At 36.8% G+C, this 130,080-nt stretch overlaps 2 protein-coding genes and 1 non-coding gene across 7 annotated transcripts; 1 reads left to right on the forward strand and 2 right to left on the reverse strand.

Annotated features, from left to right (window-relative positions):
- Nucleotides 1-23,438: 23,438 nt before the first annotated feature.
- On the reverse strand, nt 23,439-75,266 carry EXOC5 (exocyst complex component 5). Its single transcript, NM_001192711.2, has 18 exons — nt 75,002-75,266; nt 59,875-59,969; nt 59,098-59,245; nt 57,860-58,054; nt 54,122-54,186; nt 51,319-51,347; nt 50,192-50,301; nt 49,412-49,456; nt 49,168-49,308; nt 48,078-48,160; nt 46,872-47,081; nt 45,469-45,616; nt 35,824-35,932; nt 30,817-30,937; nt 28,402-28,488; nt 26,446-26,554; nt 26,032-26,247; nt 23,439-25,414 (listed from the first exon to the last, which is right to left on the reverse strand). The coding sequence occupies exons 1-18, from the start codon at nt 75,026-75,028 to the stop codon at nt 25,226-25,228; spliced, it is 2,127 nt and encodes a 708-aa protein (NP_001179640.1). The 5' UTR covers nt 75,029-75,266; the 3' UTR covers nt 23,439-25,225.
- A 139-nt stretch (nt 75,267-75,405) lies between these two features.
- Nucleotides 75,406-100,548, forward strand: AP5M1 (adaptor related protein complex 5 subunit mu 1). 5 transcript variants are annotated; one of them, XM_010809366.4, is made up of 9 exons: nt 75,406-75,747; nt 82,343-82,988; nt 86,337-86,564; nt 87,132-87,271; nt 87,993-88,078; nt 88,169-88,287; nt 91,593-91,689; nt 94,724-94,802; nt 95,113-100,548. In XM_010809366.4, exons 1-9 carry the CDS (start codon nt 75,674-75,676, stop codon nt 95,138-95,140), a joined length of 1,497 nt encoding a protein of 498 aa, XP_010807668.1. In that variant the 5' UTR covers nt 75,406-75,673; the 3' UTR covers nt 95,141-100,548.
- Nucleotides 100,549-100,994: 446 nt separating this feature from the next.
- On the reverse strand, nt 100,995-101,126 carry LOC112448604 (small nucleolar RNA SNORA72). The gene has a single exon (XR_003036987.1). It is a non-coding gene; the product is annotated as a small nucleolar RNA SNORA72 (small nucleolar RNA).
- Nucleotides 101,127-130,080: the final 28,954 nt, after the last annotated feature.

The raw sequence follows: 130,080 nt of genomic DNA on the forward strand, positions 1-130,080 counted from the left end.
CAGTTCAGTCGCTCAGTCGTGTCCGACTCTTTGTGACCCCATGAATCACAGCACGCCAGGCCTCCCTGTCCATCACCAACTCCCGGAGTTCACTCAGACTCACGTCCATCGAGTCAGTGATGCCATCCAGCCATCTCATCCTATGTCGTCCCCTTCTCCTCCTGCCCCCAATCCCTCCCAGCATCAGAGTCTTTTCCAATGAGTCAACTCGTCGCATGAGGTGGCCAAAGTACTGGAGTTTCAGCTTTAGCATCATTCCTTCCAAAGAAATCCCAGGGCTGATCTCCTTCAGAATGGACTGGTTGGATCTCCTTGCAGTCCAAGGGACTCTCAAGAGTCTTCTGCAACACCACAGTTCAAAAGCATCAATTCTTCGGTACTCAGCTTTCTTCACAGTCCAACTCTCACATCCATACATGACCACTGGAAAAACCACAGCCTTGACTAGACGGACCTTTGTTGGCAAAGTAATGTCTCTGCTTTTGAATATGCTATCTAGGTTGGTCATAACTTTTCTTCCAAGGAGTAAGCGTCTTTTAAAACCAATATGTTAGAAGTGCTAAAAATACCACAAAGTGTGTTGCCTCCTAAGATAAAGGGCAAAATGGAACATAGTCCCATTTCTATTAAAGTACATACGCTTTTGGAGAAAGAAATGGCAACCCACTCCAGTGTTCTCACCTGGAGAATCCCAGGGACGGGGGAGCCTGGTGGGCTGCAGTCTATGGGGTCGCACAGAGTTGGACACGGCTGAAGCAACTTAGGAGCAGCAGCAGCAGCAGCACATACACTTTTAGAAGAAACTTAAAGGGAGGAAAAAAAGCATTCTTGCCTTCCCACTAAACAAATGTTGAACAAGTATATTCGACATACACGGTGTTCACACATATCAGTCTAGCCCTAATTTCAAGTCAGGCTTTCACTGATGCTATTTGTGTTGTTCACTTCATAGAACAGATGATTAAATAAAGCCAGTGGCCATTTCTTACGCCTTACTATATGACTGATGATGCTAAGTCTTACTTCAGCTTCTTACTTGCTTGTTACCAAAAGTTCTCACATATAAGGAGAGTACACATTCACTTATTCATTGATTTATTCAACAAGTATTGACTGCCTTCTGCAGGAAAAGGTAGTGTTTGATATTTGTAAGTACACAGGCTTTGGAAAGAGACAGCATGATTTTGAGTCCCTTCCCTGTGAGCTATTTGTTGTATGACTTTTGATAAGCGATTTATTCCTGCTAAGACTCAAGGGTTTCCTTCTGTGTATGTGTGTTAGTCGCTCAGTTGTATCTGACTCTTTGTGACTCCATGGACTGTAGCCCGCCAGACTCTCTGTCCATGGAATTCTCTAGGCAAGAATACTGGAGTGGGTTGCCATTCCCTTCTCTAGGGGATCTTCTCAACCCAGGGATCGAACGCAGGTCTCCTGTATTACAACGCGGATTCTTTACCATCTGTACCACCAGGGAAGCCCTTCAGTCTCTGTAGGATAGGGTTAATAATATTACCATAAAAGAGTAATGCATTAAAGCACTGGACACAGTATCTAGTAACTATTCAGTAAGAGTCACAGCATCCAAAACCATTATCACCACGATGCATGCTAACTAACTGTGCTGCTAGGCTGGGTGCTAGACACCTTTATCATAAGAGTAAATTCACTCATCTGTTTGTTTATTCATCTATTTAGTAAGTCAATCAGTCAACAAATCATTTTTTAATGCTGTGCTAGGCTGTGGAAGCTAACAAGTAAGGAAGAGACAGATAGTAAATAAATGGTGGAAACCGGAGTTGGTGAGAGCCGCAGAGGAGGTGTGTGTGTGTGTGTGTGTGTGTGTGTGTGTGTGTGCGTGAAGAACCCTGGCATTGTGGAGGGAGGTGTCAGAAACCTTGCCAGGGGCAAGAGGCAAAGGTTTCATGGCACAGGAGACAAATGAGCAGCATCTCCAAGGAAGAGTACAGCCAGTGACATGAGGGTGTGAGGGAGAGGCAAAGAGCACTCCAGGGAGAGGGAAAACCATGTGACAGGAATAGGTTTCTGGGATGATGGCCATCGCTGCCTGGAGAGGAAGGTCCTTGACTTTTCCCCGGATTTGGCATTCTGAGGGCCTGGGATTTAATTTTGGAGCCTGTAGACTTAGGTCTACCTTCTCATAAAATTCTCATAAAGATTTGGTGAGTTAACTTATGCAATTCTTACGAATAAATTGAGCAAAGCTGTAGGCAAGTAGTGTTTTCATTTTTGCAATCACTCAATTACTTACTGGCAAGAAACTGAAGGTCCAAAGGCAAAAAGGAAATTTGGGTTTAATAACTGTTTGCAATGGATATTCTAATATGATTTTCATACTATTTTTCTATCACTTGGATTTCTTTTATTAGCCTTTAAATATCAAATACATGATTCTGCTGCAAAAATGTGCTTTTGAAATGTTAACACAAAGTATTATCAACATTCACTTATTAGGTTAGAATATATTCTAAACACAAAGGTTCCCATCAGTGGGGCTTCTATGGGAAGAAAGCTCTGCTTACTGCAGTACAAAACACACCCAAACCTATAGCACTTCGTGTCACTTACCCTGGCTCCTGGTTTCCCGGGACCCTTTCTGAACACTTCTGCACACTCCCAGCAGCCAGAATGTCTCCTGGGAGGTATATTTTAGCCCTTAAATCTGGATTAAAGCAAGATAAGGGGGAAAAAATTGGGATTGAGGGTAACATTTATTTTCTGTTTACACTTTTCTGTATTTTCCAAATTTTTCTATAATGAATGTGTTTTACTTCTTACAAATTTTCCCCAAATTACATAATTAAAAACATAATAATGGGAACACAAGTTAAACACTAAATCATTTGGGTTTCACGTAATAGCTTTCTTTCCCTTCTCATAAGCCCATCTTGCTTTGTTTAATGCATTGTGACAGACATTAACAGTAGTGATTAAACCTCAATGAAAACCACATTTGTTGTTACTATTGTCAAATTCATCTGTTAAATTTCATGTCTGTGAATTTCCTTTCCTTAGCTATATCACGTTTTAGAATTTATAACTTAATTCTATTTTAATACTGTGTTTTTAAATCAATTTATTGTCACAAATGATAAAACAATAGGAATACAATGGCTGAACATTGATCTTTTTCTTACAAAAACTTCCCTAGAAACCTTGTAATAGGAGCAGGAGAATTGGAGGTAATTCTCTAAATTTTTCCCAAGGACTTAATAACAAACCACACGAAGCCAGTAATGAAAACATTTTAATCATCTGGAAATACCAATGGCTAATATTATATTTTAAGAATCAAATCAGGATTATAATATAACCTTATAGACTGCTTCTTTTCTCAAGAAATTAAATCATAGGGGAAAAACGTCATCTCCTGGTCATAGTCTAACACAGCAAGACACATTTTAATTGTAAATGTGTCTTTTAGAGCCTTTAAATTTCAAAAAGATGATGAGGAGGATGGATCCTGTGTACTTACTAATCCGTAAATAGAGTACCAGGCCAGGAATCAATTCTGAAATGCGGCATCAATTGCACAGGCTTCCACTTAGTTTTAGTTGAATAAAAGCCCTACTAGATACGCAAATAACATCAAACTTGCCAGATTAAAGAGAGGCCCCTCATACTCTAAATCATGATTGTCAATCATCACCCAGGATTAAGGGATATATTTTAAAAACCTAAAAGCAAGCGCTTCCTTTTAACTTCTGCCTACTGCGCATTTTGGATTATCGCCCAGAAATAGTATTACTTGAAACAAGACTGCCTCCCTCCTACCATCTATGAGAAGTGCATTGTTACCATCTGCTGTTGTCTATTTGGAATAAAACTCAGCAAGGCATGCAGCTTCAGAGCCCTTCAGCAGACTCTGCTTGTGTTTAGAACGCAGCTTCACATTTAAATGGAGCTGATTTTTGGTTTAGTCAGTGTTTTCTCAACATTGCTATCCTCCCCACCAGAAAGAAGCAAATTAGTCTAAGGACTAAGACGACCACAACATATTCATGTTGTAAAGTGGAAACTTCCTTTAAACCCTGCAGTGGCCAGTGAAGCCTTACTTGTAAACTCTCCAGGTTTTTTCAAGTGAATAATTTTTCCCATTTTGTATTTTCTCATTAGCATTACCCTCTCCAGACATCCATATTACTTTCACTATTACAAAATATTTTCTTGTAAAAAGGCATGAGTTCTTAATAAATAATACCCCAAAGATGTGATTATCAAAGGGCCTTGAATATAAATAGGGAACTTATAAAAAGAGTTATAATCTATCTAACAGAGAACAGATTTTGTGAATTTGTATGAAAGAGATGTGCAAATAATATCTCTAAAGTATATACAGGAAACTAATGACAGATTTCTTTAGGGGTGGAGGGATACAGAATCTAAAGTGGGAAAGATTTACTTGTCTATATTATTTTATGCTTTTTATTTTTAACATGTAAATATATTAAGTATTTTTATAAATAACCAATAATTTTAAATTGTGAAAAATAAATACATACTGATTCTTTACATTTAAAACAAAGTCATATTTTAGAAACTTATCAAGAAACAGCCTTTTAATAAGGTTATTAAAACAGTGTTAATTTATGAAAAGTTCAGCATTCTATTAAATTGCTAACAAAACACTGAATTACAACCCAACAGGTTGCTTCATTGAATTCATTCATCCACTCCTGGCAAAGACATTCCAAATTTAAAGTTAATTAATATTCCTTCTTCTGGTTTCCATAGTTTCTTTTTAAACATGAGTACCAGTAGAAACTGGCAGTAACTTCACCCATATTCTCAATAATAACCCCCTCTGGCTGTCAATATGTATGAAAAGGACATTTTTTTCCATACTCAGAAGAGCTGGCATTTTCATGTCTATTGTTTAAAAATATGCTGGTAACATTTCTTTCTCCCTCTTTTTTCACTTTGTGTATGTAGTCTGACATACTTAACTCTTTCCCTGCCTGTGGTTCTCACAATGCTCAGTTGAAAAGGGAATGCTCCAGAGTAGTGTTGCCATTCTGGATCGAAATAATCAGTCTTCCATTCTACTTTCCCAGAACCTCAAAACAGCAGTGGTTGATGAACTGGGGTCTGACAAGTGTTCTGATAGAAACCAGTATCATGGCTTAAAATTGACATGGGTGTAAGATTCTTTTGTTTCTCTTCTAACACCTGAATGAAGATCTCTCTTGTCTACTGTAAATTACAAGTTGGCTCCTTACCAATTCCTTTTTTTTTTTTTGGCAGCAACTCAAAGCAGGCAGAACTTTCCCAACCTGGGATGGGACCTGCGCAACCACTGAACCACCAGGGAAGTCCCTGTCCCTGTTTCCTTATTGGTAAGAAAATACATCCATATGAGTAAATGACACGGGGGTCCACTAAAATGCTTCATTTGGGTACAACTAATTTGTTACATTCCACACATTTATCCTTAGGCTAGGCATTTTCACATGGCCCACAGCAGAAAGAAGCTGTCTCAGAGTGGTGGTACCTCTTCTCTCTGCCTCATTTCCTCTCGGATCTGTGTTTGTCTTGCAGGGCTGATGCCCTCTGGGAGTCAGTGTCTCCAGCAGTATGCTCCTGGGTTGTAGCTGCCTACCAAAACATCTCTGTGTCCACTCAATTTTAGTCTAGAATGTTCACCTGTTTCTGCCATAACACTGTTGCTACTTTTCAGATTTTGCTTTTCTTTTTCAACCGTTTCCATCTCTGTGCATTTGCACATCCAACACTGCTAGTGAAAATATTTCTGCTGACTAAATGTGTCCATTGACATTTATAACATTTACAGACTTCTTGATCTGGAATGAGCTTCATTTTCCTAGGTTTGCACAAATCAGGCCTGGGCCACACATCCCATCAGCCCCTGTGGTCTCTGCTTGTGCTGCTCTTCACATTCGGTCCTCAGTGGCCACTGGTGTCAAAGGTACATATGTGGACCCCACCCAAAGGTGTGCGGTCAGTCACCTCTCCGGCTACTTCCCTTTGACCTTGCTGACAGCCACGGTTATCCCAACAAGTAACCACACAGAGCAGTTTGCTCTCACGGCTTTGTCTTATCCATGTCTCTGAGATTCACTGATCCCTGTGTTTTTCCCCTGAAAGGGATTATTTATCCAATTCCAATGGGTCTGATGGAGAAGACAATGGCACCCCACTCCAGTACTCTTGCCTGGAGGATCCCATGGACAGAGGAGCCTGGTGGGCTGCAGTCCATGGGGTTGCTAAGAGTCGGACACGACTGAGCGACTTCCCTTTCACTTTTCACTTTCATGCATTGGAGAAGGCAATGGCACCCCACTCCAGTACTCTTGCCTGGAGGATCCCATGGACGGAGGAGCCTGGTGGGCTGCTGTCTCTGGGGTCGCACAGAGTCGGACACGACTGAAGCGACTTAGCAGCAGCAGCAGCAATGGGTCTAAATGAGAATAATAAACTTGTAAACAAAGGATGGCCAGAAATACAACATGCCAGGGAACAAAAGACTATTTTGTTCCTAGTTGTGTGTTTTTCCAGAACTTTCTCCCTTCTCCCATGATTTTAAGTCAAAAGACAAAATGCTATTTTTTAATATGAAAAAGATGTCCCTTGCATTGAAACTGCTGTTTCCCCAGAAAAGTCCTAGGAATAAATTAAAATAGAATTTAAATTTAAATAAATTAGAAATGTGCTGACCCTATATAGAAAACATCTATATAATATCACCAGAGCACATTAAAACAGATAGAAAAGCACACCATTTGCTTTAATTGGAAGAACTTAATAATCTAAAAACGCCAATTTCCCCCAAATTAATATACCAATGTAATGCAGTCTCAATTGGAATCTCAACAGACATGGCAGGCATACACATTGTACATACAGTATCTCCTCTGCTTATACACATATTCCATTGTCCCATCAAACTTCACTTAAAAAAAGTTAAGAGCAAAGATAAAATTATTAAGAATTTCAAGATGATGTGAATAGAACCTCAAACCTTCTGAGCCTGGGCCTTGCATAACTGCACAGATGGCACACATATAAGCCTGACCCTGCCATATTTAAAAGAGAAACTCTTCCCTACCAACTCTTCTTTCTCTTTGTACTCTATTTTTCCCCCAAAGCACTTATTACCTTCTAATGTACAGTAGAATTTACTTATTAATTGTATTGATTGGTTTCTGTTGCTAGAAGCTCAACAACATCTGGGACTTTGTTCACTGATAAATCCCATGTACCTAGACCAATGCCTAGCACATAGGTGTTCAGTAAATATTGAATTGAGTGAATGAAAAATAAACCGTTGAGTGAAGATAGAGTCTTTATCCTAGGCTAAAGTAGAAGTAGAGCTGTGTGGTGATTCATTACTGGAAATATGTCACGTTGACTTCTGAACATTGGGTATCCTTCCATGAAGACCAAAGGAGACACTAAGGCCTCTCCATTCACATCTCATATTGCTGCTCTTTTGCAGGTTTGTCAATTGGGTTAGAACCTTAAAATTAGTTCAAGTCATCTTTATTGACCATCTTTAAACCTGCAGCAGGCTTTGGGTCTGGCCTAGCCAAACACTGGACATGAACTTGGGCAAACTCTGGCAGATAGGGAGGGATAGGGAGGCCTTGCATGCTGCAGTCCATGGGATCACAAACAGTCAGACATGACTTAGTGACTGAACAACAATTACCAACTGGCCTATGAATTCTTACTCACTGGCTCTAAATAACAAAGGAAAGGCTCACTCCTTAAACTCTTCAGGGTGGTTCAGGTATTTTCATCCTCTGCCCATGCTCTGTTCAGGGTCACATCAATGCTTAACTTGCATATTTAAGGTGAAAAGTATAGATTTCTTTAAGAAAGAACAATAAGCTCTTGAACTACCTCCTCAGATACTACCTATCTAGTATGAGAAGCTACCCCAGTCAAAACTCATGACATGACTACTAACAGAGTTGAGTGCTGAGCAGGATTCTTAGAATTTTTCACTTTTTCAATGTACTAGTTTTGTGACATGATATGGGCTTTGGGGGTTGCTGGATAGTTTGGGTTTCTGATAGTAGATAAATCCATTATATTCTGAGATGTACTCTATGTTTGGGGGAAATTATCCAGGGTAGTCTGTTACAAGAAAGTAACAATTTTTCAGGTGATCTTGGAGAAACACATGAAGCCATCAGAAGTCCAAATCCAGATGATATTATCTGAGCAGCTTATTTTCCAAGAAACGAAACACAGTGGTTAGGAATACATATACCAATGGCTGATTACCCATGTTCAATCCTGGTTCTACCTTCCCCTACCTGAGTGAATTTGCTTTGGGTTTCTCCACATCTCTTTTATCCATAAGATAATAATGACAATATTAGTATCTACCTCATGGAGCTTTTATGTAGACTTAATTTAAATTCACTAAAACAACATCTGGCATAAAGTAAATGTTCCATGAGCACTAGCTATTATGAGGAGTTCTGTCTGGCAACCAGATACAGTGTTGCTGGTGCTGAGCACTTGAAGCACTGGAGAGATGCTTTCCTATATGTATATTTAGATAAGACTCTCAGTGTTCCTCTGTAGTGTTATTAAAATGAACCTACTTGGGCTTTGAGAAATCCACTCTACTGTGACTGACCATCTAGTCCCTCTGTCAATCATTTTAAAGCAGAAAAATGAACGGGCCTCGGACCAGGAGTGTGGGGGTGGGGCAGAGAGAGATTCTTTGAATCTGGATTTGGAGCCTGAAAGCTCTTGGGTTTTGTTGATGGGCGTTAAATTAGCCTCAACATCTGGGAGCCAGAGAGAAACTCCACAGGGTCCCTGATACTGAATTACGGGCACATGAACCTGAGAAAAATCACTGCCAATGGCAGAGTAAAATCACTTTTGGGGCTGTTCTTTGGTTACCCCCCAAGCATGCAGTGAAGCTTTATTAACCACTACAACCTTAGGTTTGAGGGAATTCAAGGTGTTGGATTTACATCTTCAAATTTTAGCACTTTTAAAAAATTGACCTTTTGCAATCCAAGTCAATAAAGCAAGGGTACACTGCCTGTATATTTCTGGTTATATTACACTGTGTATTTCTGTAATGTCTGCGGTATTTGTAATGTGTATATATTACTTTATTAAAGAGGAAAGAGAAAAAATATCGTATATATATGCATGTGTTTTAATCCACTTACACAGGTGGATTGAATCCATCTACTGGTATTAGTAGATTAATCTACTACTAGATGTAGCAGATTAATCCATCTACTACTCTAGTAAGTCTTATCCTCTGAGATCATATAAATTATTCAACAAACAGCACAAGCAAGGAGCTGTATAATATCCAGGAAGTTCTAGAAAATGTGCCTCTAGATTTTATATTATTTTTAATAGCACCATTAATGGCTATTAATATAAAACCAGAGTAGTTCTGTTTCAATTATTTAAGCAACCTCTTAAATAGAATGTAACTTAAATTCAGAAAAGTGTACGCTCTGTAAATGTACTTCTCTGTGAATTATTTAAAAAGTGAACACACTCATGTAACTGTGCCCTGGATCAAGAAATAAAACACTCTAGAACCTAAGCTCTTGAACTACCTCCTCAGATACTACCTATCCTTCCCCTCAAAGGAAACAGTGGAGTTGCTGGGTATGTACATTCAGTAGAACATAGCAAATAGCCACCCAAAGAGCAATACATCTGTTCCTACCAGAAACAAATACTAATCCCTCTTGCTTCGCATTTGCCAATACTTGGAATTCTCAAGTCCTCTTAATTCGTACCATTCTGGGGAATGCATTAATAGTACTTCAATGTGGTTTTAATTTACAATTTTCTGATAACCAATGAGGCTGAGTATCTTTTTATCTATCTGTTGGGCACTGAATATCCGACTTTGTAGACTGTGGTTCAAAATCTTTTGCCAATTTTTCTACTGAAATATCCTTAATGATTTATAGAAGTTTATTCCTGTTTTGGATACTAGTCTTTCTTCAATTATGTATACTTCAGATATTTTCCTTACTCTTAAGAGTTCCTAATTTAAATGTAATTTAAAGATAACATAGAGCTAATTCTTTTTGTTACCTGCAAAGATTTTTTTTCCTATACCATCACACAGATACTTGCCTGGTATCTTCTAGAAGATTTATTGTTTTATCTTTCATACTTGGGTACATAAATCACCAAGAATTCCTTTTTGTGTATGGTATTAAGCAGGGAAGAGGGATCAAAATTCATAAATATACTACTCCTCAGCACCAACTTCATCGTAAATGGAAGTATCCATGTATGTATCAGTCCAATCTATTTCTGTGCCCTTTATTCTGCTCTGCTGCTCTATTTTTCATCAATATCACACTGTCTTAACTACTGTAACTTTTAGTGCTGAAAGTTCTCCAAGTTTTTCTTCTCTAAGAAATTTTGGCTATTGTTGGACCTTTGTACTTTCATATGAATTTTGTTGTTCAGTCACTAGGTTGTGTCCAACTCTTTGTGAGTCCATGAACTGCAGCACACCAGGCTTCCCTGTCCTTCACTATCTCCCAGAATTTGCTCAAACCTAAGTCAATTGAATGGGTGATGTCATCCAACCATTTTATCCTCTGTCGCCCCTTCTCCTCACGCCATCAATCTTTCCCAGCATCAGGGTCTTTTCCAATGAGTTAGCAGCTTGCATCAGATGGCCAAAATATTGGAGCTTCAGCTTCAGTTCTTCCAATGAATGTTCAGGGTTGATTTCCTTTAGGATTGATTGGTTTGATCTTCATGCTGTCCAAGGAACTCTCAAGAGTCTTTTCCAGCACCACAATTCGAAAGCATCAGTTCTTCAGTGCTTAGCCTTCTTTTTGTCTAACTCTCACATCCAAACATGACTACTGCAAAAATCATAGTTTTGACTATATTGACCTTTAGCAGCAAAGGTCTCTGCTTTTCTTTAAGGTGGTCCCATCTCTTCAAGAATGTTCCATAGTTTGCTGTGATTAGAGTCAGTCAATTTTTACAACAGATGAGCTGAAATTTTGATTAAGTCTACAGATCACTTTGTGGAGGACTGATTTATAATGCTGAGTCTCCTGAGCTATAAATATGGCTTTCCACCTCCTTTAAATTCTGTTTTATAATGCTATGCATAGAGGTCTTACATGTCTTTCACTAGTTTCATTCTAAGATATTTGATGTTTTTGTAATTTATTTTAAAATTGTTTTAAAATTTTTATCTTACAATTGTTTATTGGTATAAAGAATAATTTCTGATCTGTAGTATACAGAGTTTGTAACCTTGCTAATTTCACTTATAACTTATTTGTAGACCTTCTATGTACATAATCACAATATTTGCAAATAATAAGTTTTATTTCTTCCTGCTTTTTTTTTTTTTTGCATTATTGTGTTGGCTAGGATCTCCATTACAATATTAAATGTAAGCAGTGGTAGCAAGAATTTACTGATCTCAGGAAGACAGTTTCCATTCCTACCATTACTAACCAAGGAAGTCATCCGAGCCTGTTTTCCTTCACAGCAAAGTCTTTAACGAAGTAACTATTTTTAATAGATATAGAATTAGTATTTGCTAATTTATATCAGCATAAAGTTTTTAAAAAGTTTTTGAAGCATAACCTTTATCTATTTTTTAAAGTTTATTGGCAAAGAGTTGGTAATATTAATCTTTGGTTTACTTTATATTATCTGCAGAATATGTACAGAACTAGAACTTCATTCTTCTTTCCTCAGATAAATTTGTGCTTTTTCACTTGTTCAATCTTGCAGAGGTTTATCAGTTTCATTAATCTTTACAAAACACCAGATTTTGTTTTTACTGATCCTCTCTTCTATATGTTTTAATATTTTGTTATTTTCTTTCCTTCTTTCCTATGTGTTTAATCTGATGCTTTATTCTAACTTTTTGAAATAGATTTAAATGTTCTCTTCTTCTCTAATATATTCACATTAAAGGCTTCAAATGTTTCTCTATGCACTGCTTTAGCTGCATCCCCCAAGTTTTGGTAAGTTGCATTTTTACCACTCAGTTCAAATATTTTTTAATTTCCAGTGTAATTTTTCTGACTCCTGAGTTATTTAGAAATTTTATTTTTTTCCAAATCAATTCATTTCTAACTTTATCCCACCAAAGTCACAGAACATACTCTGAATGTAACATTTTTGAAATTGTTAGGACATTATAGCCCTCAGTTCAGTTCAGTCACTCAGTTGTGTCCGACTCTTTGCGACCCCATGAACTGCAGCACACCAGGCCTCCCTGTCCATCACCAACTCCCGGAGTTCACTCAAACTCACGTCCATCGAGTCGGTGATGCCATCTCATCATGTCGTCCTCTTCTCCTCCTGCCCCCAATCCCTCCCAGCATCAGAGTCTTTTCCAATGAGTCAACTCTTCGCATGAGGTGGCCAAAGTATTGGAGTTTCAGCTTTAGCATCATTCCTTCCAAAGAAATCCCAGAACTGATCTCCTTTAGAATGGACTGGCTGGATCTCCTTGCAGTCCAAGGGACTCTCAAGAGTCTTCTCCAACACCACAGTTCAAAAGCATCAATTCTTTGGTGCTCAGCTTTCTTTACAGTCCAACTCTCACATCCATACATGACCACTGGAAAAACAATAGCCTTGACTAGATGGACCCCTGTTGGCAAACTAATGTTTTTACTTTTGAATATGCTACCTAGGTTGGTCATAACTTTCCTTCTAAGGAGTGTCTTTTAATTTCATGGCTGCAATCACCATCTGCAGTGATTTTGGAGCCCCCAAAAATAAAGTCTGACACTGTTTCCCATCTATTTCCCATGAAGTGATGGGACCAGATGCCATGATCTTAAGTTTTCTGAATATTGAGCTTTAAGCCAACATTTTCACTCTCCTCTTTCACTTTCATCAAGAGGCTTTTTAGTTCCTCTTCACTTTCTGCCTTAAGGGTGGTGTCATCTGCTTATCTGAGGTTATTGATATTTCTCCCAGCAATCTTGATTCCAGCTTGTGCTTCTTCCAGCCCAGCGTTTCTCATGATTTACTCTGCATATAAGATAAATAAGCAGGGTGACAATATGCAGCCTTGATGTACTCCTTTTCCTATTTGGAACCAGTCTGTTGTTCCATGTCCAGTTCTGTTACTTCCTGACCTGCATATAGATAGGTTTCTCAAGAGGCAGGTCAGGTGGTCTGGTATTCCCATCTCTTTCAAAACTTTCCACAGTTTATTGTGATCCACAAGGCTTTGGCATAGTCAATAAAGCAGAAATAGATATTTTTCTGGAACTCTCTTGATTTTTCCATGATCCAGCTGATGTTGGCAATTTGATCTCTGGTTCCTCTGCCTTTTCTAAAACCAGCTTGAACATCTGGAAGTTCACGGTTCATGTACTGCTGAAGCTTGGCTTGGAGAATTTTGAGCATTACTTTACTAGCGTGTGAAGTGAGTGCAATTGTGCGGTAGTTTGAGCATTCTTTGGCATTGCCTTTCTTTGGGATTGGAATGAAAACTGACCTTTTCCAGTCCTGTGGCCACTGCTGAGTTTTCCAAATTTGCTGGCATACTGAGTGCAGCACTTTCACAGCATCATCTTTCAGGATTTGGAATAGCTCAACTGGAATTCCATCACCTCCACTAGCACTGTTCGTAGTGATGCTTTCTAAGGCCCACTTGACTTTACATTCCAGGATGTTTGGCTCTAGGTGAGTGATCACCCTAGCACAGTCAATTCTGTAAATTTCCATGTGCACTTAAAATGAATATGTATTCTGTAGTTATATGTGATTATCATTTACTTTATAATCAATCTCCTTTACAGAAAAATCAAAATATTAAAATCTACTTTAAAAACGCCTTTCTCTTTACTAATGAAAGTTAAATATGTATATTAAAATATTTACAAAATTACAAAATTTTAAAGTGTATCCATAATTTTCTTAGGTAGTAAAAGTAATCAATATTCTGTATATCTCTTCTGATCAAATCCATTAGTAATCACAATGAAAATAATTTTATTTCATTGTGTTAATAAAATTGCTAAAGCAGACATAAAGGCATCTGAAGGGACTTTCTAAGCAGTCCAGTGGTTAAGACTTCACCTTGCAATGCTGAGGGGTGTGGGTTTGGTCCCTGGACAGGGAGTTAAGATCTTACATGTCTCATGGCCAAAAAACCAAAACATTAAACAGAAACAATATTGTAAAAAATTTAGTCAGGACTTTAAAAATGATCATCAAAAAAATAAATAAATAAATAAACTTTAAAAAAGAAAGGCATCTGTAGTATAAGAATGACAATGTGTGTTTTTTTTAATCAAATTCAGAAATAAATTACTTCTAGATTTTGCTAATCCTTTGGTTAACTAGTAGCCTGCTTCAGACAACTCAGTTATGTAAAATTTCCAAAAGATTCAAAATTATACCTTCAAAATGTGTCTAAAATCCATCAAATACAATTAATTTGTAATATATCCATAATTTGTATTCATGCTTTGCACACTGTTTCTAAGGAGTATTGTTAACCTTATTGAGATAAACATGCATCTTTGGGATTACAGTTAAATATGATGGCTGAGAACTGTTACAGATCTGCAGTGTCTTCCCAGAAGACACTTGATATCCCCCAGGTTAAAGATTAAAATTCTGGTTCAGAATTAGGAAGTCGGTCCTGAATATTCATTGGAAGGACTGATGCTATTTTGGCCACCTGATGCAAAGAACTGACTCATTGGAAAAGAACCTGATGCTGGGAAAGATTGAAGGCAGGAGGAGAAGGGGACGACAGAGGATGAGATGGTTGGACGGCATCACCGACTCGACAGACGTGAGTTTGAGTAGGCTCCAGGGGTTGGTGATGGACATGGAAGCCTGGCATGCTGCAGTCCATGGGGTCACAAAGAGTCGGACATGACTGAGCAACTGAACCGAACTTACAGTTCAACTATAGGAAGTCATACTTCCCAACTTAAATTTTCTAGGACTGGTGTCATTTGAGTCTACCCATTATATCCATATACTGAAATGCTATAAAGCTTTTTTTAAAAAAACAAAAATACAACAACTATACATTTATCAAATAAAATATTATTCAAATTTCAAAATCATTCATGTTTCAAAGCCATAAAAAAATAGATGTTTTTCTTTTGCCACAATAATTCCTAGTATTTTTGAAAAAATGATTTAAAAAGTGTACTTTTGCTAATGTATATAATGTAAGTCAGTAATGTTAATCTTCAACAAGTTATTTAAGAATCTTGGAATCATTTTGATTCCTTCTTCCTTGCCCTCCATATTCAATAATCAATAATATATGTCCCCCTGGTTTAATCTTCCGTTTCCTGAATCCACCACTTCCTCTGCATTCCTGTTCTACTCCCCTAGTTCAGGCCTTCACCATCCAGATTAAGGCAGTAGCCTAGCTTCAGCTCTCTTTTGCCCCTTCAATCATGTTACCTATTCCTATCAGCCATCTTTTCAGAGTGTTCATGTTCTTCACCTACTTAATCATTAATGGTTGGTTCTTTATTATTTTTATGTAAAGCCTACACAATTTGCATAGCACTTAAGATTCTTAAGAAACTAACCTTGATCCAAATATTCCAGCTTTACTTGCTTTTTTGATAGACCACGTACCCTAAGATCTGCTCACAGTGAATACACCAGGGACTCATGCACCACACTTTTGCAAGTATGAGTCACCTCTACATGGAATGCCCTCTACCTGTTCCATTTTCTGAAATACTGTCTTTTAAAAGCCTAGCTGAAATCTAACCTTCTTTTGTGAAATCTTTTTGGAGGTACAGGTAATAGAACAAAGTGGTTAAAGCACTGGCTCTGGCAACCCATGGTTATAGTTTGAATTTTGACTCTGTTACTTTTAAGAAATGTAACTTCAGTCAAGTTAGCTATCTTCACTATGCCTCATTTACTTCATTTGTAAAATGGGGGTAACAACAGTACTTAGCCACCATTGTATTTAAGTGCAGTAACAAATGTATTATTAGTAAGGTGTCTCACATATAATAGTGACTCATTCAGTTGAGTCTGACTCTTTGTGACCCCAAGGACTGTAGACCGCCAGATCCTCTGTCCATGGAATTCTCCAGACCAGAATATTGGAATGGGTAGCCATTTCCTTCTGCAGGGGATCTTTCCAACTCAGGTCTCCTGGATTACAGGCAGATTCTCTACCGTCTGAGCCACCAGGGAAGTCAGCCTGACACATAATAGGTGTTTAATAAAAGGCATTCTGTTAAGCACTTATAGTGATGTCAGAAATAAATTAGCTTAAGACGTCATGTCTTAACCCAAATAAGGATATCTGAGAGTATCTTACAGTACTACCAGCTTGCAGTGACCATATACCACTTTGATTAAGAGCTAAGGCTTTTAAATCAGCCCAACGACAGATGTGCATCGTGACTTTGTCACTATGTGACCTTGTGCAAGTGTTACAAAGTGCAGAGAAAAGACACTTGTGATTGTTTTTCATCATCTCTTCTGTCAGCTTTTTAAAGGTATTTCTAGTCCTATGTGGGATCATCTCATTCACTTCTTTTTCATCTAACAAACATTTATTGAAATGCTGTCTTTTGTTCAGTACAGTATTAGAAGTTAGGGATATTAAGTAAAAAGATACTGCCCTCAAAAGTCTAGCCTACTGAGAAAGTTAAAGTATGCAGCTAATAATAAGCCAGTAATAAGTGTTATAATGGGAGCATGAAACTAAGTGCTGTAGAAGCCCACAGCAAGCTGTTATTACATTTGTTAGCTGGTGGGGATGGTACGTAATTAAAACTATTAAAGTTGCCTTTTATTAAACACCTGTAATAGGTTACAAGTGTCTTTTCTCCACACTTTATAACACTTGCACAAGGTCACACAATTAGTGACAAGGTCACAATGCACATCTGCCATTGGGCTGATTTAAAAGCCTTAGCTCTTAATCAAAGTGGTATATGGTCACTGCAAGTGGTAGTATTGTAGGAGGATCTAGTTCTCAGATATCATCTGGGTTCAGACATGACTTCTTAAGCTAATCTATTTCTGATATCACTATAGGTTCTTAACAGTATGCCTACATTTGGAATTACAGAATTTTAGCTTGCTATAGCAGTGATCACAGAGCACTAACAAGGAAACTGAGGGCTGAACAATTTGCCCCGATATAGACTATTTCAAATGAAATTTAACATGTATTAAATCCAGTCTAGATACAGACTTTCTCATATAAAATTGATCTTACTTAAATGTATTTTTATCAGCCTACACAATAATTTTATGATTATTTTCTTTTGAATTTTATTAGTAAAAATATCCTATTGGTATTTAGTCCTTAATGGTCAGATTTCCATTCTCAGAATTGGTTTCACTGATGTACTTTATCATTAATTAACAACTACTCACAATAGCAAGGACATGTATTATAGAAAAACATATGACATGATTTCAGTTCAATTCCTTCGAAATAAATACAAGTCTCATGTTTTTGGCATAAACACTTTACCCTTCTCAATTCAGTGTTACTAATTTGATCACTACAATAAAAGACAACACACCAAAAATTTGTTGTTTCTGAATAAAGCAATTATGAGTAATTTTTATTTAGAATTTTTAAATCTTTACATGTTTTCTGTAATAACTGTTTTCATCCCCCCTACCTGGTTCTACAGCTAAAGCCTCAGAGGCTGAGTGAAGTGAGGAAGCCCCCCTCTTGCATGGGGGAGGAAACACAACATGGGTACTGGAGCTCAAATGAGGTAAAAAGGGTATTACATAGGAGAGTGTATGTGTATGTAAATTTAAAACATACATGTATATACACACACAAAGCCCCACAGCACCATCCACTGAAGAGTGGTGGCACAGACATCTCAATTATAAGCATATCTCATGTACAAACTGTAGTTTCTAAATACCAATTTCCACTAAAAAGATGAAGAAACAGCTGATTCAAACTATAGGGCAGGCAAATACAAGATGAGTTTGGAGAAAGCTGTGTGCCCAATGTAAGAAAGCACTTAAAAAATGATGACAACATGTCTAAAGGACATAGGAGCCAACTTGAAGGGGATCCCATTAACCAAATGTGAGACAATTTGAGGTTCAAAATAAGCAACAGGTTATAATCCTTTGACCAGAAAACCATTAATTCAAACTGAAATTTTGATTAGGAGCAGGCTATATACATAGTTTCAAACTACCTTCTCACAAAATTATTACAAAGGGAAAAAGTAACTTTATAGTAGAGAACCCTGATAGGTAGCACGTAAGCAAGTGATTAAAATGAGTATTATCAGAAATGGTGCACTGAGATTGTGCACTACCTTATAGGCTGCAATGAGAACACAGACTTGCTTTTGTAATATCCCTGCCAAAAAAGCACAACTGGAATCGATTCACAAGGAAATAAATTCAAATTTAGGAACATTTTACATAACTGGCTTATAATCTACAAAAGTGTCAAGGGTAGCAAAAGTCAAGGAAAGACTAAGAAACCATTCCAGAGTGGAAGAAAGTAGAGATACTACAACCTAAAACAACACATGATTTTAAAGTGGATCCTTAGAAATCATTATTGGGACATTCAGTGAAACTCGAAAGGGGTCTCAGGATTAGATGGGAGTAATATATCAGTGTTAATTTCCTGATTTTGATAATTGTATTATGACTATATAGGAGAATTTCTTCTTGTTGGAAATACAAAAGTATTACAGGGTAATGGGGCATCATGACAGTAACTTACTCTCAAAGTGGAAAATTTTTATTTGTACAATATTTAAAACCTTTCTGTAAGTCAGAGATTGTTTCAAAAATTTTTTTTACTTAAAAACCAAAAAACTAATCAATAGATTCCTATTAAAGAGTTGATAAAGGAATTCTATGAGATATGTAGCCCTATAAAACAATTTTAATTATGATGAACTCTTCTGTCCAGCTCCTGGGTCCACTGTGAACATACATGTTCTTCAAAACTGTTTTAGTTTTATGTCATTAATTCACTCAGATAATTCTTTTCACACGGGATTTTCAGAATCTTAAAGACACACACATACTCACACCCTCTTCCTGTTAGGATAGTGACATGTTCATAGGTGCTGTGAGAGAGAGAAGCTAGGTGAGCTCTATTTTTTAATGGAACAAAATGTTTGTATTACTATAAAAATAACTCCTCCCCCTTGTGGCAAAAACTGAAAATACATTCTACTGAAGAATCCTAATATAGAGGCACTTAGTATTATTCCTTATAAAGTATTTTCACATATTTTTATGTGAATCCTCTAAATAGTACACAGCATTTGCAAACAATATACTTAAGAGGTAGTGTCACAGTTTTCTTTAGTTCAGCACTGCCCAGATTCTACCTGGATAATTATAGCAAAAAGCTGAAGGTTTGATAGATTGCCACACAAAATGCCAGAGTTCAAACAAACCAAATTTTTATCCACAGTATAAAGATTAAAATAACACGTAGGTAAAAAGGGGTGGCCCCATTCCAAGGCACCTGTCTATTTAAGATTACAAGGGAATCAAGAAGGCTTCCTACCTCTCAAAATTTAAAAAATCTGAAAGTCCACCACTGAAGATTAATTCCTTGGAGTTGGTTCCATCCAATCTTCAGAGTTAGTTTATTAACGTGAGGATGCTCTGGGAAAAAGACATTTTCCTTCATTTAATATTGCCAATGGTGAAAACAAAAGGAGGTAACTCATCTGAGCTATAAATGAAATTTAACTTATTCCAGATTCTTATCCCTATTCTTAACTTTCTATACTTCTTCCTATTAAGTGACCAGTCACTGATAATTCTATGTTTTATTGACCTTCCAGTGACTATAAAGTAATTTAAGTGGTTTTTGAAAGTAAACTTAATTACAGTTTTAGACTTTTAAATTAAAAGTAGCTCAGTTGGATACTGTCTCTTCAACACAGTAATATAAATATTAGTATCTCAGCTAAAATGAATTATTGACAATTTTAATACATGTTGCACAGTACATATTAATATAGAAAAATACATGTTATCAGCAGCATAATGTTGACCATGTTCTAATCCATTCCACCTGCTCAAATATTAGTGAAAATAATTATATATTTGTAATGCATCACTGCTGTCTAGCACAAATCTATGCCTTCTGAATAAGTGACTTTCCTCTGAGCTTGTTTGCTGTTTGGAGTATGACTGTGATATATTCATATTTCAATTGGCTTCGTATGTACGGTGAGGCAGATAGCAACCTTCTAAACCACTTAGGAAATGAGCAAGTATGGTTAATTACTTGTCTCTCCCCCACAAAAGTGTTATTAATTATAAGAAGTGAAGTTTAGCATTACCTCCCAGATAACAATGTTCAAGTATACAGAGAAAAAAGTGTTCGTTGCTTAGTCATGTCTGACTCTTTGAGACCCTATCGACTGCTACCTGTCAGAGCCCTCTGTCCTTGCGATTCTCTAGGCAAGAATACTGGAGTAAGTTGCCATTTCCTTCTCCAGGGGATCTTTCTAAACCAGGGATCAAACCCAGGTCTTCTACATTACAGGCAGTTTCTTCACTGTCTGAGCTACCAGGGTAAGCCCAAAAATATAGAGTGAAAGTGCCAATCACTCAATCAAGTCTGACTCTTTGCAACCCCATGGACTACACAGTCCATGTAATTCTCCAGGCCAGAATACTGGAGTGGGTAACCTTTCCCTTCTCCAGGGGATATTCTCAACCCAGGGATCGAACCCAGGTCTCCTGCATTGCAGGCAGATTCTTTACCAGATGAGCCACAAGGGAAGCCCCGAAAGTATACAGGGCCTCGTTTAAAAATATCAGTCTTTTTAAGCCCAGGGTTACCAACCTAGCTGCTTCAAATCACCAATTAAAATTCTTATTTTCTAATGTGTCAGATTTCTCTTCTACATACACTTGAGGGTTGTTTCTCCCATTAAATTAGGAAAGAGAAAGACGGATCAGTAGTGAGAATAAAAGTTAAGAGTTAAGGCAATTTTAAAAAGATTAAATATGCAATATTTGATTACATGAAAATGATAGCCTATTGCTAATACACTGCTAGTACATTTTTCTCTTATGTTTTCACTCTAGCATTAGCTATTTTAAGACTACCAGTGCACTAAATGATCAACAGAACTGGCAAACTTACGACATTAAAATAGTTTGTTTCTGAAGGCAGAAATACTGATTTCTTCATATCTTTAAAGGTGGAATTGTCGTTCACCCCTGTTACAAAATATGGCACAAAATATCTGAATTCTATTGCAAAAATTATAACTCAAGTAGCACTATGATTACACAAAATAATACTAAAGAACTTTTTGAAGAAAAGATTTCTAGTAGGCACAAACTTAATATTCAATTAAATTGCATGACCACTTATAAAATTTTAAAACCAAATTTTAAAAGTATGACCACACAATGGACACATTAAAAAAAAGTCTAACAGTAAATTAGTTATTAGCTCTGTATCTCAATTTCATAATCTAAACACTATAATGAGAACCAAATATTGGATGAAAGGAAAGATTAAGCAAAACTAATGAGCCCATCAAACTAAAGGACCCAGGGTCGCATAGAGTCGGACACGACTGAAGTGACTCAGCAGCAGCAAGGAGAAAAGTGTACAGAACACAAAGAGCGAGAATGATTCGGGTTTCAATCTGAGCCTTTTACTTAGCTACAGATCTTGAGCAGATCTGCTTAAAACTTTCTGGGGAATGGGTAACTTCAAATGGAGATAACAGTACTCTGCTCTTAGGGCTGCTTTGAAACCAAATGAAATAACGTATGCAAAGGGCTTAGCACAATGCACAGGACTTGAGTCAATAAATATAGCTATAATTACCTTTATTATGCATCAAAATTTTTTAAAGGCTGTTTTTAGTTTATGTAGAATTACTTAAAGTAACAATATGGACTGGTTCTTTTCCTCCAAAGTACACAATGTATTTCAGGACAGACTTTCTCAAGCAAAGAGAAGTACCAGAGAACTGAATACAGCTAAACTAATTGGATGAAAACACACAATGCTTTGTATGTCAAATTCTCCACTAGAAATTATGCTTCTAGAAAACATCTCACACTTCTGAGTCAAAGGGCAAATAAGAGTAATACACAGAATATCTCTGCATTAAAACAAAAAAAAGCGTTTCAAACTCCAAGATGTGAGTTTTTGAAGTCACTAACAAATCACACACCCAGGAAACCTGACTCTCACATGCAGTTCAAGCATGCCTTAGGAAATATATAAACATGACCACCTTAACAGGTTTTCTGGCATTTCAGGAACAAAAATCTCTTTATCTTGCTAGATGTAAATACTCATCATCATAGATGAGCAAAAGGCATTTTAAGGAAGCAGCAAATTCTCCACTTTGAATCTATCTACTGGGTGATAATTAAATTATTTTATGATGTGAAATATTTCAAGTGAAAGAGAAAAGAGATAGTCTAAACTATACCATAAATTAACTTACTTAGAAGCTCTCTTTAAAAGAAGAAAGGTGCTAGGGATTTGCAACAATGGTGGTACTCAAAATGAGGCTACTAATAATTGACTTAGAATAGCCAGATAGCCAACTGCCTAAGGATGCATCCAGCCATTATGTAATAATTCCTCATAAGAAGTATTCATCTACTTTGGTTAGCTGTCATTTTCAATATCACCTGCATTCTGTATTTCACTTTCTGTATCGTTTTATGAAAACATAATACACGCAAGCTTTTTCTTGAGTGTTTCTGCATATTCTAAAAATGCAGTGTTTAAGAGCATATTTTTAACTTCAAAATATTATATAAACATTGCATGTTAGGTCATGTGAAACTGGAAAATTATGAAGATTCTCCTTATTCAAATGCTGGCTAAAGTTACTAATGTACAAAGCTCCTTTATCACTACCTAAAATTTTACCATATGCATATGAAGACATTTTACTTATCTATCATCTCTTTTGAGTCATATATATTTGGGGCAAAATTTCATACTGTCCACTAATATGAAAACTACTTTAAAAATCAAATATAACAAATCCAAAGAATGCACACTGTTTTATACAATCAATTTTTTTCTTAGAGAAATTTTTTGTTCCTAATTTTGATTATATAGTCAAGTATTTTTCTGCTTAAAAAGGAAATGAGAAAACCAATGCCATGAAAAATAAGGAACATCTTAAAAATTCAATAAAAAATAATTTATAAAATTCAGTATGATGTCTTCAAAATGTAAAAATGGAGTGAAATAAAAAAACAACTACAGGGAATTTGTTTATTGAGCAATAATGTTAACACTTCTAAATTAAGTATTCACTTATGAGTTTTCTTTGTTAGTGTCCTGTCAATGGTCATAATGCAAAATATTGCACAGAACTCAAATATAAAAATAAAAATTAACAAAAGAGCTAAGCAACAAATATATGCTTTACATTTAAAAAATTAATCCAAACAAAATAATTTGAAACACTTCTCTGATGTGGAAGTCTTATAATGTTCTCTCATGTTTTATTTGATATTTTTTCCCTTTTTTTTAAAAACAAATTGACACTGTACAAAGAGTTCAAATGGCCAGTAAAACTACTGCTTTAAAACTGTTGGCTTTAAGTAACAGAGGTATAATCTGAATTCACATCAGAGCTTTCTAAAATGGCAACAGTACAGCACATGACTTTCTCTAACATCCAAACCTGTTCTGGCTTTCCTTTGGCTAAGGAATAGAAAACTAGACAGCCTTCCAAAGCTGCCACAATTTCCTAAAATGCTTTGATAAATGTTGGCATACTTTATTTCTCTTGCTTACCTTGATAACACTGGGCTAAACAGAAAATGAGGAAAATTCAGTTACAAGTAACTTAAACAGTAGCTAGCTCACTCTGGACCTGGAAGTTTCAGTAAAGTTGAACATTCAGAAACATATTCTTAAATGTAGTTTTCCAAAATTAGGCCAAAAAGCCTATATTAGAGGAAAAAGAAAAGCCAAAAATGAGTCAAACATTGAAGTTTATCTGTTCCTGGAAGACTATGAATAATACAATGGAAGCTGAAACACTACATACAGCTAAGAACGCATTCTTGCAGAGAAAGTTTATAGTTAAAAATTTTTTAAAATTTCCACTTGATATTTAAAATTTTATAAGTGATGTATTATGTCACCATATTAAGCCAATTCAATTAACTACACTCAATAGGAATCACTTCAGAAATGCCTTGAAAAAGATAATGACAGACACTATATATTTAAAAACTACTAGTCCTTACAAAGTTCATCTCTGGACTAGAATATAATGCTGACTATCAATTTCCAATTCCTCTTAGAATAGAAGACTACCTGCATGTTTAGCCATTCCATCTTATTTCAGTTTAGCATAAGGATAAAAATCTTAAAGGATTGCATTGCTGCTAAACACTGCCAATAATTCTCATATGCACCATTTAGTCTATACCTCACTTTTTTACTTCCCTTATAATATTAAAATAATGAATAAATATGGTCCTTTAGTTAACTCCCTCTACTTTATCTTAAGTGAAATATAAAATAAGGTAGCTTTATTAATTTCTTGCTAGCATTGGCTTAAATTCTGTTTACCAAATAAGAAACTGTAAACTTTTATTTTTCCTTTTACCCAGAAAGCAGATGTATTTTGATCCACCACTAATACCTACATAAAATGTATTTCATTTTAGTTTTATTTATAACATTTTTTTTGGAATAGTATTACTGTTGTACCTCAGAAAAAATTCAATGAACCAACTACAGAAATTATGCCCAATTTTCAACCTTTGAAATAGGTAAAAAGTTCTCCAGGAAAACTTAAAAATAATCTGATTAACAATTACCAGTGCTGAAAAGGTCATTGAAAATTGATAAATAATAAATGAGTCTTGCTGTATTTTACCCAACATTAGTGCAAAACAGGAAGCTGAAATTTCCCAATGGACTATGTTAAAGAACATGAACTGGAATACTGGTAACAATCTCATTTACCTTCTGACATCAACATTTTCCAGGATGAAAACAATGACATATAGCTTTACAGAGTTTGAAATTTATATAAGTTCAGAAATGGAATTAAAACTTAAGGAAAAAGCAAAATATTCTTAGTATTGTCCAAATTTCAAATAAAACCTCAAGGGTAAGTATGGCTGCTGTTTTTCCAAACAGTCATTTTTCAATAAAATGTTGGCTGTGTCATAAGAAACCTTCTGTGCTTTCTATCAACCAAGGCTTGCTGGAGTACAATACATTTCCCTTGTAAATTCAACCTCAGCTGAAATGTCGAGCAAGGCGGGCAGATCTATAGTCAGCACGAAGTTGTACGAAGGAGTGAAGAATGTTCTTGTCCAGATTAGCAAGTTGTTCTCCTGAGCAGACTTGCTTTAAATTATCTGGGTTTACTACCAGAAGATTGCAAAGTGCATGCAGAGTATCAAAAAGCTGTAATACCAGAGGAATCTGAATTGAGGTAAGAGAAGGAAAAAAATATTTCTAGTTTTATAATCAGTTTGTAAATTCTTCTCACTTATGTACTATCAGGACTTAACTAATGTTAAAGAGTTCAATGTTAGAATTTTTAAAAGCTACCAAAGTGTTAAAAAACTCAAATATTTCAGACATTATATAAACTCAACATAATTTTTTTGAAAAGATTCATACTGTGCCAATTTACTCAAACAGTAATAATCATTTATACTTTTGTAAAGCAGAACTAATTATCATTAATTTACAGCTTTTTTAAATAATTTAAACATTGGGTGGAAACTAATTTCAGAGAGATATACATGAAGAAAGAACATATTTTCTTGATATATGATATACAGCATTAGTTATGGGCATTAATAAGGTCATCTGGACTATGGAACTAAAATACAGCATTTTCTAAAAGCTCAAAGCAAAAATGTGTTAATACTGACTGGAATAATACTTTTTCATTTAGGAAATATCAGATCTGTCTCGTTACAGTATCGACAAAAGTTATAAACTTTCCGCTAATGATTATGTCAGTATACATTTTTATGATCTGACTTATGTTCTTGAACTTATTTACAAGTTTGATATTTGTGAATACATACCTTGAAGTCTTTGGCACACTTCCTATACTCAGCTACATCACAAATTGCTAACATGCCACCCATACAGCTATAGGAATATTGTTGAAGATGCTCATAAATAAGTCGATGAAAACGTACTCCAAGTTCCATCAAAACTGTATCCACATTCTTCCCATCCATGGAATTTTTAATCTTCTCCACTTGTTTTCTTACGTAAGCACAGACTTTAACACAGGCCTGTAAAATTTTTTCTACACTTATTACACAGAAATATGTATCAGCTTAGCTAAGGAGAAAATACATATAATTTCTCATTAATCTCTAAGAATTAAAAAAAAAAAACACTTGGAGCATAATAAGATACATCAATGAAATGTTACTAAGAGTACAAATAAGGCAGATATTCTTACTAGCATATTAAATCATTTTACTCACATTAGTATACTGAATCAAAACATTGTTTTCATCTTCTGGCTTAAAATCTGTTTTCTTTTGTTCTGCAGCCAAGATATGCTTCATTTGTCCAATCATACAATTTAATGTCCTAGAGAATTGAGAATACCATGTATTTGATCCATTTAATTTACTTTAATTTATATTATTTATTCTAAATTAAATTTAAATTATTTAATTTCATGTCACCATAAAACTATTTTACTATTGGTATACTTCAGATTTTAAAACAAGTAAATTCTAGATCTTGATAGCAAAGAAATCTTAGTTTTTATTAGCTTCCTGCTCAAAACACAGGGCAAAGATTCATTTGTCCATTACTTTATTTAAAGAAATCTTAAAGATCTTAGAAGACTGTCACTAATTCATTTCCTTCACAAGTATATTTGGAGAATGCTTAGGAAGGGAGTAAGATAGAACAACTTATAAGGAATGGCCAAAGTTTGGAAGAACAGGTGAGAAGAACCCAAGTTTCACAGTCTAAGGATAAGCAGGAGGCTGAATAAGTGGTACTGAAGGCCCAGTTGAGAAATGAAGTATGAGTTTGTAATGCAACGAACAATGTCTGAGTTTTGTGACATTCTCCAACAGCAATAAGCCATCCAGTTATCAGAATAACAGAATCTGCATTAATCCAGAGTTTAGGATCTGTAAGATAGTTATGATCAAAGGAAATAAATTTTAGGGTAATTATGAGGGAGTAATTAAAGATACGGAACAAGCAATCTAAGCGTTAACAGTGAATAAAACAAAGCTGGGAAAGGACAGATTGGCAAGAATAAACAAAGCTGTAAAGGACAGATTGGCAAAAGGCAAAGATATTTAGAGCTAGAGTTCCTGTAAGTAACTTATATTCGTTTATGTCTTCTTGAATGGAAGAGAAAAGACAATTACAGGAAGTAAAAATATGCCCAAACCTGGTAGCATGGGCTTTAGAATTTGAGTTCCAGTTCTACCAGCATTAACTGTATGATCTCTAGCAAACTACTTCATTTCTTTAAGCCTTCACTTCCTCATCTGTAAAATGGAAATGGTATTTCTTACTTAAATGAAATTATACAAGTAAAGATCCTTGTACTGTGCCAGTGAAAGAAAGTGAAAGTAATAATTACCCAGTCGTGTCCAACTCTTTGCAAACCATGGACTGCAGCTCTCCAGGCTCCTAGTCCATAGGATTTCTCAGGCAAGTATACTGGAGTGGTTTGCCATTTCCTGCTCCAGGGGATCTTCCTAAACCAGGGACCAAACCTGGGTTTCCTGCATTGCAGGCTAATGAAATTATACAGATAAAGATCCTTGTATTGTGCCAAGCATATAGCAAATGCCTGATAAATGCTTGATAAATAGATGACTATCATCAGCAACATATGTCCACTATCATCTCAAAAGACAGAATCCACCACTCCATATTATGAACAGGTAATTAACTAAAATAAACATCAAAAAAATTTTCAAATGTAGAGTTTTCACTCAATGGAAGTTACTTTTAAAAACTGGTATATTAATTCAATGCATTTCAGATATAAGCCTGAAATCTTCTGGGTTACATACTATTTTTAAGGAGTCTGGAGAGAGGAAGAGGAAGAGGGAAAGGGAAGGGAGGGAGGCAGGGAGAGACGGGGAGAGAGAGGGAGGATGGGGACAGAGAGAGACAGAGTGTCTACAGCAGCATTTACAAAAAAAAAAAAAAAAAGATTTTCAAATTGAATTGGTCTAAAGTTAATCTAAACCTGCTGACTTCCATAAATAATAAATCTGGAATCCAATAAAATGACATTATTAGGATGAAATAAATATGTAAAAATAAAATCAAACATTATAGCAGGATAGTGGAATTCAAATAGACTTTTTTCTTGTCTGAAAATATTTTTCATGTTGTTATAATGGTGTTTTTACAAATAAAAAAAAGCAAGAGAAATAGTAAAACTAAAAACTTGCCTATCAATGCCAGTATCCAATTTCATCTCCATCTGTTCAATTATTTCTTTTTTTTTCTGAAGGCATTCAGATAATTTAGGAGAAGAGCTATTGAATGTTTAAAGGGGGAATAAAAATCATATTAGTAACCTTAGAATTCTGAAAGTTTTCACAATTCCTGCTTATTGTTACATACCTAGACACACATACACACACTTAATTTTAATTTGCTTCCAAATCCAAGAAGCATATGAACAGTAATTATTTAGTATTCACTACACTCAATTCATTACAATAGTCATGATAGGAAAAATTTATCATCTAAAACAGGAGGATTTAGATTTATTATTTTCATCTCTGAGGAGCTATCCCTTTAGAATATAAACATGATTTTGGAATTATTTGGTTTCCTTTTTAATTACATTTCTGGTGTACTAGTAAGAAAAATAACAGGCTCTTGAAACTATAGTAAATTACATTAATTAAAATTTGTAGACTAACACTCAATCCAGTTGTATTTAGCTTTCCTATATTAAAAACCAACCGCATGAATCGCAGCACACCAGGCCTCCCTGTCCATCACCAACTCCCGGAGTTCACTCAAACTCACGTCCATTGCGTCAGTGATGCCATCCAGCCATTTCATCCTCTGTCATCCCCTTCTCCTCTTGCCCCCAATCCCTCCCAGCATCAGAGTCTTTTCCAATGAGTCAACTCTTCGCATGAGGTAGCAAAGTATTGGAGTTTCAGCTTTAGCATCATTCCTTCCAAAGAACACCCAGGACTGATGTCCTTTAGAATGGACTGGTTGGGTCTCCTTGCAGTCCAAGGGACTCTCAAGAGTCTTCTTCAACACCACAGTTCAAAAGCATCAATTCTTTAGCGCTCAGCTTTCTTCACAGTCCAACTCTCACATCCAAACATGACCACTGGAAAAACCATAGCCTAGTGACTAGATGGACCTCTGTTGGCAAAGTAATGTCTCTGCTTTTGAATATGCTATCTAGGTTGGTCATAACTTTCCTTCCAAGGAGTAAGCGTCTTTTAATTTCATGGTTGCAATCACCATCTGCAGTGATTTTGGAGCCCAAAAAAATAATGTCTGACACTGCTTCCACTGTTTCCCCATCTATTTCCCATGAAGTGATGGGACCGGATGCCATAATCTTCGTTTTCTGAATGTTGAGCTTTAAGCCAACTTTTTCACTCCCCACTTACACTTTCATCAAGAGGCTCTTTAGCTCCTCCTCACTTTCTGCCATAAGGGTGGTGTCATCTGCTTATCTGAGGTTATTGATATTTCTACTGGCAATCTTGATTCCAGCTTGTGCTTCATCCAGTCCAGCATTTCTCATGATGTACTCTGCATATAAGTTAAATAAGCAGGGTGACAATATACAGCCTTGATGTACTCCTTTTCCTATTTGGAACCAGTCTGTTGTTCCATGTCCAGTTCTAACTGTTGCTTCCTGACCTGCATACAGATTTCTCAAGAGGCAGGTCAGGTGGTCTGGTATTCCCATCTCTTTCAGAATTTTCCAGTTTATTGTGATCCACACAGTCAAAGGCTTTGGCATAGTCAATAAAGCAGAAATAGAGTTTTTCTGGAACTCTCTTGCTTTTTTGATGATCCAGCAGATGTTGGCATTAGACCTCGTTAAAAAGTAAACTTCCTTTCAAAATGTGATTCAGAGATCACAAGTAATCTTTATCTTTGAGATCAATTCTAGACTAATAATTACTTGGTATATCAATGTTTATAAAAAATGTCTAGAATTTTATCTTTTATATGAATATTTTTCCTCTTATGACAGTACTACACATACAATTTTATAAAGCATGCTCACATACACACTACTTCACATAATTCTCATATGCTTCAAAAGTTCACATAAATTGACAGGAAGATATAAACCAAATCTTATTTAATATCTCATCAAAACTTGTCCTACTGATGGCATAAAATTGTTACTGCAGGTCTTTTCATTATAACAAGTGGGAACAAGCTAGAAGTCACCTTTCATACAGATTTAGGTTTATGACACAGTGTTTTCAAATAAAACAAAATTAATACCACAGAAGGAAGAGAATACAGAAGGCAAGGAAGAGTTTATGTTACTTTTTAAAATTTTTCTTTAAACTTCACATCTTTGAGATAGATATTATTATTTCCATACAAATTACCACACTACATTATTTGCAAATGGTAAATGTTAAATACTTGATGTCAAATTTCTGCTGTCAAGAGATGAAGGGGAGGAAAGAAGCAGGTTACAAATGCTTACATACACCCTGAGAGCAACTAGGTTGCTTATTTCACACCCTCCTGCCCTGTTTGATGTTTCAGTGAACAGATATTACCTTTAAAATTTAACATAAAGTAGAATATTATAGTATTCTTTGAAATACCAATGAAAATCAGACAATTTGACTAACCTTATTAGTGGCATAAGGTGATCATTAAACTGCTTGTCAAAAAGATGAAAAATAGTATTGGCCTGGTGCACAACATCCAAAAAATAGAGATTTGCATTCTTAGAATCTGAAGAAGGAATTCCTAAAGTTGGAAGGCATGTATATGTTAGAATCATATTAAAGAAATTCATCTAGGCAACAGAAAAAAGAATGTGGATAACATGCATAAAAAAGAACTGCTGTTTCAATAAGTCAGCAATAATTTTTGTGGACAAAAAATAAAATTAAGCTCGTTAATACCAAAGTTTTAATGCCAAATTTTCACCATATACTCAAGTCTTCATTGTTTGCTGAGATAAATCAAAGACTAAACTTGTAAGTGAATCATCTTGGACTATACCTTCTCCTTCCCCACCTTCTTGTGCCTAAAGATTCACATGAACCATGAACACACTTCTATTAATACCATTTTTCTTATAACCAAGCCTCATTGTTGGAGAAGGAAATGGCAACCCACTCCAGTATTCTTGCCTGGAGAATCCCAGGGATGGGGGAGCCTGGTGGGCTACCGTCTATCGGGTCGCACAGAGTCGGACACGACTGAAGTGACTTAGCAGCAGGCCTCATTACCTCTGATAACAGGTAAAATAATTTTCTTATTAGTTCAAATTTCCTAATCTTTCATGCTGTATCTTGTGGCCAGAGTAAGGTACTTAACATATTTCACTATGTTCTCTATCATTTCCTCAAAAATATTCAAAGACTCCTCACTGTCAACAAAATAAATTCCTGATTTTCACCATTGTATTCAAGCCACTTCACATTCTGACTGCAAAACAAACAGCTGACCTCTTCAGATTTCAGTTTCCTCTTTTGCAAAAGAGTAATAGTTAAATTCCAAGGTGCCTACTAACCATAGACATTTATGTTCCTAGCTAAAATTAAAAGGCATAAAGGACCAGGAGAAATATTCAGAGAAAAGGAGAATTAAAAGTTTAATACCTAGAGTTCTTTACAGAAGGATGATTTTTTTCCCCAAAGTTTTAAAACAATGTTTTTATTTTCCCACAAATGACAAAATCACAACTGGCAAGAAAACTAAAGTCTCCAACACAAACTTACAAGAGAAAAAAGTAGTCAATACACCCGTATGTATTAAATACTAATCCCAGCTATTAATGAAAGACATGATAAGGCAATAGTTATGTATGTCTTTAAATTACTAAATTATTAAAGTTCTTATAGAAAATTCAGTGAGGGTAGAAAAATGGGTATAAGCATATACACCAGTAACAGTATAGATTAGTGGGGAAAAAAATCCTTAGGAAAACAGTTTGTTTATATGCACCGAAATTTTTAAAATTTGCAACACACTTTGATCCGGTAATTTTAGTTCCAGAATTTTATCCAGAGAAAATAATTCAAAAGAAAGAAAACACGGTAAGTTCTACAGAGTTCACTACAGCCGCGTAGAAAATGCATAGGAACAGAAGGCATATTCTCATCCTACCAGAAAATTTCCTAATCCCTTCCAAATGATGAATACTGCTACTAAACTGAAGATGCTAGGCTTCCATACTAAAGAACAAATCCTTCATACCATATGGGATCAAATTTGTTACTTTTTTATTATCTTCATTAATCTTCATATCTTTGAGGGAGATATTATCTCAATATAAATGACCACATTAGGTTATTTGCAAATTGCAAATGTTAAATACTTGATGTCAAGTTTCTGCTATAAGGGGGAAGGGGAGGCAAGCAGGCTACAAACGTTTATGCACATCCTGAGCAACTAGGTTAAAATAATAATAATAATAAAGCGGGGGAGGGGGGATATAAACCACAAGGTTATTGGATTATAGGTAATTTTGCTTCAACCTTAGAAACTTTAAAGAAAGATGTTACACACAAACATTTTTGAGCATGTGCTATGTGCTTTCTAGTAGCTTCAGTTCAATTTAATTCAGTTGCCCAGTCATGTCCAACTCTTTGTGACCCCATGGACTGCAGCACACCAGGATTCCCTGTCTATCACCAACTCCCGGAGCTTGCTCAAACTCATGTCCATCAAGTCAGTGTTGCCATCCAACCATCTCATCCTGTCATCCCCTTCTCCTCCTGGCTTCAATCCTTCCCACCATCAAGGACATTTTCGATGAGTCAGTTCTTTGCATCTGGTGGTCAAGTATTGGAGCTTCAGCTACAGCATCGTCCTTCCAATGAATACTCAGAACCGATTTTCTTTAGGATTGACTGGTTGGATCTCCTTGCAGTCCAAGGGACCCTCAAGAGTCTTCTCCAACACCACGGTTCAAAAGCATCAATTCTTCGGCGCTCAGCTTTCTTTATAGTCTAACTCTCACCTTCATACATGACTACTGAAAAAACCATAGTTTTGACTAGATGGCTCTTTGTCGGTAAAGCAATGTCTCTGCTTTTAAATATGCTGTCTAGGTTGGTCATAGCTTTTCTTCCAAGGAACAAGTGTCCTTTAATTTCATAGTTGCAGTCACCATCTGCAGTGATTTTGGAGCCCAAGAAAATAAAGTCTGTCACTGTTTTCATTGTTTCCCTATCTATGACCCATGAAGTGATGGGACCGGATGCCATGATCTTGGTTTTTTGAATGTTGAGTTTTAAGCCAGCTTTTTCACTCTTTCACTTTCATCATGAGGCTCTTTAGTTTCTCTTCGTTTTCTGCCATAAGGGTGGTGTCATCTGTATATCTGAGGTTACTGATATTTCTCTTTGCAATCTTGATTTCAGCTTCTGTTTCATCCAGCCCATCATTTCGCATAATGTACTCTGTATGTAAGTTAAATAAGCAAGGTGACAACATACAGCCTTGACACACTCCTTTCCCAATTTTGAACCAGTCCACTGTTCCATGTTCAGTTCTAACTGTTGCTTTTTGACCTGCATACAGATTCCTCAGGAGGCAGGTAAGGTGGTCCTGCATTCCGATTTAAGAATTTTCCCGTTTGTTGTGGAACAAACACAGTCAAAGGCTTTAATGTAGTCAATGAAGCAGAAGTAGATGTTTTTCTGGAATTCTCTTGCTTTTTCTATGATCCAACAGATGTTGGCAATTTGATCTCTGGTTCCTCTGCCTTTTCTAAATCCAGCTTGTACATCTGGAATTTCTTGGTTCACGTACTGCTAATGCCTCCCTTGGAGAATTTTTTAGCATTACTTTGCTAGCGTGTGAGATGAGTGCAATTGTGTAGTAGTTTACATTCTTTGGCATTGCCTTTCTTTGGGATTGGGATGAAAACTGACCTGAATTTTCAAAAATTGCTGAATTTTCCAAATTTGCTGCCATATTGAGTACAGCACTTTAACAGCATCATCTTTTAGGATCTGAACTAGCTCAGCTGGAATTCCATCACCTCCACTAGCTTTCTAGGTGCTAGACTATAATGCAATTAAGACAAATAAGATTCCTAACCACGAGAACTTACATGCTATTCTCTCTGCTTAACATACTCTTTCTCCAAATATTCAATTTATTCCTTCGCTTCATTCAGCTGATTCATGTCTCCTCAGAGGCCTTCTTTGACCATCCTTTCTAAAAAAGCCCTCTTCCCCCTGAATTCCCCATTCTACCTCCCATTACTATTCTCTATTTCTTACTCAATTTTATTTTTATTCACTGTACTTACTAGTCATTTGTCAATCTTTTCCATAAGAATGTAAGTTCATAAGAATAAGCACTTAAGTATATGTTCAATGAGTGAGGCGAATACCAATGCATGAAAATTTTATTGTAACAAGTGCTATGAAAAAAGTTAATTCAATGATGAAATAATGAGTAACTAGGCTGGGAGAAGTGGGTCACTTTAGCTAGGTCCATCAGCAAAAGACTCTCTAAAAATGTGGCACCTTAGTTAAGATCAGAAGCCTGAAAAGCCAGACATGAAAAGAGCTGAAGAAAAAGAAATGGGGGTTGGGAGGGGGGGACACCAAGTGCAAAGAACCTGAGTGAGGAAAAAGAATAAAGGCCAGAGTGGCTGGGGTAGTGAAGGGAAATGCAGATGAGATGAGGATGAATATATAAGAGGAGGCCAGATCAAAACTATGCTTTTGTAAAGAGTTTGTTGCTGTTTTCCCCCTAAGTGTAATAGGAAACCACTAAAATGTCTTAAACAAAAAAAATTTAAGACCCTTAAATTTATACCATGACTGTTACATGGAGTCAGTTATTTGGAAAGGTAAGAACATACAGAGAGATCAGTTAGGAGCAGATGGAGATCATGATGTTTAAATCAGTTGGTATCAATGGAGATGGAGAAAAGTAGGAGAATTTGAGTTATGTTTGACAGTATATAGACAGGATTTGCTGACAGACTGTTTTTCAGGTTTGATGAAAAGAACAATTTATGGCAACTCCTGGGTTTGGGGCTTCAGTAAATAGTAAATAGCAATGCCTTTTAAAGACATGAGAAATAATGGGAAAGGAAGAAGTTTAGATGGAAGATAAAGAGTTTCATTTTGAATACATTAAATTTGAGATGTACATAGAACAGATGAGAGAAGTCAAGGAGGCAACTGAACTAATGGGACTAGAATTTAGGGAAGAGGTCATTATTATCTTATTAATATCAGTAAACTCAAAAGGCCAAAAACAAAAGAAAAAATTTCATATGAATCTATTCCTTTCCAGGCTTATTGATAAGGCTTATTTTCCTTTCCAAACTTTACATTACTCAACTGTCTCAAGCAGAATTGCTATCATTTCCATTTCTGCCCCCTTGGCATTTTATAACTTACAGCATTGTATTACAGTCTGCCACACACTGCTGTGACTTATATAGTTTATCCTGCCCTGCTCAATGTAAGCAACATGAGAACTGTGTCTTTGTATAGCTTTTAGCATCTGACAAATCCTTGCACTACAGGAAGTTCAAAAAGCATTTTGCTGCATTGACTGAGATAAATATATATAAAATAACAGTATGCATACAGTTAAACCAAACAGGATCAAAGGAATTTAAGATGAAGTATAATATAAATAAATATACTTACCAGCAAGTCCTGTTTCCAAGGCATAATCAATATGTTCAATACATAAAAATTCCACAAGAATGGTAAAAATTCTAAAGGCATTCCTTGGTAAATCAGAAGGATCAGAGAGCTTTAAAAAGAAAAACCAAATACATCAATCCTCAGGTTTACCTTTTAAAAAAAAAAAAAAAAAAGGCAACTTTTTTTTTTTTTTTAAAGCAATCTACTTTGTATAAGATATAGTGCTCTGGTGTCAAATGGTAACTTAAATCTCTTCCACCCACCCAAAATGCCTTTCTTATATACATATAGTTACAGTGCTCCATATTTGTCTACAATTCTCCCAGCTTAAATATGATTACTGTTTTCTGACCTGGATTGCAATCCATGTTAACCGTGACAGGAAAGAAAGAAAAGGAGAGAGAACCAATAGAAAAGAAAATCTAAGGTACACATTAAAGCCAAGAATGTTTTAAAGAAATACACACAAACATAACATACACATAAGTACATATAATAAAGTACATTCAACTGCCATGTAAAATGCCTTTCTTAATGTCATAGTAAAAGAAGTCTGAGAGTCACCTATTGAATAAAAGCTATTCTGGTAAAACTCAGAACCAGAAAGGATTCTTCACTTTATTGGAGGGTGGGGACAGGAAAATCAATAACAGACACTATAAAATAGGTCAGGTTCAATCCCACCTTCCTCACTTCCCATTGAGTGAACCCTTGAGATGTTATTTAACCCCACCAAACCTCAATTTCTTCATCTGTAAGGTAGGAATAGTACTAATGGTACTTATATCCTAGCCTTGAGATGAAAATAAAGTATGAAAATACATGTAAGATATTTTGAGCTTAGTGTCTGGCACATAAGTTCACAACAATAAATGTTCATTTTGATGTTGATGTTGCTGCTGATTAACTACTTAGTAAAAGAATCATTAGTAGTTATGCTGAGAAAATTAAATCCCTCTTAAAATGTTGGAAAATAACCTCTCAACTTCTTGTAACTGCTGCCTACATTATTAATCAATTGATTGTTGCCTATTTGTTGTCTCTATTCACGCTCCCTCTGAGAGTAATGCTTGTTATCTGATATATACAGCTGGGTGTTTAAAAGTGCATAACCCACTTTAAATTCTCTAAATCTCTACTGCTTATAGTTATGAGTTTGGTATTACTTGATTCCCTTGTTGGTCTTAATACTACCCCAACTTTTACCCTTCTCTACCACAACTCTCACCTCCCTTCTTTGTTCAATGCTTTACAAATGTCTTTAGCAAGCCATTTTCCACATTCCTCCTCTCTACATCCATATATTCACGCATAATTGAAAGAAGAAGTAGACTGAAAAAGTTGTAAGGATATACAAGACAAAAATAACCGTTAACCAATTGGACCTAAATGACATTCATAGAACATGCTATCCAACATTAGGATATACATTTTCTTTAGGTATTCAGAAAACATTTACCAAGATGGATCATATTCTGGGCTAAAAAACAAGTCTCAATAAATTTAAAATGGATTCACATCACACAAAATACATCCTCTATCCACAACAGAATCAAACTGAAATCATTAACAGAAGATATCTAAAAAATCCTCTAATATCTGGAAATGATATAACATACTTCTAAGCTACTCTCCAGTCAACAGAAATCAAAAAGGAAATTTAAAAGTATTTTGAACTGAATGAAAATAAACACAACAAATAAAAATTTATTGTATGAAGCTAAAGCAGTATCTTAAAGAGAAAGTTAGAAGATTAAATCCTTATATCAGAAAATAAGAAGGGTCTCTAATCACTGATCTCACCTTCCACCTTAAAAACTAGATAAAGAAGATCAAATGAAGCCCAGGTAAGCAGAAGGAAAAGAAATAATAAAGAGTGGACATCCATGAAATACAAAACAGGAAAATCAATGATACCAAAGCTGATTCTCCAGGGAAACTAATAAACTGATAAACCTATATCACACACACAAGACACAAATCATCAAAAATGAATAGGTGACATCACTATAGATTCAACAGGTTTTAAAAAGATAATAAGCTACTACATATGTAATAAACAAGAAAGTCATAGTGTAAAGTACAGCAAACTATATTCAATACCTTATAATGACCTATAATGAAAAAGAATATACATATTATATATAATATATATAATATATACATAATTGGATCACTTTGCTATACACCAGAAATTAACACAAAACTTTAAACAATTTTTTTCAATTAAAAAACACATACACACACACAAAAATCAACTGAACATTAAAAAGAAGGATAAGACAATAACATGAACAACTTAATCCCCCCAAATTCAACAATCTGTGTGAAATATACAAATCTTAAAGGACACAAACTACCAAAGCTCACTTTAAAAGAAATAGGTAACTAAAATAGTTCCATATCTACCAAAGAAGTTGAATTTGTAGCTAAAAATACTCACAAATTTAAAAACTACAGGCACAAAAGACTTCACTAAGTTCTACCAAATATTTAAGGAAGATATAACACTAATTTTACACAAACTCTTCTAGAAAATTAAAGACGAAGGAATATTTCCAACTCATTCTATGAGGCCAACATTACCTTGATACCAAAGCTACAAAGACATTATGAGAAAAAATATGTATAAATCAATATCCTTTGTGAACACAAACACAAAAACAGAAACAAAAGTTTAGTAAACCTAATCCAACAATACATAAATAGGACAATACATGATGACCAAGGGGAGTTTATTAAAAGAATGCAAGGTTAACATTTGGAAATGTATCAACGTAATTCACATTAACAGAATAACAACAACAAAAAAGCATTTGACAAAGCCTAATATCCATCCCTATAAAAACACCTAGAAAATTATGAATAAAAGAATTTCCTTAATCTGATAAAGAGCATCTATGAAAAACAAATGGGTCCTAATCAAACAGGGTTTCTCTGGTGGCTAAGTGGTAAAGACTCCGCCTGCAATGCAAGAGACTCAGGTTCCATCTCTGGTCAGGAAGATCCCCTGGAGTAGGAAATGGCAACCCACTCCAGTATTCTTGCGGAGGAGCCTGGTAGGCTACAGTTCGTGGGGCTGCAAAGAATCGGACCCAACTAAGCACACGCACACACATATACGTATACGAGTGTATGTATATGTATGTGTGTGTGTATGGAACTAGAGGTTATCATACTAAGTGAAGTAAGTCAGATAAAGACAAACATCATACAATATAGCTTATTTGCAGAATCTAAAAGAAAAAGAAGACACAAATGAACTTATTTTCAAAACAGAAAGAGACTCACAGACACAGAAAACAAACATATGGTTACCAAAGGGAAAAAGGGGATGGGGAGGGATAAATTGTGAGGCTGGGATTAACACATACACACAACTATGTATAAAACAGACAACCAACAATGACCTACTGTATAGCACAGGGAACTATACTCAATATTGTATAACAATCTATAAAGGAAAATATATATACACACACATATATATACACACATAAATATACATATAGCTGAACTGCTATGCTGTACACCTAAAACTTAGGCTTCTCTGGTGGCTCAGACAGTCAAGTCTGCCTGCAGTGCAGGGGACCTGGGTTCAATTCCTAGGTTGGGAAGATACCCGAGAAGGTAATGGCTAGCCACTCCAGTATTTGTGCCTGGAAAATCCCATGGACAGAGGAGTCTGGTGGACGACAGTCCATGGGGTTACAAAGAGTCAGATGTGACGGAGCTACTAACACACATACACACACACACGCGCACACACATTCTTAAACTTACATGATATTATAAATCAACTATATTTCAATAAAAAATTATTTAAAAAAGGAAAACCTACAGTTGGAATCATATTAATGATAAAAGACAATACTTTGAGAATAATGCAAGGTGTATGCTCTTGCCATTTATATTCAGCATTATAGTAGAAGCTCTGACCAGTGCAACAAAGCAAGAGAACAAAGCAGGCATCTATATTGAAAAGAATAAGTTAAAACTGACTTTATTGGCAGAAAACATAATACTCTATACAGAAAATCCTATTGAATCTATAAGAAACATTATTAGAATAAGTGAGTTAGGTCAGGTTGAAGGTATAAAATCAACATATAAAAATCAACTGTATCTGAAAACTCAGTTTTGCTAAAATGTCACTTCTCCATAAATAGAACTATAGATTCAAAGTAACTTCAGTCAAAATACCAAACTTCTTTCCCCCCAGAAACTGACAAATTGATCATGTGAATTATATGAAAATGCCTCCTATGGAAATGTTAGAGGATTTTCACTACCTGATGCAAGATTTATAGTTATAGTGATCAAAAATGTGTAGTATTAAATTCTCAGAAGAAAACACAGGCAGCATGCTCTTTGACATAAGTCTTAGCAATATTTTTCCAATCTGTCTCCTAAAGCAAGAGAAGAGAAACAAAAGCAAAAATAAAATGGCACACAATCAAACTTAAAAGCTTAGCACAGCAAAGGAAACCATCAGCAAAACAAAAAGGCAACACACTGAATGGGAAAAGATATTTGCAAATGATATGCAAGGTAAGAGGTTATTAATATCCAGAAATATTAAAAAGTCATATAATTCAATATTTTTTTTAAAAAACTGATTAAAACTTGGGCAGAGAATCTGAATAGACATTTTTCCAAAGGTGACACACAGATGGCCAGCAGGCAGATGAAAAGATCCTCAACATCATTAATCATCAGAGAAATGCAAATCAAACACACACCTCATACAGAATGGCTATCAAGTCTACAAACAACAAGTGTTGGCAAGGATGTGGAGAAAAGGGGAACCCTAGTAAAATGTTAGTAGGAACGTAAATTGGTATAGCCACTATGAAAAACAGTATGGAGGTTCCTCAAACAACTGACAGTAGAATTTTCATAAGATCCAACAATTCCACACCTGGGTACACAGCAAAAAACAAAAACACTAACCCAAAAAGATACATTCATCCCAATGTTCACAGCAGCATTATTTACAATTGCCAAGATAGGGAAGCAACCTAAGTGCCATTACCAGATGAATGGATAAGAATATGTGGTAATATATACAGAATGGAGTACTACTCAGCCATAAAAAATTGAAATTTTGCCATTTACAGCAACATGGAAGGACCTGCACAGCACTATGCTAAGTGAAATAAATCAGAGGAATAGTGTATGATATCACATATGTGGAATCTAAAAAATACAACAAACTAGTGAATTTAACAAAGAAGAAGCAGACTCATAGAGACAAAGAACAAACTAGTGGTTACCACTGTAGGGGGATATATGGATATGGTGTAGGAGACACAAACTATTGGGCATAAGACAGGCTCAAGGTATTGTACGACGTGGAGAATATAGCCAATATTTTGTAGTAACTGTAAATAGAGAGTAACCTTTCAAAATCATATAAAAATGTAAAAAAAAATTTTTTTTAAAGAAAGAAAACTTAAAGGAAACAAATACAATAAAAGAAAATATAAAAGGAAATCTTTGTGACCTTAGGTTAGGCAAGGATTCCTTATATATGATATCAAAAATACCTCCCATAACAGAAAAGTGTCAAAATTAATAACTTCTATTCTTTGAAATACTGTTTAGATATGAAAAAGACAAACCACAGACTGAAAAAAAAAATCTGCACATTAGGTATTTGATAAATGAGTTTTTCCCTGGTGGCTCAGACAGTAAAGCGTCTGCCTGCAGTGCAGGAGACCCAGGTTCGATCCCTGGATTGGGAAGATCCCCTGAAGAAGGCAATGGCAACCCACTCCAGTACTCTTGCCTGGAAAATTCCATGGATGGAGGAGCCTGGTAGGCTACAGTCCATTGGGTTGCAAAGAGTTGGACACGACTGAGCAACTTCACTTTAAATTTTTTAAAAAAATGAGTCTTAACTACATATACAACTGTCAAGAAATAAGAACCCAATTTTTAAAAATGTTACTAAGGAGAAATGAAAGCATATGTCTGCATAAAGATACATAATGAATGTTCAAAGCAGCTTCATTTTTAACCAAACACTGGAGCCAATCTAAACTGCCATCAATAGGTAAGTGGATAAGCAAAACAGTGAAGAATCTGCCTTTAATGCAGGAGACCACGGTTCAATCCCTGGGTCGAGAAGATCCCCGAGTGAAGAAAACAGCTACCCACTCTAGTATTCTTGCCTGGAGAATTCCATGGATGGAGAAGCCCATGGGTCACAAAGAGTCAGACATGACTGAGCAACTAACACTTTCACTTCTTTTCCATGCAATAAAATACTATTCAGCAATAAAAGAACGTACTAATACACACAACATGAATGAATTTCAAAACATTTATGCTGGGTTAAAGAATCCAGAAACACATGTATATACTACATTATAATCCCATTTATTAAAAATTCTAGAAAATTAATCAACTTCTTGAAAAATCCTATTTAGTTTTCAAGACTCAGTCCTGAATCTTGACAACTTCTTTTTGACAACTAATCTACAAGTGAAGGAGGTCACGGTTGCCTGAGGACAGAAACAAGGGAGGAGAAAAGGAGAATTTACAAGTAGAAAAGGAAACTTTGGGGGTGATGATCTGTTCATTACTTTGATTGCACTATAGCTTCATAAATGTACACATAATTTACCAAAGTTACCAAACTGTATAGTTCAAATACATGCAGTCTACTGAATGTCAATTATATCTCGACATTACTAAGCTTTTTAAAAAAGAAAAATACACCCAATCTTCTCATTACACTGCCCTGTTTTATATCCTTTAATATTTCCATCAACATCTAACAGGGTCAAGGCCAAATTTCTAAGTATGGTATAGAAAGAATTTTTGTCTACATTTTCAAATTCCCGTCTCATTATTCTCCCCATATCCTTTTACAGTTCAAGCATTTCATGCTGCATGATTGTTCTCTGTATATGTCTTTGTGCATGTAATATTCTCTTTTCCTGAAACCGCCTGCCAGAATCTTGAAGATACCCTATTTATCTTTCAAGACCCAGACCTCAAATGTCCTCTCCTTTTTGAAATCTTCCCTGAAAAATACTCGTCCTTAATTCCTTAACCAGTCAGAGCCAGCTGCTTCCTCTTTAAGTCTCAACAGTGTGTATCTGTTGTTGTGCTGTTCAGTCACCCAGTCCTGTTCAACTCTGCAACCCCAAGGACTGCAGCACGCCAGGCCTCCCTGTCCCTCACCATCTCCAGTTTGCCCAAGTTCATGTCCATCACATCGGTGATGCCATCCAGCCATTTCATCCTCTGATGCTCTCTTTTCCTTCTGCCCTCAATCTTTTCCAGTAACAGGGACTTTTCCAATGAGTCAGCTGTTCACATCAGATGACCAAAATACTGGAGCTTTAGCTTTAGCATCAGTCTTTCCAAAGAGTATTCGGGGTTGATTTCCTTTAAGATTGACTGGTTTGATCTCTTTGCTGTCCAAGGTATTCTCAGGAGTCTTCTCCAGCACCACAGTTCGAAGGCATAAATTCTTGGTGCTCTGCCTTCTTTACAGTTCAGCTCTCCCAACGGTACATGACCAATGGGAAGACCACAGCCTTGACTTTACGGACCTTTGTCAGCAGAGTATATACTGTCTAGGTCTGTTCACAGCTTTCCTGCCAAGAAGCAATTGTCTTCTGATTTCATGGCTACAGTCACCATCCGCAGTGATTTTAGAGCCCAAGAAGAGGAAATCTGTCACTATATACATAGTGTATATCTACTTGCACTAATTCTTTATATATCTACCTCTTTTCTCACTATTCAAAAGTAATGTGTATGTTTTGTACTTATAACCTTAATGCCTAACATGTCAGGTGGTACAAAGTAAACAGAAAATAATGTTTTGTTAGATCAGACTGCAATGAATTAAACTGATTTTCAATTTTGTCTTTATCCAGACAGAAGGTTGTGATTTAGATCTAGTTACTGAGTGTGACTCAAGAGCTTCCCAGGTGGTGCTAGTGGTAAAGAACTTGCCTGCCAATGCCGGAGATACAAGAGACCTAGCTTCAATCCCTGGGTTGGAAAGATCCCCTGGAGAAGGGCATGGCAACCCACTCCAGTATTCTTGCCTAGAGAATCCCTTGGACAGAGGAGACTGGTGGGCTACACCCCACAGGGTTGCACAGAGTTGGACATGACTAAAGTGACTAAGCACACACTGTGACTCAAAACAATAAATATGTTGACAGCTTCAGATTTGATGATCTGATGGTATAGAAATATTTTAACATATTTCCAGTATTCAGAAGAGTAGAGCTATTACTGTATCAAATACAGCCATCACATACCCTGAGGTGTCATATCTTAACATTTTCCAAATGTACTTCAGATTTTCTTCTTCTGTGGTGGCAGGGGCAGTCCAACATTATAAAGTGCCTTACGTATTCCTCCCAAGACAACCACTACTCTCAAACTGTTTATCACACCCATGTTGTGCATGCTCCTGAACAAACTATTTTTACTTTTTAGAACTTTATATTGTGGTATAATACATATATCTTTCCCCATCTTGCTCTTTCCACTAAACATTATATTTTTGAGATTTACTCATGCTGACACATGTAACTCTAGTTTAGTCATTTAAATTGGTATATTAGCTTTCCAGTATATGAACAATGTCACTTTATCAATTCTTTCTACAGCACACTTAGTTTGGTTCTAATTTTTCACCATGACAAACAATGTAGCTTATGATGTTAGACATGTCCTGTGAACTTACAAATTCTTTAATTAACAAATTACTCTCCAAAGTATACCGATTATTACTTCCATTGGCAGTGTATAAGAACTTCTATTGCTCCATATCCTTACCAAGAGTATCAACAAAATTTTTGCCAACCTATTGATAATTAGTATTTTCCCTGTCTTAAGTTTCATTTCCCACCACTGAGACTAAATATCTTATTGATAACTCACATTTTCTGTATTTATGTATAGCCTTTGACTTGTTTTCTATCGATTTATATTTATATTTAGTCTATATTGATACATCAATATAAATATATAGACCACATACATCATACAAATAAAAAATTATGACTACCTCAACTCTCAATTTCATACTTAAGAAATATGTAGTTCAGCTTCTTCCTCTGTAAAACAGAGATAACAACCTCACAGAAATGTTACAATGACTAAATGAGTTAATGCATACTTAAAGTGCTTGGAATAGTGTCTGGAACATACTATGTGCTATACAATTACTAACAAGTATTATTTGTTTTATAAATCTTCTGCTAGTAAAACTGGTTAAAGCCTTCTTTTCACACCCTGGCTTAATTGTTTACTTTGTTGAAGTGTGTTTGTTGAAGGCAATCTAAATTTTTAATGGAGTCAGTTTTTCCTTTCCTTTGATATCTGTTCTTAAAACATCTTTCTCTCCCTAATGCTGTATTTCTTTATGATATGGTTCTAACCCTCACTTTCATATTTTGATTTAATATCTCACTGAAGAAAATTTGGAATCTTCGTTTAAAATCATATTAAAATATACTTCTAAACAATTTAAAAATAATTCTGTTCCCTAAACAAAAATCCTACTTTTTTATTACGATAAACAGGTGTTCATAACCATCTTAGTATAAACAAGCAAAACTTAAAATACATAGCTATATATAAATTAAATACATGTACAATTCTTACCCTATGACATCTTTCAAAGGCTTGTTTGGTTTCTTGCAAAAGATTAACCACCACTTCCTGGGACAGGAAAGTCTCTCCATGAGTATCAATACTCGGCCCCAGTGGTAAGTTAGTGCGTTGTCTAATTCTCTCTTTCAGATCTTGAATACTAGTGCATAATAGAAACAAATGAAAAAAGAAAACTAATATACATAGATTTCAATGTCAAGTACTCTCAAACTTAGTATACATGAACTAATAAAAAGAAAAATGGACCAATAGCAGGAGACCTAAAACTTCTAATTTCAATAAGTAATTCTGTAAAGTGAAGCAAGCATTAATCTCTAAATAGAAGACTATCATATGAAAAGTGAGTAGATTTGCAGTTATTATCTCTAAAGTCTCTTTTAGGTCTACAATTCTGACTCAATATTTAGCTCTATAATTCTGACTCATTAGCCAAAAACTTCTTGTTTGGTTTCCTTAGGAAGTAGGCTTTTCGAAGTAAGCTAATGTTTCAGATAATTAAATGGCCCTGCTTAAAACAAACTTTAAAATTGTAAAGCTTTTTAAATATACTACTTAAGCATATTGTACACTTCTTTATTACTATTAAACATAATTTAGCTTTTCTAAATGACTGAGGGTTATTAAGAACATTTATTATAGTTATAGAAGGCTAGATTACTTTTGTTCCTATTTATAGAATATATAGCTCCAGATTGTGAACTTTAAAAAAAAATTCTTATGGTTGTTTTTTAGCTTTTCTCTTTTACTTTCTGCCTTTCAGATGTCACTTCTTATTCCTAGTTATAATCTCTCCATGATCATTATTTAATATATAACAAGCTGGGAAATAAGAAGCTGATTTAGCTATGAATATTATATGAACCATCAACTCTGATGGTTCACAAAAGTCATTTTGATTCATCCTAGAATCAACTAAATTCCAGATAGGTAAGATCTAGATTACTGAGCTGCCAACGAATTCTTATAGCAAATCATTTTATTTTCTCCTAGGATATGAGTAAATTCAAGTTTTAATGTATTAAACAAGTTCATGCCCAAGTCATTTAAAAAGCTCAGGGTATCAATTTGCAGGGGTTTTTATTCTTTTTAACCACACCTGCAACAGCAGCAATAAAACAATTTACTTCCTAATAGCCTGGAATAATTAACTCAGTCTGAAAAAAGGAAAGGGGAGAGGATGGGAGGAACTCTTTATGGTATTCTGTTTTACATTTTAATAATGTTAAAATATTTCAACATGTGGCTAAAAAGACAGGATTTGATGAATGGTATAAAAAAACTGATAATTCTTCAAAGAAAATTCTAATGACTATCAATATTTCACAAGTTGCCCAAATATAAAAATGTTTTTAATATCTTTAGTTTTAACTATAACATTTAACAAAAACACTTACCCTCCTGTGCCAATGGATCTCTTTTGATGGTTTTTTGAATCATAATAGCGCTGTAGGATCATAGCACTTCTGCTTTTCAAATAGCCAGTCTCTATTTCAATGTAGCTCTCCAAATAGGAAATGAAAATGGACTTGATAAGCTTAGACAAGAAAGTCTGTTTATCAGTACCTAAGTTAAACTCCATCAACTTGCTGGAAAGATTTGTGGTTCTTTTCATGGAAAAGGGGGAAAAGATAAACGTATATTTTAGGTATGGTAATAATATTAAAAAATACATATTTTTACAATGTGACTTTTGAAAAACTTACATTAAACCACCATTTCTTAAACCCTGGGAAATTACTTAGAATGGAGAGAGCAATTGCATAAGGTTATATAAATATATTAAGTAGAATGTATATTACAAATATCATGGTTTTGAAAACTGCCATAAACTCCTAGAGATAACTCAACAAGAGGAAACTGAGGCAACCAACCAGTCTAGAAATGGCAACAATGCCAGAATGGCTTCAAGTATGCCATTCATGACATGGTACCAAGTCAAAATACTTCCTCTGTTCATTCTCTTCTCTGGACTTGCCTCTAATTTTCTGTTTCTCACTGCTGAAGATAGACTCACAATAGTGCTGCTGTTGAAACAGACTTCCTGATTATAGCTACTTTTGAAAACCCTCTTCTCAAAATGACAATGAAGAAAAGCAACAGGACTGGAAAAAAACTCCACATGAAGCTTCTACACAGTGTAACATTGCCATTTACAAAATACAAGACAAATTTTCACATCAGACTTAAGTCTGAAACCATCATTGGTTAAGAATTTGTCACTCCTTTTCTCAACTTCTAAAGCGTTAATGAAAATAAATGTAATTATTACTCATTCTTAAAAAAATTAAACAATAATGAACTAGTTTACAATTAAGATCAAAAACATAATTCTCAGGTCTTAGTTTAAACAAGACTTAGTCATAGTCAGGTCTTAGTTTATACTTCATTAAAGTATATTAACATAAAGCATAATATCTAATAGTTAACATGCTAAGAAAGATACTCATACAATACTAGTCTATACAGCCAAGTATTTAATGCTAAAAGCTACATTGCTATCTGACAAACTGTTATTCAAAAACACCTGAATATTTCCCAATTTTCTATTTGAAGAAAAGTAAAGGTGAGATATTACTATTTTCTAATAATTAAAAATATACCTTGTGTATAAATCATAGAGACTTTTGAGATACTGCTCTGCATCAGACTTCCAACATTCTTGTAACTGGTCTTTCACAAAGCTCTAAAAAGAAAAGTCAACATTCTGTTAATTAAATAATATTAAATTATATAGTCAACATTTTTTTCCTCTAGAATTACTCCATTTTCTTGATCTGTTCTGACTTAAAATCCAGCGGCAAAGGCAATGCATAGGAAATAGACCAATATAAAAAAAATTAAAAAACAGGTTTTTAGTTTACTGCTTCTCATATTTACTTGTACATTTATATCAGTGTTGGGACTAAACATTAAGAATCTCAAATATCTTGTCTTTTGAAAAAAATACCAAAAAACAACACTTTAAGCTATATCAATATGGTCAATTCTTTAAAGTAGCATTTCCCAAACTGTAAATAACACTACTGTCCTTTGAGACACTAAGAGACATTACTATAAAATTGGGAAAGGCAGTACATTACATTTCCACTTCTAGAGGATCACAATATATATTAGTACCTCTAAAGGATATTAAAAGTTGTGTTTTTAAAACAATATTTATTTAACACTGCTGAATCTATTGGTAAACAGTTTAGGAAATGTTGCCTTAAAGTACAGAGCTATGGAAGTAAAGGCTGTAAAGGAAACATTCAGAGTTTTTTCTTTTCATGTCAGTGCCATATGACAAAAAATTCTACAGATCTTGTAATTCTTGTTCAAATTTACTTTACTAAGGTAAAATAAGGTAAGCAATGTCAATGCTAAGTATCATTCTTAGCATTTCAAAATGCTATCGATTGGTCAAGGTGAGAGCCCAGTGAATATTAAAATCTGAGGCTAATCTTTCACACCTGTTAACACTACTACTGATACACATGTAATTTCAAACACATGCTCTAATGACTGTGAGTGGCACCTTTTAACACTTTGTTTTAAAGCTCAACACTGTCACTCCTTTCCCCTATACTTAATAAGTGAATTGCTGTTCCTAAGGATATTACACAAATAAACTCAATTTTTAAAAACTTTTAAAACAAGAGGGAAAAAAACACATACAGTCTTAAGAACTACTTAGTCACTGTTTAAAATTACCTGTAGTTTGATTTCAAATACATTTTGAATAAGTTTAGCCAGTACTGTTTCTGGATTACTAAAGATATCTCCAACTTGTTTGTTTACCCGTTGACAGAGTATTGCTGCATCTTCAAATATATCGTTTCTCAAGTAAGCACCCTAAAGAGCAGAGGAATTTTATATAATGAATATATAATTTAAAATCTTTTTAAAACACAAACTAGCATAAAATAAAATCAAATGAAGTGTACTGTTATGTTACCTCCTGGCACTGCTTTATATAAACATCAACACAATGAGAATAACCCTAAGAAGAAGAGAGAAATACACATCACTTTTTTGGTTAAGTTATAACAACAATAACAACGTCAATAAAAGAGGTATTATATATAATAAAGCTATCTCTATGCCTCAATAAATGCTCAGCAGTAACAGCTACTCTCTGGTTTCTGTATTCCAGTGGACACTTAAGGTCAAGCCTTCTTGCTTTTGAATTATTTCATAAAATGTTTGACTAAAAAAAATAATAAACAGCCAGAAGGGAGACAATTTTCTACATCAAACTATATAAAAATTCAGTGATAGTTTTATTATTAATAGTATTAATATTAATTAATAATAAGTATTAATAGTACTGAATATAAGATCTTAAAGACCTAGGATTTAGTATCATTTCTGGAGAAACATAAAAAATATACATTCAAATTATTCCAAACAATGAAAATTAACACTGTGATACACTAAAACAACAGGGCAAAATCACAGACCGTAAAACACCCTGGTGGTTCAGTGGTAAAAATGTGCCTGCCAATGCAGGAGACACGGGTTCAGTCCCTGGGTGGGGAAGATCCTCCAGAGAAAGAAACAGCAACCCACTCTAATATTATTGGCCTGGGAAATTCCATGGATAGAGGAGTCTGGCGGGTTACAGTCCATGGGGTCACAAAGAATCACAACTTAGTGACAAAACAACAACATACAGAATTCACATTATCTCTACATTCTTTAAGACTAATCTGCACTTTAAATTTTTTCTATGTACCTTAAAATGAAGTAAAACAGCTGCTACTTCTCTCATTCTGGAGATTTCACCTCTTCTTTGAGCACCAGTAAACTCCTGAATCAACTGGCATTCTAAATCATGGTATTTACCTAAAAATAGAAAGTCATTCAGCTACAATGAGACAAAGTACACAGGTTATTTGTAAGTATACAGTTTCTTTATAAATATAATGACTATGAACCTAGCTTTCTTTTAAAAGAATTGTGAAAACCATTAGATTATAGGTAGTAGATCAAAACTCTTATTATAATATACTAAGGTATATAAATCTATATTTTCAACACACACACAAAATCTTCCCAATTGGCAAAATAGATCAGCTCCTATAGTCTGACTTCCATTTACGACTATGGGAAAAACCTGGATGTCATTTCTGAAAGCAAGAGATAGGAAAAGTCTTAAACCTGACTTTAGAGAAAGAGTAAAGAGAACTATCAAACTCTTTACTAGAGTTCAAATATCTTTACCATGAACAAAGGCAGATTCAATACCAGATTATAAGACAACATGTGGTATTTGATTCACTACATTCTTGGGGCTATTACGGTACACTTTTGGCAAAACAGATGATTTTTGAACTTCAGCGAGTTCCTGAACAGTGACTTAGAGCCTAGAAATATAGTGACTATTAAAGAAATCTGGAATGATCTGCCTAAAATACAATCTAAAGAACAAGTTTCAAGCTACCATGTACGGAGTTAAATAGGTACTAAAATGGTCATATGAGCTTTTTTTTAAAAAAAAGAGAGAGACAGGTATGTATGGATACAAAAACAATGTCTAAGATATGCTGTTAAAAACACAAGGTATCAAGCTATTTGTATAGGATGCCACCAATTTTAAAATACCTGGAGACCATATAAAAAAATTCTACATATTATATACATCATTTATGTTCTATGCTTATATCAAGATATCCATAGAGTACTATGGAAGAATACACAAGAAACAGATAATATTTAGTAGCTGTTTCAAGGAAGAGGAATCAAATTCACGGATTGGGTGGGAGGATGACATTGTTCCCACTCTCTTCCTTTACGATTTTCTTTTATAAAAGTAGTTTGATCACCTATCCAAAACAATTAAATAAATAGAACCCCACTTACTTGCAATTTTAGATTTAACTTCTGAAAATCTGAAAGATAGAAACCAATGATGAAGTTCATTATTTGTGACAAATGTACCATAGTAATGTAAGGTATTAATAAAAGGGAGAATGGGGATACATTGGAATTCTCCATACTAAATGTCTTCATAAAGGATAGGAGGGAGGGGAGGGAGGAAGGGAGGGAGAGGGAGGGTGTGGCCGAGGAAGGAGGCCAAAGACATGGCCAGAGGGGAGAGAGTGCTGACAGGAAGCATGCCATTTAACAAAGCTGAAACCGGGCAATTCAGATGAGTATCTTGTTCTCACTGAGGAAATTCACACAGAATAACCAAATCCCTTTTAAAGAGGGAGGAATTCTGAACCAGACATTAATTAACTGAGCCAGTCCTAACAACTGATTTATTGTCCCTACTCATATTCATTGGCATTTTAAATTCACTTGATATTTGTCTCTTTTCCCTTCTGTTGGGATTTTCTCATATGAAGTTTCATTACTGTCACTTAAAAGAAAATAAACAATAAGTATATATAAACGAAGCTGAAGCTGAAACTCCAGTACTTTGGCCACCTCATGCGAAGAGTTGACCCACTGGAAAAGACTGATGCTGGGAGGGATTGGGGGCAGGAGGAGAAGGGGACGACAGAGGATGAGATGGCTGGATGGCATCACTGACTCGATGGACGTGAGTTTGAATGAACTCCGGGAGTTGGTGATGGACAGAGAGGCCTGGCGTGCTGTGATTCATGGGGTTGCAAAGAGTTGGACACGACTGAGCGACTGAACTGAACTGATATATAAACGAGTTATTTTAAAACTGGAAAAATAAAATAGAAGCCATAAAAAGGACCCCATGTGTGTGCCTAGCATTCAACCTCTGCAAATTCAGAAACTAAAATATCAATTAAAATACACTAGAACTTTTTCAAATCATAAATATCAAAGGGGAATGCTGCTGCTGCTAAGTCACTTCAGTCATGTCCGACTCTGTGTTAACTCCATAGACGGCAGCCCACCAGGCTCCCCCGTCCCTGGGATTCTCCAGGCAAGAACACTGGAGTGGGTTGCCATTTCCTTCTCCAATTCAAGAAAGTGAAAAGTAAAAGTGAAGTCGCTCAGTCGTGTCCGACTCTTAGCGACCCCATGGACTGCAGCCTACCAGGCTCCTCCATCCATGGGATTTTCCAGGCAAGAGTACTGGAGTGGGGTGCCATTGCCTTCACCGAGGGGAATGCACAACATGGAAAATTAAGGCTGAAAGATCTCACATAATTAAAGTGATAGGTGAGGGGATGGCAAAAAAGATGCCAAAGATAGATAAAGAGGCTAATAATTCAAAGAACTATACAAAATTGATATGGGCTTCCCAGGTGGCTCAGTGGTAAAGAATCTGCCTGTCAAGCAGGAGACGTGGGTTTGAATGAACCCTGGGTTGGTAAAACCCCTGGAGATGAAAATGGTAACTCGCTCCAGTATTTGTGCCTGGGAAATCCCATGGACAGAGGAGCCTGGCAGGCTATAGTCCTCGGAGTCACAGAGAGTCAAACACAACTTAGCAACTGAGCACACAGACAACAAAATTGATATATCAAAGTTATGGTGGATCACAGAGTACAGAATACATTAGGTTATTATTGATCTCTGAGAAAATTAAATTTGATTAGGATGTAAATTCAATTCTAAGGCTTGGGAGAGAGGTTAAAACAAAACTGTAAGAGAAGTATGTAACTGAGAAGTGGGAGAAGATGAGTATATACGTCTGATGTTTGTATGGGTGGGAGAAAATTATCATATACCCATTGTGAGCCATACATTTTATCCATTTAAGTAAATGGTTTAACTCTGAAATAAAAGCTTTTTTGTGGGTGACATTAAAAATCATTGCTTATAATGTTGGACAAGCATAAGAGTATCAATAATAGCTAAATGATTATTACTGCTAACTCTTTATGATGACACAAAGTTCAAAGTAAAATAAAATATATTTATGGGTAGGGAATATTGGGACATAATGGGCAAACTTTAAGTACAGTAATACATTTACATTCTACTTATACCCGAGGATCTTCAAGTACCACAAAAGGATACAATATCTGTTTTAAGAGAAGATATGTTTTTCCAGATATTTAAATGGGAGAACCACTATTAATAAAACTAGAGTCTGACATTCCATGGACTAAAGGAAACCATGAAAGAATTTTCTTCTCAGTGAAGCTTCTTTAAGGTTGAAACCATTAATACCTGACTTAGCAATGGTCCTAAGGCCTGGCATCTAAAACAGGACTTTGTAACCTTAAGGTCCCTAGGAAGGAGCCTTCAGATAGGTTAAATGGTCTAAAACACCAAGAAATTGTATACAACAGTCTGTTTATCTGAACTTTTTAAAGGCAATTTCATAGCTTTCACCAGCTTTTCAGAGGTGTCCAACACTCCCAAAAACTTAAGAACTCTCATCTAGAGGAAAAAGCAGCTCAAGAAACCATGTTTAATCTTTCTGTGCCCTTCTACACTGTTATCACAGTCCAAAAAAAAAAAAAGAAAATTCAAAATGTCACTTGTCAATTTCAAAATTCTCCATCAATTTTTTTTCAAAAGAAAAAGGATTGAGATTATTTCAACATATATCATTAAATTTAGTTGCTAAGAGACCATATTTTTTCAATCAACTATTGCATACTGTATCTTTTAAAGGCAGTCCTCAGTAAGTTCTTGTTGAATTAATGAGTAACACAGGTAAAAGTACAATTTTATTCCATACATTACACACCATAAAGACAAATTAACTCTTGAGAAATAAACTTGCCTATCAAAAGGTAACTCTTGGGCGATTAGGTGCAACTTCTGAATGATGTCTGCTGCCTCCTTTATCTATTAAAAAATAAAAGCAATAATTAAAAAAAAAAAACCTTTATATGTATCAAAAAATAATTTTGTATTTAAAAATAGTAATATTCTCATATGTATGTCCACAGACTCTCACCCAAACAATTTTCTTTTAAAATACACAATAAAATCTTGTGAGCAACAGGAATACATCTGGGGTATCACCAATAATGAGTCATTGAAACATAAACATTTGTCATTATGGTATTGAAATCTTGTGATTTTATAATGCCACAATCCCTTCCCAATGAAACCTGCAGTTCAAATCTACTCTGAAAAAATTCAAATAATTGACTGCTGAAAGCGAGTTTAAGTATCTTGTGAGTTTATGAACAGAGAAACAAGATTTATGAAAATAATTCAGACCATACTGGTGCATATAGCCCACTTTAGGTGAAGAAAATAATAAAATGCTTGTCATTTAATGAACATATAAAGTTTTAAAACTTGTTAACATGAAGTCTTCTGAATAGAATATGACAAAAATGTTTGTACTTATTTAAACTGTGTAACTAAAGGATTTAGACAAGGAGTCTAAAATTTTTTAAATGTAGAAATTTGTGCTTATTCATATTAATGTATAGAGAGTTATATATGCTAACTTTTGAAAACAAATTTCAAATAAGCATTGAGTTTAATTTTGGCACACTTTTAGTAACTGATTTTATCATTCACTTTCTTTAACACTAAGAAAAAAAAAAGAAAAAAAGAAAGAGACTCCTACAAACGTTGACAGAAGAGCTGAGAACCTTCAAACAGAGCTTTCTAAGTGAGTACTCATGTGAAGTCTGGCAAACAACAGTGGGAAAAAAAGAGCAAGGCCAAATGATACTGCTGATGCCAAACAAGAATGAATATAGACAGCATTTCTGCTTCAGCTACTTCTCTCCTAGTCAGCATGTCACTGCCATTTTCAGTTACCAGACGCTCAGTTTAATTCTGCTGCACAGGAGCATAAATTAACACTGCAAGGTCACTTTTCAACATGCCATTTAGTGGTACTAGCAAGGTCCACCATTTTCTCCTTACCAATACTCCCTTCAGAAGGAACCTGCCAGGTACATGCTTTATGTTTCCATCAGGAGTTTGTTCTTGTTAGGAGATGGAAGTCCCCATTATGCAGTGTTTGCAAACTTCACTTAATATAGGAAGAAGTACAGCAGAGTAAATAACATATGATTTTATTGAATTACCAAATTATTTTACAAAAACTATTTTCAGCGCAGTAGTTCTTAAAGTCATCTGTCAGTTAAAATACACTCTAGGCACAGAAGTTTTCAAAACCACAATCTAATAACCTGCTTACATCTGCTACTGATGTCAGCGTGAGGTGACAGACCACCCAAAGCTAACATGTTAAAGATAATCAGGGCCACCAGGCATTATCTACATGGAGAACATTAAGTCATGATTCCAAAAAGAAAAACAACTAACATACTTTGTAAAGATGAAGGTAAAAGGGAATACATACTATGGACATAAAATTGTTTTTTTTCCCCGAGAAGAAAATTAGAAGATTTTGAAAAGTAAAGATTAAAAAAAAAACAGCAAAAATGACTATGGAGCAGGAAGAAAAAGGACTAAGATGTGTTATCTTTTCCCATTCTAATTCCTTCCACAATCACACACCGACATGGGTGATTTTCCTTTTCTTTCCACTGGCAAGGTGGCTGGTACACAGTGCAGAAACTGAAACAGCCAGAAGTTTACCTAATAATTAGCAATCTAGTACCATATATGAGGTTCCTGAGTGTAGTTAACTGTGACAGCACCAGGCCAAAAATAATGACTCAACAGTAACCCAAAATCTATGGGAGACATGAGAGAAAAACAAGACAATTGTGAAAAGAGGACTAAAGTATAAGAAAAAAAGAAACAAGATGAAACAAAATGAGATATGGGAGAGAGTGACATAAAGGAAAGAAAATAAGAGGACTTAGCTTAAACGCTGTTAAGTCTGTACTTATTCCTCAAAAATTAGACAGCTAGTGACCAAGTGACAGAGCAGGCAACGGCACCCCATTCTAGTACTCTTGCCTGGAAAATCCCATGGACGGAGGAGCCTGGTAGGCTCCAGTCCATGGGGTCGCTAGAAGTCGGACACGACTGAGCAACTTCACTTTCGCTTTTCACTTCCATGCAATGGAGAAGGAAATGGCAACCCACTCCAGTGTTCTTGCCTGGAGAATCCCATGGACAGAGGAGTCTGGTGGGCTACAGTCCATAGCAGAAGAGTAGGATACAACTGAGCATACACACACACAAACACACACACACGTAATCATTCAATTTTAAAATATTTACTTTTCTCTAGATTCTAAATGGCTGCCTTGAGCTGCATGAAATAAACAGACCAACTCGCACTGGGTAAAATATCTGCATTTTGTTTATAACAAAGCATAAATATACTTTACAATCCAACAGGTATAATCCAAGGTAACCCAAGGTATAAGACTTGAATTACATACAATTTTATATATATATATAAACAATTAAAAATATATATATATAAGTATTAATATATACTTGTATAATACATTGGAAATATGTATGTTTCATGTAGGAAACAAAACAAAAACATTCAAACAAAACAAAACTGTACCCTGAAAAACAGTTTGGTGTTCAAGCCCTATGTGTATGTGTGCGTGTGAGAATCACATGAATGTATAAAAGCTATACATTGCCAGCGTTTTACAAGAGTTTAGGTATGATTATGTTCTTGATATTAATCTTATCAGCTCTACTTTATATTATAAATATAATTCCTGGAACTCATTATTTAAAATACTGTCTTTTCTATAGAGGAATTTTCTCTACACATATAAACATTTCTTTCAAAGATCTCTAAAAATTATAAACTCCATAAATCCACATATTTCCTACTCACAAAACAATGTGTTGCTTAATTCAAAGTGAACTTCAAAACAACTTAGCTTTTAACATTCCACTACCTGAGATATCCCGTGGAGTAAACCTGGAAAATATTCTGGAAGACTGTATTCAACATATTAATAGACAATGTTATTACTATGTGCATATACTATCCATAAGAATGTCTATTTTTTCATGCACTCTTAATTTTTCCCCCCTGAGGGGAAGAAAATGAGCTGAATAACCTTCTCCCAAGATTGTAGCGTAACCAACACCATACAACCTTAGACCAGGATTAAGTGACTAGTGCTATGAAAAAGATTAACATGAATAATTAATTTGGATTTTTCAATTCTTTTTGATCCAAACTATGCTTTAATTTTTATAAAAGAACTTTATTCAAGTAACAAAAACTAGAAGCTCTGAATTTCTTTCACAGAAATATAGTTCAGTTTGTAAATGATTTAGGGTCATACCACCCCCTCACCCAGGGGAATATGACTATTAAATTCTTTTAATATTAAAAGTCAATTATGAAAAAGAAATACTTATTAACATAATTAAATATTTCTAAACCATACACATTTCATAAACAAAATACCAGGCAATCCAACTAAAAATTTGAATATAAATTTTGTTGGCAAGTGTATTTTTCAGAATAAAGACTTTTAATAAGTCAGCTACTCAGTGACTGGAAGTCTGACTCTGGAAAGCAGCAATTGTAGTTCATAATTAGAGCATTATTAGTAATGTTTTTACATGCTTTTATCCTTCTGACAGTGCTCACCTTTTCAGAATTTGTAAAAACATCAGATTTCAGTTCTCCATCTAGAAACTCATTGAAGTATTTCATCAACTTCTGAGCCTCTACTGCCCGTTGTCTGGGTGTGTTTACCCCCTCCAACTGGTCTCCAAGGTGACAGACTTTGGTTGCTACATAGCTGATGTGCTCATCTAGTTCTTGGAAATGTTGGAAGGCAACCTAGGAGAAACATGCACAAGCATAAAATACAATCAGAGAACCCAGATTAACTATTAATACTATTGTTATTACCAAGGGGAATTTGCATTAGAAGTATTTTGAATCTATTACTTTAACTACTTAAAAATACATTATCTTACGTAAATATTGTTTTATTATTTTATTAAATATTAATAAATATTTATTAATTTATTAATAAATGTTTATTAAATATTTTCTAACAGTTATACAGGCTTAAGTGAAGGAATCTAAACATATGAAAACTGAGTAGAAATCAGCTAGCTAATCCTTAATACTAAAGAACAAACAACCCCTACAAGGCAGCAATGCTAAACATGCTCTTCTAACTACACTTCTAACTAAAGGTCAATCAAGTTCCACATCAGGCTCAGGATGTGAAAGAGGTTCAGAGGTTCCTGATTAAGTCTAGGGCCTAAGAAGTAAGAATGGCTAAGAAGCTTGGCCTATGTACCCTAGAGTCACCCTAATGCTAATGGTCTAGTTTTTCTCCAAAATAGACTGAGGAAGAGTTCTGCATCTGCTTTTCCCAGTTACACTAGCATTCTCATTAGGGTATCTGCCTCACAACTTCTGTGAAACTTCCCAGACTAGGTTTCCTCTAGGGAAAAATCTGATCCAGGCAATAGTTGGTCTGGTGTTATTATTTCGCTTTATGATTAAATGAGAATGCAAATAAATACCTAAATATCCAAGCTAGTCATGACTCCCTAAAAATACAGGTCTGCTGAGGTATCATTCTTAAAAATTTGCATTGTTAAGAGAGGAAGCAAGGACCACACTGTACTGAATACCATCCCATCCTAAGAAGGGAGTACTCTAACCCCAAACCATCACTCAGTAGCAAACAAGTGCACCAAGAGTGCCTGGTAACAATTAATTAACATTTTATGACATGAGATGGGAGCAGTATAAAGAAACCTCAACAATTACTATTTGACTAGACTTTTTTAAAAAAAAACTTAAAACTGAAAGGATATAAACATATTAAAGTCTGTATATTCATTATTCAATTAACAGTTTACCTGATTGCTTTTCTGGAGTTCTTGTACCTTCCTGGCAAATTCCTTAGCTTCTTTCTGACACTGTTGCTCTAGTTTCTCTACTTTCCTTTGAATCCTTTCATCCATTATCTGGAGCTCCTGAATATGATTTACAAATTCTTCTAATAATCTAACAAAAGAAAATTAGAATATGTATCAATCCATCTATAATTGATCACTAGGAACTGATCAGTTCACTTATAATTGTAAATGAAGTATTAGTGAGCATTCCTTGAGTTAGGGATGAACATGTTAATTTTCTCTCTAGCATTATGTTAGGGATTATCTCTGATATAAATGAAAACCTCATAGGAAATCTCCAGATTAACCCCCAGAAATGAAACCAATTTTACAGAAATAGTCAAAAGGGTAAAATGTACTATATAAACATAATACTGTGTATTCGAGGTATGGTGAATTTTGTTCCCCCAATTTACAACAATACTTAAAACGGCATACTCAACATGTTTTATTTTAGAGGTATAACCAGTAATTTCTAATTTATTATTAATTGGAGAAAAGATTAAATTCTCATAATGCAATAAAATCCTTTCCCCCATGTCACTTAAAGTCCTTTTCTAAAATAAAAGAAACATAAAAGGAAAAATAAATAAAGCTCAAGCTTCTAATGCTTCTTCCTTTTATTGGCCAGTTGTTAACTCCCTTTTCATGAATATTGAAAGGAATTCCAACAGTCACCTCTGTTCCAGACACAAACTTGTACTAGATTGGGTCTATGAAAAAAAAATTTTACTTCACCTTTTAGGATCAAAAGCTTCAGGTCCCCCTCTAGAGCCTCCTCCTGGGGTTCTCCATACAAGACGTTCAATATACTCATCTGCCACAAAAGGCTCCTAGTTTACAAAATAAATGTTCTTTTAAAAGTTTCATACATAACTTACTACTACTTACAAAAATGAAATAGGTAATACTATGTGAGAACTGAAATTAAACTACTAATTAAATATATCTAATTATTAAAATATACAAGCTTCCTCTATTTAAAAAGTCTTCAATAAACAAATCATTTAATGAAAATTAGGATATTAAAGAGTTTGATAAGCAGGAACAAACTAATGGAAAAGTGAGCAAAGAAAACAATTTATAGAAGAAATAAAAATGGCCAAGAAACATGAAACCTATAAAGCTTCACTAGAAATCAAATAAGGTCAAGTTATTACTTTTTGGGGGGCCTCACTGACAACGTTTTTTCTTTTTCCTTAATTACAGTATTTAAATACAATATTTCCTTAATTACAATATGCAATACAGGAGCAGGTAGGCTGAAATTCACACTCTCTTTATTGCTAAGTCACTTCAGTCGTGTCCGACTCTGTGCGACCCCATAGGCGGCAGCCCACCAGGCTCCCCCGTCACCAGGCTCCCCCGTCCCTGGGATTCTCCAAGGCAATAACACTGGAGTGGGCTCATTATTGTTAGAAAAGTTAAAATGTACAATATTTTTAGAGGGCAATAAGCAACATTTTGGTAACATCAACAGGTCTACAAATGCTCACACCATTTAACCCAGTAATTCTACTTTTAAAACTCTAAGGGAAAAAGTAGGTATGAATGCAAAATTTCTGTAATATGTATAATGCTGAAAAGTTACTTACAGAAATATCAACAGAATCATTATTGAAAAATTATACTCAATTTACAGGATAAAAAATTATGTTCCTATTAAAATCATGTTGTAAAAAAATTTAATGAAATGATAAAAAATGCTCACATATAATATCTAATATTAAAATAGCAAGACAAAATTTTCTAAACTTTACAGAAAAAAAGAATTAAAAAAAATATCAGAATAGAAGGCCCAATTAAGAAAATTATCATTCAAATGTTCACCATCAGCTGATAATGTGTTTTTTAAACATAATATTAACACATGAATTTACATAGTTTCCATATTACCCTATTTCATATAAACAGGTATCATATATATTGCCTCACACTTAGCATGTAACTTAAACTGATAGCATTTGTTGGTGATTTCAGTTTGAATTCTTGTATCTGTAAAACTTTCCATTCTTAATCATACTTTAAAAACATATTTTCATTGATGAACATTCACTGAACAATAAAATTTCCACTGCCAAGCAGTCTGTTAGGCTTTGGAATAAAAAGATGTATATAACACAAATGGCACCCTTCAGAAACTTACAACATGAACAGGGAAAAAGTATAAAGAATACAGTAATAGTACGTGACAAGTAAAATTTAAAATTTGTACACAAACTTCAGTACTAACATTGCTGAGTGAGTTGTTAACTCAATAGGTAGTTGAGTGATGGAAAAAGAATATTTCTTAATTCAGCAAATGTTTAGTAAACAGCTACTCTTGTGTTGAGCACTGTGGCAGGCACTAAGAATACAGATGTGAATTCAATACACAAGTCTCTGCAAGTTCTCACAGAAATGATCTTCTACAAAGGATACAAACCTTAAACAGTAATTACAGAAATAACTAATCACAATTGTGATAAATGTGGGGGAAAGAAATTCCTGAATGCTCTAAAAAACAGCAACAGAGATGAAGGGAAGATGGAAATGAAAGAAGACTGGTATAAAAAGTGAGTATTGTAACAGTCTTACTTTCTGAGAGCATGACACTTTAGCTGAGACCAGAGGAAAGAAGAAAAATCAGCCAGAAAAAAAATGGAACAGTTTTCCAGACCATTAGGAAAAGAGAAGATAGAGCTTAACCCATTAAAGGAAAATGGACTAGATCACAAATACCACATATGGAAGGATGTAGACAGAACTGACAGTTAAAACCCATAGATGATAACCTGTCTTTTTATCATCATCACATCACATTGGAATTTGAGAGAATGGCTTACCAGTCTGATATTCGAGGAGGACTGAGAGGATAAGCTTCAGTCAGAACAATAACCATCAGAAAAAGAGGAGAAACACCAACGAGAATAATGGCTCACATAATCATTTAACATTCACTGTGTGCAGTTAAGACCAGAGGTCCTATTTTATCCCCAGTTTATAATGAGGAAGCTGAGACTTAGAGAGGACACTTACTTGCCCAAGATAAGGCAAGCTGTATACTGCAGAGTTGAGATTTAAATTGCTGTTTCCACTGCTTTGGGAAACTACAAATAGCTCCTTGTGCCTAAAGTTTAGGTGGTGAGAATAAGAGGTGAAGCTAAAAAGGTGAAAACTGCCACATGAAGGCACATGCACATCACTGATTCTGTCTTTTAACATTAAAATACAAGCCAATAATTTTATTGATAAATTGATAAACTGTCACATGCCTTGTATACATAAAATCCATGATCAACTTTCAAACTGTACATATTTTAAAAGAAAACCATAATTTTTATTAGTGTTAATATCAGTTATTGCTAAAAAATAAACATCAAGTAGCAAGAACACCGGAGAAGGCAATGGCACCCCACTCCAGTACTCTTGCCTGGAAAATCCCATGGACAGAGGAGCCTGGTAGGCTGCAGTCCATGAGGTCGATAAGAGTCGGACACGACTGAGTGACTTCGCTTTCACTTTTCACTTTTATGCATTGGAGAAGGAAATGGCAACCCACTCCAGTGTTCTTGCCTGGAGAATCCCAGAGACAGACGAGCCTGGTAGGAGGCCATCTATGAGGTCGCACAGAGTCGGACACGACTGAAGCGACTTAGCAGCAGCAGCAGCAAGAACACATAACAATATAAATAGGTTTTTAAAAAATTTTAAAGACTCTTTTTAAAAGGTTCTTTCATAGTGGTCAAAATAACTGAAAAATAGCAGCCAGAGTAATACAGTTCTAGGAAATATAAACATACGATATGATCAAGGCATTAAAAGCAAACAAAACTGCTAGCTACTTTTAAAAAATTCAGTTCAAACTAGATTTTAAAATGGGCAGAAGAAATGAATAGCCATTTTCCCAAAGAAGACATATAGATGGCCAAAAAGCACATGAAAAGATGCTCAACATGGCTACTGCTACTGCTAAGTCACTTCAGTCGTGTCCGACTCCATGCGACCCCATAGACGGCAGCCCACCAAGCTCCCCCGTCCCTGGGATTCTCCAGGCAAGAACACTGGAGTGGGTTGCCATTTCCTTCTCCAATGCGTGAAAGTGAAAAGTGAAAGTGAAGTCGCTCAGTCGTGTCTGACCCCCAGCGACCCCATGGACTGCAGCCTACCAGGCTCCTCCATCCATGGGATTTTCCAGGCAAGAGTACTGGAGTGGGTTGCCATTGCCTTCTCCTCTATCATCAAAAAGAACACAAGTAACAAATGATGGCCAGGATGTGGAGAAAGGGAACCCTTGTTACACTGTTGGTGGGAATAAAAATTGGTGCAGCCACTGTGGAAAACAGTATGGAGATTTCTCAAAAAACAAAAAATAGAACTACCAAGTATGTTAGCTGTTCAGTCATGTCCTGACTCTTTGCAACCCCATGGACTGTAGCCCACCAGGCTCCTCTGTCCATGGAATTCTCCAGGCAAGAATAATGGAGTGGGTTGCCATTTCCTTCTCCAAGGGAACTTCCCGACCCAGGGATCAAACCCAAGTCTCCCTCACTGCAGGCAGATTCTTTACCATTTGAGCCACCAGGGAAGCCCAGGACTACCATATGACCCAGAAATTCCATACTTGGGTATATATCTGAAAAGACAATAACAACAACAGCAATTTGTGAAGATATATGCACCTCAATGTTCATAGCAGCATTATTTACAATTGCCAAGATATGAAAGCAATGTAAGTATCCATCAACAGGTGAACTGATAAAGAAGGTGCAGTATATAGATACAATGAAACACTACTCAACACATAAGAAAGGATGAAATTTTGCCATTTGCAGCACACAGATGGACTTGAAGGGCATTATGCTGAAAGTGAAATATATCAGACAGAGAAAGACAAATACTGTACAAAATCATTTATAATGGGGAATCTAAAAAATACAACAAACTAGTGAATATAACAAAAAAGAAGTGGACTCACAGATATAGAGAACAAACTAGTGGTTACCAATGGTAGGGAAGAGGACAGTATCAGGGTGGGGTAATGGGAAGTACAAACTATTGGATGTAAGATATGTTACAAGGATGTATTATATAATATGGGGAATATGCCAATATTTTGGAATAACTGCAAATAAATAAATAAATTCAGTTTACCCAGGTGCTGACATGATTGATGATTAAATCATAAGGATGAGTTAGATATTCTGCAAAGTAAATATTCTGATCCTCTAAAATACAATTTACTCATTTAGCTGCTGCTGCTGCTGCTAAGTCACTTCAGTCCTGTCCGACTCTTCACGACCCCATACCTACCAGACTCCTCCACCCATGGGATTCTCCAGGCAAGAACACTGGAGTGGGTTGCCATTGCCTTCTCCAATGCATGAAAGGGAAAAGGGAAATTGAAGTTGCTCAGTCATGTCTGACTCTTAGCGACCCATGGACTGCAGCCTACCAGGCTCCTCTTTCCATGGGATTTTCCAGGCAAGAGTACTGGAGTGGGGTGCCATTGCCTTCTCCAACTCTTAGCAAACATATTTATATAATCATACCTGAGTCTACCTCACTTGAGACAAAAGAGTTGACATGTTTAACAAATCTTAATTTACAAGCACAAATTGAGAAACAATGACTCAAAGGAATTTATGCTTAGAGCTACTCAGAACTTTAGAAAGTCTGACAAACACATGAAAGACTTCTAAATAAGACGGTAATGACCAATTTTTAAAAGTGTTTACTATGTGCCAAATATGTGCCTAGCACTTACAATCTTATTTAACACATACTTAACAAGTCTATGAGGTAGGTTCTATTAATATAGCCTAGTTTTATACCTGAGAAATTGTAATACAAGGGGGTATTTAATCCAAGGCCACATTGGTGAGGTATAATCCATGGGGTCATAAGATTTCATTGGAGGTCTAGGTTCCAATGGACTCAAGAAATCATGATGTTAAGTAGATCCAGAAACTATTCATCATTAAGATGGAAGTAGTAACCCCAGAATCAAACAAGAACAGAGCCAGAAAGCAAACGCATAAGCAGGTAGCCCATGTTTTTCACTACTATTGCACTAGCATGCTTCCCTTAATTCATATGTATGGCCTTATGGGAATCACTTGAAACCAGATGACAGAGAAGGAAAAGCATGAGCTTACTTCATCAAGAGTTGGCTAAGCATGTTGGTGTCAAATAAAAATGAACAGCAGCTGCAATCACAACTTCCCTCAGCAGTGGCCTTGAAACTCGGTGACAAGAAAAATATCCTCCCAAAAGGCAATGACTGTTCATCCTCATGGGTGGTCAGAAAACTGACCTAGTTAGAATATACATGGACTCATGGATAGTGGCCAAGGACCTAGCTATCAGAGGAGAAAGACTGGAAGAAAGAGAACAGGGAAATCTGGGGTTGACACACATGAATGGACACATGAGACTGGGCATGAAGTATGAAGATCTTAGTATCACATGTTAACATCCACAAGGAGACATTTACTATGGAAGAATAAATAACCAGGTAGACAAGATGACTCTGCCACTCATTCCACTTCTAATTTTCCTCCAGGGTAAGAACCCCAAATGGAGTGCTAGAAGAGCTACCTGTCTCCTCCCCCCACCAATGTATATGAAAACATGGAGCTTAGTGGCACAGGAGTGTTCTGCAGGGAACACAGATGTGTAGTCCAGATATTCCTTCAAGAAGGGTCTTGCTCTAGCTGCCAGCAGTGCTGCCAGCAGAGCATTCACCTGGCAGTATTTTCAGGGATCCTTCAGCTGCACAGAGCTCCTTCACTCAATGCCATACTTTTCCCAATGTTGTCTGTGTCTGCTCAGTTGCGTCCAACTCTTTGCGACCCCATGGACTGTCTCCTCTCTCCATGGAATTTCCCAGGCAAGAATACTGGGGCAGATTGTCATTTCCCACTCCAGGGGATCTTTCCGACAAAGGGATCAAACAAGGTCTCTTGCGTCTCCTGCACTGGCAGGCAGATTCTTTACCACTGCACCACCTGGGAAAGCCAATGTGGTCTCTATCTAATTACTAAGACAAGGATATAAAGGCCTGACCACTTGAGTAAAAATCAGGGCAACTCTGACAGGTAATTTTAGTTTCAGAACTTCCCATAGGAATCATCACCACTGTTGCTGGGTCAGCACTGTACTGCTATTTCTCCTAAGACCCAGTTTTGCTTATCTACCCTGTCCTTTCACATATACTCACCCCAAGGGTACTTTCTAATAAATATTCTGCACACGGCTACTGTCGTGTTTGACTCTGTGCGACCCCACAGACGGCAGCCCACCAGGCTCCCCCGTCCCTGGGATTCTCCAGGCAAGAACACTGGAGTGGGTTGCCATTGCCTTCTCCAATGCATGAAAGTGAAAAGTGAAAGGGAAGTCACTCAGTCGTGTCTGACTCTTAGCGACCCCATGGACTGCAGCCCACCAGGCTCCTCCATCCATGGGACTAAACTGTCTTAAAGTCAGCTTCTCTGAGAAAACCTACAACATTGTAGTAGTCTAGTCAAGAGATGCTAATGACTCAGATCAAAGTAGCAATGTAAGGGATACTGTCAAATCGCCAGGTTCATGACCTTTTAAAGGAGCTGTTCATATGGATGTGAGAGTTGGACTGTAAAGAAAGCTGAGCGCCAAAGAATTGATGCTTTCAAACTGTGGTGTTGGAGAAGACTCTTGAGAGTTCCTTGGAATACAAGGAGATCAAACCAGTCTATCCTAAAGCAAATCAGTCCTGAATATTCATTGGAAGGACTGATTCTGAAGTTGAAACTCCAATACTTTGGCCACCTGATGTGAATAACTGACTCAATGGAAAAGACCCTGATGCTGGGAAAGATTGAAGGCAGGAGGAGAAGGGGACAACAGAGGATGAGATGGTTGGATGGCATCACTGACTCAATGGATATGAGTTTGAGCAACCTCCAGCAGTTGGTGATGGACAGGGAAGCCTGGCATGCTGCAGTCCATGGGGTCGCAAAGAGTCAGACACAACTGAGCGACTGAACTGAACTGATACAGTGAGTGAACTGAATGCTGATAAACTGGATATGGCAAGAAATTTTAAAAGGGAATCATGATTGCAACCAGAACAACTGTATGAACAGTGAGTGGTACCATTTACTGAGACTGGGAAGGAGATGGAAAAGGGAGTGGGGAAACAAGAGCTCTATTCTGCATATTATATGCGGAAGATGCCAATCTGATATACATGTGAAAATGTAAAGCACATAGTCAGAAAAATAAGCTGTATGACAGGGAAGAAACTGGTGCTAGATATAATTTTAAAGTTATTTAAAACCTCAGAACTGGATTAGATCACCCAGGAAGAAGGGCATGCCAACATGTGGAAATAGGAAGAGGACAGGAAACCATCAAGAGACAAAATAAGAGGGACCAGTAAAGGAGGAGGAACTACTAGGAGAGAACAGTATCCTGGAAGTGAAGTGCAGGTTTTATCTTGAGGCAATCAAATTATCACAAGAGTTAAAGATAAATCAGTTGCTAATTTTAAAAAAATGGAAGTTTTGAAAAAACAAAAAACAAAAAGTCTTTTCTGCTTATAAAACTAAATAAATCCCAGTAACTTATTAATACTTAGCACTGCAAAGGCATTTACAATGAGAAAAAGATAGGCAAATTAACAAATTCTTCAAGACCTCTAAATGACCAACTCCTCCTGAGGATTCTCAAAGATACCTGTAAACAATTCCCCCCAAAATCTTCTAGAATTTCATGAATCTAACAAAAGTATATCTTAATCTCTATTTTTCTATAGTAATTAAAAGCAAAATCAGCCAAAACGATCTAAGTATGTACTACAAAGATACTATCATGTTAAATTCAACTTTGCATGCATGCTCAGTCACTTAAATTGTGACTGATTCTTTGCCACCCCATACATTGTAGCTCGCTAGGCTCCTCTGTCCATGGGATTTCCCAGGCAAGAAAAAAGGAGTGGGTTGCCATTTCCTCTCCAAAGGACCTTCAGATCCAGAGATCAAACCAGCATCTCCTGCACTGGCAGGTAGGTTCTTTACCACTAAGCCACCAGGGAAGACAAACTTCACGTAATTTATTAGTATGTTTATCTGTTAAACTGATTTCATATTCTTATAAGTTTCATATTCATTACCAATTGTAATAAAAATATGGGGTTTGTAGTCATTTCTATTAAAAATTAAGACCTCAAGCCCTTGAACAGGAACATAAATCCCTAATTTAACACTTTCTCCTTGAGAAAATCCAACTAAACTTTCTCAAAAATATTCAATAAAATATGTTACAGTTCAGTTCAGTCGCTCAGTCGTGTCCGACTTTTTGCGACCCCATGAACCACAGTACACCAGGCCTCCCTGTCCATCACCAACTGCTGGAGTCTACCCAAAAACGTGTCCATTGTTACAGGCACCTACAAACTCAAAGAACCTATAATATTTTCACTTACCAAGGTAAAAAAAAAAAAAAAAGGCTCAGAGGATTTCAGGAAGAAGTATTTCTGGGTCCTATTAAAGCAACTAACAAGTAGGTTCAGGTACTTCCTGTACAAAGTACTTTTCTTAAATTCACTATGTAACAGACCACTGTCAAACTAATCTTTAAAACACTATTCACTTTTAGTCAGAAACTTCCCTATGCAATTTCAAAACTATGATGTTCACGCTCTTAAATCTACCCTTTTAAGTTCTTATTTTACTGAAGCTAAGTCACTCAGTGTCCGACTCTATGCAACCCCATAGACGGCAGCCCACCAGGCTCCCCCGTCCCTGGGATTCTCCAGGCAAGAACACTGGAGTGGGTTGCCATTTCCTTATCCAGAACTACCTAACCTGATTTCTTTGCACCCCAAAATGAACAGGCACACTACCACGAGCCTACTCTCATCTTCTCTTCAAACTCATGTTACTTCTGCTTCCTTACCTGTGACCAAGTTACTCAATCCACAAGGATACTTGTGGGAAAAGGATTTTTTCCCTAGATTATCTCAACTGATGTCTTCACTCTTAAACAATCCCCATGAAGCTGATAGGGCTCCCCCGGTGGCCCACTTCATTAAGAATCTGCCTGCAATGCAGGAGACCAGGGTTCAATTCCTGGGTCAGGAAAATCCCCTGGAGAAGGAAATGGCAACTCACTCCAGTATTCTTGCCTGGAAACCCATGGACCGCAAGAGCCTGGCAGGGTACAGTCCATGGGGTTGCAAAGAGTTGGCTACAACTAAGCACACGCACACACGTGCACACGAGGCTTAAAAATTCAAATCCCAACACAGAATAATATTTGATACCAGTAACACTTCCATTTTGTCATTTATTGCTTTATACTAACATCTGTGGGAGAAGGCAATGGCAACCCACTCGAGTACTCTTGCCTGGAAAATCCCATGGACAGAGGAGCCTGGTAGGATGCAGTCCAAGGGGTCACTAAGAGTCGGACACGACTGAGCGACTTCACTTTCACTTTTCACCTTCAGGCACTGGAGAAGGAAATGGCAACCCACTCCAGTGTTCTTGCCTGGAGAATCCCAGGGACAGGGGAGCCCGGTGGGCTGCTGTCTGTGGGGTAGCACAGAGTCGGACACGACTGAAGTGACTTTAGCAGCAGAAGCAGTAACATCTGTAAGTTTCTCTCTTCTTACACTTAAATTGAAAGCAAGGGCAGGTTTTGTCATCTATTTCTCTTACTTTCCAGCTGTGGTCAACAGAATAACGTTGAGCACATCGCAGATGCACAATAATTCACGATACTTGCTTGCCCATAGCTAAATCCCCTGCTGAGGACCTTGAAAATCAAGATTTGCCCCTTATATCCAAAACCAAAAAAAGACAGGACCACCATGCTCCACTCTAGAAATAAAAAATAGGCATTCTAATGGTGCTGTAAATCCAAGACTCTACTAGAAACCAAACACGAGCTTTATGTGATTCCAGCACTGGAACTCAATGAATTGTACCCACTTGGCTTCTCCTTTTAACCACATTTGATTTTATTTTCATGAGACTGTGTTTTGCGGTGGATTTAATTACATTTATTGAATACTAATTCTTTTGAAAAGCACTACAAATGTTTTGTTTCAGGCTAGCAAAATGGGATTCATCCTACCCAAGGAAAGGCTAAAAGAAAGCACACACAAGACAACTACGAGGCTAAGTGATAAGCGTGCCAGGAGAGCTTTTGTTCCAGCGGTCTTTGGTCCTGGTTCCTGACACAGTCCTCCTAAAACTCTTCTAATCTGCTGAGTGACAAAGTTGATAGGAGTGGTTTACACAGAACTCCTAAATCTCTTGGAATCTCCTGGGAGCACCTTTGGCTCCACTGAAGCAACTCTTGATGGGTTCCTGGATGGTGGCTGGTCACCAGAAAGATAGAGCATGATTAGAAGCCCAGAACTTTCAGCCTCATCCACTATACTCTGTGAAGAGGAGAAGGGTTAGAGATTGAGTGAATAATTGATTCTCTACATGATGAAATCTCCATAAAAATCCCTTAAGTGTGGGGTAACCAGGGAAATTCCTGGTTTTGGAGCATATCACGTTGCTCGAAGGGTGGCACACCCAAGGAGAGAATGGCAGCGTGGTACTCCTCCATACTCTGCCTTATGCGCTTATTCCCTCTGGTTGTTCCTGAGCTTTTTAGTAAACCAGTAATCTAGTCACTAAATTGTTCTCCTGAGTTCTGTGAGCCATTCTAGCAAACTACTGAACCCAAAGAGGAGGTCATGAGAACCTCCAATTTATGGCTGGCCAATCAGAAAGAGATGACAACACTGATATCCAGAGTAGGATCATTTTTGTGAGATTGAGCCCTTAACTTCGAGCCCTTTGTGGGACTTAAGCTAACTCCAGGTAAACAGTATCAGAATTAGAGTGAATTGTAGAAAACCCAGTCAGTGTCTGTTGGAAAACTGAATTGTTGTGGGAAAAAAACCTCCATCCCCATACATCTGGTGTCAGAAGTAATGCAATACTGAGAGTACTGGTAAAGTGTTGAGAGAAGAAATGTTTTTGTTTTTGTTTTTCTTTCACTCCCTCAACTAGATTTTTAACTCAAACCATCTTTTAATTCCAGTACCTGGAAGGATTTCTGGCCTAGGGTAGGTGAGGTAAGGAAAGCTAAATGTTTACTGAATGAATCCATTTTATACACTGATACTATAATCGATGGCCAAGTTCCATAAATACGTATTTAATAGCTAATATGACTCGATGGACATGAGTCTGAGTGAACTTTGGGAGTTGATGGACAGGGAGGCCTGGCATGCTGCGATTCATGGGGTCGCAAAGAGTCCGGCACGACTGAGGGACTGATCTGATCTGATCTGATGGCTAAAACAAGTAGCATATCAACATCTTGAAAGTAAAGGAGTGGTCCTTACTTGTATATTTCATGTTCATTACTAACTAGTTAATTGAACAACAGAATCTTTTTGAATAAGTCTTCAGTCTGTGTAACTTATTTTGAAATCTAAGAGACATAAATATGTTTTTATACAAAGGTGTTCTTCACTGTTCAAATTCTAATCTGGAAGTCAAAGAGTCATTGTCACCACAGTCCAATTACCTGACTTCAAGCACTATTATTAATGCATCCACATTTACAAAAAAGAAAAAAAAAATCAAATTCTTAATTCTCAGTGATTAAAAACTCTTACCTTACATGCCACTCCTCGTCTTCATGCATGCTATACTTCATGAACTAAGATGAACTCTTCCCTTGTTTTGGGGGTCTACACTTGTATGGTCTGCTTTATTGGAATGTCCCTCCACCCAGTTTCACAAACTCAAATTTAATTTATCCTTTGTATTTCATTCAAATGCCACTTTCTAATCCTTTCCCACTTCTAGAGGTAATCTTCCTATCCTTTCCACTTATATAGCACTTTACCTAGACCCCTGACACCATTTATAACTTTATTTCAAAAGTATGTAGCTATATATCTATCTTCTCTCCCTCTATTTAACATTAAGGGCAAGTTCTATTTATAATTCAACATTTTCCAATGTTCCATGGAATTCACAAAATTAATAGTAGAAAATAAAACATTCTCATGGTCAAAGAAGTTTGGGAAATGAACTTCTTAAAATCTTTAACATACCAAGGAATATTGTAAATCTCTAATGAAATAAAGCATGCCCATATCCAAAACTTTTTTGGGCTCTAAACCAGTTGTGTTTTTTCTTCACATCTCATAGGATTAATATGTCTATAGCAAATTCTTTGAGACATGAAGCCTCATTAACTTAGTAGGTACTCAACAGACTCTGCTTAACAAAGAATCCTCCCGTAAAGGTAACTTGCCCAAGCAGAAGAATGACAGGAGAGAAAAACAGCAAGCGAGAAGGGAGTACAGAGTTCTCAGCAGTGCAGTGAAAAGAGAAGAATACTTATGACAACAGAGAAAAAATTTACTATCCCAGCCACTTTTTATATGTAGAAGACATAACACAAACCACATATGAACTCTTTTTAGAATGTCCATCCTGAGGTGATCATTTAGAAACACTGCAGACAGAACTTTTAAATCTTTTCTGTCAACTGAGGAAATATCGTGTAGTTCACTTTTGTTGTATGAAAGTGTTTATGTTAAAAAGGAAGTCTCACAGGATCAACAAGATTTTAAAAGAAACAGGGTTAACACTTAAGACATTTCACAGATGCAAAGCATAATTTTGCTTTAACTTCTTTTTCAGTGTGAAAAAATTAAGGCACAATCCAATTTATTGGTACATTAAAGCCAGGATGCATAAAAACTAAATATCCTTGACTACATCCTAATCTGTTTTCCATAGTTCTCCAGCTGTGACTAAGGAAGGAAAATAAGAGAAAAAAAGGCACTCCCTGACTTGTCCTACAAGCTATCTTCTAAAGGCAATAGCAACAGGAAATGGCAGCGATAGCTAAAGTTTGGTTCTTTTCTTTTTTCCTTCTCCCTGTAAAGCAAACAGACCAACTTTTCACTTAGCAGTGAAAACTTATTCAAGGGTAGAATCCACTGTAGGGCTGAAAAGATAAATACACTTATCATTCCTATTAACATTTAATTGTAACTATTAATGTAATACACTTTTAATTTTGATGAAGCAACAAGTTACACATGGTCAGCAAAGAGAAAGTCACATGTGTTAAGATCCACAAGCATGTTCAATCAAGGGCACTCTATAAACCCTGTGGACACAGGACTAGTTGTTTGTATTATCACTGTTAAGTATTACGTGCTCTCATAACTGATGTCATTGCATTAACTCAGACCCTAATTTAGTTTAACTACCTTAGTAAATGGCAAGACATGAGAAAGCAAAATAAACTACACGTATTTCTCTATTTCCTCTCCTTCCCCCATGCAGAACAGAAATCAAATACATTTTCAAGGAAGTATATGCGGACTCATATGATCAAACATTTAAAGAAAAAAAGACAACTGGGAATTCATAAGCCCAAAGGTTAATATCTTATGAACGGTATGACAAAGTTAACAGTTTTCTGTATATTAACAGCTGGCTGGTTCCCTATTTCATGAAAGATTTCAACTTCATAAATTAGTATCTGGCTCAGGAACACACAGTAAAAGCTTTTAGCAAGAAGGTCTCCCTGCTCCTGTCAATCAATAAACAAATGGCACAATTTTGGAGTTAGAGAAATTAATGCAATAAATATATGTCCCTACACTTAAATCTGAGGAAATATAATTAATATTTCCCAATTCTTTCTAATAATTATACTCCTTCACTCACAAATTACTATTTTATTACAATTTATTATAACAATAGCATACACTATTCCTCAACAAATGCATTATCTATCCAAAAGCTGACAGAATTCCAAAACATAGTTAAATTAACAGCAACAAATGAAAAGTTCCCAGTTGTTACAAAAGCTGTGGCATTCAAATTTTAAGCCAAAAAAAAAAAAAAAGACCCAAAATAACAAAACAAAGCCTGCTGAATCTTACACAGAAAAAAGAATCCAATTTTCACCTATGGAGAAATTATCTACTGTCAACTTATTGTCTTCTTAATTATTACCTACACTTTTGTTACTCAGTATGAAACATAAGCACACACAAAAAGGGTCCATCCTTCTCTCTCCTTCACATCTCAGCTTTCATTTCTTTCACAAAAGGAGATACCCTGTTGTTAGGTGGTCCAATTAAAATTTTCCTCTTCTATTATCTCAAGCATCACAGCTTCTCACACTGGATTCCCCTTAGCTCAGTTGTAAGTTTTAGAGACTGAAAACGGTCCAGGAAACATATTAGAATGTCAATGTCTCACGCGTTACACTTCAACTCCTCAAGACCCGAACACAAATGTTAGTTTTAGTTTTGACTTTCTTCAGTGGGAAGGGTTTAGTAGGCCTCTATTGTCCTAAAAAGAGACTACAGCCTTCTCGAATGAAAGGGTAAACTGGTAAAGCGGCGCTTCCAACACTGGCTAACGGAGTCATTACTCAATCACGAGAAGCCCCCTGTCGTCCCAATCTCAAGGGCCGCGCCCCCGCCCAGAATACCAGCGGGGATCCAGGCGACAAGACGGAACTCGCCAGACCTGGGTCAGCCTCCTCTTTCCGCGCCCTAAGTCAGCCCGTCCCATCCCGAGCTCATCTTCCAAAGCCCAAACCCCGAGGCTCCCTTCCAGCCGACGCTGCTCTGCTAGGACTCCTGGCTCGCACCCCTGCCCACCTCCCCACCCGGGGCCCCAAGCTACCCCTCCCCCCTTTCACGCTCCGCCTGCGCCGACACCCGAGCCACCACCCCACTCCTTCGCCGTCGCACCTTCCTTCCGTCGGGCTGCTCTCGGGCAGCGGCGAACGCCCACTCCTCTGCCCGCAGCCCCGGCCTGCCACTCCCTGAAGAGCCGCGGGGACCCACCTCGAACAGCTCGGCCGTCGTGGCCATCCCGGCCGGCTGAGAGGCACGCCTCGCACTGGATGCCGTCTCCGCTTCACATGCTGCGCCTCAGCGGCGCGGTACACAGGTCCCCGCTCGGCTCGCCAGCTCCGGCTCCCGGCCGCTGCGGGCCGCCCCGCTCCCCACAGAGCCCAGGCGGGGCGGGAGAACGGCCATGAAGCGAAGCCGCAGACGCCTGTCAGCTGCCTCCCAGCGCCGCCCGCGCCGCTCCCATTGTCACCGCCTCGTACGCCGGAAGTGGAGCTGCGCGCGCCCGGGTAGCTGTTGGGAGGGGCCGGCGAGGAGGCGAGCAGCGGGCGAACTGCAGAAAAGCTCCCCGCGCGAGCGAGTGAGGAATTATGATCCTTGCGGGCCACCGTCCCGGAAGTGGACTCGGGAGAAAGAAGGTAGTTGGGCTGATGGAGATAAGTTTATGAGGACTTAAAGTGGGGATTCACGGAACTTTTTGTGGCGTGCGTTGTCCCGGACAGACCCAAAGGTTTTAGTCACTTCACCTGAAGGAGTTAGCTTCTCTGCTGAGCCCAATCTGTTTGCGGTGGAGCAGAAGGTGGCTCTGAAGACGCCTGAGAAAGCCAGTCTGCGCTCTGCCTCCGTGGCCACCTTAGTGATAAGCTGATGCCTTAGTGGCTTATCATGGCCCAGCGGGCAGTGTGGCTTATAAGCCACGAATCAGGAACTCCACTTGGTGGCATTGTCAAATTCTCCAGGTAAATGCAAATCTGTATCTTTAGGCGTGATGGATAGGATGGATGGATAGTGTAGCATAATTTTGTGATGCTGTGCATCCCTGGTCCAACACCTGGGCAAGTTACTTAACCCTTATAACACCTGTTATTAATAAGTGGAGACTGTGATAATTAAATGAGAAATGAGTTGATGCCTGGCACATTTTCTCCTGAATAAAGTGAAGTGAAAATCGCTCAGTCGTGTCCGAGTCTTTGCGAGCCCATGGACTGTAGCCCGCCAGGCCCCTCTGTCCATGGGATTCTCCAGGCAAGAATACTGGAGTGGGTAGCCCGTTCCCTTGTCCAGGGGATCTTCCCAACCCAGGGGTCAAACCCAGGTCTCCGTCTTGCGGGCGGATTCTTTACCAGCTGAGCTACCAGCTAAGCCCTACCATCTTACCAGCCTTACCACCTGCGTAAGATTGGTACCGAGGTGACAAAAGGAAAGGAAACTTTCTGAGCAGTAAATGTTTCAGATTTTTCTACTTTTGTTAATAAAAATCATGTAAGGACATTTTAATTCATTCTTCTGGAAAGTCCCTGCTGAGCAGTATCAGACTGTTACTTTCAGCTTCTTATGTTTAATTCCTAGAAATTCTGTTTACTTCTAAAGTTCCTAATTGTTGAAAATTGAAAAAATACCAAAAAAAAAAATTAAACTGAATTACTTTTTAAAAATGGTGTGAGCCGATCTAGTGCCACTTATATAAAATTTGCCACGTTTTATCAAAATAACTCTGTGAAGAGAGTTACACATACAGTAACTCATTGTAAAGTATGGGCGGCAATTGAGTAACTTGTTTCACCTTTTATTCTTGTAAACATTCATTCTTCTCTGAGACAAGCTCTATAGTGAAGTATTCATAGCTAGCTCTGAATCTAGATTGAGGCTGATAAAGATGAGTGTATTTTAAGTGAAAAGTAGTAGGCAACGTGAATATGAATAATTCCCTTTCCTTCCTAAACAATTTCTGTTATTGGAGACATAGAGACTTGAAGTTTACCATTTTCTCAGGGACACTTGGCTTACATTTGTTGTTGTAGTACCTCAGGAGGTTATTTATAATCTTTAATATGGTTCATCAGCCTTTTTGGTCCATCCTTCCCAGATACTCCTGCTTTAGTTATTTATATATTCCCCTTGGTATCTTTATTTCTGCCATTTGCCTACCTCATATGATTGGTGTTATGCTTTTGTGTGTTCATATATATATATTTTTTTAAATGATATAATTTAACAATACAGGTGTCATTCCCATTTCTTAACATTTGTCAGATTTCTCAGCATTTTTTTTTTTTTTTTGGCTGCACTGCATCTTCCTTGCTGTGTGGGCTTTCTTTAGTCGCAGTGACTGGTAACTACTCTCTAGTTGTGGTGCGCGGGCTTCTCGTTCCAGTAGCTTCTCTTGTTACAGAGCATAGGCTTTAGTAGTTGTGGCTTGCAGGTTCTAGGGCACAGAAGTTGTGGCCCACGGGCTTACTCACTCCACCGCATGTGGGATCTTCCCAGACCAGGAACTGAACCTGTGTCCCCTGCGTTGGCAGGCAGATTCTTAACCACTGGACCAGCAGGGAAGTCCTCTCTGCCCTATTTTTAAGAAATATCCAGGTTACTTTGTGTTCATCTCAAGCATCACTGTCCACCATTTCAGTGATGGAAATGGGATGATTTGGGAGAATGGCATTGAAATATGTATAATATCATATATGAAACGAGTCACCAGTCCAGGTTCGATGCACGATACTGGATGCTTGGGGCTGGTACGCTGGGAGGACCCAGAGGGATGGTATGGGGAGGGAGGAGGGTTCAGGATGGGGAACACATGTATACCTGTGGCGGATTCATTTCGATATATGGCAAAACCAATACAATATTGTAAAGTTAAAAAAATAAAGTTTAAAAAAAAAAGTGTTGAACATAAAAAAAAAAATGTTCTAAACTGTCTAAATTGTAGCCACTGGCCACAGGTAGTTGTTGAATTTTTGAAATGTGGTTATTCTAACTAAGGAACTCAGTTTTTAATTTTGTTTCATTTTAAGTTTAAAAAGCCATGTAAGGCTGGCAGCTACTATACTGGATAGTGCAGATCTAGGCCATTGTTTCTACTTGCTCTGTAGTACTCCATGGTTTCCATCTGCCACATTTTATATATCTCCTTCTCCTGCTGCTGATCTCCCAAATTGCCTCCAACTCAGCTATCAAAACCATGCTGCAGTAAATAACCTCAAACAGTTACATGAGACATATCTATACTGGTTTTGACTACTACCAAATAATTAGCTCCTCAGAATACTTTGACCAGTCTACACTCTCACCATCACTCTCTTTTCTTTTCTAACACTTACTGCACTTTTTGCCAGTATTGGTGTAAAGAATATCTTACTTTCATTTGCATTTCTCTATGGTAGCAATGTGGAGAAGGCAATGGCACCCCACTCCAGTACTCTTGCCTGGAAAATCCCATGGACGGAGGAGCCTGGTAGGCTGCAGTCCATGGGGTCGCTAGAGTCAGACAGACTGAGCGACTCTCACTTTCACTTTTCACTTTCATGCATTGGAGAAGGAAATGGCAACCCACTCCAGTGTTCTTGCCTGGAGAATCCCAGGGACGGGAAGCCTGGTGGGCTGCTGTCTATGGGGTCGCACAGAGTCAGACACGACTGAAGCGACTTAGCAGCAGCAGCAGCAGCATGGTAGCAATGACGATAGTCCTTGGGCTTTCCTTTTCTGTGAATTGCCTATACATATTCTTTGTTTTTTCTTTGAGATTTGCTGGCTTTTTCCTGGTAACTTGTGGGAGTTTTTTCTGTAATCTTGATATTAGTCCTGTCATTTTTAGCTATTACAGACACTTGATCTTAACTTATTATCATTGTCAATGAACTTTTCATTACTTTGGTTAAACGGAAACCCTTAGTTTTGTTACATAGTAGTTAGCCCTTTAGGGGATTTGTTGTAGTCTTTCCCTACCCTTATTGCCCAAATATGTCTTTCTACATTATTTTCTCTTGACTTTGTCATTCTATTTATTATATTTAGGCCTTTAATCCATCTATATAGTCCATCTTTGGATGTGACATTAAGTAGGAATCTTACTTTGTTTTTCTCTGTACTATGGGCCAGTTTTTCTGAATCATCTTCCAAACAATATGTATTTTCTTCGTTGATTTGTGTGCTGTTTTGAGTTTTTTATGTCTTCCATTGGTTTGTCTCAGTTCTATTACTTTCTCTGTTCTTCTGCCAGCACCATACTGTTTTTAAATCTGTGGCTTTGTAGCTTATTTTTATATCTTATAGAGATAAGATTTTTGTACTGCATACAATAACTAGTTTCTTGAAGAAGTTGTGCTTTTTCAGAGTTTTTTCCCACCATTCTCAGAATATTTCAGAACAAAACTTAAGATACGTTTGGGTGGACTTTACAGCATCTCTATGAAGGCAGCAAGTTCAGTTCAGATAATTCATCTGTCACTTGTTTATCTTGTATCACTGAACAAATTAATTAGGTTTTATTTTTTTCTGTTTTCTGACCTCTTGGGCCTAGAGTTGGAGTGAAACAGGTATATGTATTATCCACATATTTGCCAAAGGATAAAGGCCATCACTTAAGATTTGAGAATCCAAATGATTTTTCCTCTAACTACTATTTTCCCCACAACAAAACTTGATTTAGATTCTGGTTTAGAGATTTGCTGTCTGGATAGACAGTAACAGCACCAACTCAAGTCTAGCTTAGGTTGTTATTTTTCCCTATAGTTGTGGGGCCATTTAAAGTTCAAGTCCTACTTCACAAAAACCTTAGAATAAATCTGAAAAGACAGATTGAGTCATCCAACAAAGTATTTATTGAGCACATATTGAGGTATCATATAAGGACCCAGAGTCCCTTGGACTGCAAGGAGATCCAACCAGTCCATTCTGAAGGAGATCAGCCCTGGGATTTCTTTGGAAGGAATGATACTGAAGCTGAAACTCCAGTACTTTGGCCACCTCATGCGAAGAGTTGACTCATTAGAAAAACTCTGATGCTGGGAGGGATTGGGGGCAGGAGGAGAAGGGGACGACAGAGAATGAGATGGCTGGATGGCATCACTGTCTCGATGGACGTGAGTCTCAGTGAACTCCGGGAGTTGGTGATGGACAGGGAGGCCTGGCGTGCTGCAGTTCATGGGGTCGCAAAGAGTCAGATACGACTGAGCGACTGATCTGATCTGATCTGATCTGATAAGGACCCAGGGGGCTTCCCAGGAAGCACTAGTGGTAAAAGAAACCACCTGCCAATGCAGGAGACCTGGGTTCAGTCCCTGGGTGGGTAAGATCCCCTGGAAGAGGGTATGGCAGTCCACTCCAGTATTCTTGCCTGGAGAATCCCATGGACAAAGGAACCTGGTGGCTGCAGTCTGTAGGGTCGCAAAGAGTCGAACACAACTGAAGCGATTTAGCACTACGCATAAGGTCCCAGATTGACTTATTTTTACAATTTTAGTCATGAAATTCTTGCACTTTGAATTTTAAGAGAACACTTAAGAGCTAAAATTACCCTTTCCTCAATCAAGATAGCACATCAAAATGTAAATGAATGAGGTTCACTAATACATGAATAACTTTAAATACATTCTCATTTTTCTTTTTTAAAATTATTTAAACAGCAATTTGTCTCAGTTCTGTTACTTTATCTGTTCTTATGCCAACAACATATTGTATTTATATCTGTGGCTTTGTAGCTTATTTTACTATCTTGAAGAGGTAAGGTTTTTATACTGTGTAGAATAATTAGTTTCTTGAAGAAGTTGTTCTTGTTTTCTTGTTTTCAGAGTTTTTTCCCACCATGCTCAGAATATTTCAAAACTGCAGATATGTTTGGGTGGACATTTCAACATCTCTATGAAGGCCATAAGCTGGATCCAGATAATTCATCTGTCACTTATTTATCCTATACTAATAAAATATTAGTAGTATTAGAGAATTAGTAGAAAAACATTTTGGCTAGGTGTGTTCTTGATCCTTGATCAGAATTGCCTGTATGTTCTTTAGCCATACCTTATTTTACAAATAAGAAAATAGACTTTGGGAAGTTAAGCAATTTATACAAAAGCTGTGCTGTGCTTAGTCTCTCAGTCATGTCCGACTCTGCAACCCCATGGACTGTAGCCTGCTTCTCTCTTCATGGGGATTCTCCAGACAAGAACACGAGTGGGTTGCCATGCCTCCTCCAGGGGATCTTTCCAACTCAGAGATTTAACCAGGTCTCTCACATTGCAGCCAGAGTCTTTACCATCTAAGCCACCAAGGAAGCCCTATACAGAAACCAATAGCAAATAATTGATTTTGTTGTAGACTTTGGAGTGGAGAAATAAGGAATAGGGAAAGTACTTTTTTTTTTAATTAAGAAAATGTGATCTAACATTTTTGTAAATAAGCAAAAAGTATCTCCTGTTTCTCCCAAAAAGGGATGAATTAGTAACTTATTGTTCAGCATAGAGCTTGCAAACCATAAAAGGTTATTCTTATTTTATTCTTTTTGTTACCTCATAGTATCTTCCAAGGCCATATAGATAAACCACTATTATTGAAACGCCCTTACATATTTTTGTACGGCTTGGCAAGAAGACTCAGGGTACTAGTGAATTCCTAATGTGGAGGATTAAATTAAACCACTTTTTTCGATCCTGCTCTACTAAGATGGAATCAGAAAAAATATCCTGTGGTGGGGTGGGAAAAATTTATGAAGGGAATCAAAAGGTACAAACATGGCTATAAAATAAGTAAGTCATAGGGTTGTAATGTACAGCATGGTGACTATAGTTGAATTATACTGCATTGCATATTTGGAAGTTGCTAAGACAGAAAGTCTTAAAAGTTTTCATTATAAGAAAAAAATATGTGTAACTATATAAGGTGACAGATGTTAACTAGACTTACTGCAGTGATTATTTTGCAACATATACAAATATCAAATCATTATGTTGCTTCCCTGAAACTAATATAATGTCATATGTAAATTATACCTCAATTGGAAAAAGAAGGACGGAGGAAGGAAAGATAAAGGGAAGGAAAAACAAGACAAGAAAATCTTCTTTGCAGTCTTATCTGTAACAACAGAAGTGATGTTTCTACCAATGGGAATCCAGATAGATTGTAGTTCCTTAACCCAAGGGAATACTATGCAGCTGTAGCTTCATGAATACTAACTTGGAAAAAAGTAAGTTTCACTGCAAAATGTATCATTGGTTTTTAAAAATGGCAGTGTGTTTATGTTTTAAACATACACATGCCTTGCTTACCAAGTGGGAATCTGAATAGCCAAGAGTCTAGGATTTTGAATTAGAAACAGATATCCTACCTATTTAAAAAGTGAACTAAATTCAATTTTTAAAAATAAAATAGCATTTATCATTTGAGATATATCAAGTACATAAGAGTTTAACATTAATATAATATTTTTTTATTGTGATTTTCATGTGTCAGCGTATGTATTTGTTTATTATTGTGTGTTTTGTTAGTATTTTCCTTGTATTGGTTTTGGACTTCCAATTTTTGCAGGAATTAATTATGTTTTTATTTCCATTGAGGCAGACGGTATCCAACTGTTGAAAAAAGAGCTAAAGTCTTCAATGGAGCAAGTTATGTGCCTGTTCCTGAAGATGGTCCCTTCCTGAAAGCACTGCTTTTTGAACTGAGATTGTTGGATGACGAGAAGGACTTTTTGGAGAGTCGTGATAGCTGCTCACACATCAATAAAACATCCATTTACGGAGTCCCAGTAGGAGGTGAAGAACTCTGGCCAGTTGTTGCTTTTCTGAAGAATGGCATGATATATGCTTGTGTTCCACTGGTTGAACAAACTTTATCCCCTCGTCCACCATTAATTAGCATTAGTGGAATTTCACAAGGCTTTGAACTTCTTTTTGGGGTTCAGGATTTTCTTTCCTCAGGTCAAAAAACTGACAGTGAGCTAAATACCAAATTGAGCCAGTTGTCTGACTTGCTTTTACAAACGTGTCCCTTTGGCACTTTGTTAGATGCCAACTTACAGAATTCATTGGACAGTATTAATTCTGCTTCTGTTACTCACCTACAAAAACAGCCAGCCTGGAAAACTGGAACATACAAAGGAAAACCACAAGTTTCTATTTCTATCACTGAAAAGGTAAACTCCATGCAATATGATAAACAGGAGATAGCAGATACATGGCAGGTCGTTGGAGTTGTCACTTGCAAGGTGAGATTTTCTCTGATACTTGTTTTATCATACCACTTAATATTTATGGAGAAAAGTAAATTTTGCTGACTTTATTTTACATCATAATGTGACATTCTTGATTCTTACCATAAACAGCAATCATTAGATATTATATTCAAGTGAAATTTTCTAATGTTATCTTTTTGCATTCTTTACTAAATATACTATCCATATGCAGTTGACCCTTGAACAGCATGAGATTGAACTGCATGGGTCCACTTATATACAGATTTTTTTCTTTGAATACGTACTACATTCAGTCCCATACTATCTGCGATTGGCTGAATGTACAGTTAAATCCAGAGATGCAGAACCTGGGATACAGACTGCTGACTGTAAAGTTATACATGGATTTTTGACTGCACAGAGGGTCAGCTGCATTGCTGTGTGATGAATTAACCTGTCATCACAACCAATAAACATCTACTATACTTGTAGTTTTTGTAGGTCAGGACTTTAGGGGCAACTTAGCTGGGAACTTCTAATGTGGATGTCTGTCACAGTCAGTATTTCAGCTGGGGCTGCAGTCACCTGAAGGTTTGAGTGGGACTGGAAGTTCTACTTGTGAGGTGACTCAGTCACATGGCTAGCAAGTTGGCCCTTATTGGTAGGAAACCTCAGTTCGTTTCCACATGGACGTCTCAACAGGCTGCTTAAGATTCTCACAACTTAGTGACTTCCCTTTGACCAAACAGACAATTGAGCAGGCAGCCAGCCAGCCACCTGAGGCACAAGTGAAAGCTATTCTTCTTATTACCTAGACTGAAAGGTCACATAGCATCACCTCTACCACTTTCTGTTCACCAGAAGCAGATCACTTTGTCAGCCCACATTCAAGGGAAGTGGAATTAGGCTCCATCTTTTGAAACAGTAATATCAAAGAACTTGTGAAAATATTTTAAAGTCACTATACTTATTTTCCATTTTTTTTAGAGAGAGTGAAATTGATAAATCTTTGACTTAATATCTGAAATCATTTTCAGGGACTCATTTTATTTTTTTTAACCTTTTTATTTAAACAAGTCACTAGGTAAATATAGGGTTCTCTTGTTTAAGGTTAAGTAATAGGAAAAGACAATGAAAATAACAATACAGTTAGCACTGATAATTGCCACATTCAATAATGATCAAAAATAGAAACCCTCCAAAAAATGCATATACATGTATATTAATATTCTGAGGTGTCTTTCTGTTTTCTCCCTTTATTTTCTGCACTAATAAACTTTTTATATATCATATTAATGTTGAGTGAGTGAAAGTCACTCAGTTGTATCTGACTCTTTGCGACCCTATGGACTATACAGTCCATGAAATTTTCCAGGCCAGAATACTGGAGTGGGTAGCCTTTTCCTTCTCCAGGGTATCTTCCCAACCCAGGGAGTGAACCCAGGTCTCCTGCATTGCAAGCAGGTTCTTTACCAGCTGAATCACAAGGGAAGCCGAAGAATACTGGAGTGGGTAGCCTATTCCCTCTCCAGTGGCTCTTCCCAACCCAGGAATCTAACCAGGGACTCCTGCATTGCAGGCAGATTCTCTACCAACTAACTGTCCGGGAAGCCCGTATTAATGTTGAGTAGCTATGTAAAAATCTAATAGATTAAAAGTAGATTTCAGGAACAGAGAATTAAAATGGTCCTGGCAGACAAATTGAGTCTTTATTTTTCTTTTTAACCTTGTGTGCAAGCAAAGTCATTTCAGTTGTGTCCAACTCTGACTCTTTGAGATCCTATGGACCGTAGCCCACCAGGCTCCTCTGTCCATGGGATTCTCCAAACAAGAATACTAGGATGGGTTTCCATGCCCTCTTTCAGGGGATCTTCCCGACCCAGGGATTGAACCTGTGTCTCTTACTTTCCCTGCATTGACAAATGAGTTCTTTACCACTAGCACCACGTTGGAAGCCCCTTTTAAATTTAAAGTGATCTAAAAATGTATGTGTTTCCTTTACACTGTCTTCTATTATGGTCAAAAATACATTCCAGTTACTACTTTTAATGGAAATAATTACCGTAAATGTCTCCAACTTAAGGTGTTTGCAGATTATGTCATTCACACCTCTTAAAGTTGTTGAATGCACTTTTCTCTTAAGTTCTGTGAAATAAAAGTAGGGAAATTCACTATGTGTTTTTTCATTCTGTGGTAATGAACAGGGAATATGTTATATATAATTTAATATTAATTCATATCATGGTATTTAAATAGGTCTTTGGTAGACTGACCCTAGTTTTTTGCTTCTGGGAATTTTGAACTGGCTTCTATTCTTGGTCTAATACAGATAGATGATCATGATGTTTAGTGTAGGAATGAAGGTTTGTTTACTCAAGTATAAGAGGAACTGAGAGAGTAAGTCTCTGATCCTCTGACAGTCACTAATGACTCTAGCCTAGAGACTAGGATACACAGAGAAGCCAGAGTTAACAGAAAAGCAGCCACATCTGTGTTACAACCCCAAAGCAGGAGTTCATGGAAAAGTCTGAGAAAGTGCTGTGTCTGGCCACCAGTGCCTTAAAACAGAGCTCAGAGTGAGGTCTGTGAAGCTATCATATCTGGTTTCTATGACTTTCCTACTATAATGACTTCCCTTTCCCTTCTATCTCCTAAATCTCTCATGAGTACCTCTCACTAGCAAACTAACCCAGACCACATAGGGAAGAAGATCCTGGGCTTCTCTGCATAACAAAGGTAGGCCACGGAGGTGACAATACAGAATATAAGGCTTCACACAACACATGTAATGAATTGACTAAGAAGAAAAGAGCATTGTTGCTGGCGGGAATAGCACATACAAAAGCGTAGATATAAGATATGGTTTATTCAGGTAAATTCAAGAATCCAGTAAGTCTAGAGCATTACTTGTGGGGTAGAAAATGGTTAAAGAAATAGGTGGGAACCAAACAGCAAAGGCTTTAAAAGTAATATAAAACTGAGGGACAACTATTGAGAGGTTTTGGCATGGGTACAATAGAATTAGAATTATTTTATTAAGATAGCTCTGGCATTGATGGAGAATCTATTGATTAGAGGAAAGTGAGTCTAGATACACTTAGAGGGCTGTGACAGAAATATTTTTTGTAACAGGAATAGAGAAAAGTAGTTTTTTAAGGATTTTAAATGTAAGCAGAGCGTTCTAGGAAGGCTCTCCTGGTCTCTGGCTTGGGTTTCTGAGAGCCGTAATAGAATCATTATCCAGAACACAGAAAGCAATGAGAATAATTCCTTGAAAGAAAAGTGAGTTAAGCTGTGAAAAGTGCCTCAGATAAATTAAGAAAAGCCTCATCCAGAAGAAGACTTCTTCAAAGCTCTTGGTGATATCTGTTTGTGTTGCAGTGTGATCTAGAGGGAAGCATGCCAAATGTTACCATTAGCTTGAGTCTCCCTACCAATGGATCTCCACTTCAGGATATTCTGGTTCATCCTTGTGTGACATCTCTTGACTCTGCCATTCTGACCTCTAGTAGCATTGATGCAATGGATGATTCTGCATTTAGTGGACCGTACAAATTTCCGCTCACTCCACCGTTAGAGTCATTCAACTTATGCTACTACACTTCCCAGGTAAGCAACCTTGGAGAAGTTGGTACTTTGCTAATCTTTACATCTATGAATTGTGTTGTTAGGAAATCACCATACTTTTGGTCGAAACAAAACCTTTTCATGAGTTACTTACCAGAAGATTCAGATTGTTTCCCCTTAATCAGCTTTTTCATGACTAATTTAAGTGACTGCTGACCTGGGAGGGTGGGGGAGTGAAGATACAAGCAGAGCAGCAGGAACTGTGGGTGTGTGTCAGGGATCAGTATGGCTAGTGCATGTTCTGTGTTGTACGTCATAGAGAACCTGGAGGAGGAGAATCTGGACAAGCAAGAGGAGGAAGAAGAATGTATTACACACCTTTGTAAGGTACCTTTCTGGAAATGGAAAGAGATGAAAGAATCCCTGTCCTTAGAAGGACTGTAGCTCCATCATCTGTTGTCAGAATGACTTAGAGTAACCTAATAGTCATTAAAGACATATGTGTATATAATGACTATATTACTGCACAGCTCTTTCCTCAGTCACTATTGGCATTTTAGACCCATTAACTTGAGAATCATGTAGAAAATGTGTTTGTTTTGTTTCCAGGTCCCTGTTCCACCAATTTTGGGTTTTTATCAAGTGAAAGAGGAAGAAGTACAACTAAAAATAACAGTTAATTTAAAACTTCATGAAAGTGTGAAAAATAGTTTTGAATTCTGTGAAGCTCATATACCTTTTTACAACAGGTAGGAATAAAATTACATGATGCCATGATTTCTGCCTTCCTCAGTACATTGGCACTGCCCTATAATAAAGTTGTCTTGGTTTTTACCTTATTTTTAAGATCTAAAAATTTTGTGTTATTCAAATGTATGTTGATTCTGAACCAAAACAGTTGTAAAAATAATCTCTTTGTTTTTAAATGTCACCATTTTTCTGGTTAAATTTGCTAGTAAATTATAAGCTCCAGCCAGTATAGCTTCCTCGGGGATTATTTTTCTACTGGCTTTATTTCTAGCAATTTCTCTGCACTGTACCTATATTAATAAGTTAAGCCAACGATAAAACCTGGTGAATTAAGTCAATTATAAGATTTTTCCTTACCAGTTCTACTTTTAAATTTGTTCTACAGCATAGTTCTTTTCAAAGGCTACATACTATATAGTAAAAATCATAGTTTTAATGTTATGTAATTCATGTGCCTGTATTAATACATTCTGTATGACTTTGTGGTCATCTTTAGAATTAATAATGAAATGTGTAGCATCACCAAAAAGGTTTATTGTGTTTCCGTGTTTTTTGAGATATGATATTCATTATTTATTCTGCTCTATTCTGCAAACTTAAATGCAGATCTGCTTTATGTTGTCCTTGTATTAAGTGACAGTAGCAAGATTTGACGTATATCTCTTCAAACTTAAATCTGTGATTTTTTTGTTTCTATTATCTCCATTTTTTTTTTTAAAGAGGTCCCATCACGCATGTGGAGTACAAAGCTAGTTTTGGCCAGCTTGAAGTATTTCGAGAGAAAAGCTTATTGGTCTGGATTATTGGTAAACTAGGTTTTGTTTTTTTTTCTTTCATTCATTTGCAGTAGAACCTATTTAATTAAAAATAGTTGATTGGTATATTTCTGTTTCTAGGACAGAAGTTTCCCAAATCAATGGAAATTAGTCTTTCTGGAACTATAACTTTTGGAGCCAAGAACCATGAAAAGCAGCCATTTGACCAGATTTGCATCGGAGGTACAGCATATTTAAAGGTAAATATATTTATATGGCTCACTACATTAGAGATCTTGCCTTTGTTTCTGAAATACATGTATCTAATTGATTTTTTTTCGGAGAAGGCAATGGCAACCCACTCCAGTACTCTTGCCTGGAAAATCCCATGGACGGAGGGGCCTGGTGAGCTGCAGTCCATGGGGTCGCTAGGAGTCGGACACAACTGAGTGACTTCACTTTCACTTTTCACTTTCATGCATTGGAGAAGGAAATGGCAACCCACTCCAGTGTTCTTGCCTGGAGAATCCCAGGGACAGGGGAGCCTGGTGGGCTGCCGTCTATGGGATCGCACAGAGTCGGACATGACTGAAGCGACTTAGCAGTAGCAGCAATTGATTTTTAATGTTTTGTAATCCTTTTGGGGGATAGAAATTCTTTTTATCTAAGTCCTCTTCTAGATTTTAGTAAAATTCTATTTATTAGTCACTTTCTATTTCACGTAATACTTAAATATTTTAAGAGGAAAGAATTATGTAAAATTTAATACACTTCAATTTAACCTCTTTCTACTCAGCTCTTAAGATACCGCACTTGAGATTTGTATACAAAGAATATAAGATACAGTCTTTGTGCTCTATGGATTTTTCAGTAATGCTTGTCAGTAATTAATCAGGACTACCTGCTTTTGGACTTTCAAAAAAAGACTAAGCTCTTCCAACCAAAGTGGTCAAGGAAAGCTTTGTAGTAGTGATGAACTGTAAGGAAAACGCTGAGGCCCAGATAAGCATGAATATGAAGCCTTGAAGATGGAACTAACATTTGTATAGGTAAAGACATGGTTTAATCATGGGAATGAAGGATAACTAGGCATATTTAGGAACCCGCGCTAGAAACAGTAGTTACATAGAAAGCTAGATAAGTGATTTAGGTCTGGACTGTAGAGGGTTTGAATCTGGCTTTCACTGTTTGTTAGAAAATGTTATACTTTTTTTGAGTATGGGAGTGCTCCTTCAGAAAGTGGTACTTTATGAGGATCAGCCTGAAATGGATGTGAAGAAGATGAGAGAGGATAAAAGCTAGAGACAAAGAAACTTTTGTAGTATTTCAGATGAAAGTTGATAAATAAATGATGCTGAGCTAGTATAGTGTCACAGGAAGAGAAAAAAAGGGAAAAAAAAGAATAGAGCTGTGATAAGGGTAAATCCTTTAATCTCACTAATTAAGTAGAAAGATAAGAAATAGTTTTAAGTCAAAGATGGTGTCATTAAAAACAATTATGACTTAAACTAGGGGCTTCCCAAGTGGCTCAAAGGTAAAGGATCTGTCTGACTAGTGCAGGAGACACAAGAGACATGTGTTTGATCCCTGGGTCGAGAAGCACCCCTGGAAGAGGAAATGGCAACATACTCCAGTATTCTTGCCTGGGAAATCCCATGGACAAAGGAGCCTGGCAGGCTACAGTCCATGAGGTCACAAAAGAGTCGGACACAACTGAGTGACTAAACAAAAACAAACCAGACTTGAAGCTCCCAGAAAGCAGAGACCATGTGAATCTCATTCATTATTTTATTCTGAGCATCTAGTTCAGTACCTCACACATAAATATTTGAAGAATGGATAAACGTACTTAGAAGAAAGCTCTATTTCTTAGAAGAAATACAGAGAAAGTTGAGAGGGAGTGGGCTTCATATCACATTGTTGCAGGTAATAGCAATTTATACCAAGGTGGGTGTCTAATAGGGGCTAAAAAATCTGAAGTTGATTCTTAAAAGAAAGCTCAGCTGTTCATAGGATCTAGGAGTTATCCACGGAAAAGAAATAGTTGAGGCAGTAGAAATGAATAAGGTCAGAAAAAGATGAGAGAAAATAGGAAGATTCAGGAGAATTAGTGAAGGAAAGTGAAAAGGTGATCAGAAAGGTAGCGGGAAAATCTAAATAGGATAGTATCAAAGAAGATAGACTGGAATCTATACATAAAAGTGACTAGGGGAAATAGTAGTGAAATCAGAAGTACACTGATGGTATTTCTTCTGTATTGACTTCAACTGTATCCACAAGGTTTGTTTCAATGATTATTAAAAAAATTCCCACTTCTGTATGTTTTTCAGAAAAAAGTGGGATGTTAACTATGTTATGTTTTTTCAAAGGTAGGGACTATAACTTTTCTATTCATTTTCATCACCTAACCGGTTACAGTGTCATAGAAAGCATGTAATAGATATTTGTGTTCACTGAATAGATTTATTTTTTATAATATCTAGTTTTGTGGAAATCTGCCTTGTCATAACTTCCAGCATCCAGAATTTTGCCAAACAAGGAAGCCATAGCTCTTTACTGTTAGATAATTTGAGTGGCAATAGGGAAAAAAATTGCTGAGGAGACCTGAAAATTACATCTCTGCATGTGATCATTTTGATTCTTTTGACAGTCAAAAGAAGAAAGACAGGAAATGAGAGAAATATTCAGGAAAAGAAGAAGAAAGAAAAAAGTATAGAAAAACTATCGGGCTATTGCAAATTCAAAAGCTTTTAGCAGCAAAGATGAGGAGAATCACAACAAAAGGAGGCTGGTCTGTGATAGACCTTTCGTAGTTTATGTGGCTATGACTATGCCTTCAGCGAAGGTACTAATGGCCCTCTCTGTTATAGCACAATATATTAACTGGCATTTATACTAATGACACTACATGATCAATTAAATTCAGGAATTTACATTCATTCATTACATTCATTGATTACATTTTAGAAAAGTTCTACATAAGTTAAATCTTAGTTTTCTGAAAAATTAAGTAGAGCATTTTATTCCCTCCAAAACCAGATAAACTGGTGTTCCCTTTTTAGTAATCACATGCTTGTGTTTTGCTAAAAGGTGTGTAAAAGTATTATGGTCTGAACTATATCACAATCACCTAGTCTTAGAGACAGAAGAGAACGTACAGAACAGCAGACCGCAGGGAGGGGCCAGCAACATCTGTAATCAGTCAGCTCTGAGCACAAATGTCCGTTTTACTACCTGTTTCCACCTCTGAACCTCGGTTCCCTTGTTTGCAGAATACAGATAACTTGCCGTGTAGATTAGACTGTACATTAGTGATGGGCCTGGTATGTGTTAAGCACTTTAAACGGCAGCCTTACAAAGAAATGACTCTAATGCTAAAGGGAAAGATTAGTGCATATGTGTCCATGTGTACACTTGTGTACACATGCACACATTAACAATATTATTTGTGATTTTTGTGAATTGTGTGAAATAAATTCCTAAAATTGTGTCAAGGGAAAAAAATGTGACCATCATTTTTACCAAATAATCACCTTAACTTGGTACATTTCTCTTCTGGTTCTAGCTTCATTTTAGGATCTTAGATTACACACTCACTGGATGTTATGTGGATCAGCATTCAGTTCAAGTTTTTGCATCAGGAAAACCAAAAATAAGTACATGTAAGTTGCACAGCTTCAAGCCAACTTGAGGGAATTAAAATGGTGTTATGTTATTATTAACTAAGATAAAATTAAAATGTGAAAGAAAAAGATAAAATAATCCCAATTTATAAGAATTCTGGCCTAATCCATCCTGTGTTAATCGGTTATGTACATTGCCCTCTGCCTTCTCCTATTTATAAAGTGGTCTGAATGAGCAAGGATTGACATAGAGGTGGGCTCTAGTCTAAAGTTGAATTTGCTTTGCTCAGTTTATAATATACTCTTTGACTCTTCGGCAAGTTAGTGAACTTCTTAAAGTTATAATTTCCTCATGTATAAATTGGAATTAGTAGTAGTATTTATTTCAGGATTGTTATGAGATGTAAATAAAATTTATTTATATTGATCAAGCACTCAACATAATATTTAGCATGTAGCATGGATTCAATAAATGTTAAGTGTGAGTATTAAAATTTAAAATATTTTTAGCCAGTGCCACAGTCAGTGACCATTACTTAGTACCCTGCTTTACCAAAAGGAGACCAATAGAAAGTTTCCTGCCTTTAGTGAGTTTGTTAGTGTTTCATATATATATGTATGTGTTTCATATGTATACAGTGTTTTATATATATAAACACATATGTGAAAATATAGGTAGAGGAAACAGCAATTTAATTAAAATTATTGAATTAAAACTTTAATTCGGATCAAATACAGACATATGGCATAAAACAAACAAGTAGTTAGAATGAGGGTAGAGTTAGCTGAACATAAGTAGAAACTTTTTGCCTCATATGTTAAGAATAAAACTATCATATTTAGATACTGCTAAGTCACTTGAGTCGTGTCCGACTCTGTGCGACCCCATAGACGGCAGCCCACCAGGCTCCCCCGTCCCTGGGATTCTCCAGGCAAGAACACTGGAGTGGTTTGCCATTTCCTTCTCCAATGCATGAAAGTGAAAAGTGAAAGTGAAGTCACTCAGTCGTGTCCGACTCCTAGGGACCCCATGGACTGCAGCCTACCAGGCTCCTCCATCCATGGGATTTTCCAGGCAAGAGTCCTGGAGTGGGGTGCCATTGCCTTCTCCAATATTTAGATAAGTATATCTAAATCATCAGGGCTTCTCTGGTGATTCAGTGGTAAGTAGTCTACCTGCCAATGCAGGAGATGCGGGTTCAATCCCTGGGTTCAAATGATAGCCTGGAGAAGGGAATGGCATCCCACTCTAGTATTCTTGTCTGGAAAACCACATGGACAGAGGAACCTGGCGGGCTACAGTCCATGGGGTCACAAAGAGTTGGACCCAACTTAGCAGCTGAAAAACAACAATCTTAAACTAAGGGTTAGGGTCCTTAAAGTAGGAAAGATAGGACAAGATTTGTAATTTGAAAGTTTCAAAAGATTATAGAACTCAGAACTACTGAATTCTAGGAAATTACTTGTGAATGGCAGTAATAGATTCTATGAGGTATAACCAGAATAAGCCATATTCTTTACTGCCATAGGTTTTCCCTATGCTTTCTCCTATATCATTTTTTTTTAAGAAATTCATACATATGAAAGAATCTTCATAATGCTTTTTAAAAAACTTTTTATGAAGGCACAGTATAGTTGTTAGCTTGGACAAACCAGAAGTATTGTATAAATGTAAATAGATGAGTGTTTCTGTGGGAAATATGTTGTCTCTTTAGATAAAATCTAAAATATTGTAAGTATATTGTTAATATTACTAAACATTGTAGTAATTTTCAGAGAGCATAATACAGAATGGAATGTTTCAGTAATATACCTGCTTCTTAATATATGAATGAAAGAGGTAATTTTAAACTGGATAATTATAACCAATCTCTTACTTCCTTCTTCTTTTAGTTTCAAAATATAGCTATCACTTTGTGCAACTATGTGGAAAACTTTATTTTGCCATCATCTTGACAAGAAAATCTATATTCATAATATACAACTTAGTTCTGATAATAGTTTAATAATGCTAATGATGGTAATTTAAATAATAATAACTAATCTTTATTGCTTACTATGTGCCAGGCACAGTTCTGAATACAGGCTGACTCATTAAATCCTTAGAATGCCCTATGTAAGTGTTATCTCCATTTGATAGATGAGGATGCTGATGGAACAGAGAGATTAGGATCACATAGCTAGTAAGTGGCGGAACTGGAACTCAAATCCAAGCAGTCGGTCATTGGAGCCTGACCACCTAACCAATATGCTGTTGCCTCTCAGTGTTACTAGATTCTCAAACTGAAGTAACAGTGAAAAAAGGCAACAAGGTAATGATCGTTGTTGTTGTTCGGTCACCCAGTTGTATCCAACTCGTTGTGACCCCATGGACAGCAGCACGCCAGTATTATACACCTATCCTTTTCATTATGAAGAAGATGCATGAAGAGGTATTGTAGAAAAGGCAGGATTGGATAAATAGAGATGTATGGAATAAGAATTTACATGTGTCTAGCTCCAAACGAGCATTATCTCAGTTTTATGTGTCAAAAAACTTTAATTCAGAGTTGTCATTTGTTCAAAACTATTAAAACAGAAACCTTAAATCTGATTAGAACTATAAGAAACCACTAAAGCAACCTTTTTAAAACATTACTAGAAAGTTGAGTATGTATTTCTATCTATGAAACTTTGAATGCATAAAGAATAGCAAGAATAGAATCAGAACTGTGATGAAGAGGTGACAGAAGGGAAACCAATGAACGTATTTTTAATGTTTTTGTAGCTGAAGTAATGGTCTATAAGAAACAGAATTTAGGGAAGATGTGAGAAAAAAATTAGCAGGTTTAGCATGAAGGATATTGGCATAAATTTGGCATATATAGGCTAAAAGATGGATTATTCATGTATTTAATAAACCCATACTTTTAAAGTGGTAGAAGTTATAATAATGCCTTGATGAAAATTGAATTGAAATGACTGTCTCATAGAATTTCCTCCCTTGAAATAATTGTGTTCCAAAATTTTAAATACCATGACTTTGCTTTCTCATTGAATTTTTGTTAATATAATCTTATCTTTTTTTTTTTAGACCGGAAGCTAATTTCTTCTGACTATTACATCTGGAATTCTAAAGCTCCTGCTCCAGTAACATATGGATCATTATTACTGTAATTGTCTCATGTTTAAATGGGATTTATACACTAGTAACAATTTAAATCATAGTCTTTTATTTTTAATGTATATACACATAACCTGTAATTGAAAATCATTTATTTAATGATAAAATATTCTTGTTCAATGTTTTTAGTTTGATTTAGTTTGAAAGAACATTTTAAAAACTAACGTATCCAGTTTTTTTACCCTTGATTTTACTTAAGTATGATTCAGAGCATAAAATCTAGTGATTGACTTTCAGCTTATTTTAGACTAGTTTTGACTTTCCTTGCTATACGTGCTTCTTTCTGCCCTTCCTGCCAGTGCGTCTTCCTGTGGCAGACATGGCTAATCAATCACAGCCGTCTTTCTCCATTGGGATTCCTGGATTTGGAATCAGGCTCCTTCACAATCCAGAGCTGCAGGCTGCCACTCCCAATGGATTGTAGATGACATGTAAAATAAAACTATTTGCTCTTGCAAACCTGAGTACTAAGTGCTAGTACAATGCTTTGTTACAGAATACCAGAGACCGATTAGAAACAACTGTAAATCTCTTGAGAAAATAGCCAGTGAAAATGAAGGAAAATCGTTTAAATAGTAACATGTTTTTTAATAAGAACTATCCTACTGACTAATAAAGAATCTGCATAGTTCTATTTACAGTGCTTATCTCTGTTCTAGAGTTACTTTTCAAGCAAACTTATTAAGCTGCAACAGTAACATTTTGTTTAGGATGTCAGTAAACACATTAAGAGGGGTGGGATACCTTCTGAAGATGAGCATAGTATTTTGTGATTACTGAATATCTGCAGCCAAATTTGTAAAGATAAATTTAGATATAGTATTGGTTTTTTTCTGTTTTATTATAATTCATTAATGGATGCATTCAGGTTAAAATTCAAAAGCTATTTTATGGGTGTAGAGTATCACTTAATCTTATTTCAGTTTCATGTAGCACATTTTCTTTACATTTGTCACTCTTGTTTCCTTATTGGCATGCTCTGGGTTTCTTTAGGAACCATCCAGTCATACTCTATTCTCTACCTATTTTTACAATTATATATCACATTCTATTTTCATAGTAGCTCATTGTCAAGTTGGACTTCAAAGGAAAGATGAAATGCAAGAAAAGATGAAATCTCAAGTTCCTCAAAACTTACTCCATGTCAAGTTTCTTTTTACAGAAGAGTTATAAAAAATATGCATCACAAATTAATATTCAGTTAAATTGTATCTTGGTTTCTTTTTTATGAGTCTCTTAAAGAAAAGCTTAGAAAAAGCGGCGAACTTCGTGAAAGAAAGCTATGATACTTTGAAATGAGATTGCATATTAATTTGGGATTTTAAATATGATTTTTAAAATTAAGGTCAGTCCTACTCATTATAAATTCCTTTTCTGCAAAGCATTATGGCATAATGTTCTATGTTCAGAATTATCCCAAGTAATGAAAATGGAGTAAATTCCAGACCAGGACTTTAGCTTGTTATTCTAGGCTCATCACAGATAATCAGTAGTAAAAAAAACTTTCCTTTTGAAAGAAGAAATCATTCTCCTTAAGTTTTTTTTTACTCTCTTAAACTCAAGAGAAGTTTAACATTTCACTTATATTAATGGAGCTATTTGTACATCTTGATTGTATAAATATTTATCCAAGTACACTAAAACAGGGAAGAGGCATTTCTCTAGTGAGTGGGCTGGGATTCCATATAATAAACCCCTAGGTAAGCAGTCAGAAAAACCAGTGAATCTTTGCTCTGACATTTCTAGAAACCTGAGGAAAATCTAAGAAGTACTGGAGAAGTATAGGGACGATGGGGAACCTGATGCCATCTGTTGCCATTCCATTCTAACATACCGCTACAGAACTTAAACTAACTCATGTTTTCATCCTGTTGAGATCAGCTGGGCACACTGTGATGCTTTTGATTTTGTCTAGAAACCTGTCACTTCAGGATAATTTCTGAAGACAAAGTCTGTTTCCCGTTTGGTAGGTGACCTGTTTAATGTTTTCTCTGTGTCTGGGAACTCCTTAGTGTAATTAGCGACCTTTGAACTCCACAACTAATCCTGAGCTATTTTGTATTCCTTACTCATCTTTAAGGCTGGACCTTTCTTTTCTTCAGAGTCCGCTGCCACAATTAAAGAAGAAACAGCTGCATTTCAAAGGGATTCCGATTCCAGAAGCTTAATCGTGATTGACATGTTCTTATTCTAAGCTATAAGACACTCTTAAGAGTCCTTTCTTGGGTTAAAACTTCAATCATTTTCTAAAAAATTATCCCACTATGGATTTTATTCATTTTCTTTGATAACTATTCTTTGCATTTTTTAACTTGAAAGATGCTGTGCATTTGCACTGAATATGAGCACCTACTTCCAGTTAAAGATTTGGATGGTGTCAGACCTACTCCAGAGACAGAATTGCTAAATTCCCTTTTAGTGCCAAAATATGATTATGAAATCTGATGTCTATCATATGGGTGATTATTCTTCAGTAGACCCAAAATGTACAAAAAGTGTTAAATTTCTGAAAATGTACTCCAGAAAAGATAGTTCATGATTTTGATAAAACTCTTCATTTCTTTATTTTTTACAAACAGTATTTTTTAAACTTTTTAAAGTCAGCAGTACCCTTACAGTGTCAGTCCCCTTACAGTGGTGGGCAATTTTTACCTTTTACTTTTTAAATACTTAATTCAAATGTCAGGTTTGAAGAAAATAACCTGTCAGGAATTCTTAAATTATTTGTTTAAAAAAATTTTAATGAAACAGTGTTATAAAATTAATTTATTCACACTAACAGTATTTCTAGTGAGTTTAAACTAGTTTTATACATCATATGGTTTAAGGTGTTTCAAAGCACAATTTTATACATAGAACAACTGCTAGTATTTTTCTTCTAGTTTTTATTGTAGTATTTCAGAGTTCTTTATAGACATTCATGGACTCTGCACCACCCCTGGGAGGTAGGTAGGTCGAGTTATCATCCAGAGTCTCTGCTGGGACCGCTGCCACAGCACAATGGTTGTTTCTAAGACAAAGGTCAGAAAAGGGATGTTAATAAACAGTCCTCAGGTTTAAGGGACTTTTTTAGGATTACATCTTAAATTCCAACAAATCAGATTTAGGAGTTACTGAAAGTGAAATTGATCCATCCCTCATCCAAACTTTGCAATACTTTCCTGTTCTGACATCATTTAGATAGTTAGCTGTATTATCAGATTAGAAACCATTGTACCAGCCTGCTGAAAGGAAAAGGAGGCAAAAAGCTAAACATGGGATGAATTCTGAACCTTTTAACCTGGCTGAAGTACGTTGGTCCCTGTTATGCAAATACCTTCAATCCTCTGCTAAGTTCAGTGGAAATAATTTTCTTGAATGACAGGTTTATTCAGCAAGGATTCAGTTGGTGATTAATCCCCCTTTGATCTAGGGTATTTCACTTAACTACCAGTTACCTCGTTCTGACAAAGTGCAACTGAGATTAGGGAGATCACTAGAACACTACCAGGGTGTGCATTTATTCTCCATAACCTTTTAAAGCAAGGGCCAAGAATGCAATTTATTTTCAGTATTTGAAGATGTAAAAGTCCTGCCTGCTAAGTTAGAAAGTCAATTGAATACCAAATGAAGTTTATTTCTTACGTAATAGAACAAACGTTTCTTTTTACTTTGCCCAACAATGATTTTAGGAAACTTAGGCTTTGAAGTAACAAAGACTACATTCTAAGTATATCTTCTAGTTTTGTTTCATATACTAGAGTGTATATATATTGGCCCTGAGATAACCCAAAAATCAAAGCTGCAGCTTAGGCTGAGAGAAATGCTTCTATTTTATGAAACTGCACAGTTTCTCCCCATCCGCCCCCATTAAAAACTGTCATGGAATGTGGTAAATCCAATTGGGGAAAACACGTCACAATATACAATTACTCATCTTAAGACTTCTGATTTCAGAGCTTTATTTAACTTTGTCCTTTCTTGAGGAAAAAGCTTATTATGTTCCCATCATGAATCAGATCTTTTTCATAAAGATACCATTACAAAAATACTTCAAACTCATTATTTTAAATTTATCAAAATAACTATTTTCCACAGTATTGTTTACTATTTTACTAATTTTTCTGCCTTTTTCTTGCTTAACTGGGTACCCTTCTTCCATAACTCTAATCTTTGAAATATTCTATGAAAATGTGTACAATATTTGAAGGATAAACTTGTAAGATGTTTCATGCTAGATTTCTCAAGGAATTCACTTTGTAAAACTATTATCAATATCGGTGTCAATGTTTACCTTGCCAGATGTCAAATTTGGAGATTTATTTCTCGAGTATATTTTGAGAACCTTAAAAGTAGAAACACTGATGTATAACAAAATTTGTTTTTAAATAGTAAATTCTTAATGACTAGTGTTATTACTATAGACAAAGCTTTTTTAAATGCTTTATAGTTGTTCATTATTCTAGTATCAATTTGTAGGTTATATATTTGGATAATTTTCTTATACATCTTTTTGGCTCAGACTTTTATGATCCAATTTCTTTTTTTTTAATTTATTTATTTTAATTGGAAGCTAATTACTTTACACTGTTGTAGTGGTTTTGCCATACATTCACATGAATCAGCCATGGGTGTACATGTGTTCCCCATCCTGAACCCCCTTCCCACCTCCCTCCCTATCCCATCCCTCAGGGTCATCCCAGTGCACCAGCCCTGAGCACCCTGTCTCATGCATCAAACCTGGACTGGCAATCTGTTTCACATATGATAATATACATGTTTTAATGATATTCTCTCGAATATAAGCAATATTGAAATGCTCTTTTCTATTTAAAATGAAAAAAGTACCCAAAGACTGAATAAGGTGATAGATAGAATCAGAAAATTGAAACTATATATCAGACAAGGGTGATCCAATTTCTAAATAGAAACAGTGACTCAAATAAGGGCATATCTAACTTATGTTGGTGCCAAATGAGCATCTCTAATTTGAATTTAATAACTAAACTTTCGGAATATCTTTTAATAGCAAGTTACTTAATCATGGTAAAACTGAGGATCATAAAAAATATAAGATAGAAGGTGGGATCCCTGACCATGTTGCTAAGAAACTACAATAGTATTTTTAATAATTATACAGTAAATTTTTAGTTAACATTGTAGTATATTTTGAAATATGCTATCAGAAAAAAAAAATATAAAACATAGATGTTTATGTGCATGTGTTTATATAATTATATGTTAGTGTGTCCAACTTGGGAGGTTTCCCTATGAAATATTTCATTAACATGTCAGGAAGAAGAATATTCGAAGTCAAATATTCAAATATCTTGATCTAACCACACTTAGTAGTAATGAAGAGAAGCAGAAAATGAGTATTGCCAAAGAAACTCGTGAGGTTACTTTTATAAAATGGTTAAAACTAGTATGAGTTGAAAGTTTCTCAACCATTATTATCAACAGCTGTTTTATGGATATGATAACATTATTGTCTATATATAGCTTGGAGCAGTGGAATGCCTTATCTGTATTACTAGTTTACTGCTTTGAAAGCAGATTATTCTGAGGTCCAGATTGACTTTTCTCAGGCCTTGGCCAATCTGTGTAATTGATGGCAGTATAGTGTTTAATATTTGATGCACAGCATTTATAGATGGACAGATGCTCTGGAATGGAAACCACCTGCTAAATTGTTTTTCCGGTAGGACATGTGAAAATTTGTATATCTTAATATTCCATTAAACATTTAAAATGAAGCTATGTTTTGTTTAAATGTCTTCTTTTTAAATGATGGTTTCTGTAGGAAAAAAACATTGTTTAGTTAACACACTACTAATAAATAAAAATGAAAACTCTTAAATTTTTTAGTTTTTCTTTCAAGGGACTTGAGTGCCCTCTACAGGTTATAGAGATACCAATGACTGTAATTAAAAAAAAAAAAAGCTCCAACCAGTTTTACTAAAGGAAAACTGTTGATTTACTTTTCACCAATTTGTTCCAGTCTTCTAATGATATCAGAATCACCTAGAAAATAAAGCACAATAATTTTTCAGTTCATTTAATGGTAACTGCTAATCATCAAACTAGCAATGGTTATCTTCAAAAGCTATCACACTAGCTGTGCTGCCATTTCTCAGTGTTGATCAGATACCTAGAGTCACAGACACTTCTCATACAAGATGCAACATATAAATCGGACTTGGTTTATCACCAGCATTTATAAAACGAGACCTAGGTAAAGAACTAGATCTGGGGACACATGCACGGTCCTAACATAGTGAACATTTGGCCTGCCCTAATTATCGCAAAATCAGAACAGTGAGAATATTTGCAGTGACTGTATTTTTAAACTCTGTGGTTTTTCCCTCTTAGAAGCAAAGCCTATGTGATCTATTTTATTCATATTGTTAACTTTGTTAATTTGCCAGTGATTGAAGTAAGGGGTTTTTTTTCGCCGGTTTTATAGTTCAGTGTGAAGAATATAATGTTAATACCATTGAATTTCCAAATCACTTAGATGGCTTTTTTTTTTTGGTGGAACTCTTTAAATGTTAGAACTATAGTAATACACTTTCTCTTATAGAAAGCAGATTGGGGAAATATTCAGCTATTTTGAAATTTATTGAAAATGTGGAGGAAAACTTGATTATTTCCAGTTACATTTTTAGAATATTATACATTGAAATAAATAAACCTTTTTGAATATACATCATGTAAATTTATTAAATTACGTGAGTTTTATTTCTTAATCTTGTTGGTGAGTGGTGATTGTGTTCAAGCTCAAAACATAAGGCCAAGTTAGAATTTCTTGATTTAAAAAAAGTTACGATTGAACAGATAATGCTTTGGTATTATTGTTGCATAGATCTACTAACTAGAAAGAGTATTTTTACTTAAAATGCAAAGATTTCATATCTGAGTCACTCATTTCAAAGTACACATACTTTCTCAACAAGTGTAACAGATTTATTTCAAAAGGATATAGGAATTCATTTTTTATATGAAACTATAGGACTGGAGCACTGGTGGCACTTCTGATTCACTTAAAACTGCCAGGGAAACTAAATATGATGAGAACTAGAGGAATGACTGGATCAAGTTAATAGAAATAGATCCTTTTGCAAGCCACATAATGATCCTGATCATCAACCTTGAAAAGTAAATTAGAACAAGCAAATTGCTGTTGAAAAATTCTTTCAGCACTGTGCTGTTGCTACTCAGCTAGTCATGGTTCAGCCAGAGGCAAGGAAAAAATGCACTCGGTTTTACATTAACAAAGGAAACATTATTAAAGTGAATGTTTACATTCTGTTTATTGAAGTGTTCAAAGAATGTTTGTTGCATCTTCAAGCAACCTGCTGTTCTCTATTACAGTGCATGAGTGATAATAAAAATGAGTCACTTGTACATTTTAGAAAAATAAGTAACATTTAACTGAAGTGTTCCTGACCCATCTTACTTCAAAATACTCAAGTATCAAAAAAAAAATATCGATACTTTCTCTTTTAAAGATTTTTTTGTCACTAGGAAAAGTATCCTATTTAAAAAAAAAAAATCATTCACTGGAATACGAATACACATTCAAATTATTTCCAAATGCTTTACGTAACTTTCCTCCCAGACTCTGCAATGCATGAGACATAATAAAATAACAAATAAAAACAGTTATGAAATTACTTAAGTGAGTCTGTTACTGGATATATATGTATTGGAGAAATAGCTTGATAATTGTAAGAGCTTTTTTGAACTACCTCATAAAGACTAAGTTGAGAATTAAACAAGACATCAGTGAAAAGCAGGAATGCCAATCTCACATTAAAAAAGTTAGTATTATATGTATTGGTAAAATTGAGGAAAGCAATAATTAAAAATTCAAAATTTTAGCTTTCATTTATGGGAAATGAACAATGTGAATCACTTTTAGAAGTAGAAGTGTAGCATTTAATAGGGATCTAAGTACCATATTTTACTTGGTATCTTAGCAGATGTTATGGAATACAATTCAGTATTCTGTAGTCTGATGGATTGACTAATTTTTGAGGAACAATTTTCTTAGATTCACCAAGATAACAAGTTGTCAGTCTTCTGTATTTCAGCCTAAAAATCTTTCTGTTATACTTAGCAAAGATTATTAACATATGCTATAGGCTCTTGAGAACCTCTTTGCCAGATATTTTATTATTTACCATTTTCTATGGTATTTGCAGAACAGCATATATTTTTTAAAGTCTAGAAATGATTAAAATTACTTGAGTTAAACTGGATATTTTATATTTAAAATATCCTAAATATTTAAAATATTCTACGGAACTTCAATCTTTGACCATAATCTTTAAAAAAAAAAAAAAGTTTTGGATCTAAAATAAAGCAAATGTCAAGCTTCTAACTGCTTTTGCTAAAGAAATCACCAGGAGAAGTGGTTAGTAAATGCTTTCAGTTTCCTAACTGGTAGCAGCAAGAGGACTTTTTAATATAAGTTGGCTTCAGGCCCATAATTAACATATTTCCCTTATACTTAAAATAGTCATATAATTTAATGTCAAATTTAATAAACATTTAATTTTATAATTTAATGTTAAAGGCCTAAACAAAACCAAAAAAAGTTGCTGAGTAGGCTTCCCTGTAGTCTAGTGGTTAAGAATCCTGCCAGTGCAGGGGACACAAATGCAATCTGTGGTCTGGGAAAATCCCACATACTGTGGAGCAACTAAGCTCATGAGCCACAGCTATTGAGCCTGCACGCCCTATTACTCCGAATCTACAAGAGTAACCACTGCAACTAGAGTAGCCCCTGCTCACCACAACTAGAGAAAGCCCATGCACAGCAACAAAGACCTAGCACAGCCAAAAGTAAAATAAATTAAAAAAAAAAACTACCAAGTAATCCAGTTGAAATTGAGACATTAGTCAAGGAAAATGCATAATTAATATTAAACTTTTACTGTGCTCCTGTTATATGCCACTCCAGAACTAGACAGACAACAACTAGTACCTGATTTTGAATGGTACATGATAACTCCTGCAATTTAGCACTGTAATATGGAAGACTATACATTGTACATTGAAATTAAAAGACGCTTACTCCTTGGGAGAAAAGTTATGACCAACCTAGATAGCATATTGAAAAGCAGAGATGTTACTTTGCCAACAAAGGTCCGTCTAGTCAAGGCTATGGTTTTTCCAGTGGTCACGTATGGATGTGAGAGTCGGACTGTGAAGAAGGCTGAGCATTGAAGAATTGATGCTTTTGAACTGTGGTGTTGGAGAAGACTCTTGAGAGTCCCTTGGACTGCAAGGAGATCCAACCAGTCCATTCTGAAGAGATCAGCCCTGGGATTTCTTTGGAAGGAATGATGCTAAAGCTGAAACTCCAGTACTTTGGCCACCTCATGCAAAGAGTTGACTCATTGGAAAAGACTCTGATGCTGGGAGGGATTGGGGGCAGGAGGAGAAGGGGGCGACAGAGGATGAGATGGCTGGATGGCATCACTGACTCGATGGACGTGAGTCTGAGTGAACTCCGGGAGTTGGTGATGGACAGGGAGGCCTGGCATGCTGCAATTCATGGGGTCACAAAGAGTCGGACACAACTGAGCGACTGAACTGATTGATACATTGTACGGAAATTATTCAAAGAGGTGGGATGGTTGAAGTTCACCAGGCATACAAAGGAAAGAAGGGCATCCCAGGGACAAGGTCATAAACCTGATGTCTAGTTCTCTGAAAAGAACATCCCAGAAACCTGAGCGTCTACTACAGTAAGTATGTACATGTGCATACAAGGGAATATTTTTTCCTTCCAGATGTTCAATATTTTAATATTTAGATAGATATAAATTTCTAAGGAAAGCAATTACTATATTTAGTTTCCACCTGAATATTCAGGCATATGAACACATTCCTAAAGACAAATATACACTTCCACACTCTGTCTCCCCTCTCTGCCTTCCTTGCTAATTATTGAATGCATGTTCACATGTGCTCATATGAGACTTAGCTCTGCATTATCAATGAAGAAAATATAAATGTATAAATAGGACTATAGAGAAAATATATGTGAAGAACTGTTATATAATCTGATACGTTAATATACAGCATACTCAGTCAATTGATAAGCTAAATTTTTTAGTTAACATCCCGTAGAACTACCATGGAACACATTCTTAACCATGTTTCATTTGGATATATACACATGCATATACACATGAATGTGCATATGTGTGTAAGTAAAACAAAAATGCAGGCTCCAGAGCACTGCTCTTACATACTAGTTTGCAAATTTTACCCCACCTCTCATGCTAACATTTTGAACCTCTTGAGGACAATGACATTCATCTCTTTACATCTTTGTATTCCTAGTGCTACTAGAAACACAAAACAAGCTTAATATTGGTTCATTAAGTGAAATGTTAAAAATGAAGTAAAGCAGGTTGTTCTCCCACTTCACACAAATCAGTAATGTCTAGTAATTATGGTTTTGCATGTGTGTATTAAAAGTCCATTGTGTAAACTGTGATTCCATCCACATTCAGCACAGGTGATTTCTGCCCTGTGATCGTCATCTCTAACACTGTTTGGAAGATTTATTGCTGTCCATGACACTACCCTTCAGACACACTCTGCAGAGTTTTGGCTCAACCTGTTAAACTTGCAACAGCTGAGGTCTGCATTTACTGCCCATCCTAGGACACATTCTTTGCAATTATGCTTCAGTGAACCCTAAAGCATTTGGCATTCTCATCTTAGGAATTCCCTTCTGGAGCTCACTCTCCAATGGCTTTGTGAGCTCCCCACTATTTACCAGAGTTGATCCTGATTTTGTTCAGTATAATATGACCTGATATGCTAAGATTCCCCTCACCCCATAAAGCCACAGCTTTCAGTGAGTCCTGTGTACTGATGAAACAGAGTTGCCTGCATCCAAGAATTCCAAGTGATTATTTTGAAAATGTCCATTTATCATAAAGGCAGAATGGTAGAGAGGAAATATACAGTCTTTGAAGTCAAACGGGCCTGATTTCAAATCCCAGGCTCTGCCATTTACAAGCTGGGTGGTCCTGGATAAATTAACGTCTGAGGTCTTCACTTTTATCCAAGCTGCATAGGGCTATTGTAAGCATTGAATGATGCAAATTTCTAACTACATAGGTATTCAGTTAGTGTTCATTCCCTTCCATATCAAAGATTAAAAATGGCCTTTTCATGAAACTAGTTATTAGATAGTTATGCCTTCAGACTATCAAAATTATATGTATTGTCCATTTGCCCTTGGTTTTAAATGTTCAGCTGTATATTACATTGCAGGAATGCCTACTCCATTGCTTGAATGGGTCTTTGGGATTTAATAAAATGGCTATAGAACTGAGTGGGTGTAAGTGTTTAAGTTTGCTAAAGTTTAACAATTTATCATTATTCATGGAAAGACATTTACTCAAAATTCACATATTAAAGATGACTGAACAGCCATATTCTGCCAAAAGTGGGATTGAACAAAAATAAAATTAATCCACAGGAACATTAAACAAATGCAGTAATAACCCACAAAATATTAATGGAGCTCAATTAACTTCTGGAAGGCTTTTCTTTATGTTGTCCAAGATACAGTCTGTACCATTCATAACTAATTGCTACATGTGGAAGTCATTTCTTAAATTTTCTTGAGATTTTTTTCCTAAAAGTAGAAAAGTTATTTGACAGTATAATTATTTTTTTAAATGTCAGATTGATTGATTTATTGATTTAATGAAACATTTAAATTGTCAAATTTAGCTTCCTAGAAATCTGAAGTTTTAGATCATGGCACTTAAATCTTAGTAATGCTAAAAAGAGTTGAAAATAATTTGTTCTCTTCTCACAGGATAGTAACATTTTGCTTTGTGTTATTGCACTAGCCCTTTCGCCCAAATTAGCTCTATGAATAAAGTACTGAGTTGCAGCTGCAGATTTCTAATACCAGTGGGCATACTCCTTCATCTTCCCTAGGCCTGAGTCTCTACCACCACGCCAGGCCTATCTTGATGTCTGAAAGTAGAAAAGTGAGTGACGTGATAACATTCTCCAGGCCTGGATGTGAGCCCCAGGAAACTCCTTCTGAAGACACTGCCCACAGCCAAGGGGGGAGGAGCTTCCTAACTCCCTAGTCCTGCAAGGAGGACACCCTTTGGATTCTCTGTCAGCAGTGCCGGAGAGCTTGCTAGAGGCATCTAAACTCATCTCTTAATAGTTATTTCTCTATGTTTTTGTTTCTAGCAAACATACTGGTTTTACATTTTTAATGGTAATAGAAAGTTTCTTCCTTAAAGCTAAATTTAAAATGAATATGTATAAAGAAAAATATTGTGTAAATAAGAGTTTAGGTGTTAAATGACAACAGAAAGGTTGAAACTCAAATGAATGCACAAAAGTTATCTTGGGGGGCTTTCTGAAAATGAAAGATTAGACGCTCAGGGAATCTAAAACTAGGAAGATTCTTCATTGTGCTGCTGCTACTGCTGCTGCTGCTGCTGCGTCGCTTCAGTCGTGTCTGACTCTGTGACCCCATAGCCGGCAGCCCACCAGGCTCCCTTGTCCCCGGGATTCTCCAGGCAAGAACACTGGAGTGGGTTGCCATTTCCTTCTCCAATGCAAGAAAGTGAAAAGTGAAAGTGAAGTCACTCAGTCGTGTCCAACTCTTAGCGACCCCATGGACTGCAGCCTACCAGGCTCCTCCATCCATGGAATTTTCCAGGCAAGAGTACTGGAGTGGGGTGCCATTGCCTTCTCTGTTCATTGTGCTGCTGAGCATGAAAAAAAAAGTAAAAGTATTGTTCAGTCCTGTCTGACTCGTGAGACCCCCTGAACTGTAGCCCACCAGGCTACACTGTCCATGGAATTCTCCAGGCAAGAATACTAGTGTGTATGTACTTAGTTACTCAGTCATGTCCAACTCTGCAACCCAAAGGACTGTAGCCCGCCAGGCTCCTTTGTGCATGGGGATTCTCCAGGCAAGAATATTGAAGTGGGTTGCCATGCCTTCCTCCAGGGGATCTTCCCAACCCAGGGATCAAACCAGGGACTCCTACATAGCAGGCAGATTTTTTACCATCTGAGCCATCAGCATAGTTTCCTAGGAAAGCCCTTGGAGGGGTTAGTAAACAGCGTGGTCAGTGGAATATATAGTGTGGCTTTCAGGTTAGGCAGACACAGTTCAAAAGCCATCTCTTTTTTAAGGAAACCTTGGCCCCAGCTTCCTCATTTGTGAAATAGGAATCTTCATAAGAATTTTATATCAATAAAACGACATAGCTCCTATAAAGTGAATGGTACATAGGTGATGGCATACATTCCCTTGACTCTCCCTCCAATAAAGATATCAACTGTTTTTTTTTTTAATTTTATTTTTTAACTTTACAATATTGTATTGGTTTTGCCATATATCAACATGAATCCACCACAGGTATACACATGTTCCCCATCCTGAACCATCCTCCCTCCTCCCTCCCCGTATCATCCCTCTGGGTCATCCCAGTGCACCAGCCCCAAGCATCCAGTATCGTGCATCAAATCAACTGTTTTATTAATGACTTAGGAACTGGAAGTAGGTCACTATTATTTACAACCCAAGTATTTTTTTTTGTAATGTGATAGCACAATAGAGGAGAAGGCAATGGCACCCCACTCCAGTACTCTTGCCTGGAAAGTCCCATGGAGGGAGGAGCCTGGTAGGCTGCAGTCCATGGGGTCGCTCAGAGTCGGACACGACTGAGTGACTTCACTTTCATTTTCATGCATTGGAGAAGGCAATGACAACCCACTCCAGTGTTCTTGCCTGGAGAATCCCAGGGACGGCAGAGCCTGATGGGTTGCCATCTATGGGGTCACACAGAGTCGGACATGACTGATGCGACTTAGCAGCAGCAGCACAATAGGGAAAAGTAAAATATTAAATTCCCACATTTACTATAGGACAGAGAAATTTAAAGTTTGTGTTAATAGCAAAGTTAGATTTAGATTTCCATGTAGTTAGACAACCAATCCCACTGCTTCTTCTTAAACACACACACACACACACACACATGGCGTCAGGGAGAGGGGGAAGTGGGGGGAGAGACAGTGAATTCATACACACACATATATGTTATTGTTCTTGTAACAGATCATTTTTCTCTGGTAACTAGGAAGCTGAGAGCTGAAATCTTGACCTTTTTTAAAGAGGTGCAGAATTTTTCATATATATTTTTGTCATCTTTGTATTGAATCATTTTACTACTCTAACTTTACTTTCCCTTTGCCTCAATTTCTCTATCTTTTTATCCTACTATATCATATTGTACTACCCTAGCCTTTTTATCGGAGAAGGAAATGGCAACCCACTCCAGTGTTCTTGCCTGGAGAATCCCCGGGACGGGGAAGCCTGGTGGGCTGCCGTCTATGGGGTCACACAGAGTCAGACATGACTGAAGTGACTTAGCATAGCATAGCATAGCCTTTATATTGGTCTTTACTAATTATACTGTTATATCCTTTATATTTAATTTCTTCAAATCATTTTTGGAATGAGGCCGAGAATAATTATATACGCAAAAGTGTGTCATTGATCCACCACTGATAATGTTCCTGGCAAAATTTAAGAGAAAAGGATTGGAGAAAATTTAATGTGATCCTGAAACTGATTGTGTCAGACAGTTTCCTGGTGACTTCTAACATGAAGTGTTTCACTTGCTCAAACACAGCTAACTTAGTTATGTCACTGTCTTTGTTTTACATCAAAAGCCATTAGAATCCATTCAGCCATCTTTTAAAAATGGGACTTGCTTGCATCATCAACACCACCACCAGTTCCAAGTATTCAAATATATACATGTTGTCTTTTAGATTAGTCTTCTCTATAAGTGATTCTAGTGAAGCTATCAGAAAGAAAAATATTTGGAGGAATTTCTTTGCAAAAGCCTTCAAAGCTAATTTAAATGCTGCAGACGGAAAATGGACCTTATGATTGCTGCTTTGTATTAAATACAGAAACCATTTTATCTGGTTTAATCAACCATCTTATAGTCATGGGGCTTAAATTTAAGAAATCAAATATTTGGAAGAATATGCCACATGGTTTAAAGGCTGTTCATGAAAAAAAAGGAATTCTCAGGAAAATTTGGCACAAAGACAGAATCGTGGAGTAAGTGTGTAGTTAACCAAAGACTACTTTGAAGCTCAATTGCAAATTCTGGTGTGTTTGTTTTTAAATGAGTCTCAATAATAAGCATACCCTGTACAGCATAATCCTGTGTACTTCTAGCAAGCCAAAATATTTTCAGTATCAGGGTTTATTTGGGTTCTGTTTGTATAAAGCATAAAGATAAATTTTTTAAATAAAAATAATAATTTGGGGGTCTTTTATGGCAAAGTTCTATTTTGACAGGAAAATTACAGCAATTGTACCTGTAGTGTAAGGGACTGGGACTGCTTAAAATGAAAGAAAAATTTAAAAAGAGTATTTGTGCATGTGTTTTCATATTCTAATGTGGCTACTCTATCAAGAGAAACTAAAAATTATGTTTGATAGGTCATTCTCATTTTTTATGACAACGTTTTGATTACTTGTATTTAAGGTTAAATATTTCCTGACATTTTTACTTCAATTATTTTTAGCTATTCACCCACAAATGCAGGAAGGCTGACATAATTACCCCTTTTAATTCACAAAAGACGTGTATTTACCTATTTGCTATAAGGCTTTTCAAGCTACCACGCTGTTACTGTGACAAGACTACTTTGAACACACAGTAGGTAAAATCATATCGTATATTGCACAGCAACCTCAATAGCTGAATGTTAATTTAACCAGTAAAGACAAAGTAATTACAATAATAAGAATTCTTGTCTTTTGATGGGGTTAAAAATGGAACTCAATTTGTTATATAGCCCATTGGCTTAGTAATCACTAGAAAAATTAACAAAAGGACAAAGTATTATTTGCAAAGTTACTGTTTGTTACTAGAGATGCCAGTAGAAGATCTCCGTGTAATGTCAGGTGTGAATATTTGTGGCATATCTGGAATATTTAATATATGGAGTGGATCATTTTTTAATACTTCTCACTACCAAATGACAAAATTATTTTCTGCAAGACCAAAGGGACAAGAATGATGGCCAAAAAAGGGGTGCAGATAGTAAACATTGTCTTTCATTGAATATATATGTACGTATGTGTGTATCTCGTATATGTATCTATATGCCATGTATATAAAAATAATCATAAAAATACAAAATGAAATCTTTATTACAGAACAAATTACAATGTCCTTACTTTTAAATTTCATTAATGTATTTTTAAAGGGGGTTGAAATTAGACATACATATCAGTCTGATACACAAATAATAACATTACAGTAATTGATAAGTGAATTTTAATAAAACCCAAATACATTAAAAAAGGTACAGCTGAGACAACTAAATCATACCACAGATGTAACATTCTATTTTCTTGGTATTCTTATTTAAAACAAATGTTAACATGAAAATACTATTCTAATTAATAAAAGATTTGGTGTTTGAAACAAAATTTACACTTCTCGAACATTATACCATACCTCAGAGTTAGCATGCTGTTTTACTATTGTGATAGAAGCTGCCCAGAAAGACTGACTCGAAGCAACCTCAGGTTCTATTTCTTCATCTTTCCAGTCATTGTGCAAACTATTAATTTAAAAAAAATTACTGCTTAAACACAGGATTATGTAGTGCTGCAAAGTTTAGACAGAGAACTGCTTTTGAAGGAAGCCTCAGCAATTTTCAATTGTTATTACTCTGGAAAGGAATGGCTGCAGCCAGCCCCACATGTGGAGCCAACAGCGTAATCGAGAATTGTCCAAATTAATCTACATGCAGGGTACAATGTTTATTAAAAGATAAGTTATCAAAATGTGTTCATTTAAAACTTTAATATATTCTATTTCAACTCAACAATAACCACGGGAATTTTTGGGGTTGAGTTGACTAATTCAGCCTTGACCTGAGAATGCCAAAGCAGTCCACCTGAGGACCTTGTTAAGACACGCCCTGGGTCCTGACACACTCTCTCTACCCACACCCTGACTCGACTTCTCCTCATGGACCCTTCCAGGGGGTCATATACCTCCCCCAGGACCTATGAGTAATAAGCTTCTCTATTTCACTGGTGATTTTCACTGAACCCCTCATGGCTCATCATCTGACACCCCGGGGCCCTGCTTAATAAATGTTAGCTAAGTCATAACAATAGGTAAAATATGGAGTCTGTTAGTAGTGATAAATTCTTTGAAATCAAAACAAGGGGGGTAGGGGGACTTCTTTGGTGGTCCAGTGGCTAAGACTTTGCACTCCCACTGCAGAGGGCCTGAGTTCAAGCCCTGGTCAGGGGACTAGATCCTTCATGTTGCAACCAAGAGTTCACATGCCGCAACTAAAGATGCCCCAACGAAGATCAAAGATCCCTATGTGCTGCAACTAAGACCCGGTGCATTCAAAGAAATTAATTAAAATAAATATATATTCTTTTTAAAAAAAGGGAAGGAAGAAGGATGCAGAGGTCCAGGGCTATAATTTTATAACATAATGCACAATGGCCACAGAAACTGAGGGTGCTGGTGGCGGGGACAAGAGTGAGCCCTCTGGTAATTAGGAAAAGAGCAGCAGATGTTGTGAAAAGCAGTTGCCACACGATTCAGGAAAGGACATGATCACGCTGGTCACAAGGGCTGCTGAGGTGTCATTGAGCAGTACTTTTTCTCAAACTCAGTACCTTGTTACAACCTAAATGATTTGAAAACAATTGCAATAACTTCACCAAACATCTTAAGCCTAATTGCAGTCACAAACTACCTTCTGAAACAGAAGCAAAGTCCACAGACACTAAGGATAGTAATGTTGAAACACTCTCCTAGGCAATATTGTTTTTCAATAAGGTACAGTCTGCTACAGGACTTGCCCTGTTTCTTTTCAACTTTCTCTCAGTAACTATTATTGAAAGTCAGAGGTTGGAAATTTGTAATCCAGGAGGCTACTCTGAGGGTATTTCAAGGGTTTAAACTGAGAAGTTGCCCAATTCCTGGATGTGTTAAATCCAGGGAAGGGTGGGGGAAAAGGGTTATGGGTTGAACCAGTCCTGACCCCCTGCTGAGGCTGACCAGTACTCTGCAGGACTCAGGGTGTAAAACAGAAATAGGCATACCCTGGTCAAAGCCAGCTGCAAGGAAGAGGAGTTAGCCTTCATCTAAGATGGGCTTTGTCCTACTCAGAGACGCCTCCTTGCAACTCGGATGTGTGGACATTTTTCAACAGCGACTCTGAGGGGCAGTAAGAAGCACAGCAGCTGTGAACCGGTGTGATCAAGGTCCGTATTCTGCTTCTTTGGGTGGAGCGGGTGAACCATGCAAAAGTCCCTTGTACTCTGAATAATTGGGCTTGGTAAACAACAAATAATCGGGCTATTTGCCTCTACTTATCCATGTTTTGGGGGGCTTCCCAGGTGGCGCAGTGGTAAAGAATCCACTTGCCAATGAAGGAGATACAGGTTCAATCCCTGGGTCTGGAAGATCCCCTGCAGCAGGAAATGGAAACCCACTCCAGTGTTCTTGCCTGGAAAATTCCATGGATAGAGGAGCCTGGCAGGCTACAGTACATGGGGTTGCAAAGAGTCGAACACAACTGAAGACATCCATATTTTTATGATTAGCTTATAGAGCAGTTCAGTCACAACTCCAGATCGCAAAAATATCCTTTTCTTTTCCTTAAACTGAGATGAAACCAAGTGAACTGTTCACTCTCTACCACCCAAGTTAAACTTTGATCTCTAGTAGGAAATTTTCAGTATTCATTACCACACAAATATTTACTCTTACCATACCCAAATGCATAATGTTTAGGCTGATTTTGAACGTGTGTGTGTGTGTTAGTCACTCAGTCGTGTCCAACTCTCTGTGACTCCATGGACTGCAGCCTGCCAGGCTCCCCAGTCCATGGAATTCTCCAGGCAGGAACATTGGAGTGGGTTGCCATTTCCTTCTCCAATGTGAATTTTAGTAATAGTAGTCGCTAAGTCGTGTATGACTCTTGCGACCCCACAGACGGTACCCTGCCAGGTTCCTCTGTCCATGGGATTCTCCAGGCAAGAATACTGAAGTGGGTTGCCATTTCCTTCTCCAGATTTTGAACATAGATGATAACAAATAACATTTGTTAAGCACTTGAAAGAGAGTGAAAGTCTCTCAGTCTTGTCCGACTCTTTGGGACCCCAGGTACTTACTATACAGTCCATGGAATTCTCCAGGCCACAAACTGGAGTGGGGAGCCTTTCCATTCCCCTGGGGATCTTCTCAACACAGGGATCGAACCCAGGTCTCCCGCATTGCAGGGGGATTTTTTACCAGCTGAGTCACAAGGGAAGCCCAAGAATATTGGAGTGGGTAGCCTATTCCTTCTCCAGGGGATTTTCCTGACCCAGGAATCAAACCAGGGTCTCCTGCATTGCAGGCGGATTCTTTATCAACTGAGCTATCAGGGAAGCCTCTGTTAAGCACTTACTGTTGATTAATTCCTAGGCGTTTTCTCTCTTAATCCTCCCAATAACCTATGGAGCTTTGATAGCTCCATCTTGCAGAGCAGGGAAACTGGTGAGGTTAAGTGTGGACCAGAGTCAGAGCATAGGGCAGCCAGTCTTGGAAGCACTCTCCTCTGTCTCATACAATGCCTTCTAGGAGGCAGATCTGATTTCTTTGGCAGTTGCAATCAAAGACTTCATATCTCTTCCCTCCCCCCACCACCCTCCACCCTTGTGGTCTTCTTAGCAGAGATAACAAGGAAGCTAAATTATTCACATTGAATGAATCCATCTTTTCTCTAATTTGGTTGGTGTGAATGAATGTTTCCCTGCTCTGATCTCTCCTAACCTCCCCTTTTACAAAGGGCGCCTTTCAGTTGACGTGTATTCTCCAGCAAGCCTGCCAATAATACTTGGTAGTCATCTCTGAACTAAACTTTCATTCTGACTCCCTCTGTTTCCACATGCAAAATGACTCACTCAGACTTCATAGGCAAGAGGTGAGAAAAAATGTAAATATGATTCTTTAAATATCTCCTTTGGGTTCAGGGAATGCACTTTGTAGGGGCTAATTGTCAGAAAGTTTAATTGTTACCCTGAATCTCCAGCTTCCCTTGTGGAACACCACAGGTACTAATAGTGAGAAAATTTGCACCGTGCCTCCGCTGTGCTCTCTTCATTAAGCTAATGGAGCATTTTCCTCCCATTTTCTCCCTAGGATAGCTGTAGGAGTACAACCTTATAATTGTTGCTCTTAACTGTAATTGGGGGTAGTAGGAGTCTATATAATCATATTGTCTTTCCTATGTGGTGGTAGTTTATTTATGACCTATTGATAATAGGTCCTAGCCAGCAGCAGAAAACTGTATTACATTAGCATTCCCTCATAGAAGAGTGACTGCTAAACAAAAACTATTATTAACCAGAAAGAGCACATGCTAGGGATGGTCCATCGTACCAAATAGAAACTTCATTACTGCAAAGATTGGCTCCTCTGGATGTCATTGGTGTTTTTTTTTTTTTTTTTTTTACTAAAATTAGTGGAGAGCTCACTTTACTTCTTTTTAGATATGTGACTAAGCTTCATTAGTCTTTCAGAGAGGTTCCCGAAGCCTACTGCCAACCTTCTTCAAAGTGATGGGGAGTTTTGTTTGGTCACTGAAGTCCTTGGAGTATCATGCACCTGGAGAAAAACTCAACATTTAGCAACCATGAACCCAATACAGTATTCTTGCCTGGAGAATCCCATGGATAGAGGAGCCTGGTGGGGTCACAAAGAGCCAGACACAACTAAAGTGACTTAGCATGCACCCACCCACCCTGATTCAGTAGTGCACTACACTGAGTATAGTTTGGGGCCAGCAGGACCCTCCCCAAAAGAGGGATGCCAAAATACCTTGGGAACTTGTTGATCCAAATACAAATGAGGAGTTCTGCTGCGGCACCAACTCTGTATTGCTACATCATGACCTCTTACAACATACTTTGATGAAATAGCCTTTTGACTATCTTTTCCAAGTTGTAGCATTCTTCAGGACATTAGGTATTCTTTGAAAGTTCTCCACAATTTGTGTGCTGCATTTGGTCTTCCTTAAAGAGTAACTAAAGAGAACTTGAATGTTTACCATTTGTTGTTTAAAATAGTTCCATTCAAGGACTGCCCTTTACTTTTGAATAGAAAGTATTTTCTAAGGTCAGTACATAGAGCTCATAAGTGTATAAAATTAGGTTGGCGTCCATGAGAACATGGCATTGTGTATTCTGCCTCTACAAAGATACCGAACATCTAAGAATTTATTGCTGGACAGAATACATAGTCAAATACCTGAATTATTAAAATTTACAAACTTCCAATAGGCATTGGTCAAATATCTGTTATGTGGAAACACAAGGCTAAGAATCATCACAGATATTGTTTCATTCTATACTGCTATAGCAGGCAGAATAGTTACCTCCAAAGATGTCTTTATTCTAATCCCTGAATTCTGTGTGTTACCTTATATGGCAAAAGTGAAAGTGTTAGTCGCTCAGTCATGTCTCTTTTCATTCCTATTGACTGTAGTCTGCTAGGCCCCTCTGTCCATGGAATTCTCTAGGCAAGAATCCTGGAGTGGGTAGTTATTCCCTTCTCCAGGGGATCTTCTTGACCCAGGAATCGAATCTGGCAGGCATTGCCAGCAGATTCTTTATTTACCATCTGAGCCACCAGCGAAGCCTTATATGGCAAAAGGGAACTTACAGATGTAATTGAGTTAAGGATCATGATACAGGAAGATTATCCTGGATTATCCAGTGGGCCACTGTAATCACAAGGATCATTGTAAGAGGGAGGCAGGAGGGTCAGTATCAGAAAACAAAATACGAGCACAGAAGCAGAAGCTGGAGGGATGTGGCCATGAGCTAAGGAATGTGGGTAGCCTGCAGAAGTCAGAAAAAGCAGGAAAATGGATTATCCCTCTAGAGACTCCAGGAAGAATACAGTCCTGTTGACTCATTTTGAACTCTGACTGCCAGAACTGTAGATAATAAGTTTTTGTTGTTTTAAGCCACTAAGTTTGTAGTAATTTGTTATAGGAGCAATAGGGCACAAATACAACCCCAATAGCTTTGCAAAAGAAACTAATCTCCATTTAGTTTGTTTTAGTTTTAGTCAGATGAGGAAACTGACATTTAAAGGGCTTCAAGAGGCTTAGTTCACCCTGCTTCCTCTCACAAAGCAGAGTGTGTAGATATTTTTGAGTGTACCAGCTTTCTCTCTTAAAGCAATTAAATCTCCTAATGAGCTGCAAAAGCTGCAAGATTCATGAGTCAGGTGACTCACTAACTGAACACCCACCCTTTTGTCATCAATCATCAGGTTAGATGACTTCTTAATGAGCTTAGCTGAGTTTTTTATTCTCTAAAATTATGGCAGTTATGAAGATTAATTCAGCAGTTATGGAGTCAGAGCTTCTTGCATTACTCCTTCCTTTGGCAAACATCTTCCTTTGTCTCATCATTTAAGTTTGGACTTGGAAAACTATTTATATCAGGAATGAATAAACAGCGAGTGAAGGGAAGGGACCTGATGTGTTTTCTAGTTTTGTTACAGCACCTTTAATCAAGGTCTCAGAGAAGGATATCATGTTATAGTTTAAAGTTCATAACCCACAGAAATGGAGAGCAAACTTTTATATGATTAATTGTCATTTTCCAAGTCCCTAGCATCTTGTGGCGGAAAAGGCAATGGCACCCCACTCCAGTACTCTTGCCTGGAAAATCCCATGGATGGAGGAGCCTGGTGGGCTAGAGTCCATGGGGTCACTAAGAGTCGGACACGACTGAGTGACTTCACTTTCACTTTTCACTTTCATGCATTGGAGAAGGAAATGGCAACCCACTCCAGTGTTCCTGCCTGGAGAATCCCAGGGACGGGGGAGCCTAGTGGGCTGCCGCCCATGGGGTCACACAGAGTCAGACACGACTGAAGCGACTTAGCAGCAGCAGCAGCAGCAGCTTGTGAATCCCTAAGTTCTGCAGTAAGTCTAGACAGGAAGGCTTGAGTCACAGGGATTTGGATTTATTTTGGTTTTAAGCATATTTGGCTCTTTAGTAAAGAATTTACCTGCAATGCAGAAGACACAGGAGACATGGTTCGAATCCTGGGTCAGGAAGATCTCCTGGAGAAGGAAATGGCAGCCCACTCCAGTATTCTTGCTTGAAAAATCCCAAGGACAGAGGCACCTGGCAGGCTTCAGTCCAAAGGATTGCAAAATCCTTTGCAATCAGACACAACTGAGCATACACACACTCTGGCTTTGACCATTATTACAACATTGGGTGAATATTCCTCCCCTTCCCATGTGGTACAAGTGAGAGCATCCTCACCTTCCCATGTGACCTGGGCCTGGGCAGTTGGAGTATTTTATCTCCTGACCATAAGGACTGGTTCAGGGATCAAGAAGGATATGTAACCCAAGATGGTCTAGACTTCTCTGTCAGAGAAGGAAAGATGTTTTCTCTTCCTCTTTGGCAAGCTCTCAGAATAATATAAGCTTATGACTCATGCATCTTGTGGCCATTTTTCCTGAACCTTGAGAGTCAGATATCTACTGGAAGGGAGAATACAGCCAACACCCAGGATCTGAGACCTGAAAGAGAACAAAAATAAGAAAGTTCTGATTCCTCCAGCCATGTCTTACCCCTGTCCTCGGAGTCTTCCAGTACATGAGCCGACAAAACACATTTTTTTAAAATTAAGTTAGTAGAATATGGATTTGTGATTAAAACAGAGTATATTTTAACTTTCATTTGTCAGAAAGGTGATAGTCTACCTGAGGAAAAAGGTATATAACAAAAGCCTCCTTTTCAGATTGTCCCATCTGCCCCGTTTCCACTCTATACGTTCACAGTCGTTCTTAATTTCTTATGTAAACTTACAGATTTATTTCATGCTTATACAAGCAGCTGTAAACATATATCTCTGTTTTCCTCTATTTTAACACAAAAAGTATTATATTAGACATTGTTCTCTACTTTGCATTTCACCTAACAATGTATCTTGTCAGTCTTTTCCTATCAAAGGTGAGGGACTTTCTCCACTCCTTTATGAGCCTAGATAGGATCCATTTTGATCAGAAGGACCTTAGAAAGCAGGTTGGTTTTGATGAGTGGGATCAACTCTATATGAGAAAATAGTGTAGCTCCTTGGCAAGGAGTGTACAGGATTTCTATGTCCATTTTTCTTATCTCCTTTTTTTCACATCTTAACAAGCTTACTATTCCCCAAAGATTAACATCAAACTTCAGGGTTACCCTGGTGGCTCAGCTGGTAAAGAATCTGCCCACAGTGTGGGAGACCTGGGTTCAATCCCTGGGTTGGGAAGATCCCCTGGAGAAGGGAACAGCTGCCCACTCCAGTATTCTGGCCTGAGAATTCCTGTATAGTCCATGGGGTTGCAAAGAGTCGGACATGACTGAGTGACTTTCACTCAGGTTTACAGTTGCCATGAAAATTTTGCATGACCCTATATATTCTTGAAAAATGAACCCAAAGCAAATAGAAGACTGCAACTCAGTTTGGTTCACAAATATATTTTCTTTGAACAGTATTTCAAAAAGATTTTTAACTACCTAGTAATGTTTAAAAGTTTTTAATCGTGCTATTTCATAGTAATATTTTAGTATTTCATTTTTTATATTTTATTGTTCAATTGTGGATTCAAGACTATTTTACACTGTGGGTCATACATCTAATACTACCTTATTTATTTGGTTGCCCACATTGTTCCAGGTTTGTCTGATAGTAAGTTCTTCCAGGTTGGCTTTTATTTCTCTTTAACTTGCCTCATTTTTGTTTGTTTGTTTGTTTCTTTTTGTTTTTTGTGCACTTCCTCACTAGCTGGCACTACAGGATATTCCTGGTTCATCTTGAATATTTTCTGCCTCAGTCCTATAATTAGCCATTTTTCCAAGGAACCTGATTCCTTTTACTAGAGAATGTCACATACCCCTAATTTATTGCTGTGCTCCACCCCACTGTCAACTTAAGAGCTATTTGAATACCAGGGAAAGAGAAAGATACTGATAATTTTCCTCAGGATTAATGTAAACTTTACTTTAACATCTGACTCTAGCTTCTTACAAGATGAAGACTATATTAGTTGTCCCTTATCTTAGAAAAACAGTACTAGAAATTGGAATTTTCACTCTTAACCTTGTACCCTTAGAAATATTATTTAACTAACATTTTAGAATCCATCTGAAGAATGCTAAACAGGTATTCCAAGAATTAGATCCAGTGATATTAAGTATTTTAAGAGCAGGAGGCCCACAAATATATAAGATAGTTAACATTCTTAGTCTTTGCATTTTTATTAGGGATAGCTAACAGATTTTCTAAATCCCATACTCTGAGTTATTCAGTGTGTGCACAGCTAGTGTCATTTTTTTCAACTTAAAGGGGGGGAAAAAAAGATGTTTTTACCCTACACATAAAATGAATAACCAACACTACAACTAAAAAAATTACTTCAGAAAGGGGCAGCTAAATTAGTCTGAAAGCTATACTATATAAATGTGAATGCAAAGTTAATTATATTTTTTTCCAGAAAACTACATTTGTATTTACAGATACAAGGCTCAACTCAAATGACATAATCTGGTTATTAGACTTATGATGGGATTTAAACATTTTAAAAAGGGGGAAAAAATATTCTTTTGTTTAAGTTAAGTTTTGCAATTCAAAGGATTTGTTCCTTTGGGTCTCCAAGTTCCTCTTTTCAACATTAGAGAGCCTTGAAGGTAGTATCTTGGCTTCAAAGGCTTTTGCTTTTGAATCTAACTTTTACTTTGAAACTAACCAAAAAGAAACTAAGTATATCAGAGCCATACTTAATCCCCTAGGAGTCAGCATTGCATCAAGTTTATTAAAATTAAAGACTTTTTTTTTTTTCTCCTCCTGAAATAGGCATCTGGTAATAAAAGGCAAATCAGCTGGGTTAGGATAAAACAGGCAATGTTTTTCCTTCACTAGTTCATTTGGAAAAGTCGCTTTGCTAATTGAGAAAAATTTAATGAATTTTACTTGTATTAAAATAGAGGTGATTGCTTCATGGCAACAGTGTGCTCATTTGAGAAAGTCATTACATTTATGTATTGTGTTTTCATGTAAATACTTTTGCCAAAATGTATTAGCAAGGAATATAATATTATGGTTCATGGTTCGTGTAGTATCTGAAAAGAATAATTGTATAACTAATCAGTGAAAACAAAGTAAATGTTCCTCTTGGGTTTGTATAATAAAAATGGAATTAAAATTATTCAGGCTCAAAAATGCAAATATAATGCATCTCTACTAGCAGGGAAATAAAAATTTAAAGGCAAAACCTGTATGTTAAGACCAGTGTTTCCATTCCTCTGAAAGTCTTAGTTTGATTCTAGAACTGATCTCATCAAAATTCACTTTATGCAAAGTAATCAAATACTTCACTGTTTTAAAAACAATAAAATTATCATTCCTTCTCCCGAACAAGCTCACTGCTATTCAGAACACATTCTGGGGAAAATTAATGCTAATCAGTGCAGTGGCAGCAACCAAAATACCACTTTAATGTATTAAACAGTAATATAAGATTAAATTCACAGTAAACTCAAGAGCAAATAACCAATATCAATTTAAACAGATTAAATCCTGGGAAAGGGCAAAGGTTAGCAATGATTTGAAGAGATAACCAAATTCTATTGAGAACAATAGGTCTTGTATTAGACAACAGCAACCCCTACCGGAAGCTTGAGGCTGCCTGGGCAGGCGTTCATAGGGGCTACAAGAAAACATGTACAAGAAGAATGGATTTGTGAAGATGCTTAGACCTCTACTTGGCAGGTGGAGCCGCCATGGAATTCATGTGCGTTAGTCCCCAGATCAATCATTGCTTTCTAATATTGTGTAATCACAATCGTAATTTCATCACCTAGAATTTATAATGAGGAAGAAATTGACTCAGAATGTCTTACTTTAGAGTACCTTTTTTTTTTTTTAAAGAAAGCTAAATTTCTGTGATAAATACTCTACATGAAAAATCAATATCTGCTTAGGCAAATATTTTTAATTAGGTTTCCTTGAATTCCCCCACTGTGCTCAGAATTGTTCCTGCCCTTGGTAGAGAATTTTAGAGGGTGCTTTGATTTGACAACCCAACAAGCATGCACTGTGTATATATCTGTATACAAAACATACATACACACTCTCGCACACACATACTCTCTCTCTTACACACACACCCACCCATATATACAAACAGTGTGTTATTTATGGTTCAAAGTGGAACCGAAAGAAGCCCGCCTAAGATGGAAAGTCTGATGGAAAGTCTTCACCATCAGCCTGACCTGTTTGGTTCAGGTTTATGACTTTTTAATGTTATTCTCTGGGTGAGTAAGCATTCTTAACAATCACTTAAAAGAAGGAATATGGGACTTCTCTGGTGGTCTAGTGGTTAGGAATCCGCCTGCCAACACAGTGGACATAGGTTCCATCCCTAGTCTGGAAAGATCCCACATGCTGCGGAGCAGCTAAGCCCATGCCCCACAGCTACTGAGCCCACGCTCTAGAGCCTGTGTGCTGCAATTACTGAAGCCCACGAGCCTACTGTCTGTGCTCTGCAATAAGAGAAGCCATCCCAATGAGAAGCCCATGCACTGCAAGGAAAAAATAGCCCTTCTCACAGCAACTAGAGAAAGCCTGTGCACAGCAGCGTAGCCAAAAATAAAAACAAAAAGAAATTAAAAAAAAAATTTAGGAAGCAACCTAGATGTCCATCAGCAGATGAATGGATAAGAAAGCTATGGTACATATACACAATGGAGTATTACTCAGCCATTAAAAAGAATACATTTGAATCAGTTCTAATGAGGTGGATGAAACTGGAGCCTATTATACAGAGTGAAGTAAGCCAGAAGGAAAAACACCAATACAGTATACTAACGCATATATATGGAATTTAGAAAGATGGTAACGATAACCCTGTATACGAGACAGCAAAAGAGACACTGATGTATAGAACAGTCTTATGGACTCTGTGGGAGAGGGAGAGGGTGGGAAGATTTGGGAGAATGGCATTGAAACATGTAAAATATCATGTATGAAACGAGATGCCAGTCCAGGTTCAATGCACGATACTGGATGCTTGGGGCTGGTGCACTGGGATGACCCAGAGGGATGGTATGGGGAGGGAGGAGGGAGGAGGGTTCAGGATGGGGAACACATGTATACCTGTGGTGGATTCATTTTGATATTTGGCAAAACTAATACAATTATGTAAAGTTTAAAAATAAAATAAAATTAATTAAAAATAAATAAATAAATAAATAACAAAAAAAATTTTTTTTAAGAATATGAAAACTTTTGAGAAATGGTACAAAGCAATAATCTAACAAACAGATTAGCCATCTGTAAAGCATACTCTTTTTAAAATTGCTGCAAAATGCCCAACAGTATTTTTAATTCAGCAATTCCAATAAATCAAAAGTTTAAATTGGGTTTTGTCATATAATTGAAGGAAATCTTCTCCAGGCTGACTTGCTAAACATGCCTAAATATCACAAGCAGTAAGTACAGTTATCAGAGAAATAAGCTGAAGAAAAATCAAGAGTGATCATTTTAACAGATGGGGGCAGAGTCAGAGAGAGGATGGAAGAAAGAAGGAAGCAGAAGCAAGTGCTAGAACTAGGCCTGACTTGAAAAGAAGCCTGAATTCCTGTGGAAAATGAGCACAGAAACAAATCTCAGCTTTGCTTGACTTTCTGAACACCCATCTCACCACCGCCAGCACCAACTGCTTTAGTTTCATGAAAGAAAAAAAAAAGTGAAGTCACTCAGTCGTGTCCGACTCTTTGCAACCCCATGGAATGTAGCCTACCAGGCTCCTCCGTCCATGGGATTTTCCAGGCAAGAATACTGGAGTGGGTTGCCATTGCCTTCTTCAGGAGATCTTTCCGACCAAGAGATTGAACCAGGATCTCCTGCATTATAGGCAGATGCTTTACCATCTGAACCACCAGGGAAGTTTCATGACTAACTTACAAATGGTTTTTATAAAAACCTACCAGGGAGGCCCAATACCCAACCAAGAAGATCCAATCCCAGAATCCATGTTCATGTTCCCAGTCAGAGAGGAGAAGCTGACTTTATTTCCCTGGGAAAAGATTTTTGGGGACCATGCCATGCCACAAGGTATGTGGGATCTAGGGAGTAGACCCATGACCCTGCATAGCAAGCATGGAGTCTTAACCACTGGACCATCCGGGAAGTTCCCCCTTCCTGGAATTTTTGAAGTACTTGGAGGAGACTGAGGGTAGCCAAGTTGGAAAGCACTTTGTTTAACCCTCCTGCCTGAAATACAGAGTAACGTGATTTTAGAAAGGAGTCAGATAATTTCTGGGAATTGTCTGCAGGTGGGAGTGTTGATTTCCTGAGGCTAGAAACACTCAACACATTCCTGTAAGAAACAAAACTAAAAGTATTTGCGATTACAAGTGCTTGAGGGAGGCAGCTTAGTAGTTAGGAGAGCACCCTGGGTCAGGACAGAAGAGCCCAAGATCCTACACCAGCTGTTGCATTTGAGTGTACAAACCTCTCTGTGCCTTATTTTCCTCATCTTTAAAATTAAAGACATTGACTATTTTTCTAGCTTTGATAGCAAAAGAAATTTTAATGAGGATACAGGATTCAGACAAAACATGATCTAGCAGAGCTTCGTAAAACCATCATTGTTCAAGAAGAGAAGGTGTCCACAGAATCCATGAACTAAAGTTAATGATGCATCTTCCCTGGATTCACTCATTTATTTATTCTTTAATTGTTTTTTTAAGGATCTAGTATGTGTCAGACTCCAAAGAGGAAATAGAATATAAATTTGTGTATAATTAAGTCTCTTCCCTCAAAGGACTTGGAACTCAGTGGGGAAAGAAGACAAATTCGTTTTCACAACACAGAACAGTGAGTCCTCTGCTAGCCTATGCCACCACTTTAAGAGTGTTTGGAAGATCTCAATCAAGGAGCCAAGGGTGAAAATGATGGTCACAAAGATAAGGTCACAAAGGATGCCCGGAGCCGCAACACCCAAATCCCCCCTTAAATCCTGAACAGAAGTTAGCCATGAAGGAAAAAAGAGGGTGCATTTTAGGCAAAGTGAGCAGCCTTTGAACTCAAGGCTGGAGCAAGGAGAGAACACGGAAGGTTCAGGAAACCACAAGCAGGGATGTGGCCAGAGAAGGGGCTGCAGAGACAGAAGGAGTGAGCTGAAGGACAAAGCTCCTTCTACCCAAGGTGAGAATAAGGGTGGGAATACGACAGTATAGATTGGGGTTTTTTAAGACTGGTGGCAAGAAGACCGGTTAAGAGATTGTGATAAAGATCTGTACTAAGGCTTTAGCAGTGGAACAAGAGAGAAGGGAAAAAAATTACAAATGTTTATAAGATAAAGTTAGCAGGGTTTGGGGATTGATTGTTCTTAAGGGTGAAGGAGAGGAAGATGTTGAGGATGACTTCCAGATGTCTAGCTTGGATGGGCAATGGAGTATGGAGATCAGTTTGGGTGGGGGAAATGAGGAATCTTATTTCCCAACATGGGTTGGGTTAATGAGGCATTCAGATGGAGATATCTCTAGGGGTTCTAGAGGATAAAGAAGAGACTAGAGCCAGAGGTATTGATTTGGGAATCATCTGGAGTGTTGTTCCAGAATCATATCCTCACAGCTCAGTGCCCAATGGAAACTCTATTTTCTTTTCTCCTACCTACTTCACCAACCAAGTACTGAAAAGTCCTGTGGAAGAATTCTACAGGCTTTGATGATATGCCCAAACCTGTGGGGAAGAGGGTGGGTTTCTGTGATTTGCAGACTCTATTAGGCTTACTGATCCCCTGAAGAAGGCAATGGCAACCCACTCCAGGACTCTTGCCTGGAAAATCCCATGGATGGAGGCACCTGGTAGGCTTCTCCGTCCATGGGGTCACAAAGAGTCAGACACTTTTCACTAGGCTTACTGGAAGGATTGTTTACTTACTAGAAGGGTTGTTTCCCAAAGGATAAAAGAGGGCTGCACAAAGCGGCAAATGTCCCCAACTTCCCTCTATCCATCATTCATTCAGTTCAGTTTAGTTCATTACCTTCTGATAAGAACTCGTTCTCATGACTGCATCCTGAAAATGTATACTTCTGTAACTCCTCCACATCAGAAATTCCATGTTCCTGTCACAGCCTTCTCTTATCCCACGTCTGTCTCCATCAGCCCCAATCTCATACTTGCACTAAACCTAATTTTCAAGTTCATGTAGGACTCCAGTCTGCAGACCCTGCCCATTTCTCCCTTATACCATCCTCCTCTGAGGTCTACTTCCTTCTCTTTCCAGCCTGGACCATTTAGGCCATCAGGTTTGGTTATATAGGATCACAGGAGACTCACAGAAGACACTGAGCAGCCTGAGGACGGACCATGACTGTCCTCAATTATCTTCTGGACTCAGACCTGAATATTCACATACTCCTTGATTTGTCCTCCCCAAAACCCCTAGTTCAGATGATACTCAGCTTATTGGCCCATACTACCTCATATAACCCCAAATCAAATTGTTTTGAAGTGTGTTAAAGTGATATTGCATTCTTGACCAAATCCTTTCCTCCGAGGAAGTTCAGAAGATGCCAGTAAAAGTTACCACAATTTTAAAACGGCAGCTTCTCTATGCCACTAGAGAAATCCACAGTTCCTGGACATGATGAGTTACTCCATTTTTTTCATTAAATAATAAATATCCGTCAAGCATATATTTCAAGATATATCCATAGCCTTTAAATTTTTTTATTCTGTAACAATTTTAATAAATAGACTAAACCCTTTTTATTCTCTCTGCCAAAATGCCCAAGGTCCAGGGATCATTGATGAATATATTGATAAAGAAAAATAAGGTTACCCAGTTACCTAGAGTTAAGTAGTGATATCCACAAAAAATGAACAGCCATCTGAGGAAGTAAACTAAGACTTTGTCTATAAATATGTGACTTAAATTCCACAATGAGGAATTTCCACAATTTTAATTAAGAATATCTGAAACTTATGTTTAGAAAGGATAAACTAATATAGTGAATTATATAGTATTGAAATTGGAGATAGGCTGTATGAACTGTCCAGGAAAAAGAGTGACCTCTCTGAATAACAAGACTACATATATCTCATCTAATTCTGTTCATTAGTGAACTTCTGATTTTCTTTTGGGGAGTTGTTTGACTATAAAGGGGGAAGACACTGGTTGTACAGATGGAAATGCACCATATTCCTAGCAGTTATAGTTCTCATTGCCAATTAAAATTTTGGTGTTAATTTCACCATCTCTACTGTGAGTTTAGTTATGTGAGTTGGCATCTCCAAATCCTGCTTGCTTAGGCAATTGCAGGTTCTGCAAAATATCAGGTTTGGAAGCCTTAGAAAAGCTTGCATAAATGCCACTTTTTGGGACCCACTTGTAGAAGGCTTTTTAATCCCTCCAGCCATACTCTTGAACAGGATCCCCGCTACTACCTTCTATATTATTCAAAGGAACTCCAGTTGATAAGCCAAAAAATAATTATTGACCACACTAAACTTGTGTGGTTGTTAGTGAAAATTATAATTCTTATTTGTTGAATGTCCACAATATGTCACAAGTAGCTGAAGGTAACTTTTATATATCGATATGCTCAGTCATGTCCTACTCTTTGCGATCCCCTGGACTGTAGCCTGTCCAGCTCCTCTGTCCATGGGATTTTCTAGGCAAGAATACTGGAGTAGGTTGTCACTTCCTTCTCCAGGGTATCTTCCCAACCCAAGGACTGAACCTAGATCTCCTACTTTGGCAGGCAGATGCTTTACCACTGCACCACTTGGGAAGCCCGTAGGTAATTTATGGAGGTATACAAAAAAGGTAAAATTTCCCCTTGAAACCTTGTTTATAACAGTGTACTATGAACTGGATATTTGTATTCCTCAAAAATTCAAATGATGAAACCCTAATTCCCAACATTTGGAAGTGAGGCCTTTGGGAGGTGATTAGGTCGTGAGGATGGGGTCTCATGAATGGTATTAATGCCCTTATTAATGGTAGTGGGCAAGAGAGTTTGCCCACTCTTCCTATCCACTCTGTGCCATATGGGGATACAATCAGAAAGTGGTTGTCTGCAAACCAAGGAGACACTACCAACTCTCATCAGACACTGAATCTGCTAGCACTTTGATGTTGGACTTCCTAACCTCCAGAACTATGAGAAGTAGTAAATATTTGTTTTATAAACCACCCAGCCTACAGTAATTTGTTGTAGCAGCTAAGCTTCACCCAAGCTAAGATGGTGAAAAACTAGAATTAGCCCAAATATTCACCATACAATAATAAAGTACAATCCCATTTGGTAAAAACCCACAAATGAAAAGACTAAAGAACTACTCATGAAAACATGAACAGCCAGAATCAGGTGCTTTTTTTATTATTATTAATCTGATTTTTTTTTCTTTTATTTATTTAAATTTTTTCCACAGCAAACATGTTTTATAATGGAGATGTTTTCATTCACTGCTAATTCACAAAAGGAAACTTTAATATTATTGTATAAGTCTTCAGAATGTTTTTAGATCTTGTTGTTTCAGAGGAATGTCAGATTTCTTATAAAGGTTATATTGAAATTATAGATGAAATACAGATAGACTGTCTTTTTGGTTTACTGAAGAGTTAATTTGTCATTTTCTTGCTCATAGTTGGTTCCTCATTCAAAACAAAACCATTAGAGCAGCATCCGCCTAATTTTGCTTCATTACCATAGCAACATAATAGTGAAAAAGCACACAGCTCCTTCCTTCCCTCTTACATATGTGCTCTGTTACTGTCGCTCTTCCACCTACTTTCATTCATCACCTTTTTCTTCCATGCAATTTTCTTCATCTTTTTTCATACATTGGCTTCCTTCCGCCCCACCAAATTTATATGTGGCAAAGAGTGTACGTGACTAACCAAAAGGCCCTAAATTCTAAATGCCAATTTGTTTGCTCTGGTTTCACTCTTCAGGAATCCTCCTGGACAACCATAAGTAAGGAATAGACAACCATAATAAGGAATAACTTTTCCCTGGGAAGTTTATCTGATTCAAACTCCTGAATGCAGATAATTTCAATATTCAGACTTAATTTAAATGAGCCCATAGGTAGAGGAGAGAAGACATATTGGCGGAGTTGCTAGTAGTAACTGGGTTTAATTGGACTTTGTTCCAACTCGTTTTCTCAATTCCTCCCACACAAATACAAAATAAATTCACTATTGATTCTGGCAGTTGAGAAGAGATGGGACTATGTAACAGGAGCCATCACAGACAATCATTTCAGTTGCATTTAAAATATAATCAAGGACATGGATACTGTTGTACTCTATGCACAGAGTATACAGGTGACCTGGCTACCAAGTTTACTCTGGGCACCCCTTTTCCCACACCCCTTCTTCCTTCCTGTGAGTTCTGACTTCTCTCAGGTATCTGCCCTCTTCCTGGAAGCCATGTCCTTCCAGAGGAGACAGCACCAGCTCCAAAGCCTAGATGGTGAGTCTTGATTGATATGAGTTAATTATGATGGCAGCACTCTTTTGTCAGGATTGGCCTATGCATGGGCAAGCAATGTTCTTTTGGCCAATAAGACTTAAGGGGAAGCCTGAGACTTCGCTGGTGGTCCAGTGGTTAAGACTCCATGCTTCCACTGCACAGCACAGGTTCAATCCTTGATCAGGGAACTAAGATCCTGAATGCTGCATGCTGTGACCAAAAAAATAAATAATAATAAAAAGACATAAGGGGAAGTTGCTGGTGGCTCTGAGAAAGGTTGCTGAGAGGTAGCAGAATGTGGCAATGAATTCTCACTTAGTCCGTAGGCAAAACGGGCATGCATAATAAAGCAATGCGTATGTAAATATCTGAACTATTTATAAACTTCAAACATAGTCAGCTGAAGATTATCAGAGTTTTAGAAAATTTATCTTTGGCCTGACACACTTTACAAGGCCAAGTAACAAAAAGCTAGCTTTTTGTCTAACGTAAATATAATGGGAAGACCAGAAAATATTCACAAATAAATAAAAAGTGAAAGAGAATTTCAGGCACAAATAAACAATGAAAAAGAATGGAACTGTTAAAAAACCTTTACCAACCTTTACCAATGCATTCATGCTGACAGCACCATCAGAAAGTGGCTGAA

Source organism: Bos taurus, chromosome 10 (assembly GCF_002263795.3).
Source record: "Bos taurus isolate L1 Dominette 01449 registration number 42190680 breed Hereford chromosome 10, ARS-UCD2.0, whole genome shotgun sequence".
NCBI classification, from domain to species: Eukaryota; Metazoa; Chordata; class Mammalia; order Artiodactyla; family Bovidae; genus Bos; species Bos taurus.

Coding starts and splice junctions, on each gene's coding strand:
- EXOC5 (NM_001192711.2), bottom strand. CDS start 75,028: ATGGCCACGACGGCCGAGCTGTTCGAG. Junction 50,302..51,318: donor AGTTAAATCTAAAATTGCAA/GTAAGTGGGGTT, acceptor TTCTATTTTTAG/GTAAATACCATGATTTAGAA. Junction 30,938..35,823: donor CTTGGAAACAGGACTTGCTG/GTAAGTATATTT, acceptor TTCCAACTTTAG/GAATTCCTTCTTCAGATTCT.
- AP5M1 (XM_010809366.4), top strand. CDS start 75,674: ATGGCCCAGCGGGCAGTGTGGCTTATAAGCCACGAATCAGGAACTCCA. Junction 86,565..87,131: donor TATGCTACTACACTTCCCAG/GTAAGCAACCTT, acceptor TTTTGTTTCCAG/GTCCCTGTTCCACCAATTTT. Junction 88,288..91,592: donor GAGGTACAGCATATTTAAAG/GTAAATATATTT, acceptor TTCTGGTTCTAG/CTTCATTTTAGGATCTTAGA.